This window comes from Hemicordylus capensis, chromosome 2, assembly GCF_027244095.1.
Source record: "Hemicordylus capensis ecotype Gifberg chromosome 2, rHemCap1.1.pri, whole genome shotgun sequence".
NCBI lineage: Eukaryota > Metazoa > Chordata > Lepidosauria > Squamata > Cordylidae > Hemicordylus > Hemicordylus capensis.
Genome location: NC_069658.1, coordinates 429,032,728 through 429,176,906, shown reverse-complemented (window position 1 = coordinate 429,176,906; position 144,179 = coordinate 429,032,728). Strand labels below are relative to the sequence as shown.

The 144,179-nt window shown below is 46.7% G+C and overlaps 2 protein-coding genes across 3 annotated transcripts; both read left to right on the top strand.

The window, feature by feature from the left end:
* Positions 1 to 26,057: 26,057 nt before the first annotated feature.
* On the top strand, positions 26,058 to 108,143 carry FAIM2 (Fas apoptotic inhibitory molecule 2). 2 transcript variants are annotated; one of them, XM_053296749.1, is made up of 13 exons: positions 26,058 to 26,164; positions 28,659 to 28,712; positions 33,111 to 33,297; positions 59,234 to 59,325; positions 61,145 to 61,209; positions 67,028 to 67,081; positions 73,059 to 73,109; positions 75,765 to 75,804; positions 81,307 to 81,344; positions 89,707 to 89,794; positions 91,730 to 91,825; positions 98,228 to 98,281; positions 104,441 to 108,143. In XM_053296749.1, exons 1-13 carry the CDS (start codon positions 26,090 to 26,092, stop codon positions 104,588 to 104,590), a joined length of 1,044 nt encoding a protein of 347 aa, XP_053152724.1. In that variant the 5' UTR covers positions 26,058 to 26,089; the 3' UTR covers positions 104,591 to 108,143. The 2 variants fall into 2 exon arrangements, with proteins under 2 accessions (XP_053152724.1, XP_053152725.1); XM_053296750.1 differs by having other exon boundaries at positions 26,080 to 26,164; positions 28,407 to 28,712.
* Positions 108,144 to 119,094: 10,951 nt separating this feature from the next.
* BCDIN3D (BCDIN3 domain containing RNA methyltransferase) lies at positions 119,095 to 131,123 on the top strand. The gene is made up of 3 exons (XM_053293488.1): positions 119,095 to 119,217; positions 125,958 to 126,221; positions 128,524 to 131,123. Exons 1-3 carry the CDS (start codon positions 119,095 to 119,097, stop codon positions 129,115 to 129,117), a joined length of 981 nt encoding a protein of 326 aa, XP_053149463.1. The 3' UTR covers positions 129,118 to 131,123.
* Positions 131,124 to 144,179: the final 13,056 nt, after the last annotated feature.

Below are 144,179 nucleotides of genomic sequence, written 5' to 3'. Positions count from 1 at the left end.
ACTTTAGAATCAATCCCGGTGATGGAGAAGAGGCGGCTGAGATGGCACATGGGAGAGGGAGGCTGGACTGGCTCATTCGAGAGACGATTTTGATCTGCCTGTTCTGGATGGGGTCCCACTTCCCCAGAAGGAACTAGGGATGTGCATGGTCCGGACCGGTCCCGAGGCGGGGGTGTCTCCCTTTAAGGGCGGGGGGGTAGCACTTACCCCTCCCGCCGCTCTTCCCCCTCCGGTGCTGAATCTGCTTGCCAAGTTTCTGGGGCATGAACCGGTCCAGAGGCCATGTTGGAGGCCTCCGGACTGGTTCGGATCCGGATCGGACTGGTCCGGCAGTCCGGCACCGAGGGGGGGGGTCTCCCTTTAAGGGCGGGGGGGTAGAACTTACCCCTCCCGCCGCTTTTCCCCCTCCGGCGCTGTCTTTTTATGCAGAGATTTTGGGGCGACAGCATTCCTTATTTTTGGTTAATTGTTGAAGTTCATGTCTTTAAGGTTTAGATTCTATGATAGCAAATTAGAGTGGATTCATGGTGTGTCATTGAAAATCTCATTTGCTATCATAGAATCCACACTCAGAATACCTCAGAAACAACAGAACCCTGTACGCCATGGGTTAGTAACTCATGGGTTGGTTGGCACCCTATGTGCACTACACCACCACTTGCTCTGGGCCACCCCAGCACCCACCAAGTGCACTTATGGGGCTGCTGAAAGCTCCATTCTATTATAACTTATGAGGAAAAACCTTAAAGACGCGTAAATTTCAACAATTAACTAAAAATCAGCCCTCTGACCAAATCCTTTGAAAAAATTCAGGTAGCTTCCTTGCCCCTACCTGGCACTACCACCAACCCCACACCACTCTAGTACACCCCTTCCCCCCCAACGTGAAGCGATATTGTACTTGTATTGTATTTTCCCTCCATTGTACTTAATGGGGGAAAACCTTAAAGATGCGTAAACTTCAGAAATTCACCAAAAATCAGCCCTCTCCCAATCACTCTGCAATTGGGGTGGTAGCCTCCACCCATTAGGCACTACCACCCCACCCCACTCTTTTGGCCCAGATCCCACGTTATGCCCCCTATCTGCCCCAAAGAACTAAAACTTCAGAAATTCACCAAAAATCAGCCCTTTGCCCAATCCCTCTGCAATTGGGGTGGTAACCTCCACCCATTAGGCACTACCACCCCACCCCACTCTTTTGGCCCCAGGACCTTTTCAATTAAAGTAAAAGGAAAGCAATTTCTGCATTGAAATCAATGGAGGCAAAAAGGTGGGAAATTCAAAGAGACGTCAAACTGAAAACAGAGGAGGAAGAAGAAGACAAGGCTGGCACTTTTCTAGGGCACAAAAAGGAGACCCGAAACACCCCAAAAATTCAGACCCGAAACAGGGGTGATTCGTTTCGTGTCCGAAAATTATCGGGTCTCATCATGGGTGATTCGGTTCGGCTCCGAATCACCCGAAATTGGTCGTTTCAGGCACAGATCGTTCTGTGCCCGAAATGTTTTACACATCCCTAGTGCTCAGTGGGCTTCTCCCAGTCCCCTTTCATGAGGAACCGGACTCGGCCGGTTGGATCCCTGGCCCCAGAGACATGGATTCCAATGCTAACCTCAGCCTCATAATTCCCTTCTCCTACTGGCACCCAGGAATTCTTGGCCTGATCAGGAGTGATCCTGAGGCAGAGGGGTGTGCAGCGGTGGTGTCTGCAGTCTGGTTTTGTCTGGCCGTGGGTAATCTTGCCTCCCAAGGCGTTCACCCACCCCTGGCGATCCGTGTCCCACCTTCCAGTCCGAGCGGGGGTCCTATTCAGAGTAGTCCTGAGGAAGCCTACATAGAACCTGGCTGTGCAGTAGGTCCTTTCCCATTCTACCCCCCCACAATATACCCCGGTGGGGTCCTGGTCATGACAGGTGTCTAAGCAGAGGGTCAAGGGCTTGTCCTGGCTATGGGAGGGCACGGTGGTGTACCTCAGGAGTTGGTTATAGGCGGTAGCTCCCAGCCCCGAATTTGGTCTGTACAACTGAAGCTGCCACTTGGCCCGCCTGCCTGGGGTGTGGCAGACTATGGAGCCAGCCTCTGTACACACCTGGTAAGTGGTGTTAGCGTGGCGGCAGGTCGAGCTGGTGCCATTGCAGCTGTATGAGCTATGATAGACCAATGTCTGAGTGGTCTTTCAGCCATCAGTGGTAATCCGCAAGCAAGGGTTGCACCCCCATTCCAGCCCTGACCCCTGCTCCGGGATGGACAGGCCGGAGATGAAGCAAAAGGCCAGGAAAAGGAAATTGAGGTGGGGGAAGGTCCCACAGCGGTGAAACAAAAACATAGTTATAGACGGGTGCATTGCCCACCCAGTCGAACCTAACAGACACTAGGGCCACTGGGGAGTCTGGGGGAGCGGAATGTGGGGTTACAGTAACTGAGGATAGACCAGGGGAGCCGGTCATAGGATCCAGTGGTGCTGGCTTCTTCCTCCGTGTGTAGATCAATCCGCTTCCGGTGGGATTGAATGCAGGGAGCCGATGCTCAGAATCTCGACCTGTGTCCACCGCCAGTCCCGGTCAGCGGGGGGCAGAGGTATCGCCTTCCGCCTCGATTCGTTCTGGTTGGCCTGGGGTTCAAGGGCACCTGCGGCGAAGTCGGAGTCGGAGTGGGCTTTTAGAATCTAATTCAGTGGTCCACTCGTGTGGTGCCAGTTTTAGGCGGGACCAGTGGATCCAGGCAGCAATCCCCTTCACCTTGACAGCTGTTGGGGTGGCCAATGGTACTGTATAAGGTCCCTTCCAGAGGGGCCCGAGTGCCTGCCTCGGTCCCCTGGCTGGAACGGTTGCCCTGTGGGCATCAAGGAGACTGGGATTCGTCCCCGGATCCACAAGTTTAGGTCCCTGAATTGGCTTCCCAGCTGTTGGATCTGGCCTGCCACTATAGTGTTCCCCAGTTGGGTCAGATCAGGGGTCACTCAAGAAACAATGGGTGGCGGCCTCCCATACAGGGCCTCAAACGGGCAGATGCCTGTGGATTTAACTGGAGTGGCCCTGATGTGGGAAAAGGACGCTGGGGAGCAATTTTGGCCATGTCAAGTGGGTCTCCTGGCATAATTTGACCAATTGGGTTTTAATCGTCCTGTTCATGCGTTCCACTCATGTTGAGGATCGGGGCCTATAGCTCATGTGGAGTTTCCAGGTAATTGGAGAGCCTGGGCTACCTGCTGGATGATCCTGGCCATAAGCGAGGGCCCAGGACTCAATTGTGAGGGGGAGGCCAAATCTTGGTATGACCTCTTCCAGCAGGACCCTAGTGACTTCTCTCTCCTTTCCTGTGCATGTAAGGAACGCCTCAACACCCCGTGTAGGTGTAAACAAGTACAAGGACATGGCGAACAGTCCCTGCCCGGGGAGATCAGTGAAGTCAATTTGGATATTCTCAAATGGGGCTGCCCCTACTGCCTAAGCTCCGAGAGGCACAATGAGCCCCTGTCTTCGGGCTGGATCTGCTTTGAGTAGATCCTCAGCCGCTCTTCGGGCTGCCTGGTCAGCCCTGTGCAATCCTGCCACACACACACACACACACACACACCTTTGGTGGCCTCGGCAGTGCATGACAGCCACTCACCGGGGACACCAAAAAACCTTGGGGAGGCGGAGGATCCCTTCACCGTGTTTTATCTTCTGGCCCCCTGCATTGATTGTGACCATGGGCTCCCGGGGGCCCAAGTTGAGGGTGCCCGGTCTGTCCTAGTCTTCCTCCCAGGTGGCCAGGCCGACAAAATCTCCTGGCTCTTGCCACTCGGGGGCCCCTCTGATGGGGTCATCCAACACCTGTCCCTGTGGCACCCCTCTGCCATGGCTTGTGTTGAGACCGCTGGGCCTCCCATCCCGGAGTTCCCGGTTTCTCTCGGAGCATTCATTCTTCCAGTGACCCTCCTCTACAATAGGCGCATTGGTTGCGCCCCAGATGTCCCTTGCCCTCCTTCCTGTAGCCTCTCTGCGTTCTGACCTGCTCCTTCTCTCGCTCATCTTACCCATGCCGTCTGAAATGATGGCCGCCAAAAGGGTTAACCTTTTGCCTCTGGCCACGAGCCTTTTCGCGCTGCTCTTCAGTAGCTCTCTTTCTTTCTATCCCCTCTCTCCTGTCTGCTACTTTCCTACCTCTCCTTGCTTGCCTCTCTCCTTCTCTGTTCCCCTCCTTCACTCACCTGTCTTTCACTTCCCCTTTTTCTTTCTACTCCTTCTCTATCCCCCCTCTGTCTATTCTATTCATGCTGCCCCTGTTGGCGATGGCCAACAGCTGGGTAGTGTTCATCCCTGCAAAACCCTCTTGCTTCTGCAGCTTCCTCCTAGTGTCAGGGGCGGCTTGGGTGACCGGTAAATCTGGGAAGATCGCCCCCATCTTCTTCTTCTGGCCTGCGTGGACAAGGGGGAGAGCTGTATCAAGGGTCCTGGGGCCTCTTCTGGTTCCTCTTCAAGGAACCAGGGCAGGTGCTGCCTGTTGCTTGCAACAGCTCCTGAGCCATGGGGGTTGTTTGGTCACAAGGACCAGCCAGGAATCTATGTAGGGGTATTGGTCTGGGTGTCCTGGTTCCCCTGTAACTACATTCCACACCTTCTGGGTGCAAACATCTTTAGTTGGCCAGGATCAAGATTGATCCCATAATCTCCTGCCTTCCTGGCTTCGGGTTGGGGCAGAGAGCAAACTGCCTCCTTCCTACCGTGTTCCAATTCCCACTGGCCCTGGGGAATGTGGAACCCCAAGTACTTTACACGGTCCTGGCAGACTTGGGCCTTGGCTCTCGAGACTCTGTAGCCACTAGTCCCTCAGAGCCCTCCTAAGCCTGACTTGAAGCTCTTCAGCATACAGTCTAGGGGTGTGCTCTTTGTGTGTTTCCCACCCATGATTCAGACAGCTGTCAAGACAGAGACAATGAAGGGAGGGGTGTAACAGACTGCCAGTAAGGGGTCTGGCAGTTCACACACAGGGTGACAGACAAAACAGCTGATTCAAAAGCCCCCTTGAGCGACCCAAATGCACTCGCGTGATTGGGAAATGCGCCCATCAGGGGTCATCCGCACTCAACTTGTCAGATTCACACACAGACAGCCACACTGCTATCCCTTCCCCCACAAGCCTGGGTGGCAGTTTCAACTCCCCTTTTTGGAGTCCACTCGGGCCCCCATGGGAGGTGATCAGTCTCCCCTTCTCCTTCTAAGGAAGGAGGTCAGTGTCCTGGTGCGATATCGCAGTGTCTCACCTGGTCCTGTAGCGGAGCTCCATACCCTGTTCTGGTTTCTCTCAGCTGGTGCGACCACCTTCAAGGGCTGTTGAGGATGAAAAGGAAGGGCTTCCTGAACCGTCCGCTGATCTGAGCAAAGTTCAAGTAGAACCCTGGCGCGCCTGGCTCCTATCAACGGGCGATGCCTGATGCCCCCCCACATGCACTCAAGGCAAGTGGGCAATAGCCCCAATCCCGGACGCAGAGGCGTAACTATAGGGGGGGCAGGGGGGGCACGTGCCCCGGGCGCCATCTTTTCTGGTCACATGGGGGGCGCCGACATGACCAAAAATTTTTTTTAATTTTTTTAAAAAAATTTTGTTAATACAAATGGTTCCTGCTCAGTGCAGCAGCGCTGCAGCAGTCAAGGGAGCGCGTAGGCAGCCCATCCCCCATGAGCGGTCCCTTCTGCGCCGCCCGCGCCCCCCCCCCATTGCTTTGCTGGTGCCTGGCGGCCAGTCAGTGGCCTGGCTTGGCGGCGGCGGCGGGCGCTTGTGAGGAAAAACCTAAGTATAATGTAGTATGTTGTGGCGCGGGGGGCGCCATTTCAGTTCTTGCCCCAGGCACCATTTTCCCTAGTTACGCCTCTGCCCGGACGAGCCCCCAGGAAATGTTTATACTCATAACAATTTACATACAGTGGATACAATCCTCATTAATAAGCATCGTCATCTTACAATTATTACCAATCAGACATTTTCTGCTAACTATAATTAAGCATTACTCCTCCTTCTTCTCTTCTGCATATTGATTGCCAACTATTTCACTCCCTTCCAGATGTGGCCTTGAAGGTACTGGCCAGCCAACACTTTGTTATCTATAGATACCAAGGGGGCCCCTTTGCCTGCATTCCAGCAGGTTGACAGATTTATTGTGCTGTCAGCAAGTTGCAATTAGTGCAGTTTGGTAATACAGACCCTTTTAACCATTTCTTGACCACAACCTGAGTCTGCCTCACGCTCTCCCCGCTAACGCTGCCGAGGCGGTTTCCACTGATTGTGGGAACCGCCTCACTGAGGCTGTTCTCATGCGTACCCTAATCCAGGCTAGGGAAGCCCAGCCCGGATTAGGCTGAGCATGAGGACCAGCAGGATTGGGCCCAATCCCAGCAGGGCAGCACTGCTTAGCCCAGCTTTTTAACCAGGCTTTTAGCTGGGGTTAAAGGCTTGAGCAAGCCATTAACCCAGGCTCAGCAAACCCATGTGTTTGCTGGGGCTGCATTCAGCTCTAGTGGACACAGAGATGGACACAGACAGCTAGAGCACCCATCTCCTGGGGGAATACCCCAATGCACCTCTTTGTCACATGGTGCATTGTTGGATATCTGGAGGCCAGGATGCATGGTCTCAGCCTCTAGAGCTCCATGCTGCACTATGCAACATTTTCAGCAACGTTTCAGCAATCATCTGGAGGTGGGGAGGTGAGTTGGACCAGCCAACTCATTCCCCTCTATGAGCGTAGACTGAGCCCAGTTTTAGAATGATTAAATAGGGCTGAGGACTTTCCACTAGCTTGTAGCCAAGGCTAAGGGAGATGCTTTTTAAAAACCCAGCTGTCATGTTCAAGTTGTGGGAGAAGAACAAGGATCACTCCACTTCTGGGACTTCTGCTTGCACATTAACCAGAGGCATCCCAAGATATTGTGGTGACTGAGATGAAGCACCAAATGCTGCCTTGCCCCATGCCCCTGGTGGGGGCCAGCCCCCTTTCAAAACTAAGCTTAAGGAAGAGTGGGATAGAAATGTAAATAAAGCCTGCAAGGGCCCAATCAGTCCTGAAGAGCTGCTCCAGTGGTGGAGAGTGTAATTTACAGCCCTCCCGGTGCCCCAGTAATCTGCCACTAGAGACAACCACCTCATCTTGCCTCATGAAAGAACTGCTCCTGAAATTAACTGAGAAGATACAGAGCCACAAATAAATAAATAAATAAATAAATATTCTATGCATGTTACAATAATATTTATATCAAGGGCAGTCCTTCATTGAGGCAAGCTGAACTAGTCGTCTCAAGTGGTAGCTTATCAGAGTGCCAGCGGGAAAGCAAGATCCCCTGCCCCCTGCCCCCCACACCACTGGAGCAGCTTTTCAGGACTCATCTGACCCTTGCAAGCTTTTCAATGAGTGTCTCCTCCTTACATCCTTGGAAAGCCTGCAAGCAGCACAAGCATAGAAGAAGAGGCCGCCAGCAACCTTACCTCCTTCCCCCCTGTGCTGCTTTCAAAGCTATCAATGGTCAGCATTGAAAGGCACCTGGGCCCCACCAAGGTCATGAGGTAAGGCAATCTTATGTGCAAATTGATTTGAGCTTGAATCAATTTGAGCTTGAAATGGGGTATTTCGAGAGTTTTGAGCTCAAAACAAAATGCCTTTAAAATAAAGGGCGTGTTACAAGCTTGAAGCAAAATAGCCCTGTTTTGACTCAGAAGGTTTTGAGTGTTTCGTGTGCCATTTTGAGGCCTGTTTTTCCAGGGAGCTGGTCTACCGTTTGGGGTCGGCAGGTAGACCAGCCCTCTGCCCTGGACTAAGCGCATTGGCCCGCCTCGAAGGACTGGTCTACCTAAGTGCTAAGTCCAGGGTGGAGGACTGGTCTATTCACTGCATGAGGTGGGAAGACCAGGCCTCCATCCTGGACTTAGTACGTTGGCCTTTCTCAGAGGACTGGTCTTCTCACTGACTCCAACTGGTAGACCAGCTCACCTCAGAAAACAGGCCTCAGAATGGCACTTGAAACACTCGAAATGTTTTGAGTGTCTTGAGGCTGAGTCATCGAGACAACTGGCTTTGGCCACAGTTTTGACAAATCAGTTTGAGATTTTGCTATTCATTTTGAGCTTGAAATGAATCACAAAATCCATTTTGTGCACATCCCTATTCTTAACATTTGTTTATGAGGCCACACCTCACTTTTTGAAGTTTATGTGTCTTTAAGGTTAGCAGATGAGAGTGGATTCATGGTTTGTCATTGAAAATCTTATATGCTACCAAAGAATTTACACTCAGAACACGTCAGAAACAACAAAACCCAGTATTCCACGGGTTCGCAACCCATGGGGGTGGTTGGCACCTCTTTGCACTAGACCACCACTCACTCTGGGCCACCCCAGCACCCCACAAGTGGCTTTAAGGTTTTTATCCATTGGGAAGAATGCAGGTTTCAGCAGCCCCATAACTGCACTTGGGGGGTGCTGGGGTGGCCCAGAGCGAGGGTGCCAACCACCTCCATGGGTTGCTAACCCATGGGGTACTGGGTTTTGTTGTTTCTGAAGTGTTCTGAGTGTAGATTCTTGGGTAGCATATAAGATTTTCAATGACAAACCATGAATCCACTCTCATCTGCTAACCTTAAAGACACATAAACTTCAAAAATCACTTAAAAATCAGCCCTTTGCTCAATTCCTTTCAAATAATTCTGATAGCTTCCTTGCCCACCTTGGGAACTACCACCCACCACACTCTGCTCTTGGACACCCCTTTGCCCCCAACGTGAAGCTATACATTTGCTGACACCTCCATGCTTCTTTATGGAGAAAAACCTTAAAGTTGCATAAACTTCAAAAATCACTTAAAAACCAGCCTTTTGCCCAATTCCTTTCAAATAATTCTGATAGCTTCCTTGCCCACCTTGGGAACTACCACCCACCACACTCCACTCTAGGACACCCCTTTCTCCCCGACGTGAAGCTATACATTTGCTGCAATCCTCATTATTCTCTAAGAGGAATTCCAAAATAATTTTAAAATTCACCAATAATCAGAGGAGTCTCTGATTGCCTTGGAACTTTGTGGATAGTAGGCACCCCTGGTTGTCTACCACCCACCCCACTTTTGTGCCCCTAGGTGCTCCACAATGGGGGATATGGGCTGGTTTGGGTCCCATTATACCCTATGAGAAGAAAATAAAATTATTTTTCAAAAATTCATTAAAAATTGTACGAGTGTCCTATTGCTTTGGGGTTTGGGTGGCAGGTACCCATGTGTGCCAGATACCATCCTACCAATTTCTGGATGTCCGAACCAGTTCTAACAGGTTTGAAATGGTTCAAATTCAAACCAAACTGGGGGAGGTTCGAGCAAAACCAAAACTGAACCTCCCCCTCCTGGTTCTAACCTGGTTTGAATTTGAACTGAACCGAGCAAACCGTTTTTGTGCACATCCCTATTTAATTTAATTTGTATACTGCCCACTACTGATTTCTCTAGGCTATTTACAGCATAAAACAAATGAAGAACAAAACAAATCAATTTAACAGTTAAATCATATAAAAACCAGATTAAAATAGCCATTAAAACACCAACTAACTAGTCTGGTTTTTTAATCTCTGGCATCTCTTGAGGGAGAGAAAGGAAATAGATGCTTTCAGACAGCAAATGCAAATGCTGCCTGAAAAGGACGGGGAAGCCATAGAGCTCGATCGTGGGTGGGCAGGGGATTCTCTTGTGGCTCAGCCGCGCCCCGTGCGTGTGACATCACGTGCACAGGATGTCGTTAGAGGGGCCGCTGGGCGGGCCCAAACCCAGGCCGCCGTTCGGCTGGCTCCGCACCTGGCTCTATATTGAGCTATGGCCCCAGTCCCAATTCTTCTAGTTCTACCAGCATTCAGGAAGGGTGGACCGTAGGGCAGAGTGAACTTAGGAAACAGTAAAGGAACAGAATGGGGTAACCCCCCTCCCACTTTCCTACTTGAGGGGCAGGTCTTCAATGTCCTTCATAGTTGTTTGTCCAGCCTCCCAACCAGCAGAGGCAGAATACATTTCACAAAATAAGCAATATATTTTATTATTTATTTATTTATTTATTTTTACATTTTATATCCCACTCTTCCTCCAAGGAGCCCAGAGTGGTGTACTACATACTTGAATTTCTCTTTCACAACAACCCTGTGAAGTAGGTTAGGCTGAGAGAGAAGTGACTGGCCCAGAGTCCCCCAGCTAGTTTTATGGCTGCATGGGGATTTGAACTCGGGTCTCCCCGGTCCAAGTCCAGCACTCTAACCACTACACCACACAAATTTAGGTAATTCTCATTATTGAGAAATAAAACTGCAGAATTTAGATTTTGTTGGGTGAGATAAATTGTAGCAAAGATTATGCACAGATTTGCTAATGTGTATTTATTCGATTTATATACTGCCCTTCAAAATGGCTCAGGGCAGTTTACAACAGGATAAAAACAATTCAAACCACTTAACAATTAAAATCAAAACTATAAAAACAGAATAAAACCAATTAAACATGCAAATAGCTAAAAGAAAACTTTAGCATGTACTAATCACAATCGTGTACCATTAGCATGTACTAATCACAATCTATTACAAAATACGGTATAGGGTTTATAATATCTTCCAGCTGGAAACGACATAGGAACATAAGAACAGCCCTGATGGTTCAGGCCCAAGGCCTATCTAGCCCAGCACCCTGTTTCCCATAGTGGCCCACCAGAGGCCTTTGAGAAGGCCACAGGCAAGAGATGAAGGCATGAACGGTATGCATGCAGTGCTTTGTAACTGGATGTTATAATGGCCAAGTAATAAGAAATTATTCAGTGACACCCCAAAAGCAAAGCTACTGAAAATCCCAAATATTTGTTGGAGATGAACTTCCAGTGCATCAACCTTTTGCACCAACTGTCCTAATGTCCACTAGGGGCATTGGGAGTAGAGACAGTGAGTCAGGGTCTCCCTATCTGTCCCTACTCTATGACCCCTGAACTGACTCTGCAGCAATTCCTGTGCTGACTGAGTCACAATCTTTCATTTCCTCCTAGAGAGCAGATGGAAACATCTCTCTCTCTCCTTACCTATCCATTATGTAGTCCTTTAGATTAGATGTAGGTCTTTCCTATCTAAGTGTATTTAACCAATAAATATTTAGTGTTTAGTCATACAAGGATCTCCATGTGTTTTCTCTAAATAGCTGCAATATCCAACCTGGGAGGTTTGTTGTCTGCTGTCTACTCTGTAACTGGAGTGTGTGCTCATTCTTTAGTGCTCTGCTGTTTTAACTATTGTGGGTAAAAATCAACAACCTCTAACAATATTATCCTCACTATCTTTTTCAAAGTCATCTGATAAATCTCACCTGAGTAAGATCTTTCATTGTGTAAGTTACTTGGTTTCAACATAACCCCAAATGAGGAACTGTAAAACCCACGTTACCCTCATCTTTTACCCCAGGGAAGGCCAATAACTAGAGAGTTTTTTTGAAAACATAGGCAACAAGACCAGCTAGAGTTATGATAGAATTACCCTCCTGTTAAACACTAAATATTATCTTAAGCTATAAATTTCCACATTGCACAGTGTACATATATCACGGATTGAGGGAGAAACTGAGATGGTATATTGATAAGAGTGTCAGCTTTCAGCTGATGTTTGCTTTCTACCCACTACAGTGCAGGAAAAGGGCCAAACACAGACCACAGTAAAAAGCAGGGGATTTCAAATGTTACTCTAGGGGGAAGGTAAGAGTTATGATGTTGGCCTGAGAAGCCAGTGATCTGTCTAGCTCCAAAATCTCCAGACAGTGGACAGAAAATGCCAAAGGGCATGGACTTTACTTGAAGGACATGATTATGAAGTTAATATTCTGTAGCCCTGTGTGGCCATAAGACATAGGGGACATTTACACAACCAGGCAGCGGGGGAGGTGGGCGGCGGGGGGGGGGGGAGGCTGCTCCAACTCACCTTCCCCCCAGACAGTCAAAGAAATGCTGCTGGGAGCGCAGACCCCGCTCCTCGATGATCCCACACTTTGCCACACAGCATGAAGCTCTGGAGGCCAGGATGCTGTATCCCAGCCTCTGGAAATCCCACAATGCACTATGCTACAAGCATGGTGAATCCTCCATCAGACAGGCTCTCTAGGTGCCCATCTCTGTGTCTCCTTCGGCTGCGTGCAGCCTGAGAAGACACACGATCCTGGCAGCCAGGCTCAGGGAGCACTTGCTCCCTTGACCTTGGCTAAGAGCTGGGCTTGGGAGCAGGGTTAGGCTGGGCGGGAATGCCTGGATCTGCGTGGATCCCAGCACCCCACACAAGCAGCCTCAGAAGTTTGAATTGAGTTTGCTAACCATGGTTGGCATTAACCATGGTTAAGCAATACGGGGGGGGGGTTGTACTGCGGACCATGGGATTTGTATTTTGCTTCACCTCCAAAAAGAATGGGGAAGGAAAAAAGGTCTCTATCTGCTCTTTCCATAGCTTTCATAATTTTATACACCAGCACAATCCCACTTATATTTTATTTAAAATGCACACACACTTTAGTCCTTCATCACATGGAAGATCCTTTAACGCAGAGACAGAATAATACCATGAGGCTCTACACATGATTGGTGTGTAGAGCTGGGATGGGTTTGGCAGGGAGAGCAGGTCAAGCCCGCTCTCCCCGCACACGAGCACTCTTCGAGCCCTGGGCGGCTGGATTGGCCGCCCACATGATTACTGGCTCTGTCACGGAGCCGGTAAGGGTGGTGGGGAAGTCCCAGAATGTCCCGCATGAGTGTGTGGAGCATTTTGGGGAGACCCCCGAGTCTGGAAGGCTTGTTGTAGCCTCCCGGTCAGGGGTCTCCTTGTGAGTCACAGTGGCATGAGGACTCATGATAACAGAAACAGGGTTTGTGGAGCCCTCGTTCTGCTAAGTGAGAGCCGGTGTGGTGTAGCGGTTAGAGTGCTGGACTAGGACCAGGGAGACCCGAGTTCAAATCCCCATTCAGCCATGAAACTAGCTGGGTGACTCTGGTCCAGTCACTTCTCTCTCAGCCTAACCTACTTCACAGGGTTGTTATGAAAGAGAAACTCAAGTATGTAGTACACCACTCTGGGCTCCTTGGAGGAAGAGCGGTATATAAATGTAACAACAACAACAACCTCTTTAAGGGGAGGGCTACTTTGGCAGGCTAGCCGCCATTGAACCACTGGGCTTGCCCACGAGCCTGGTGGTTCTCACAATGGAAGGAAACCATGCTGGGCTCCCTTAGCCTGGTTTTCCTCCATCGTGTGAATAGCCTCCATGTTTATCAGTGCTGGAAGTTCATGTGTTTTGTGGTTAGGCCATCAAAGTCCTGAAGGCTTCTAGATCCATGGCTGAATCCTCTTGGTTCCATGGAGTTACCAGCTTTGAAATTCAGCAGGTTTCATACTGTTACTTCCAGAGATTCGTGGCAAATCTCTAGCTGAGGGGTGGGTGGAGGGAGGGACACTTCCTGACACTGCTCCCTTCTCCCCAGAGGGGACTCCTGTCACTTGAAGCTTATTCCACCAATCAGGAGCCAGCAGTGTACCAGTGATTTGGGGAGGCAGGAGGGGGAGAGCAAAGAATGAGCTGTCACTTGGCCAGTGGGTCACCGTCCTTCAGGGCTCCAGGGACATTTGTCTCACCTTGTTCACTTATAGCTATGACCCTACTCATGCTTCATTAGGAAACATGGAAGCTGGTAGGGATGTGCGAACCGGTTCGAATTCGAACCGGTTCAAATTCGAACCAGGGTGGTTCGAAAGTTCGAATTCGAAGTTTTTGAAGTTTATGCGTCTTTAAGGTTAGCAGATGAGAGTGGATTCATGGTTTGTCATTGAAAATCTTATATGCTACCCAAGAATCTACATTCAGAACACGTCAGAAACAACAAAACCCAGTACTCCACGGGTTCGCAACCCATGGGGGTGGTTGGCACCCTCTTTGCACTAGACCACCACTCACTCTGGGCCACCCCAGCACCCCACAAGTGGCTTTAAGGTTTTTATCCATTGGGAAGAATGCAGGTTTCAGCAGCCCCATAACTGCACTTGGGGGGTGCTGGGGTGGCCCAGAGCGAGGGTGCCAACCACCTCCATGGGTTGCTAACACATGGGGTACTGGGTTTTGTTGTTTCTGAAGTGTTCTGAGTGTAGATTCTTGGGTAGCATATAAGATTTTCAATGACAAACCATGAATCCACTCTCATCTGCTAACCTTAAAGACACATAAACTTCAAAAATCACTTAAAAATCAGCCCTTTGCCCAATTCCTTTCAAATAATTCTGATAGCTTCCTGGCCCCCCTTGGGCACTACCACCCACCACACTCTGCTCTTGGACACCCCTTTGCCCCAATGTGAAGCTATACATTTACTGACACCTCCATGCTTCTTTATGGAGAAAAACCTTAAAGTCGCATAAACTTCAAAAATCACTTAAAAACCAGCCTTTTGCCCAGTTCCTTTCCAAATAATTCTGATAGCTTCCTTGCCCACCTTGGGAACTACCACCCACCACACTCCACTCTAGGACACCCCTTTCTCCCCGACGTGAAGCTATACATTTGCTGCAATCCTCATTATTCTCTAGGAGGAATTCCAAAATAATTTTAAAATTCACCAATAATCAGAGGAGTCTCTGATTGCCTTGGAACTTTGTGGATAGTAGGCACCCCTGGTTATCTACCACCCACCCCACCTTTGTGCCCCTAGGTGCTCCACAATAGGGTATATGGGCTGGTTCGAGTCCCATTATACCCTATGAGAAAAAATATAAATAATTTTCAAAAATTCATAAAAAAATCGTACCAGTGTCTGATTGCCTTGGGGATTGGGTGGCAGGTACCCATGTGTGCCAGATACCATCCTACCAATTTCTGGATGTCCAAACCAGTTCAAAATGGTTCAAAACAGTTTGAATTCAAACTGAACCAGGGGGAGGTTCGAGCAAAACCAAAACCGAACCACCCGCTCCTGCTCCTAACCTGGTTCGTATTCGAACTGAACTGGGCAAACCAGTTTTGTGCACATCCCTAGAAGCTGGTGGCCTACCGGCTCCATGTGCTAGTTTGGGGCCTTGGAATTGTTCTCCTTACCCAATCCTCCTCTCATCAGTCAGGTCCAAATTCCACCACCCCCAGGCCCCGCCAACCCTCTGTTCTGGGGAAAGTGGGGTTGTGTATGTGAGCAGCCTGGAAGGCAATGTATGTGTTCTGGCTAGAGTTGTCAGCTAACAACAACAAAAGGCTTGGCTGGTTCTTGTGCCTTAAATGTGTTTTTATCTTTTAAATTTATGTGTCTGATGCTATCTGCTACACTCATTTTTGCGAACCTGTTGGTGCCTTTATTCTGAAAGCCTGCTGTAGTTGCCAGAGGCCTTTTCCAAAGTTCAGCAATATTTCTAGACATTTGGCTAGATTTTGTCTCTACGCTCCATCCTGCTTTTGCTAAGGTACCAGTTTTAGGGTTGTCCTTTTTAAAAAGAGACCCTGTAGCTGTGCCTTTAACAGCTGCTTGCTTAGCAGAGATCAGGATTTCACAACATGGAAGTAAATTTGATCACTGTCTAATGTCTGCAGATTAAGCTGCTGCTAAAAGCACAGTGACAGGAACTGTTTCAAAAGTTGACAGCCCTAAAATTAGGGCTGCCACATGGAAACGAGGACAGGTCTCCTGCACCTGTAAGAGATGCAAAGAAGAAGGAATTTCAGCAGGTGCCACGGGTCATGCAGGTGAAAGAAAAGCTGCAGCTGCTGAAATTCTCTCTTCTGTGCATCCCTTAAAGTTACAGGAGACCTGTCCTCTTTTTCAAATGGCAGCCCTACCTAAAATTGGTTCTTTAGCAAAAGCAGAGGTGAGTGGAGAAAGAGGCACAAAAACCAAACTGATCTTCTAAAAAGGCACTCTTGAAACAATATCTGACAACAGCCCGCTCTTCCGATAAAGGCACCAACATATGTATTTACCAGCTAAAAACATGGTGCCCATGGCAAAATGCAGATGACCTGGTTGGCTTCAGTGTCACCTTTCTGATGCCGCTTAAAGCTGGAGGCCAGTAGCTGCTTGAAATGCTGAGCTGATCTTTTGCTCAGGCCTTATGTAAGAAGGATGACCCAACAGCATGGGAATATTGCCCTGCTTTGAAATGCATCATGAGCCAGCACCCGCACCCTAGTCTCCATGGCGCTGCTTTGCATACCTGTGCACCAGCCCTTGATTAATTGCACTTGCATTCATAATGGCAGGGACGTGCTCTTCAAGGGGTGATGACCCAATCGGTCTCTCCTAAATGGCAGAATAATTTAATCCCAGGGAGTGTCTCACCTGTAGAGTCAGCTGCCACCCTCTGATACTCTGTCCTGCCCATGCAGGTTATTGGTCATACTGCACTGTATATGTCATCTGCTTTAATTTAGCATGGCACCTTGTATTGGGGGTCCAGGGCTGTTGAATAAACTCTCCATGTAGTGGATATGGATGATAGGCTCTGGGGCTAGACTTCTCTCACCTTGTTTTACCTAAAGCAAGGTGGGTGCAGAAGCTACTGCATGGAGGACACATGAAAGGAACTGTAAGCATAGCTCTCAGCCCTGCCCCTGAGTCTCTAAAATGAAAGCTCAAAGTTTTATTTTACTTATTTATTTATGACATTTATATCCCGCTCTTCCTCCAAGGAGCTCAGAGTGGTGTACATGGTTATTTTTACCCTCACAACAACCCCGTGAGCTGGGTTAGCTTGAGAGATACACGGCTGGCTCAGAGTCACCCAGTGAGTTTCACGGTTGAATGAGGATTCGAACTCGGGTCTTCCCAGTCCTAGTCCAACATTCTAACCACTACTCTATGCTGGCTATGATTGAGAATAGCAATAGCAATAGCACTTACATTTATATACCGCTCTATAGCCGGAGCTCTCTGAGCGGTTTACAATGATTTAGCATATTGCCCCCCAACATTCTGGGTACTCATTTTACCGACCTTGGAAGGATGGAAGGCTGAGTCAACCTTGAGCCCCTGGTCAGGATCGAACTTGTAACCTTCTGGTTACAGGGCGGCAGTTTTACCACTGCGCCACCAGGGGCTCAGAATGACATCAAACTGGCCTGTTGAACTTTTTCTGGGGCCCAAGTACACATACATACATGTGTAATCTACACATGTGCAAAGTGAAAACACTTTTTAAAAATTAAAAAGGGAGGAAATGCGCAGAGGAAGTGAGACAGCTTGGTTAGCAAACCCCCAGTGACACTGGTTGATGTTCTGCTTGCCCCTGCTCTAAAAGCATCTGGAGAGCATTTTTTGAAGAGTTTGGCTGCTTTCTACATGTGAGAAAGGAGAAATAGAGGGAAATCTGAAGAGAATAATAAGATTCTAAGGTGCTCCAGCGCACCTGTGCAGTTAGAATAGAGTGTTGCAAGCCCGTAACATTGGCACACTGGAGCGCTTCCCAATTCTCAAGGGCCACTGGGCCAAACGGTCAGGCCCAGCAGCTGCACCTGCTTCACCAGCTACCACTATGAGGGGAGGGGAGGCCTGCTCAGCTCTCCACCCCAGCCCCCCGCCACACACACACCAGCCATGCACATGACAGCTAGAATTATTGAAGTTTTCAGTGCCATGGTTCGGTGCTGTGGGGCAGCAGCAGCAGCATGCTTCTGGGGAGGTTTGTTTTTTTTAAACTCGTGGCAGCGGGGAGTGCTCTCCGAAGCCCTTCAGGTCTGGGCACCAAAATTACTGAGGTGTGCCCCTGAGCCACACTAACTTAGTGTACAGTTTTGTTGAGATAAAAGGGTTGCTGTTTCTTTAAGAAGTGACTTCCTCATCCATAGATCTCTAGAACCATATTAAAACATTGTGTTCAACACTTGTACAACAAGAGCATTTGTTTCATTATTGTTAAATTTTAATACCGCCTTTCATTAAAATAATCTCAAGACAATTTAAAAAACATTTAACAATATAAAACCATAAAAATACACAATAAGAATTAAAATGGAATATAAAAATACAAATCTAATTAAAAGTTTAAAAAACATGTACAATATAACCATAAGATACAAAGCGGCAGCAAACAAAACCCTCATTTAAAAGCCTGGGTCAAAAACCAAGATTTTTCTTGGTTTCTAAAAACTGTGATGGAGACTGAGTAAGTGGAGGCCCACCAGGAGAGCATTCCAAAATCTGGGGGCAATGACTGAGAAGGCCCTGTCTCGCTTACACAACAGGTGAGCCTCCCTCATTGTTGGCACATGGAGCAGGGCCCCATCTGATGAACTTGTCAAGCAGGCAGAATCCCTTGGGAGTAGGCAGTCCCTCGGGGATCCAGGACCCAAACTGTTTAGGGATTTAAAGGTCAAAACCAGCACCTTGAATTGGACCCAGAAACTGATTGACAGCCAATGTAGCTCTTTCAAAATGGGGGTAATATGCAGGCTTCCCTCTAAGGTGTGCACATGTGTGCACACGCACCAACCTCTGCGCCCCCGCACAGCGGTTTCTGGAGGCCGCCCAACATCACCCCCCTCTCTATCTCGACATCTGCCTCTCTCCCCGCTGACTGGGGCTCAGACTCCTCCTCCTCCTCTTCCAGCCAGAGGAGGGCGGAGGGGGGGTGGCGGCGGCTCCTCCCTTTGCAGGGTCTCGAAAGGCTGGTGTCATTCAGGGGTGGCTGCCAGCAGAGACATCTGCCTGCTGCCGAGGTGCATCCGTCCTCCCAGAGGCAGATAAACAGTTGGGCCCCACCCAAGATGACTTCTCCTCCCTTCCCTCAGGCCCTGGTGCAGGCTGGTCTTTTATAGCCAGCAAGGATCACCTGGAAGGGTGGAGCAGAGGCAGACAAACAGTCAGGTCCCACCCAAGATGATATCCTCCCTTTGAGGAGCATAGTGTACAGATCTGTTCACAGGTACAACTATTCATACGTTATGTTGAACACAGGCGCAGCAGTACTCTTTCTATCTGTACCGTGCATTTGAGGGACCTGTGCCAAGATTTACATTTAAAATGGCCATTCAGACCTGAACACAGATACAGTGTCTGAATAGGGCTTAGGCCACCTCTGTATATGCTGTGGCTAGGAGAGAACTGTGCGTCTGCCTTGTTGTGTTGGTTCTGTCTGCTGCTTTCCTTGTTTCTTACATTTGCTAGTATACAAATATAGTTCGACTGAGACCTCATTATGTTGTGGACGCTCATAACCCATCATAACCAGAGGTACCAACTCAGAAGTATGGTGAAATATATGGGCCTGGGTGACTCCATGTTATATCAAGAAATGAAATCAAACCTGCACTCTGGCATACTGTTCCCTGCTCTGCGAAGAGAGGAGGAACCTGGCATTGTGTTGTCAAAATGGGATATGCAAGGGAACAATGGAGCCAGGTCTGAATGCTGAATGCTGCAATCCATATGCTAATACCACTGGCTACCAAGTGTCTGTGGAAGAGTCTGCCAGGGGCTGATTCCCCCCCACCCCCTTTTTCCTGTTACAAGAAGTCAGTGTTAAATCCTTGTCAGTAATTAACTGTATTGTCTCCATGGAAGTTCAACATAGCCAAATGGATACAGAGATAATGCTTGTAGATTTGCATTTATTCAGGTCGTTCTCACAAGCAGAGCTAGCCCAGGTAGGGCTGGTCGTGAGAACCACAGGGATTGGTCCTAGTCCCTGCAGTCCTCCGCTGGGTAGTCTGGGTTTTGTACCCAGGCTAAAGTGAGATAGGAGGACAAGTGTGCGTCCTTCATCCTCACCGCCTGGTTATTACTAACATAGAGGCCGGTAAGGTAAGGTACAGTGTGCCATCGAGTCGAAGTCAACTCCTGGCGACCACAGAGCCCTGTGGTTGTCTTTGATAGAATGCAGGAGGGGTTTACCATTGCCACCTCCCGTGCAGTATGAGATGATGCCTTTCAGCAACTTCCTATATCACTGCTGCCCAATATAGGTGTTTCCCATAGTCTGGGAAATATACCAGTGGGGATTCGAACCGGCAAACTCTGGCTTGCTAAGACAAGTCATTTCCCCACTGCGCCATTAGGTGACTATAGAGGCCAGTAGGGACATGCAAACAGGTTCTACATTGACCGTGTTCGACGTCAATCTGGTTCGGTTTGACTGCTCAGGTCAAACCGAACCACCCTGTCTGGTGTAACCCTGGACCAACCCCACTCCCCTGGTCAGTTCGTGTGTGTGTGTGTGTGTGTGTGTGTGTGTGTGAGAGAGAGAGAGAGATATTTATAATAATAATAATGATGATGATGATGATGACGACGATTCGATGTCTGGATCAATTTGCACAATATAAGTGGAAAATCAGACATCACCAAGACCTAGCAATGGCTTAAGAATGGCAACTTGGAGAAAGAAACAGAGGGTTTAATACTGGCTGTACAAGAACAGGCACTAAGAACAAATGCAATAAGAGCAAAAGTAGAAAAGTCAACAACAAACAGCAAGTGCCGCCTTTGTAAAGAAGCAGATGAAACAGTGGACCACCTAATCAGCTGTTGTAAAAAGATCGCACAGACTAACTACAAACAAAGGCATGACAAGGTAGCAGGGATGATACACTGGAACATCTGCCAAAAATACAAGCTACCTGTAGCCAAAGATTGGTGGGACCATAAAATTGAGAAAGTTGTAGAAAATGAAGATGCAAAAATATTATGGGACTTCCGACTACAAACAGACAAACATCTGCCACACAATACACCAGATATAACTGTAGTTGAGAAGAAAGAAAAACAAGTTAAAATAATCGACAGAGCAATACCAGGGGATAGCAGAATAGAAGAAAAAGAAATAGAAAAAAATCACCAAATACAAAGATCTACAAATTGAAATTGAAAGGCTGTGGCAGAAAAAGACCAAAATAATCCCAGTGGTAATTGGTGCCCTAGGTGCAATTCCAAAACAACTTGAAGAGCACCTCAACACCATAGGGGCCGCAGAAATCACCATCAGCCAATTACGAAAAGCAACTTTACTGGGAACAGCCTATATTTTGCAACGATATCTATAATAACCAACAGTATTGATGATAAAATTCTGGCATCCCAGGTCCTTGGGAAGGACTCGATGTCTGGATAAAACAAACCAGTCAATAGCACCTGCCTGACTGTGTAAACAAGACACAATATTTTCAAACTTACCCCCTCTTGGGGAGTTATCCAAGGCAATGTGGGTGGTGTCCGTGGAGGTTCCCCTTCCCCCCTTAGTTCCAAAATCAGCTGTTCGGCTGTTCTTCAGCCCATTTTCAGGCCTTCCCCCCCAAGCGTGGTGACCATTTTGGAGACCACCGCACATGCACAATGGACCTCTGTGTGGCCTGGCATGACCACCATGGCATCACCCCATTGACCACTGCTGCCATCCTTTCCTTGCCCTGCCCGGGCATGCTGTTCATTTCCCCCTCCTTGCCCATATAGTCCGAGTGCTTCTGTGTTGCTGCCGTTGCCTCGGCAGCATGGCCTGAGAATGCTGATCACCTACCTACAGATGGTGGTAGGGGTGTCATGTCATATTGTCCTTTGCCTCAGGTAGCAAAATGTCTGTGATCACCCCTGCCTTAAACATCCACAGCTCTTTCTTCAGTCTGCCGCTTTCTGGGAAGTTAATGTAAAGAAAACCATGGTAGAAGAAGCATAACACATCCACCTATTCCATTCTGTCACCTGATGGGTTCATGAAACTGATGTGCAAATTATGCTAATGACACACAGGTGACACAAATTAGCTGAAGCCCTTCATATCATGACATACTTCCAATATCACCCATAGTGCCAAACATGTCCTCTTTTTCTGATGCAGAGCATGAAGATCTGTGGGAGAAAGAGCCAGTGTGGTGTAGTGGTTGGACTAGGACCAGGGAGACCTGAGTTCAAATCCCCACTCAGCCATGAAACACACTTGATTACTCTGGGCCAGTCACATATCTCCTAGCCTAGCCTACTTCACAGGGTTGTTGTGAGGATAAACATAACCATGTACTGGTTATATACATGGGCTTCTTAGAGTGGGATATAAAAGTAAAAATACAATAAAATAAAATCTTGGAATGCCAGGAAGTCTGAAGACTGCATTCTCCCCAGCACCTCCACTTCCTCAACTGCTGGGATGAAAAGAGCCAGGAGTCAATTCCATCCTGGTCTGAGAGATGGTGGGTGGGTGGAAGGAGATTAGCCTGCATCTATCTACCCGTCATAGGCTTAAACCATTGCCAAGTCTCTTATTTAGCCTCTTGCTTCAAAGAGCAATGCCCAGTCGATTGCCTCCAGGCACCAGCCGTTTGGGGAGCATTTGAGGTCCAACGTACACCATCCATCTATTGCGGAGAGGAGAGCTGGTCTTGTGGTAGCAAGTATGCATTGTTCCCTTTGCTAAGCAGGGTACAACCTGGTTTGCATTTGAATGGAAGAGTATGTGTGAGCACTGGAAGATATTCCCCTTAAGGGATAGGGCCACTCTGAGAGGAGTCGGACATTCCAAGTTCCCTCCCTGGCTTCTCCAAGATAGGGCTGAGAGAGATCCCTGCCTGCAACCTTGGAGAAGCTGCTGCCAGTCTGTGTAGACAATACTGAGCTAGATGGACGTATGGACTGACTCAGTATATGGCAGCTATGATCATTCTGAAGCCATGAGAAATAGCAATGGAGTTTCCAGTGATGCCTGAGAAGCCACCACCTGACCTTCAGAGACAGGACTCTGAATCTCCATAGGTGCTCATACTAGCACAAATTTAAATTAAGCACAATTTAAATTTAAATGTGCTAAATTTAGCACAGTTTAGCACACTGTGCTCCATTGTGCTAAATGAAGCACAAACAAGAAGATACCAAGAACCAGTTTACATAAGAGGTTCCTTATGTACAGTATTTATTGTACATCATTATGCATCTCTGTGAGAAAGAGCTGATAAGTAAATAAATTGGCTAACATGATGAGGGGAATTAAAGTACTCTCAATGAAATGAAAAAGGACAGATTAGGCATTGCCCAACATGTCCTTTTAATTTCACTTGGGCAACTGTATGTAATTTTCCTCATCATGTCAACCAGTATTAGCATGGAAACAACTAGTTAGTCAGTTGGCTGATAGATTACTACATGTCGGAACCAAGCCTGGATCAGAAAACTGAGCCACTGACTGATTCAGTTGACTAAACATGTAGAGTGAAAGGTGATATCTTCCTAAAGTAACGATGCTCTACAGCCTTGAGGGCAAGGAGTCTCCTCACAGGGTGAGGTCTGGCCACTCAAGCCTTTCCCCTCTTTCTCCTGCACTGTGGCTTTTGAGATTTGCATTCAGTGTTAACTCCCCCTCAAATCCCTCAGACCTTCATGGGTGTGATGTGCAGATCACAACTGGGTACAAATTATTATTTAGTCAAGGAATTGCTCTCACACTCCCTCTAGACCAGCACAGCAGTTTTTAACATCCCTTTTGCTGGGGCAACAGCAGACATTTTTTTCAAAACAAAAGGAAGCCCTTACAAGATTCTTTTGTGGCTTTATTTCATAATTTCAAAATCTCAAAGGGGAAAAAAAATCTATCCAACTCTGCAAAGGTTTGTTTGCGTCACACAAGAGGTATATACAATGGCATAAAACACAATAACAAACACATTTCAAGAAGTATCAAAAAAAGAGCCATTGTTCACACTCACCTGAGAGGGCTTGAGGGCCGGAGGGGGGGGGGAGGGGGCGGGGAAGCCAGCAGAAGTTTGCCTTCTCAGCAGACAATCTGGGTGGTGGTGAGGGGTCTGGACTCACAGGTCACAGACCCAGACAGATGCAGCTGCCACGGATAGCACAGAGGCATGAGGGTTGGGTCATGTTGTCTCAGCCCCTAGAAATCCCACAATGCACTGCGTGAGTGCACAATGCATTGTGGGGATCTCCCCAGTGATAGGCGGGTGCCCATCAGTGCTTCGGCACTGGCTGAAAGCAGCCAGCGTTGACACATGATCAGGTAAACATGGTTAAAGGAGCACTCATTCCCTTAACCTCATGCAAGAAACTGGCTTCTTAGCCAGATTTGCCGCCGAGGTGCCACAGGGAGCCGGTTGGCTCATGGCAGTTCCCACAGGCAGCCAAACCCATGCTTCGCTGCCCTAGCCTGGTCTTGGCTGCTTGTGAGAACAGCCACAAACAGTCTTTGTTTTTCATGGCCTGATTCAGATGTAAGAAGATATCACATTTCCCTGCTATGAAAATGAGTCTCAATGGACCCCAGGCTTGTGTACACACGCTGCTCCCCTTTTTTGTGTGCAAAAAGTTTCCACTCTGCATTTGAACTAAAGCACAGTTTTCCATTACACACAAATTGTGGTTTATTCAGGATCTGAAATGCAGTTTGTTTCTGGTTTGTTCTACCTAAACCAGTTTGAATAAATCACAGGTATCTGAGTTTGGACATAATGGGAAACTGGGGTTCTATTCAAACTGAAAGTGGAAGCTTTCACTTTCCTAGCATTGAATGTGAAACAAGGAAGATGGGAGAGTGGGATCCTGCAGCTCTCCAAGATGCATTCTTGCAGCGAAAAATCATGGTTTCCCATTACATTTAAATCAGGCCTATATCTAAATTATAGTGACTGGTGGTTTTGGTTGATCCAGGCCAGCTTTTGAATGGGGCTTAATTAATTATATTCCAGTCCTGGAGTAGAGGTGGGGCTAACAGACAGCCTGCAGCAAGAGCACTGAAAAAGTAGTCTGCACTTGCCTCTCTGTACATACAATCTACTTCATTAAACTATTAATATTCCTGATGATTCCACTCCACTGCCTTGTCCTTGCATAACTGTTTCCCTTGGATTCTACAACTGATACAGAGAATAAGGAAGCGCTGGTGCAGCAAAAGAGCAGCCTAGCAGAATTTCCTGACTAACTGTATCAATGCAGTGGGGAAGCAGCAATTTTTGACACCCTCCCTGTCTCCAGAAAGCTCTGTGTGTCATTTGATAATATGGAATGCACTACTTTCCAGGAATCTGATATAAGCCCATTTCACTGAGGATAGCAATGACAATTCTCTTTTCATTCTGTGGTTCTAGAATGCCGTGCATGCATTTTTCTTTGCAGACATTGTGATTCACAATGTTTATTCTAGATTACATTTTTAAAAAATGAGAAGCATTCATTACTATGCATACTTCAATAAACAGAGTAATGCTGACCTGCTTACAGAAAGTACCACACTCTTGTGGGTTACTTAGTTAAATAATTAGTGTCTTTCTAGTTGCTGATTAAAGGTAAAGTGTGCCATCAAGTCGATTTCCACTCCTGGCGCTCACAGAGCCCTGTGGTTTTCTTTGCTAGAATACAGGAGAGGTTTACCATTGCCTTCTCCTATGCAATATGAAATGATTCCTTTCAGCATCTTCCTATATTGCTGCTGCCCAATATAGGTGTTTCCCATGGTCTGGGAAACATACCAGAGGGGATTCAAACTGGCAACCTTCTGCTTGTTAGTCAAGCATTTCCCCACTGCACCACTTAAGGTGGTTGCTGATTACTTAGTGTTTAAAGGTGTTGCCTCATAAGTGAAGTTTGTCGGGTTCTGTGGTCAATTAATTGCTCGTTCTTTTTACATAGTGCTGGCCTTAGATTAGTGTGATTTGTGGTTTTTTTAATCAGACATTTTGCCTAAAGACAGTTCTCCACCGAGAAGCTTCTTAAAGTTGTGCTAACAATGGAGCAGGGGTGCATATGAATGATTCTCAGTGAACCGGACCCCTACAACAGGGCTAGTTTGAGTGGCTTGGATCACAAACTGGACCAGCTGTCAGAAAGGCCAGCTGGTCTGCAATCAAACTTGTAAAGGGAGATTCAGTGAGGATTCCCCTTTAGAAGCAAAAGGGAATCCTTGAAAAGGCTTGAAAAAAGGGTGGCTGGGGATGGTGGTGAGAGAGCACCTTTATAAGTAGATTTAAGGAGCTTACTAGTCTGAGGTCAAGTCAATTCTGGACCTGATTGTCTGTCAAGTGTCAGCTGGGTAGGAGAGCTTTGTGTTCTATCCAGCAGCTGTATCCAACTGCTGAATCAGGTAGGAGCAAAACCTCTCCTACCCAGCTGATGCTTAACAGATGATCACTGCCAAGCTGACTGGGAGATCACTGCAGAAAATGGGAGCATCAGGGGCAAAGCTACAATTGAACAAGGTAGGACAAATATTACTTGGCCCCTGAGGGAGGAGTACCCACTGGCTGGGTGACACTGCCCTTCCTCCATCTCTCCAACTCACTGGCATGGTGTTGGCTTTTGAATGGAGGACTCATCTGGGTATCAGAAAAGCTAAGCTCTCTCCAGGAGATATATATGTTAAACTTATATATATTTCTGAGCCAGGGAAATACACACATCCAAATGTGTGCATAGTGAATGTGTGTTATTATTTGCATGGGGTGAGAGAAATGATCTGCTGAGAATGTTTTGTTGTCTATCATGTCCTTACATTTCTTCTGCAGCAAAGACATGGGGGAGGGAACAGGAGAGAAGAAGTGGGGAGTAGGGGCCCATCTTCACCTTTGTCCCTGGACCCACCCCAACTTTGCTATGCCTCTGGGACAGGGGTGTAGTGGAGGGGAAATGTGCAGGAACAGAGTGCCTGTTCTTCTCGGTGTCTCTGGTTGTTGGGGTGGGTATGGCCATGGGTGCTGTCATGGAGAAAGTGCCTGCACTTCTGAATCTGCAGCTGCATCACTGCTCTGGGAGGTGTGCACAGCTCCTGAATGAGAGTAGGATGCATCTCCTCCCCTTTTGCTCATCATGTAAACTGCTTTACAGGCTCTTGCAATAACAAGAGTGGTGTAGATCTTCTATGCATTGACCCAGGAGTAAACCCTGGGGTGTAGCTAGGGGAGAGGGGGCCTGTGTTCACCCCTCTCTCTGGTTCCCCTTCAGAGTGAGGGAGATAATGAAGAAAATAGGAGCTGGAGGGCCCTCAGTAGCTGGGGGTGGGGGGCTGGGTTCTTTGAACCCATCTGATCGTGCCTTTGAGTCGGTGTTGACTCCTGCTGACCACAGAGCCCTGTGGTTTTCTTTGGTAGAATACAGAAGGTGTTTACCATTGCCTCCTCCTGCGCAGTATGAGATGATGCCTTTCAGTATCTTCTTATAACGCTGCTGCCAGATATAGTAATGAATATAGATATAGGATTCAAACTGATATAACTGTGAAAGCCAGTTCTTGTCTGGGTGGTGCACAACGCCAAATAATACACACAGGGAAAAGCTGATGGGATTTTACTGCTAGCAAGCAAGGCTTTCGGGGTTCACCCAAATAGAGAACGAAGACCCAAGTTACAGGCAAGTATTTATACACAGAGGGTAGCTTAGTCATCTACCATGGTGTGACAAAAGTCTTAGAAAGAATGCAAAGCCTATCATCAGTGCAGATCCACCTTTGTTTACATCAGAATTGTAAATTGTAAACAACTGACCATCCCTTAACTTGTATCAGTTTCCCAACATCTGCCCTTTATAGCCTATTCCCTTATCTTCCTAGAGGTGTCAGTGAGTTATATGGGCCCCTTGTCTATGTTTCTCTCAACAGCTGCAGCAGATTTACTCCTTAAGAGGTAAAGGCTACCTCCCTGGGCAGAGAGGGCTGGGTGAACCCCTTAGTTTCCAGTGTGGAAGAGGCATAGAGAGTTATGGGACTTCATATTAAGATGGCTGTACTGTGGTTCCCTAGGCCTTAGTTTTAGGTTAGACTGCCCTCCCAACGTGGATGGTTTGCATGGGTATATCAAAACCAGCAACCTTCTGCTTGTTAGTCGAGCATTTCCCTGCTGTGCCACTTAGGGACGACTGGACTAACATACTTTTAATGGCTGGACTGCCCACTCCATTAAAATGCTGAAATCCAGCCTAGTTGCAGTGAATATGGTTCTATAAAGCATACACAGGGTTAAAAAAAAATGCAGCATACACGTGCTTGAAAAAAAGAAGACTCTTGCTATAAGGCTCAAAGAGTTATAAAAGGTCAGCGGTTGGCGGGTAAAGTGTAGTGGATGGTCTACGGACAGAGTCTAAATATAAAAGACGCCATCAAGTAACGTATCCCCCTGCCGCTGCTGAGCAACACTGTGAGTGTGGGGGTGTTGAAGAGAGCTAATTGTTCCCAGAGCTGTGCCAATAACTCACGAGGCTGCTCTCAGTAAGCCAGCAAAGTGGTGCATCCAAGAGCATCCTTCCTTCTAGCTGCATCACCTTCTCTCTCCCGCCCCCCGCTTTTGTTGCCTCTGCAACTCTGGCCCTCAGCATTCAGCTGCATTCTGGCATTTGCTGGTTTGTTCTCGTGCCGTGTGACTCTGCATCACGCTCTGCATACAGCCTACGTACAAGCTTGCCGTGCCCCCCTCCCCGCCAATCTTCCTTCTCCGCATCTGCTTTCCTCAGCATCCCCCTGTCCAACGGCTTGGAAATGGTACAGTCCCACCTCCTCCGCCAGCTGGGAGATGAGCTGTAGATGTTGCTAGAATGAAAGAGCATCAGTACAGGCTGCAGAGAGGCTGAAGCGACGTTAGGGCGAGCAAGCGCAAATCCAGTGGCCTGCTTAAAGAGACCAGCGGCGGGGGAATAACGCTCCACCTCCTCTCTCTCTTTTTTTCCTCGCTCTCTCTTACCCCTCTGCCTTCTTCGGAAGTAAAGGCGCCTTCACAAGCAGAGGAGCATCTGCAACAGGAAAACATGACTCAAGGAAAGGTAAGTTGGGACCAAGACCTGCTGTGCTGCTAACCATCAAGGTAGTCTATAGGATTAATTAATGCACAGAATTAAACTAAGTGTTGTAGGGATAAATGAAATTGTGTCAAAGCTCTCTCTCTCTCTCTCTCTCTCTCTCTCTCTCTCTCTCTCTCTATATATACACACATTTCAAGCAAATCATCTTGCTTGCTCTTCATATCGGATCCTTTCCCTATGAGATAGAGAACAGGTTTATTATTTCTCACCAGAGGGCTGATGATCAGATTGCTGTCAATCACACTTCTCCCATATCATTCCCACTAGGATCTGTGCTCTTTTCAGCTGTCAAATCTATTACTGGTATCTTGGATAATCATAAGCCATTCCTGTATTCATCTAATGGGTTAAATGCTAGAACATGCAACTGCATCCCATTCAGCTCAGTCCCCCAAACGTTGTCATGGAACCAGAATATCCAATGAATGCCTCAGGGGTTTTGAATGTGTGTTTTGGTCTAATTCTCTGTAGGCTTTAGGACAGTAGGCTGCTCACTCTTAATATAACCAATGAGATGGTATACGTTCTATTGGCAATAAATTATATTATCTGTTCCATAATTTTGGGCCTTGCCTGTGTACTAAAGGAGTTATGTAATCTAGGAATTGTTTTTTCCTAAAAATCCTCTCTCACACGTGGCCAGGTGATGGATGCTGATGTTATGGAATCAGATTACACCCCTCTGCCTACCAGATGACGCATACCAGGAATGGCATGAAGTAAAGGATTTCTTGCACAAAATCTCAGCTGGACCTTGCAGCAGAAGAGTCATTTTGTGAGGATCCAATTGCCTCCCTCTTTCCTTCTCTCACGCCCACTCTCGCCTTCTAGTTTCTTGATTCCTGTGAATGAGGTCATCTCAATCCAGATGGCACCACACTGACGCAGTTCCAGGATAACTCCAGGAATATCTATCTCTTTCTTTCTTTCTTTCACTGATTAGCCCAGGTTGTTCAGCTGCCATGTGTTGAGTTGCTATAAGCTAGACAACAATTGTTCTGCGCCAGCTTTGCTGGCCATAAATCAATTCCTGCTGGCTTGAAACATCCAGGGCTTCCTTCTCATTGGCTTGGCTGTATGCAGCTGTTGGTTGTTGAATAATAATAGCCTTCTGCATATGTTATGTTCTACACATATGCAGTGTAGATCTCTAACACATATACAGATCTCTATGCACACAGTTATTCACACATTATCCAACAACATGTACAGTAGTACACTTCCTATCTATAGCCTGCATTTGGTGGGGTCGGAACCCGGGTTCACTTAAAAAATGAAAGCACGTACAGTCATTCACATAGAAATATGTACATGTGTACAGAATCTGTATGCATGATGAACAATGTAATGAATATGACTAATGAACTAATCCAAACTGAGTGCCAGGTAGCAACCCTAAGAATGTTCACCAGGAGCAGGCTTTACCACTGGTTTTCTTTGAGGCTTTACTGCAAGTTCAAAGTTGTTGCAAAAAACTGACGCAGAAAGTGGATTCCCCCCCAATATAAATTGGGCTACACCCTAACGGACAATGGAAAACCCTAATTGTGTGTGGTGCTCCCCAACAGCTCACAGGGACTTCGGGGTAAATTTGGCCAAAATGTGAACGCACACTCTCCATTCTGGAGGAGATGTGAACTAAAAGCTGGGTGTGAAAAACTTCCAGGATATTAGTCCCATTGAGATCAGTAGGGCTTATTCTCGAGTCACTTGTTTTTGGCTGAGATGCAAGTGATACTGGACCACGTTTTGAGGTGCTTTTCTCTCCTCCAACTTGTGAAACGTTGGAGAGGATGTGTGTTTCCCATGGAAGCCATATTTAGACAGGTGAAACTGATTCGTTTCCTCAGAGTTTTGTGCCCTCCTGGCTAGTGTGAACTCTGTGGAGGGAGACAGAGAAGAAGAGGCAGCATTTGTAATATTGTGGCCAGAATGGCTGGCATCAGGGGCAGCATAGTTGGACACTCGCTGAGGCCCATCTGACAGCAAGCAGCCCATTGTCAAGAACTGCCTGTGCCTAGATCTGTTCTTCCTCCTCACCATTACTTCCTGCTTGCTTCCCCACCCCCTCCCTTTGGCCCAGAGCGGGCAAGAAAATGAACAATGGAGGGGAGAAGGCACAGCAGCTGTCACTGAGAGTGTGGCTCTCACATGTAGCGGTGGTGAGCAGCAGGTGAAATGTGGTGGGCAGGCCATGGGTGAGAGTGTCTTGCCAAAGCACCTCCTCTCCAAAACCTGGATCCAGCCCTGATTATGGCAACAGAAGTCTGGCTGTACAGGCCGATCCTATTCATTTTTTTAGTTAGGCTAAGCTTAAAGTGTCCCCTTAAGCGGCGCAGTGGGGAAATGCTTGACTAACAAGCAGAAGGTTGCCAGTTTGAATCCCTGCTGGTACTAATATTGGGCAGCAGCGGTATAGGAAGATGCTGGAAGGCATCATCTCATACTGCACGGGAGGAGGCAATAGTAAGCCCCTCCTGTAATCTACCAAAGAAAAGGGCTCTGTGGGTGCCAGGAGTCGAAATCGACTTGATGGCACACTTTACCTTTTGCCTTAAGCTTAAAGTAACATGAGGAGCTAATAGAACAAACTGTGTGCCATTTCAATATGCACATCCATTTACAACATATCTTGTAAATATACAAAACAAACTAGTGTATATAAATAAACCATTGATCTATATATTTATTTCTCCTAGGCGTACCCGACGCTATTCCCATGTGTGGCAGCTCTCGCAAGAGCAGTGGCCTGGGGGATAGCGACGGGGAGGCAATGGCGGTGGCAGCCAGTCGGGAGGAGGTGACCGCAGGCCAGCCTGGCTAGCAGGAACAGGAGGCGGTGGCGGGCTGGCCTGGCCCGGCCGCCAGGAGGAGGTGGTGGCTACTGGGAGTGGGCGGAAGGAGGTAGTGGACCAGCTGTCCGGCCAGCCTGCAAGCCAGAAAGCACCGGGTGTGGGGGGAGGAAGTGGGCTGGCCTACCAGAAAGCACGGGGGGCCCCCAGAAATGGGTGGCGGGGGGAGAGCGGCCGGTCGGCCAGAAAGCCAGGCATGCCAGTGTCGGGGGCGGGGGGGGCAGCGGCAGTGGGTGGGCTGGCCGGAGGCATAGATGCTCTGCACCCGGCCCGGCTAGTATCTTTTTAAAATGTGTAAGGGGTAGGACAAGGCCAGCTCTAGGTTTCAGGGGACCCTAATCTTCGGCCAGGGCTTGGCAAATCCTAGGCATCTCTGTTTTATGTTATTTGTAACAGGGATAAAGAGAAGACCATTTACCATCTGCTCCCATAATGTCCATCACCAGATCTGGTAACTTTGTCATTATCTGGCTGCTACCTTTTGGGATTAGCTCTTGGATCCAAAGAAAATTTGCTAAGGCCTGCTCTTGGAAGACTGTCCCCCACAGGCCCTTTCCTACCTGTGTAAGCCCATTGATACACCTTGTTATGTATGGAAACAGTGCTGTGCAGAGAGGTAAGCCGGGGCAGAACATAGTTTTGGAGCCCTCCTCCTGCACCCTCCGCTAAGAGCCATTGGTATTATCATAATTGTCTAGGGCAGTTTGCCCTCCTTTGCACCCCCATATATAAGTAGGCCCAATGGATTACATTTAAGGTACTTCCAGTTGGCTTCAGCAGGGTGAAAAGCATTGCTCCAGCACTTCTAGTCCTCCTTGCTATCCAGACTTGCAATGTGCTTTAGCTTTCAGCAGTCTTGCTGGTTTACACTGCTGACCTGCTCAGGCTGTGAAAGCATTTTGTAATTGTGGCTCCCCTCAATGCAGCCAAGGCAATTGATAGCTGGGTATATTTGGCAGGAAGATACTGCCTTGTGCGTGGCCACCATCTTTGACTGATGGTCTGTGGTGGAGTTGGCATTTGGACCCACCCTCTCTCCAGACAACCCACATTCTATTGTACCACAGTAGCATCCAGGTCCTGATATGTTCAAGGCACCATTCCACATCCATCTTCACCCCAGTGCAACCAAGTGCTTTGGGGCACAGCACTAAAACCCCAGACCAAAGCTGAGAACACCCCCCATGCATTGGGCACCCCTGCAGGTGAGCTCCAAAGGGTGGTGAGGCTGGACATTTTCCAGGGCTGGCAGTGGAGGTTGGGCATTGTTCAAGCAATAATACCATTCTCACTGGACATGGAAGACCTAACGATGCAAGAGGAACTGTGAGAGAACAATATCCTGCCTCTTCCCAGTTAAGAGGCCTCATTGAGGGTTATTTGCATGAAGACCCTCAATATCTTGAAGCATTTTGGTCCTGTCCACTCTCCATCCCATCCCATCTAGAACAGATTCACCAAGCTGTTATGATTATAGATATATCCCATTTCTGTTTTTGCTCTGCAGCTCTCTGTGAACAACAAGCCTCCAAACTCTGAAGGGCAACGGGGAAATGCAGAAAAGGACAGTGCGACCGCCCCATCAGCTCCTCCAACCTATGAAGAGGCAACTTCAGAAGAAGGGATGAAAGCAGGGGTATTCCCACCCCCAATGAATGTCCCTCTCCACCCCACCTGGGCATATGTGGATCCTAGTGAGTTGTTCTCTGTTGTTGTTGTTGTTGTTGTTTTTAAAACCAAACTTTTCTGAAATGTAGTGAGCTATTATCCCACATGAGGTAACATGGTGAGATTGTGGTAGACCTGAAAGTCATATTTTTGACTTTAGGAAAAAATCTTCCCAAGGTTGTGCCTCTGTTGAAGATAAACTGGCACTCAAAGGAAGGATTGGCAAAAACAGCAGGTTTCAGTGGGTCTTTAATTTGGTTTCTGAATTAATTGTGGGTTTGAATTAAGTTTAAAGAGTCTAAAATAATTACAAGTAGACCCTAACTCATGTTGATGATATCATTGGGGTGTGCCAACGTTCAGGGAACTCTTTGTCCATCAACCCAATTAAGTTGTTTGCTGCCACCTAGAAATGTTTGTTATGGTTTTTGGCAAAATCTGGATTCTTAGAAGATAGGTGGTCGCAGTGAATACTACACCTGTGCAATTATTCAGCTCGAAAAGATAGTAAATGACTAAATTGCACTGCATGCCTTGCCCCATATGGAGGCAGTTGCTTCTGTCTGCTTAACTCCAAAGAGAGTGGTTTCTGTACCAGACAGCAGTGGGCTGCAAAGGAATACGGAGCCGGGCGCAACTCCCGTGATATCATGGGCAGTGCCTGGGAAGCCATACATGGAATGGTGGGGTGATGTATAGTCCTCCCCAGCAGTTTCCCCATAGAGCTCTATGGGGAAGTCGCTAGTTAGGACTCAATGCATTCCGTGTCCGGCTTCCCATGTACCATGGATACCTCAAGGGCCATCTTCTCCCACATGTACCTGCCTGAATGTTAAGACTGCATTAAAAAGCCCTTTTCCTAGTGCTCCCACCACTGAAGATGAGGTGGGTAGCAGCTAGAGAAAGGGCCCTTTTGGCTGTGGCACCCTGCTCATGGACCATTCACCTAATACTGAGCCTTATCTCTGTTTGATGCTAAGTGAAGATCTTTTTATTTGCCAGGCATTTTCAGCTTTTGGATTGTGCTGCTATACGACGTTTTTGTGCTTTGCTGTCTTAATTGTATTTTGCTTATTATAGTATTTTTATTGTTTTAAAAGGTTGTAAGCAGCTCAGTGAGGTATTGTTTTTTTAACTGAAGAAATGGGGTATTAAATGCCCTAACTAAATAATAAATAAATAATTTGCTGGATTTCTGCCATTCTGCTGCACGCTTTCGACACTGATTCCTGTTAAACACTTTCCAAATGCCTCCGTGAGAAATCTGTTGCATATATCCCATGGATTCTCTGCTTGTTTGAGATGACAGCAGTACGTTTGGGTGTTGTTTTGAAGTAGTTTGGTGGGGGTGAATTCAGTGTACAGGTATTAATAATAGGTATATACTGCTTTTCAGCAACAACAAAGAGTTCTCAAAGTAGTTTACATAGCAAATGAAATAAGAAAATGGTTCCCTGTCCCAAAGAGGCTCACAGTCTGAAAATAAACACAAGAAACCATCAACAGCCACTGGAGGAGTGCTGTGCTGGGCTGGATAGGGACAGTTGCTCCCCGCTGCTGAATATAAGAGAATCACCACATGAAAAATAGTTGCTTTGTCTAGCTCGTTGAGTATATGTATCTGTTTCACTGTGGAGAAATCAAATCGCACAGTTCTCCTAACACGCTGTGTATAATTCATAATGTTTCCACAAAGATAGAAGTTCAGGATTACCTAACCAGTACACAAAGCTATGAATAAATTCAGATAGTGACCTGGTGAAGATATGAAATTCTGAATCTCTTTATGGGGCCAACCTGATAGCAAGGCAAACTGAGGTGATAATCTCAGGCAGCAGACCATCAGAGGGTGGGAGGCGGCAGCTGCTGCCCACTTCTGCTCAAGTTGCCCCTGCCTGCTGCCATTGTAACCACCTCACCTGCTGCCTGCTTATGGCCTCCATGGTCTTTTCACTGGCCTCCCTGCCTTCTGTCATTGCCTCACCTCCACTTGCCACCTGGCTTGGTTGCAGTGCACAAAGAGCTGTACTCGGTTCTTCTCCTCTGCATGCTGTATTTGAAAAGGAGGGGGGAATGGAGTATGAGGAAGTGTGGAGGAGAGATGAGAGTGGTGGCCTAGAGCACCTCCCTTGGTAGACGCTCTAGCCCACCATTTTACTCTCCTCCCCAGTTCCCTTTCACTCTGCCTCCCCTTCCTTTTCATGTACAACCCAAGGAGGGGAATGGAATACCTCTTAACATGCTGCCGCCAAACAAGGTGGTGGCAGTGAATGGAAGGGCAGGGGTGGAATTTGGCCCACCCTCTCAGTTGTCCAAAGGTCTTGGACCACCCTGACTCCTAACCATGGCATGCCCCAGACTCACATGCTCCTTCTCCTTCCTTCCTTTCTCTCTTGCAAGGGAGTTTCCCATTTCCATGGCTGCTTGGAGCATACCATGATGCAGTGTACATGACTTCTGCACTAATGTTAACACTAAACATGGCTAGCTTTTATACTGCTGACTAATGCCACAAAATAATTAATAATAATTAATAATAATTAACTTAATTTGTTAGCTGCCCCATAACAAATTATTCTCTGGGTGGCTCACAATACAGGATTAAAAAACAATGAGATACAATAAAATCACACAAAATCACAACAAAGTTTGATTAGTTCCAAAAAGTGAATGGAGAGTGATATTCACACACGTGAATTCAAGAGCTAAGAAGCTGGAATGCAGACAGAACATGTGAATCAGTGGGGCAATCCAAATCTCTTAACCATGGTTAGAAAACTGGGAATGTTATCTCTACACTGGGCTTATGATAGAGGCTGCCCAAGTCAGGAATTATGCCCCTCTGTGATGAGGCAGAGGCTTCAGAGGATGGAAGGTTCTGGTCCTGTGCCATCATAATGATATGACCCGTCCAAAGAGTGTGGTGCCTCCTTTCAGAAGGATAGCTCTTCTGTTGCTCTTCATTTCTTCTTGCAAGAGCCCTCAGAAGATAGATGTGCCCAAAATGAAGATGCAATCACCACAGAAATATGGTAAATGCAACTCATCAACAGATTCATTTTTGCATAGACTTTAGTGTGAAAACAAATGGCTGGGAAATAGATTCAAGATAAAGAAAAACAAAGGCCGCATTTGCATGTAACAGGAAACCGGAGGTGTGAGAGAGAATTTCTTTTATTACGGCCAGAGGCTAGCAAGAAAAACTGGAGGTGAAGGAGCCTGAGGTTGACAAACCTGTACATGTGAATGCGTGAAACCCTGGTCCCATCAGAAAAGCAACCTGAGGTTTCCCTTCTCAAACTCCAGTTTGAAACCTCAGGTTGTAGTGAGTTTTGTTGCTTCTGCCTCAGGTTTGCAGCCATCAGTGTTACATGTGAATGCAGAACTGTGGATTGCAGTTGCTACAACTGGAGTGGAGGGAGGAAGCTCCTCCCTCTCTCTGCCTGTGATTGGCTGTCGGGGCTGTCCTCCATGGCAGAAGGAAGCCTGCGCAGGCAGTTCCTCTTCAGTCTTCCTGAATGCACTTCAGTTCCTGTCTGTTTTGTCTGAACATGGACAGGCAAGTTGGGCTGGGGGGGGCAGGGGGGACTGCAGGTCCGTTGGACCCTTGGTTCTGCATTACGCGCAGATGAGGCCAGAGAGGCTGCCCATGGGAAGCCAGTGAAGAGGGAACTGAATGTTGTTTGCTGCAGTTGCAAGTGCTTAGCTCTTAATGTGAGTATATTGACTTGACCAATGAAGATTGTGTGGGAAGTTGATGCATTGCAGGGACCTTGCAACTCAAGGGTAGACATCTAGCTCCTGGCAAATCTGGGGATACGGATGAAAATGAATGATAATGTAGAGAAGGCAAAACGTTACTCACCTCTGTCACCAAATGTCTGTCTCCAGTGATCCATATCCTGCAAGGAAAAAAGAAAGCATCATAGGCATCTGTTGTTGTGTCAGTCTTACCCATCCCCGGTGGTTCCAGTCATCAAATGGTGTGGTTCTTACTCATGGCTTCTCTGAGCACTCGGTAGGGATCAGGCCCTCCCCACTGTCCCTATGGAGTCATCTGCAGGGTGGGGGCGGAGGGGGGAGGCTCTAGGCTTGATGTGGAGGCCACAACCTGTTCAGAGGCCCTGGATGCTGCCCCACATGTAAACTACACTTCCCTTGATGCTGAGAGGCCCATACATTTGTCACAGCATCCAGGTTCTCTGAGCAGCCTATGACTGGAATGCAGCCTTTCTTGCCACAGTGCCTCCATCCTGGATGGTGATTCTGTAAAGGAAGCAGGAGTGCCTGCCTGCTCAGAGATCTCTAGGCTACAGGCCATCTCCTTGACGTCATCATTTTGTAATTAATTTGGACTCTACATAATGATAACATCAGTGTCCATGGCCCTTGGACTCGATAGTTTTGAGAAGACCCAAGCTCAACCAGCATTAGGGTTGCCAGGTCCAGATGGTGAAAAAAATCAATATCGGTCACCAAAAAAGTGGAAATAGAGGATGTTTTTCACACAAAAAACGTCTCCACTTTGCATAAAATTTGCATATGTTTGTTGGTATTATGTATGCATATTTTGATAAAAATTGGATAATTTGAGAATAAATACGGCTCACCCCTGTGAAGCTGATGGCCAGGTGAGCTGTATGTCTGCCATCTAGGTGCCGAGTTCTCCAGGCCCCTGCTTCTTAACTGTAAATGCATCTCCTGGTTAGGCTTACCACACACACACACAGTCCTCTCCCCTCCGGGCCACCCAGCCTGCGATCCCCAGCCAGGCCAGCAACTTCGCCCCTTGGCTCGAGGCAGGCCAGCCAGCTAGCTACCGAGCCAGCCTCTTTGCATGCTGGCACAGTGGTGCGTGCACAGCCTCCCACTCGCTTGCTGCTCTCTCCGACTACAGACATTTCCATACGGCTTTTCAACAGAAGGTTACACAGTGGCTTTTAAAGAAAAATAAAGAATAAGATGCTCCCCTGACCCCAAAGGGTTCACAATCTAAAAAGAAACGCAAGGTAACACCAGCATCAGCCACTGAAGGAGTGCTGTGTTGGGGTTGGATAGGGCCAGTTGCTCTAAATAGAAGAGATCCACTGCTTTAAACGGTGCCTTTTTACTCAGTTAGCAGGGGTAGCTGCTAATTCAGTAAACTTAGTTAGCTCACTGCCACCGTCACCACATGAAGGGAGCCAGCTGCACCTGCTGCACCCACCCATCACGCGGCTCTCCAACCTGCCACTGAAGCAGAACCTCCACTCTGGCTTCCCCATTGGATGGATGGTCAGGAGGAAGGGGAAGGAGACAGGAAGAGAAGCTGCTCATGAGAGCAAAGTCCTTTATAAAAGTCCCTAGTTTGCAACCCTAACCAACATCCAACCAAAAGGGGTCAGTGGTAATGCTTCCAAATCTGTTGCTGAAAGCAGATGTTGGTGTGTCTAGCTGAAACCACAACTGGAATTGTGATTCTCCCACAGAGAGTGTATCTGTTGTCACTGAGGACCATATGATCTGATAGCTCCATGTTTGGAGTTTCCAGCAGGTTTTCCTTTCTCAAAAAGCAACTGTAGTAGGGCTCAACATGCCCCCTGATGCTGCTATTAGCCCTGGAAGGGAAAACCGATGTGTGTCGTAAGTTTTCCCTTCCACAATTAATAGCAGCTTTGTGGCGGTGTGGGTTGGAGTGGGGAGTTAAGTTGAGGAATCAGTGCAAAGGAACAGGTTTCACCCACCCACCCTTAGTACCACGGCTTTGATCCAAATGTGAGCCTCCTGTGGCTGGTTCTGGAGCAACAGAAGGATGTTGGGCGTTCCAAACATGTCTGTCAAGGTGGCGGCAAGGGGCTGTGTAAGCCCTCGAATTTAGAAGGATGTGCCTGCAATTCGGACTGCCGAATCGTGTTTCGGCACATCTCTAGACTTGTGTTTGAAAAATGATGTAAATTGATAGAAAAACTCAGCCGATGGTGATGCAATGGCATAAATCACATAACTCTATAAAACTCTGCAATGATACACACCACATAAGGCAAGTTATCGCTTAATGCTGCAGTCAGTGAGTGATGAACATTTCTTTGTGAACTGGTCTTTCCCCCCACCATCTTTTTTTTTAAACATCCCGTCACAATCTTTGAGATTGGCCGAGAACACACCCTCGACTAGGGACAGGCAACTGACATTCTTTGGGGCTAACCTGCCTCCCCATTCGAGACCTTACCTTAGCCCCTGATCCCAACAATAGACTCCTTCACTACGGACATTATACGCATGGGATGTGGATATGGGGAGTTGCTTTATACCAAGTCAGACCATTGGTGCATCCAACTCAGTATTGTCTACTCTAACTGGCACTGGCTCTCCAAAGTTTCAGACAGGAACTTCCCAGCCCTAGCTGGAGATCCCAGGGGTTGAATTTGGGACCTACTGCAATCAAATCAGATGCTCTTCCCCTGAGCTACAGCACCATGAGTTGCTTCTGCAAGGACTTTGTTAAGCCAGTCCTCCTAGTATGAACAGCAATAGAGTTTTTGGCAGAGCTCATCTCTTAGGTACCACCTAGATTGAGAAGGTGAAGTACATAAAGGAATAACAGGCTGAACCTCTATTATTCCTAATGGGGTAAGGCAGGGCTTCTCAGCTTTGGCCCTCCTGCAGATGTTAGCCTACAACTCCCATAATCCCTGGCTGTTGGCCACTGTGACTGGGGATTATGGTAGTTGTGGTCCAAAAACAGCTGTGGGGTCAAATTTGAGCAGGCCTGGGGTAAGGGGAAGTTAAAGAATCTCTTGCTTGTGTCTTGGAGAGGCTGAACTGAATAATAAGCTGCTCTGTTGTTCGTACTGTCTAGGAGGGCCTTAGAGAGCTTTTTGCCTGTCTTGATTATTCATTCACAGTGAGTTAATGGGCAGTAGACAGTGTTCCTAATTGTGCCTAATCCCCCCCAAGCAGATGGTAAGGCACTAACTCAATAACAAACAGGGTTGGACAAGAGTCCCACCAAAGTTCAGGAGCTGTGTGTGCTCCCAATTTTTGAACATCTGTGAGGGAAAAGCAGGGCAGGAAGGGGAAGAAGCGATTGTGTGTGAAGCTCGCATTGGATAAGAGGGCTTCATCCTACGCAGCAGCTATGACCAGCTGTTGAATGAAGTAGGAGGAAAAGCCGTCCTAACCAGCATGAGTCTCCCACACAATCACGTCCTCCCGCTCCTAGCTTGCTTTTCCCTCATAGCCAATCAAAAACTGGAAGCAAACACAGCTCTAGAGGATCATGAGAACAGCCCTAGTGTGTTATATGTGAGTATTTTACTAATGTTTTTAGACTTCTAAAATCTTGTTAGCTGCTCTATGATGGGGTAGGATAAAAATCCAAAAGGCATAATTAAACCTTCTTAATTTACTTTACCTCCTAGATCCTACTTTGCTCCCTAAACTAATATAAGAGATGCCTTGGTTTCAAATATCCCTCAGTCTGCTCTAACTACTAAACTCCAGTTTAGAGCTTGATTAACCATAACTCAAAGTAATCTTTGGGACAAACTCTTTACCCTGAAAGGATGGCCCTCACAAATAGGAATATATGGTAGTTCTAGGTAGGGGTAGTGATGGGAGTGGATTCTGCATGGTTCTTCCTGTAAAACAGCAGCTGCAGGGCCTCAGTGATGTTGCTAAAGCATCCCTAGAGACTGAGGTCATTCACATAATCAAAAACTATGTTCTACCTGGCTCTGGGAGCTGTGTGTGCTCCCAACCTTTGGTTCTGTGGAAGCAAGGTAAGAGGAAAACCTAGGTAGAAGTGATTGTGTGGAAGCAAGATAGGAGGAAAAGCTACCCAGGTTTTCCTCCTGCCTTGCTTCCACACAACTGAAAACTGGGAGTACACACAGCTCCCAAACCTGGGTAGAACACAAAGGCTGTTCTCATGAGCAGCCTAACCCTGGCTAGGGAAGTCCAACCTGGGTTAGGCTGCATGTGAGAACCACCAGGATTGGGTCCAATCCCAGTGGGGCAGTGCTGCCTAGCCAGGCTTTTTAGCCCGGCTCTTAGCTGAGGTTAAGGGAGCGAGCACTCCCTTAACCTGGATTTCCTGCTCGTGTGTGAGCTTGGGCTGCTTCCAGCCTGGCTGCACACAGAGACCGGTGCCTAGAGTGCCCATCTCCTGGGGGAATCTCCCAATAAACTGCGCTAGGTGCACCGTGCATTGTGGGATTCCCAGAGTCCAGGATATGTCGCCCCAGCTCTCTGACAATGGATCAGCTGGGAGCATGGATGGTGCTCCCACCAACATTTTGTCAGTCGTCTTGGGGGAAGGTGAGCGAAATCAAGCCTCCCCACCATCCTCCCGATCGTGTGAATTTCCTCACAGTTTTTGATTGTGTGAATGACCTCACTGGAGCTATTCACATGACCGTTCAGGAGGGTGGGGATGGGGGAAGGCTGCAAAACCTTACCTTCTCCCCAGATGATCCTTCAAACATTGCTGGGAGTGTGGATGAGCAGCGCTGTACCAGGCAGTGTGGAGCTCCAGAGGCTGGGATCATGTGTCCCAGCCTCGAGTATCCCACAATGCACTGCTTGCCGATTGGGGGATTCCCCCATCAGATGGGTGCTCTAGGCACCTGTCTCAGCATGCAGCCCGAGGAGACACACAATCCTGGCAGCCAGGTTAAGGGAGCTGTCTAGGCTACTCATGAGAACAGCCTCACTGTCTGCCAGCTGGAAAGGAGGGATTAGAATTAATAAGTCCCTGAGCTTCTTATCTGTTGCTTCCTTAAGGCATCTAAACCTTGATAATCTTGTCTTCCAGCCTGCCCTTTCATACTAGTTAAGTGTGTATCTGGAAATAAAGTTGGTTTAAGTAACAAAGGATTGAAAGCTGCAGAGTTCTATATGGATGCGCTGAGAGGTTTCCTCATGATCTGTTGACAACTAGAGACTTGTGCGAATAATGAGCCTCACAGAGCCTCTGATACATATCCCAGAGCCTTATTTCCAAGGATCATTACACAGAAAGTCCACTTATTTCCCTGCCACAAAGCAAAAGTACCCACCCACCAACACCTCAGAGATTATGTACTACAAGCAGAGAGTCAACCTACATATGCAAATCATCTGGTACAGATTGCCAGAGACTCCTGTTGCAGTCAGGATTGCATTTTTTAAGCTCCTCTATATTTAATAGCACTAGCAATAGCAATAGCACTTACATTTATATACCGCTTTATAGCCGGAGCGCTCTAAGCGGTTTACAATGATTTAGCATATTGCCCCCAACATTCTGGGTACTCATTTTACCGACCTCGGAAGGATGGAAGGCTGAGTCAACCTTGAGCCCCTGATCAGGATTGAACTTGTAACCTTCTGGTTACAGGGCGGCAGTTTTACCACTGCGCCACCAGGGGCTCTTTAAAACAAACAACCACCTCCATCTACATAGAAAACAAGCATGGCCAGGAAAGAACGAGGCTACGACTCTATCGGTGGGTTCAGATGTAACAGTGACACCTGAGATGGCCATTGCCCTGGAAGCATGCACTCCGCACCCTGGCACCAATTTCTGCTTCCGTTGTAGGTTCTGATAGGTCGAGATTGTTCATGCCGTCCAAACCTGCTGATTTCAGCATATCCTGCCCTACTTCCCTCAGATAAGGTGACTTCTATCACTTACTTGAAATCTCAGTTACAGATGTCAGGTTCCCTGAGGGGAGTAGGGGAGGATATGTTGATACTGTGTTGGGGCACACGTACGGGCACATGTACCCCAACCTTAGACTCAGAGGTACCAACTCAGAAGTATATGGAATTCAGGCCTGTGTCTGATTTCATTTTATATTAAGAGTTCAATTATTGCCTGAACTCAGGGTGAATTGACACCCCAGATCTCAACTGGTCTGCGAGGGAAGAGGAGATCCAGCACTGTATTGTGAAATGGATACTCAAGGAAGCACAAAAGCCAGGCCCGAACAATCCAAATGCTAATATGTGACTCACTACCAGATAATGTCTGAGGAAGAGGCCAGAGGCTGATCTCCCCTCTCCTGTTGCAAGAATTCAGCGTTAATCCTTGTCAATGATTAACTCAATTGCTCTCTATAGGAATTCAACATAGGTAGATGCATACAAAGAAAACACCTATAAACTTTAATTCTTACTTTACTAACACTTTAACACTTTTTTGGCAAATCTGGGAAGATGCCCATTTTCAGCTCAGAGATGCAGAATTGCTTTGGGCAATGCCCCCCCCCCTAAGCGCACAGTTTACAGAAGATGAGATTCAGATCTCTCTGGACTGGCCAATATCCTGAATAATTAAAAGACATTGTCCAGAAGGTAACAGCATTGTCACCCCTTTTTGGGACCCAGGAAAAGATGAGATTTGAATAGATCAAAGGAAAATACAACTATAAAGAATGAGGCTACTGGACAGAGAGTTAGCAATCTTGTGCCTACATGCAAGATCTGCTCACGAGCAATCCCAGAGTTTGCTGCTAAGCCGCGGGGCAACAAGCAGGAACTCTGTCCATAGACAGGAGCTGTCTGTGACTTCTACTGTGCAGTGAGAAGTCAAGACTTCCCCAGCCATGGTGATCTGACTCTCAGCCATGCTCTGAGCAAACTGCATGCTTGATCCAAAGCTCCTGTCTCCAGCCCGAAGCCTCGCTCCTTCAGCTGAAAGATCGACCGCTCTCAAAGCCTCTGATCCTGGTAACATGCTGCCCCTACAAGCCTTGAATCCCTTCATCCCTTCCCCTTCGTCCCCCTTCCCTTCGTCCCTCTACTAATTCCTGATCTCCCCAAACCATGCCAGTCCTCAGCCTTCCTTACCCCACCCCTTTTTTCTGCCTATATCTGAATTATATTAGGCTCTAGGAAGATTTAATATACACACATATGTTAGTTAGGAACACGGTTTGAACATTGGTGCTAGCTAGGATGTTCTGTTTAAATACTGTTAGTAATATTGATAGAGTGTTCTGCTTTCTGCTCTGCTAGAGTGATGTTGTTATTCTTTTATACTCAGTAAAGCCCATTGAATCATTTTAGGATTGGTTTGATCTCCTTTCTTCCTTGTGCCCAGATCCTACATGGTCACTATATAAAAGAACTTGGTCACTTGGTGACACTATGAGACAGGCCTAATTTTGTACGCTAGCTAATAAGTGTATTTAGTATATAAATCAGGCCTGCACGGTAACAACTGGTGGGTTCAGACAACATGAGAACCTTGGCATATTGGAATTTCCAACAGTCGAGGCCCACACAAACGTGGGAGAAGTGCATTCTCCTGGGGCGGTGGCAGTCTGCCTGAATTCACTCTGACACTTACATGCTAGTTTTCCACAGACAGAGATTCTTAGATGTGCGAAAACAAGCCTGTAATCCCTCGCCTGCAATCTGAGAGTGACAGCAGGAAAACGTGGTTTTGCTCAAGAGAAAGAGAGAAAAAAGATTGGCCCAGGGAGTGAACGAACTGTAGGAAGGTATCAGTGAAGCAAATAGCTCTAGGTGGCATAATCATGCAAGCAAAGCTACATGGTGGTATAGAGGAGGTTGGGGGCAAACAAACCAGGATTGCTAGCCAATCTGCCCTGAGGGAATATTCCTGTAGAACTGCCAGTGATTCCAGGGCAAACTGGGAGGCTCTAAAGATGGGGATTATTTTTATTTTATTTTTTTAAATTCATAATATTTTTATACTGCCTGATATGTGAATCTCTAGGCGGTGTACAAATCCCAATGTTAAAATCATAGGTTAAAATACATAAAACGTGATGATAATAATATAAAACAAATTATTAAAATTCTAATTAAAAGCTTCTGAGAACAGAGAAGTCTTGAGGTCTTCCTGAAAACAAACAGAGAAGGAGATGCTCTTAGTTCAGCTCGGAGTATATTCCAAAGCCCTGGGGCAGCCATAGAGAAAGCCCGGTCCTGAGTCGCCACCAGACGAGCTGGTGGCAACTGCAGCCAGACCTCTCCAGAAGATTGTCAAAAGCAGGTGAGTTCATGACAGAGGAGGCGCTCTCTTAAATAGCCTGGTCCCAATCTGTTAAGGGCTTCTTAGGTAATAACCAGCACTTTGTATTTCACCCGGAAACATATCGGCAACCAGTGCAGTTCTTTCAAAACTGGCATTATATGGTCCATTTGTGTTGTCCCAGAGACCAATCTGTGTGCCGCATTCTGTACCAATTGTAGTTTCTGGACTACATACAAAGGCAGCCCCACGTAGAGTGCATTACAGTAGTCAGGGCTGGAGGTTGCCAGCATATGTACCACTGTTTTAAGGTCATTCACCTCTAGAAATGGACATAGCTGACAAATGACATGAAGCTGATAAAATGTGCTCCTGGCCACCGCCTCAACCCGAGAAACCAGGGAAAGCTTGGGGTCCAGAAGCACTCTCAAGCTATGTGCCTGATCTTTCAGTGGGGTAGTGTAACCCCATCCAGAACAGGAAGATCTAAACCATCTCTCAGGCTCCGACCCCCACACAGTCAGTACTTCTGTCTTATTTGGATTCAGTTTCAGTTTGTTATCCCTCATCCTGCCCATTACTGCCTCCAAGCAGGCATTTAGGGAAGATATGCCATTTCCTCATGAGGTTGACATGGAAAAGTAAATCTAGGTGTCATCAGCATATTGATAACACCCAGCATCAAACCTCCTGATGATCTCTCCCCGCGGTTTCATGTAGATGCTGAAGAGCATTGGAGTCAGTATGGAGTCTTGTGGAACTCCATACTTCAGTTCTTGCTTTGCAGAGCAACAGTCTCCAAGTGACACCATCTGGAATCTACCAGAGAGATAGGAGCAGAACCACTGTAAAACAATGCCACCCAATCTCAACCCTCTCAGGCGATCCAGAAGGATACCATGTTCAATGGCATCAAAAGCCGCAGAGAGATCCAAGAGGATCAGCAGAGTCACACTCCCTCTGTCGACAGCCAATTGGAGATCATCCATCAGGCCAACCAAGGCTGTCTCAACCCCATAGCCCACACGAAAGCTAGTTTGAAATGGGTCTAGATAATCTGCATCATCCAAAACTGCCTGGAGCTGAGATTTTTTGGTCAAAGACCGTAAATAAAGTATGATGATGATGATGCCTGGAGCTGAGAGGCCACCACCCACTCAATCGCCTTGCCCAACCACGGAAAGTTAGAAACAGGTCTGTAATTAGCTAACTCCGAGGAATCAAGTGCAGTTTTTTTCCAAAAGTGGTCAGATAATAGCCTCCTTAAGACAAGGGGGCATTCTGCCCTTTCTCAGAGAAGCATTTGTAATATTTATCAGACTCTCTCTGATAATATAATTATTAGGTGAGATAAGCCAAGTTGGGCAAGGGTCAAGTAATCTAGTGAGTACTTGGGGACTGTGTGTACTGAGGCCTCAGAGCCCTCTCCAGAGACAGAAAGGGGATAGGGATATGCAACAACACCCCTCACCCACCCACCCACCCAACCCGATCAGAAGGGTGTATGGACCCTTTTAATTATCTAGGTCTGACAAAAAAACTAGGAGCTTGGTCTTCTGCTTTTGCCCAGTCAACAGAGCAGGGCTTTCTCTTTGTTGCATTTCAGGCTCCGGTTTTCAGCTGGTCACTGACATCAGGGGAACTTAGCTGGAAGGGCTAGATTCCAACCTGGCCTTGACAATGGCACGATAGATAGACCGATGGCCAGTCATATCCTACATGAGAGCAAAACCATCATGTTTTCCCAAAGGAAATGTTATCAAGGCACAAATCTATGACTTCTGATTCCATTTGTTCATTCCATTTGCTCATGATTTGCAGAGGAATGGGGAAAGAAGAATGGAAGACTGTATTGGAGAGTAATTCGTGTCCTCACACCCCCTGATCTCTTCTGTGGCACCTGGGACTGTATAGGTATATCTAGATAACATGGAGGTATTGCAGGTCCGTGGGGTAAGCCAATCTGGTGTACAGATTGGTGTACTGCCTGTTTTGGAGAGCTTGCATTTCCTCTTAATAATCAAGTTCACAGCTTGGGAGTGTTCTCGGACCCCGTGTTGCCCCTAGATGCTCAGGTGATGATTGTAGCTGGGCGTGCTTCTGCCTAGCTTCAGTTGGTGTGCCAGGTACACTGTTTCACCAGAAAGACAGATCTAGCCACAGTTGTACATGTCCTAGTCCAAGTCAGTTTAGTTTTTTGCAATATGCTCTATGTGGGGCTACCTTTGAAGAGTATTCAAAAACAATGACTCAAACAGAATGATAGCTGGACTAGTGACTGCAGCCTGTTTTTTGTTTGTTTTGTTTTAAAGCCTGGGCCAAACTTTTGAAAGCTGGAAAATTCAGCTGGAATCTCAGGAGGGAGTTCAGGGGGTGAAAGAGGGAGCAAAAATCACCTCCTTTCTTTCTCATGTCAGAAGAATGATTTTTTGAGGGGGAACTCATCTGAGCTCTTCACAGTTCCAAAGGTCTGGTGTCTGTCATTTTGTCTTTCCCAGAATGCCCTATTCGGATGGGCATGCTGGCAACAAAGACAGAAAGAGAGACAGAAAAGAAAAAAGGCAGTTGCAACAAAAGAATGGCAACCCCCACTGGTAGATACTTTCTTCCCAGAATGCACCTTGGAATGGGGTAATGTGGGGAAAGCAAATGGTGACTGCCATTAGATTGGAGTGGAGAGTAGCTGTGATTGCTGCAATTCCCCCCACCAGTTTTGTGACTTTTAAAATCATATTAAACCAGTTACTGCCAGTATGTTTCAGAACCCAGTTCAAAGTACTGGTGTTGACCTTTCCTTAGTTTTGGGTCCTGGATATCTTAATAGGTCTTTACTGGTCAGTGACCGAAATAAAAATTACTGCTACTACTAGGTCTAACTCTTCTTGTGTTAGATCACTTGCACATTTAGGTCTAACAGAGGTCCTGCTCCATATCCCATTGTCCGGCGAGGCCGGCTGTCCTTACCTCCGAAAACAGAGGGGTAAGAAGGCCCAAGGTGACAGGGATGGGTGGCAGCCAGGGAGAGACGGAGGAAAGACTGCCAACGGGCAGGGACTCAGCTCCAGTGGAGGAGGAGCTGAGCCCTGATAAGACCGAAGGGGAGGCATGCAAGAATAACATCAGCAGCATGCCTCCTGAAGGGAGCGGGGCTGAGCAGGAGGAGGGAGAAGAGTCATTGGCAACAACCGTAAGGGGTAATCAAATACCGGTAATAAAGAGGGGTGTTGGCCCTGTAATTGGGGGCAGGCGATGCATAGCCTGTGAGGAGGCATATAAGGAGCCAGCCAGGGATGAGAAGGAGGCTGGTAGAGAGTGTTGGAGGCCCCCGGAGAGGGGCAGACACAAGGAAGAGGAGGCAGAGGGTGATGTTCAACCCCCTTCCTGTCCCTGCTCTGAGGCCGGTCCCGATAAGCCTAGACTGGCTGAGAAGAGGAGACAGAGATGTGTAGCCAGACACCCATGGCTGACTGAGATTCAGTGAGTGAGAGGTACATGGGAGAGGGCCTTTTTGGTGGTAATGCACACCTTATGGAACTTCGGCTGACCTCCAGACTAGCACTTTGCTGGTGCAGCAGGGCTGACTTCCATTGCATGAGTGAGGAAAGGGTTAATTTTCAACTATTTCCCTCCCCCACCACTGAAGCCCACCAGGAGTCACCAGAATATGTCCCTGAGGGTCTCATGATAAAGTGATCTATAAACCTTCCCTTTGGAAAGTAGGGTAACAAATAGTTAATTAAAATAATAACCTAATAGATTATTAAATAATAGCAAAATCATTTCTGAGCAAGTTATATAGCTGACTTCTGAAAGGTTGATGTCTGTGTTACATTTGGTTCTTGTTGAACCTGTATTGTTGAATATTTGTGAAAGCAGGAAGTAAATCACCAAGTTTTTCAATCCGTTTGCATTGAAACATAATCCTCCTTGTAACTTCTGACCGTTTTTATTCGGACTGCAATGTCAAGCATTCTTCTCTGGTTGCTACTTGTAGAGGAGAGAGTGTCTATCTCAGTGCAGATTATTAACCAATGCACAAGTCTGAAATCCAATTCATTTCTTTTACTCAGTTGCTACTTTGGGCAAGATACCAAATCTTAGAAGAAGCTGGCTAATGTATCTGTCTCTGGAGGAATGGTGTTGTCATAATAGATGATGTCAAGACGCAGGTTAATCTAAGAAAATTAAACTCAGCTGAGGGATTCCTTCTGCATGAGGGCAAAGGAAGAAATATCCCTAGGTGATACATCCCGTATGTGCACAAGAACCTCCTTTATATCTTTATATTCAGTAATAGGGAAAGCCTCTGGCCATAGCTGGAAGACAGATGTATAATCTGAGCCCTCATTCCAATCTTTAAATATCCCAACACGACATGTCTAGCGATAATACGGGTAGCCACATTCCATTTCATATTGTTGCTAGCAAAACACCTATCATTATGATGGGCAGGGGTAGAAAGGTGATGCATGCATTACAACTTGTCCTGGGGGCAACAAAATGAATTTCCGTGCCTTGTTCACACAAATTGACATTACTACCTCCCACATGGAGTCAGTGGAAAAAAGAATTCCAAGTGCTATATCTGAAATTTCATTAATGACATGCATTAAAAACAAAAGATGGGCATAAAAGAGATTTGGAGGTTGTGGTGGATAGCTCGATGCAAATATCAACTCAGTTTGTAGCAGCTATTAAAAAAATATATCAGTGTTAGGGATTCTAAAGCAAGAGACTGAATTTTTTTTAAAAAGCCAATATCATAGTAGCCTCATACAAACCTATGGTGCTGCCAGATGTGATATATTGATTGACATCCAGAGCAGTGGTCCAAGGATTCAGTGAGAGACTGCATCCTTGAATACATAATCTTCCAAAGCAGCAGACCATGTGTGTGGCGAAAATGACTTTTAGGGATCTCCTCTGCCCCCCAGAAGTGCCTTCCAGAAATATGTCCCTGGGGGTTGCACAGCCCTCAGGGACATATTTCTGGAATGTAAAGAACACTTCTGGAGGCAGGGAAGATAAGCAAAAAATCACTCCCCCCTTGCCCCATGCATACAGTCCACTGGTTGGAAAGACTCTGACTGCATTTAAGTGCAGCCTCTTGCTGTAAGGACACAGCTCCTCTGTGTCCTTGGACCACTGTTCTGGATGTTAGCCACTGTGTACAGTTCTGGTTACCTCATCTTGAAAAGGATATGACAGAGCTGGAAATGGTGCAGAAACAGAGCACCTTCCCTGTGAGGAAAGTGTGAAGCATTTAGGGCTTTTTAGTTTAGAAAACAAGGCAACCTAATGGGGAAAGGAAGTTTATACAATTAAGCATGGTATGGAGAATGTGGACAGAGAATTTCTTCTCCCTCTCTCAAAATAGAAAGGTCACCTAATGAAACTGATTTGCAGTAGATTCAATAAGTATTTAGTTTTGTCTGTACTCTTTCACAAATGCATAATTAATATGTGGAATTAACTGCAACAAGATGCCCACTGGACTGGATGGCTTTAAAGGAGGATTAAACAAATTTGTGGAGGACAGGTCTATGTGCCACTACTGGTCATGATGTTTTCCCGTGTTCAAAAGCAGAATGCCATTGAATACCAGTTGCTGGAAAAGCGGGGAACAACAGAGATTTTTCTTTGTGTCGTGGACTTCCTGGAAGCATCTGATCAGCCATTGCGGAAAACAGGAAGGTGGACTAGATGGGTCTTGGGCCTAATCCAGCAAGATTTTAAATTGATCTGAAAAGGCTTGTACAGGACAGAGACTTATAAAACCAAAATCCCCAAGAGAATCGTAATATAGCACAACATCTTTCTAGGAGTGGTAGTGGTAGTTGCGTTTGTGGACATTTCACTTTGTAACGAAGGATAATAATAATAATAATAATAATAATAAATGTATTCAGTGAGGCATACTCCCATATTAGTGTGCATATTTATTTATTTATTTAGACAAAAGTTTGGGGCGGTGTACAACTCTGATAAATAAATAAAATATTGATTGATTGATTTGATTGGATTGGATTTGATTTGATTTCTATACCGCCATTCCAAAAATGGCTCAGGGCAATTTACACAGAGAAATAATAAATAAATAAGATGGATCCCTGTCCACAAAGGACTCACAATCTAAAAAGAAACATAGGATAGACACCAGCAACAGTCACTGGAGGTAGTGTACTGAGCGTGGACAGGGCCACTTACTTTCCCCCTGCTAAATAAAAAGAATCACCACGTTAATAAATAAATAAATATGCACACTAATATGGGAGTATGCCCCACTGAACACAGTGAGTATTATTATTTTATTTTATTTATTTTTTAATTTTTTTAAAGTAAAAGTGTATAGGAGTCTGCTGCAAAGCAATAAACTTAGAGACATACCCATGCTGTGACCTAGGAGTGCAGCTGTTGACGCTCACATGGAATTCAGAACCAGAAAGTCATGGGGAAGTCCCTTCTGGGGACCTTCAAATGATAGCACTGAGTATGCCTGGGCTCCACAGGCCCCGCAGCCTTTTGATCCTCTTTTGCAGTTTATTGGTCAAGTCTCTTTGTCCAGAACTGGAACATGCAGTTTTGGAAACTCTGCTGGTTGTTCTTGTACATGTTTTTTTTCTTTACATCTTCTGTTTTGACCTCTGATACTGTCACTCGTGGCACCTTTTAAACGGCGTACTTAAGAAATGGAAACTTTCCATGCACTTCACCCTTAGAGAGCATCAGTTTGTTAGCCGCCACCTCACCCCCCAACTCACACATGTGATGAAATACTTTCTCTTCCCCACTTACCAGGGCTACAATTTAACAATTTCATCCATTATCTCCTCCTCTTCCTTGTGTGGTGGGACATTTTGTGCATGTGAATGCTAGTTTGAATACACAAATCTTCTGATCTGAAGCAGTAGAAATGTATCTGATACGAGTCTGGACACAATTGGGACATCAGTGGTGGCACAGCATGATATTAGCACACCAGGAAGATTTTATACTGGTTTGAAGACAGAGAGATGACTGTTCCTACTTCAAGGTATTATGTTACAAGAGGGTTTGTGGATGGAAACCAGAAATTTGATCTTGCAACTGCTGCTGGTGGGCATCCCCACTACTAGGGGCTGTTTCACAAATCCATATTCATCTTTCAGTGATTACAGCATCAAATGGTGACAAGCATGTGTGAGTGGGCCACCACGGATTAAATACCACAGGAGAATTTTCATACCATCTCAGCCATTATCACCCTCTCTATAGATCATCATGTAACTATGTAAACGGTAAACGTGTTATGACGGAGAAATTCCGGAAATTCTGGGTTTGTTTAATGAGCAGAGGCCAAGCCGTCCATAAGGTTCAAGCTTATATTGATCACGACATGCCAGGTGTCTTTCTTCCAAGAGCACACACTTGGGCTTTATACTGTTTACATACAGGCTATAGGTTTGAGTACAGAGTCTATCAGAGGCCAAAGTTTCATGGTATACACCAATCATACTAGTACAAGCAGAATAAAGCTTAGCCATTGGTAGACAAGGTGAACCAATTACAAGGCAGAAACCAGCAATAATGCACCAATCAGCTTTAGCTGTGCTTATGCCTAGTCAGGCAGGGCAAGCTATGGTCAACAGCTGTTTATCTCTGCTCAGGCGAGGCAGAGTATTATTTCCAAGAAAAGGAGCCCTGTAACAGCAGGGTGCAGAAACTTGTGGCCTTTGGGACTTAAGTAGGTAACACAACTAGGTGAAAGGGGATAGTGGAATTTTCCTTCATCAGTTACTCTGCCCCATGCCAATATGCTCCTTACCCATGCCCCCTGTTCTCCATGGATACAGTGTTTGCTTCCTATGTATGGTTCAGATACTGTTTCAAAGTAATATTTGAGCTGTGCACAGAGGCCTAATTCAGACAAACTTCCCACCATGCTGTTAGATACAAATACGGCGAATATCTATATACTGCTTTTCAACAAAAGTCCCCAAAGCGTTTACATATAAATAAATAAATGAAATGAAATGGCTCCCTGTCCCCAAAGGGCTCACAATCTAAAAAAATAAACATGAGGGATGCTATGCTGGGGATGGATAGGGCCAGTTGCTCTCCCCCTGCTAAATAAAGAGAATTGCCACTTCTAAAAGGTGCTTCTTTGCTCAGTTAGCACTGAGATGACAGTGCAATGGGTTTGTGGGGGGCGACATGTGCGGCCATGCTCCCTTTCTCCCTTTCCAAGTGTTTGCATGGGCCAGTCAGAGTATTACCCAAATCAACCAGTTTTCAGTCAGATCAACTCATACATTTACTTGAGAGGCATCAAATGATGAAAAATCAACTGATGGACCTGCATGTGGGAACTGGCACAGTGTGTGATCTTTCGTTCCCTCACTCTATAGCGCTATGCACACCTTATGGCCACCAGGGACAGGCTGTGTGTGTGTGTGTGTGTGTGTGTGTGTGGTGGTTGGGGGAAGGTAGTGGGATCTCATCTGATAGCCGTGTCCCCTGCAGAAGGCAGTCAGACACAGGGCGGATTCATCCGTGTGATGAGAAGGGCTTACAACACGGAGGGCCTCTTCAGCTCCATTTACTTATTTATTTCTAATGCAATCCATATACATGGTACTGTACAAAGAATGTGAGAACAGGCTCCTGCCCTGAGAGCCTTACAATCTAGATATTCATGCAGGGGGAACATGGGTGGGAAATGCAGACAAAATGTTTCAGTTACACATACTTAAGCTTTGGATTTCTAGAGCTGGTGTGGATCAGGGAGATGTAGTAGGGGTGTTTGGCCAGGTGGGGGGCAGTTGAGAAGGCAGTTCCCCGAAGACTGGTTTCCTGCTGAACATAGTGCCATCCAAGCAGCTGCTGGCTATAAATAGCTGCTTTGGGGAGATTTTTGGTGGGATTTTGTACAAGGAAGAAAGTATAAACCCTTCCCTTTGTGGGCCAGGGCTGAGTTTTGGGCAGCAACTGCAGCGAAGTCAGGAACTGGAGGTCAGAACTGGTGGGGGTGGCCCAAGATGTTGTGGTGCATGAAGCGAGGCACCAAGTTCTCCCTTGCCCCATGGCCCTGGTGGGGGCTAGTGCTAGCCCCTTTTCAGAACTGACCCTTGCAAGCTTTGAGAGTGGCCACAGGGGGTGGGGAGGAGGGGAGGTTGTCAGCATCCTCCTCTTCTCAATCAATCAATCATCTTTATTACGGTCAAAGGCCAGCATCCTCTCTAATAAAACGCTTGGTGTCCGTCCGTGGACGGACACCAAGCGTGTGTTCGTGCCTCCCTCGGCCGTTCTGCGCATGCGCGGAGCGCATGCGCAGAACGGCTGAGTCAGAAATGGACAAAGGGAACAGGCGGCCATGTTGGTTCCTTGCCGGGCCGCGGAAAGGGCAGAGACGGCCGCAGGGAGGCGGCGGCGGCGGCTCCAGGCCAGCCGCAGACAACTGAGAGGCGGGCCGGGTCTGGCCCGCCCGCCAAAGACAGCAGAGGCGGCGACAAAAGGACCTGCCGCAAGGAAGAGAGATAGGCTGGATAGCCGGCCCGTGAAGGCCAGAGACGGCGTCGGTGGGTCCGGCCCGGCCGAGAAGGGAGACCGGGCTGCAAATGTGAGGCGGAGGCGTTCCAGTGGCGTGCCAGGCCATGAGGCGGCGGCCGGCCCTGGCCAACCAAGGCAGCCCGGCCCCAGATGTGAGGCGGGGGCGGGAGCAGGCCAGACCGGCAGCGTGGCCATCGAGTTGGCCCCGCTGGCAGCAGCGGCCACAGCGGGAGAACTAGCCCTGCTGGTGGCCGCAGCAGGCAGACTGAGCCCGCTGGCAGGGGCGGGAGCGCCCCGGCAGTGTGGCGGAGGCGGGGGAAGGCTGGCCCAAACAACTCACCCAGCTCCGATCTGGAGGAGGCGGCGTAGGGAAAAAGCAAAACGAACGCTGGGCCCCGGGTGGATCCGGGTCAACTGGCCCCCGTGCTCTCGCCTCTCAGCACTCGCCTCTCAGTCGCTCCCCTCTCAGCCACCACCAGCATGAGTGTTCGTGCAGCAGAATTTACATCCAGTGAGTGAAGTTGCCTAGGGGCGGCGGTGCAGGCGACCATACCATCTGGGACAGACTAAGGCGGACTTAGGGGAGTCCCAGGGGCTGTGGAGGCCCTGGACTTTGGGCCAGAAGTCCAGGGGTAAAGGCAACTCTGAGTACACCTCTCTATGCTATCTACAATGGAGCATATGCGAGGGAGGCGTTGTTTCATGCCACATCTAACTGATCTCCATTGAAACAGCATGTTGGAGTAAACAAATATTTGATCTGATCCAAACGGTTCTTCTTATGGTCTTATGTTACTAACTAAGGCAGGCATAGGCAACAGCGGTTCTCCAGCTGTTGCTGAATTACAACTCCTATCATCCCCAGCTACAGAATTGTGGACAGGGATGATGGGAGTTGTAGTTTAACAACAGTGGGAGAGCCATCATTGCCTACCCCTAGGGGGTATGGAGGCTGGCGTCGGCGGGAGGGGGAATGGCGGCGGGGGGACCACAGAGAGGAAAAAGACGGAGGGGGGAGCCCGCCGGGTGGGCGGAAAAGGAAGGCGAATGGCGGAACTCTCCCCTACTAGCGCCCGTTTTTAAAACGGGCTTGAAAACACTAGTAGGATATGATACGGATACAGAATAATAGAAGATCATGTGGCAATAAATCATATTACATTAAAGTTATTATAAACCACATTATCATGAAATAATAATAACTAAATTACTAAAAAGTAATAGACTATAATTAGACTATAAAATTATAATCTATAAAATACAACTCAAAAAATTGTGTTGTTACAGATATCGTCACAGAATATACTGTAGGCTGTTCCCAGTAACGCTGCTTTTTGTAATTGGCTGATGGTGATTTCTGTGGCCCCTATGGTGTTGAGGTGCTCTTCAAGGTCTTTTGGGACTGCACCCAGGGTGCCAATTACCACTGGGATTATTTTGGTCTTTTTCTGCCACAGCCTTTCAATTTCAATTTGTAGATCTTTGTATTTTGTTATTTTTTTCTGTTTCTTTTTCTTCTATTCTGCTATCCCCTGGTATTGCTATGTCGATTATTTTCACTTGTTTTTCTTTCTTCTCGACTACAGTTATATCTGGTGTATTGTGTGGCAGATGTTTGTCTGTTTGTAGTCAGAAGTCCCATAATATTTTTGCATCTTCATTTTCTACAACTTTTTCAATTTTATTGGTCCCACCAATCTTTGGCTACAGTTAGCTTGTATTTTTTGTATATGTTCCAGTGTATCATCCCTGCTACCTTGTCATGCCTTTGTTTGTAGTCAGTCTGTGTGATCTTTTTATAACAGCTGATTAGGTGGTCCACTGTTTCATCTGCTTCTTTACAAAGGCGGCACTTGCTGTTTGTTGTTGACTTTTCGACTTTTGCTCTTATTGCATTTGTTCTTAGTGCCTGTTCTTGTGCAGCCAGTATTAAACCCTCTGTTTCTTTCTTCAAGTTGCCATTCTTAAGCCATTGCCAGGTCTTGGTGATGTTTGATTTTCCACTTATATTGTGCAAATATTGACCATGCAGTGGCTTCTTTTTCCATTTTTCTGCTCGGTTCTTGACTTATTCTTTCTTGTAGGCCTGCTTTGTTTCATTGGTGTTGAATAGTTTCTTGTTATTGACCATTTTAAGTGCATCTTCTTCACTGTCCTTGATATATTCTTCAAGGCCTCTTTTCTCCTCCTCTACTGTTTGATGGACTTGCAGCATTCCTCTTCCACCTGAGCTGCGAGGGAGGTATAGCCTATCTACATCACTGCGGGGGTGCAGAGCATGATTGATGGTCATGATTTTCCTGGTCTTACGATCTAGCGTCTCTAGCTCTGCTTGGGTCCAGTCTATTATTCCGGCAGTGTATCTGATAACAGGTATAGCCCAGGTGTTTATGGCTTGTATGGTGTTCCCGCCATTGAGTTTGGACTTTAGGATTTTTCTAATTCTCCTGACGTATTCACTTCCAATTTTTCTTTTAACTTCAGTGTGTGCAATGTTATCAGCCTGGAGAATGCCCAAATATTTGTAATGTTCTTTCTCTTCCAGGTTCTTGACTTCCATTGGGCAGTTCTATTCCTTCTGTTTTTCTTATTTTTCCTCTGTTCATTGTTAATGCAGCACTCTTGTCTAGTCCAAACTCCATTGCTATATCGCTACTGAATATACGGACAGTGTTTAGCAGTGATTCGATTTCTGACTGGGACTTTCCATACAACTTCAGATCGTCCATGTACAGCAGATGGTTGATTTTACTGGATGTTTTAGATGTTTGGTATCCGAGGCCTGTTTTGTTTAGTATTTGTTAAAGTGGAGTCATGGCGATTACAAACAACAGAGGGGATATGATGATGATGATGATGATGATTAGAGAGAATTGGCACTGATACACCAGAGAGTGGATGGGTCCTTAGCTTTGGCTGCCTAGATAAGTTGTGTCCAGGTGGCCCTCATGACGTCTCTCTTCTTGGTTGTCAATAGATGTTTATATTGTTTCTTGAGGTATGAAAGTTGTGAGAGGCCCTCCGTAGCATCTGCTTCAGTACTAACCCTGTGGGTGAGGTAGGTAGATGTAAGAGCTTTCCTTTTCCTGGCTTCTATACAGTTCTTATCAAACCAGGGTTTGGATGGGCGCCCAGGTGGCTTTGGAGTGTATTCGGCTTTCCTAATTACATGTTTTTGGAGCTCATGCACTAAATCTTCGTATGTCTCCAGAGGAGCAAGAGACAGATTCATTGATGTGAGGTCTCTAGTGGTGTGCACGGAACCACGGAGCTGCAGTCCGATGCTCTTTAACTGGTGGCTCTTTAAGGGTAGGAGAAGGTGCACTTACCTCTCCTGCCACTTTCCCCCTGCCGGTGCTCTGTTATTTTCCAAAATTCATGGGGTGGAAGCGTACCTCCCTGCCACCCCTTCCCCCATTGTTGGCTGGAAAGGCGGAAGTATAGTCTGCACGTGCACCCGCTGGTGCACGTGCATGCCCACTGTGCCCACCGCACGCATGTTGCACGTGTGATGTGTGTGGCAGGCGCGTGTGTGCAATACCAGGCACACACACAGACTATACTTCCGCCTTTCCGGCCAACAACAGGCGAAGGGGCGGCAGGGAGGTACGCTGCCCGCCCATGGATTTTGGAATATAACGGAGCGCCGGCAGGGGGGAAATGGTCATCCCTAGAGGTCTTGCCGGTAGCACAGAAAGTCCTCCTCTCGTCTCCTTGTGCTTCCTACCAGCTCTGCGAGGCGTGTGTGGAATGGTGCTTGTTGCAATGTTTTGCAAGGGTTAGATCAGTCCCAAGGAGCTACTCTGATGACAACAGCAGGGGGTTTCTTGCCATCCTGATTATAGGAACACAGGAACATAGGAAGCTGCCATATACTGAGTCAGACCATTGGTCTATCTAGCTCAGTATTGACTACACAGACTGGCAGCGGCTTCTCCAAGGTTGCAGGCAGGAATCTCTCTCAGCCCCATCTTGGAGATGCCAGGGAGGGAACTTGAAACCTTCTCTCTTCCCAGAGCGGCTTCATCCCCTGAGGGGAAGATCTTGCAGTGCTCACATGTAGTCTCCATTCAAATGCAACCAGGGTGGACCCTGCTTAGCTAAGGGGACAAGTCATGCTTGCTACCACAAGACCAGCTCTCCTCTCCTGGCACCATGTATCATAGTCCTGATCTGTATAGGGTCTCTTGGCTGCTTTTTTAAAAAAAGGGTAAAAATGGCCACTGTCAGGCCTTCCCACTGGCTCCCAAGGGGTCAGTACGCTCACTGGGATGCAAAGCGATCCAGGTTTAGGAGGGGGGTTATGCTGGGCGTAAGCACCAGGGTCCTCACAGATCCTGATGTTCCACACGAGCAGCCTAGCCCAGGCTAGGCTAGGCTGCTCATAAGGATAATCTCCTTGATGTCTTGTATGCCATTTATGTCTTGACATCAAGACATTGATGTGTCTTGTTTCCCATCCTTTTCAGGTACCAGCCCCAACTATGGCAGTGGAGACACTGAGGTGCTCACAACTTTCAGCTGGGATGATCAGAACATACGCAGGGTTTTCATCAGGAAGGTAATATCTCAAAACAGATGGCCATGGGGAGGAGGGGTCCCTCCTTCTTACTGTACTTGAGGTGTATCAAGTATGCCCAAATATTGCTTGCCTCCACTGCAGAAGTGGAGTGAAGCTGGAAATGTATCCTGATTGTTGAAGTCCATCAGTATCATGGTGCCACCATAACTCTCAACCCAAATCCAAGCAAATCTGTTGTAGTTTTGTGATAATATAGAGACTACTAAGGCTGCAATTCTGTGAATTTGACCAAATTTACTTCTGAGTAAACATTAATAGGATCGTAGTGTGAGATCACTTATCCAACTGTCAGTTGCAGCCTAAGGACCTCAGCCTTGTAGGAAAATTATAACCAACAGATAAGCCAGATCCACAGTGCCACCTTCCGGGGTGCTGTTTAAAGATGTTAGGTGGCAGTGCCTCCTCCCCCTCCAAGACCACAAGGTCATTCACACAACCATAAACTGTGTTTTACTCAGGTTTGGTAGCTGTGTATGCTCCCAGTTTTCGATTGCATAGTGTTGGGTAGGAGTGACTATGTGGAAGCAAAGTTGGAGGGAAACCAGTAGTGATGTGCACGGACTGGTCCGGAGGCCATTCTACAGGCCTCCGGACCGGTCCAAGCATGGGTGGTTCGTGGTTCGAGCGGACTAGGGTGTGGGTCTCTTTAAGGGCGGAGGGAGGGTGTACTTACCCCTTGAAAAAGCGGCGGGAGGGGTAAGTACACCCTCCCTCCACCCTTAAAGAGACCCACACCCCAGTGCCGGACCGCAGCTCTGTGGTTCCGTGCACATCTCTAGAAACCTGGGGTAGCTTTTCCTCCTACCTTGCTTCCACGCAATCACTTCTACCCAGCACACACAGCTCCCAAACCCAGATTTGACACCGTTTTTGATGGTGTGAATGACCACATGTGCTCCTTCTTCAGGAGTATATGTATCTCTGGCTAGCTCACTGGTTCGACAGACAGTGAGGCTGTTCACATGCGTAGCCTAGGCTGCACATGTGAAGTGCTGGGATCGAGCGCAATCCTGCTGCTGCCCCCATGCCAAGCCCAAGTTTAAAACCCGGTGTTTAGCCGAAACAAACCTCGGTCCGTGAGTGTCCGGGCGATTGCCGCCGGCGATTGTGTCCGGGCGATTGACTTCCCTCTGGCCTGCCACCATTTCTGGCAGTGAACACGGTCAGGGGGAGGAGTGGCCATGCTGAGCACAGCAGCTGTGCTTGTAGTGCGGCACACCCTGGGATGCGGGAGCGGGGAAGCCCTCCCACTCCCAGCTCCAGAAGTCACCAGGCCACCGCTTATGTGGGTGTGCAGCACGGCAGAGGTGTGGGCGGCCGCTGCTCATCTGCCAGGGAAGGCCGGCAAGTTCCTGCATTCGCCACAGGGCTGTGAGGTCATGTGAAAGACCTCAGTCTTTTCTTGTTAAGTGAAATGGGCTAGATATTTGATTTGTGCAACAAAGGCAAATATCCCAGGTTTTTTTAAAAAAAAAAAATCATGGGGGGAGGGGGCATTGCCAGATATTAATTCAACTGCTATGTTAATAATGAGGTATACATAGTGTAACATGATCCCAACAAACGTTCTTAAAATACAAGTCCTCCCTTCACACACACACACGCACGCACGCACCTGTCATATCTATGGATATTCTGCTAGTAAAATAAAGAATAAACCACCATAACATAAGCAGGAGTGGGTCCAGTGCCTGTGCTAGGGCAACAGCCAAGAATTGTATCCCACCAGGCTGCATTTTTCAACCCCTGGTTCGGAGCATTAGCCATGCTGACTTGTACCCTGTGTTCCTATTTTCAGGTTTATGCTATTATCATGCTGCAGCTGCTTGTTACGGTCGCCATTGTGGCTGTCTTCACCTTCTGGTAAGTCCCTGGCCTAGCAACAAGTCTTGTGCCTTGAGTTCTTCACTTTTTTTCTGATTTGATTAACTTTTCTCACACTGGCATTGCTATTCTCACACCCTTTGCATGTGTGTCTCCAGAGCAATGATCTTCACTTTTTTCCAATCAGAGGCCACTGGCAAAAAATCCTCTGTGTGGGAGCCATTTCCCACCATGCTGACCTCTGCACAGTACTGCACTTTTCTCTGTGTGGGGTGTCTCACTCAAGAGTGTTCCCCTTTAAGAGAGAAAAGAGCCCTCTCTTAAGAGCTCCATGGGGAAAGAGCTGGGAAGGGTACACTTCCCAGCACTCTGCATGCCTTCGAAGATGATGCAGGGGCTCAAGAGGGCTTTTCCCTTAAAGGATTTCCCTTAAAGGAGCCCCCTGGTGCTGGGCAAAGAGCAGTGCTGTGCAGTTAGAATGGCCATGTCTGCATGGTGCCAGGGTGACTATGCCAAGTATTCAGCTTCAGCCAAACCTTCACACAGGCTGAATAAACAATTAGTCAGGGGGCCACACTTAGGGTTAACACTGCTCTCTACTGTTGACCAAATCATGGGAAACCATGGCTGGAAAGGCTGAAACCATAGGAAACCGTACGTTTAACTGCAATTCCACCCCTGCCCCTCTCTAAATTCCTTGGATATTTTGACCAAGGAGTAATGTCCAAATTTAACAATTTTGAGGAAGTTCTATTTGCCACGGATTTGTGGTTTGCCACCAGAATTAAGAAAGGCTGATTCCTTCATTGAAAGAGGGAGGGAGGGTCTCTTAGAGGGCACACTAGAAGATCCTGTGTTATTTTATCCTTGTCTTCTTTGTGTCACTCAGTTTGTCCCTGGCAACTTTGTCTCAGAGAATAAAACATTAGGATTCTCCAGCACAGCTACAAACACCTTGATTCATATCATTATTTCTAACAGCAGTTGGTTGCTTGAAGTAACCAAATAGCAAAGGTGTTGATGGCACAGGGGCACCTGAATCAATTGCCTTTGTCATCAATAATAAATTGATATCACTTGAAACCTTTCAAGCCATTTAATCTACTGTTTCTGAAGGAAGCTATTTCCCCGGAGTGGAATAAGGCAAGGAAATCAATGGCATTAGTCTGGCGATGGTGCACTCTTCGCTTGTTTCTAAGGTGAAACTGAATAGAGTTCCTCCTTCTTCCTTTTCGTCCGGGGAAGATATGTCTAACCCACCTTCCCCGCAGCCTGCTCTGGAGCCCTCACTGCTCGTAAGTTGAGGCTCAAGGGCAACATTATAATGATATTGCTACAATTCTTCATCACAACAGATTTTTAAAAATTAGTATCAAGAATTCAAATGAAATTGCCCATCATCTTATTTATTTATTTATTTATTTATTTATTTATTTATTATTAGCTTCCAAACAGTTCTTTCCACCAAGGTCTCTTTCTTTGCGCAAAAAATAAAATGTCATTCACCAGATGCTACAGGTTAAAAGCAAAACAGTTTCAGAATAAAACACACTGAAATGGTTCTGCTTTTATTCAACCTATAACATCCAGGAGTTTTTCACACCCAGCTTTTAGTTTACATCTCCTCCAGAATGGAGCTGTGCAGTCACACATTAGCCAAATTTACCCCAAAGTCCCTGAGAGCTATCAGGGAGTACTTCAAACACAATTTGGATATTAGAGTGTAGCCCAATTTATATCCGGGGCAAAAAAAAATCCACTTTTTGCGTTGGTTTTTTGGGGCAACTTCAAACTCTCAGTAAAGCCTCTCAGTAAACCTGCAGTAAAGCCTGCTGTTCTGGAAAGCAACCAGTGAATGGTGCTTCCCCCCCCCACCCACCGCAGATAAAGAGGTCTTGGTGGAAAGAACTGTTTGGAAGTTAACATGTGTAGAGCATCACCAACTTATCAACATATTATTTATTTATTTGTTACATATAGATCCCACTCTTCCCGAAAGGCTCAGAGTGGCTTACAGCATTCTTTAAAATTAATAATCATGTCCCCAAAGGGCTCACAATCTTTTTTTTTTTTTTTAAGTTTAAAAGGGGGGGAGTTTTCAGAGGAGAGGGTCCAGAAGGTACTTAGCCCTCCTCAGGCTGATGGAGGTGCTGGCTTGCTGCTTGCCTCCCCCTCTGCTGCAGCTAGATGACATTGGCTTTAGATTATGGGGATCCCACCCTCCCCCAATCCACTGAAAACCCCATTCATCAAGCACTTAATAACTTCAGTCATTTAACTCTAATCATAATACATGGCTGACATACTATTACCGAATTTCCATTGGGGAACAGCATAACAACGCATCTCTTCAGCCAAGCTTTTTAGCTGCCTGGTAGTTTTTATGGATATTTTAATTTGATTTTTATATGTTTTAATTGTTAAAATTTCTTGGTTTGGTTTTATTTCTGTTAACTCCCTAGAGACTTCGGCAGTAGGTGGTATACAAATAAGTTAAACGAATAAATAAAGAAGAGAGCCAGCATGGTGTAGTGGTTAGAGTGTTGGAAAAGGACCGGGAAGCTCACTGGGTGATTTTGGGCCAGTTTGGTATCTCTCAGCCTAATCTACCTCACAGGGTTGTTGTGAGGACAAACATAACCATGTACACCACTCTAGGCTCCTTGGCAGAAGAGCAGGATATAAATGTAAGAATAAATAAATGAATAAAAAATAAGGTTAAACCCCTCCAAGTGCCATGGCCTTGAGCCAAACAGGGCCTTCTCTTCCCTCAACCTCTTGGCAGTATTTAACCAAAGAAAAGGCCATTGGGAGATCTGATCACAGAGCTTCTACATCATGTCTAGCTTGACCCTAGGAGTAAAGGGGAGTATGTTACGGAGCACAGGCATAGCTGAGTGGCTACATGCTTTCAGATACATTATATGGGGGCTGTGTCTCTTTCAACTTCATAACATTTGTTTTATTTTTTTCTTTAAATGTGAAATTGTGAGAATACTTTCCCCACCATTTGATTAAAGTTTGAAAGGGCCACCAGTAGTCAGTCAAAATTACTTCAGGGGCCAGAATTGACCCTCAAAGCTACCAGATAGTTGGTCATCCCTTGCCTGTGTAGTTTCTGTGGTTAGACAGAGAGACGATCCCATGCTTCTGGCTGGGTGCATGAGAGTGCAGAAAATGCCACTCTACAAATGCACACAAGAGAGAGGACAAAGATGAAGGGAGAGGAGTGGTCATCCCAAATGGAGTAAGGGATGGCGCAACTGAAAATGCCATGCTGGCCCAGGAAATGTTCAGCAGACAGCGCAATGATGGCCTGGGCTGGGCACCCAACTCATATCCCTGACACGTCCATTCTCTAGAGCAGTGTTTCTCAACCTTTTTGGAGTCAAGGACTGCTAAATTCTTTGTGCAGAGTTTCAAGGACCGCTACATTCTTCATGCACAGTTTCCCAGACTAGCAGAACTTGCATCTCTGGGCAGTTTACAATTAAAATAGTATAAGCATTAAAATCATTAAATTTGGAATCTTTTGCAAACATGGAATATTAGGGGTTCTCAGCCTTGGGTCCCCAGATGTTGGTGGACTTAAACTCCCACAACCCCCAACCATAATGGCATTTGGCTTTGAAGGGTCAATGGTTCAAAGGGTCAATGGTTCAAAGGGTCGAAGGGTGAATGGGTCAATGGGCAGAAGGACAAGCAGGAGAGAGGGCGAACAGGGCAAGTGGCTGAGGGGACCTGGGGCTGGGCAGGGGGCAATGGGGTCCCCAGGCAACCACCTCACCTTGCCTAATAGTAGTTACGCCCCTGCCTTAGGATCACTTCATTCCAGTGCCATTCATCCAATTACCCTTTTGCATGAATGCACAAAATGGTATCTTGCCTCTCCCCCGCACCATGCTGCCTCCCTCAGCCCTCCTTGGTACTCGTGCTTGCTCCCCCTCCCCCAAGGAAGGTCCACCTGCACTCCTTTTCTGCACCTCCATGATGCTCCTCTTCCTCATCTGTGCCATGTGCAAAACTGAGGAAGTGAGTGCCTTGATTGCAGTTGTTGGGGGGTGGGTTTGACTCCCAGCTGTCAGCTATCTTGGTGGTTTTCACACTGATCCGGGGGACCTGGGGGTTCTTCAGAAGCTTCTCATAGGCCTTTCAGTGAGTAAAGCAGTAATGGCAGTTAAGTTTCCCTGAATAACAGCTTGTCTACCAAGACCAGTCTCCCCCTGCAATGCATGGCCCCAGGGGAATTACAGGTTTATGATAACATATGCTTCAGTTCATGCAGGTCAGCAGTGAAATCCAACAGGCCTGGTCAGTTGCTGGTGCTGCTGATTAACTAAGCATGGGATATATTATAGGGCACATTGTGACAAGCACACGTCTGCCAAGGAACATAGGAGGATGGGAAGCTGCCTCATACCAAGTCAGACCCTTGGTCCACCTAGCTCAGCATTGTCTACACTGACTGGCAGCAAATCTCCAAGGTTTCCAGCAGGTATCTTTCCCAGTCCTACCTGGAGGAGCCAGGGAGTGAACCTGGGACCTTCTGCATGCAAACAGATGCTCTACCACTGATCTAAAGCCTCTTCACCAAAGGGGAATATCTTACAGCAGACAACTCACACATATAGTCAACCATACAAATGTAAACCAAGGCAGACCCTGCTTAGCAAAGGGGACAACTCATGCTCACTACTGCAAGACCAGCACTCCAGCCCCGTCTGGCCCAGAGGAAGTTGTGCCCTAGAATGCATCCCAAGTTTAGTTCAGTCAGGAGCAGCTCGTCTAGTTGGGGCAGCGAATGAGACAGCTCGGGTTGCTCCTCCCTCCCATCCCTCCCAAGAGCCATGCTGCCTGCATGCTGGCCATTTGTCAGGTCGGCAGCGCAACTCTTGGGTGGTTAACCACGCAGCTCTACCTGACAAAACACCAGCCTGCAAGCAGCATGGCTCTCAGGCAGTGTGAGAGAGAGAGGAGCAATCCGAGCTGCCTCCTTTGGCACTGCCCTGGTGTGGTTAGGACTAGGGATATGCAGAACCAGTTTGATCTCGAACCGGTCCTCTGTGAACCATCATGGTTTGAGCAGTTCGATCATGAACCAGACCACCCTTCCGGAAGGCAGGCCAGTCCAAGATCAAACTGAACCAAATCCAGCTCAAAGCGAACTGGTTCGATGGTTCAAGCCTGGCTCAATTGAGAGTGGTGAGAGGGGTGAAGGCAGTGCAGGGGGCGGTAGAGAGGCATTTAAAAAAGTAAATGAGGTCCTTACCCTTGGTACCGAAACTGCCTAAAGCAGCGGCGCTCCCTTTAGCAGCTTCCGTGGTGGCAAAGCGCCAGCACTCACCTAGCCTCCACGCATGCCAATAAAGACCTCGTTTACTTTTAAATATGCCTCTCGCCACCCCACCCCCACCCCAGTGCTGACCTTACCCCTTTTGCCACCCTCAGTCAAGCTCAGCTTGACAAGCTGGTTTGGTCGAACCAGTTTCGGTACAAATTTGGTTCGGTACAAATTTAGTTCTGATTTGGACCATACCATGAGAAATGGTCCGTCCACACCAGTAGTTAGGACAGCCATTGCATTCCTGATTCAATCTGGAAATAGTTCTCTGAAGGTAGAAAGTTTGGAAGCTATTGAACTCTCCCAATAACTTCTTGTTCTCTGTGGGTTCTGGTGTCCTCTGTCATGACTGCAAGCAATGCATAATATCAAGAAGCTGGAACTGGCTTATCCAGCCCATGAGTCCAGCTGTTGAAAAACAAGGTCATGGATCAACTAAGCTCTCTCCATGTTCGGCAACTTCTACCCTCTTTGAATGTCTCTCATATTCCTTTTCTTTCTCTTTCTTTCCTGCAGTGAACCAGTCAAAGGATATATCCAGTCAAATCCAGCCTGGTATTGGGCTTCCTAGTAAGTACTGACTTCACCTCAAAAATAGGCCAGCACATTTTTTTAATAAGTCAAATTTAGGGTGTCCAAAAACCTGCAGGATGTGTGCGACTCGATCCTACTCACGCTAACTCTGGAAAACGCTGCCCCATAGAGATCAGTGGGACTTTCTCCCAATAATGTGAATAGAAACTGCATAGGACTGCAAACTTAAAAGTTGAATTCATATGAGCGAACAGCATGGCAACATAGAACTGATATATTTTTCTTATTTAAAAAATCAGATTCATTGTAATTGCATCAAACGGCAATCCTGTGTGAGTCGAGCGGCATATATCCCACTGAACTGTGATGGGATTTTATCACAAAATCTCAGAAATACAGTTGGCTGACATTTTTGCCTCTGATGTAAAAAGTCAAAATATTATTTCCCTGTTCTGGGCTACAACTTTTGGGCTGCACTGAATGTTGCCCAATAACATTTTCCAGGATGTAAATAGTGCTTGGAGAAATATTCCCTCCAGCCTCCTCTTCCCCTTAGGTTGGTGCTCATCTAGTTCACGTGCTGTTCACTATGCCGTGTCTCTGATTCACTGCTCTTGTAGCAGCATTTGGGAAGAGGAGTCTTCCTGGCAATGGTCACGTGGGCATTCTCAGCCAATGAGGAGTTCTCCTGGGAGTGGCCACGTGGGCAGTGGAGGTGGGCAGCCAATAATAAACATAATGGAATCATGGCACTTTGTGATCAAATAGATCTGGCTACACCACAGTGTCACAAAGTCAACTAAGATTGAGGGCAATGCCTTCTGGATCAGCACTGACCTTACTGCAAATGGGTGAAAATACTAAATATCCTGTTTGGAGCAACTAAAAAATACCACTGCAAAAGGGGGCATTTGTGGCTGTTGCTGTAAGTTTCCATGAAAGCTCTTCCCCTCTTAGGCTTAGCGCTTTGTAGCTTTTGTGTTTTTAAATTACACAGTGCAATGGACATTGTCAGGGTTGTCAGGGCCATCCAAGACACTTTGCTGCCTGAGGGAAAGGACAATATTATTTCCCCCCTCTCCCAGCTGCGGGTATGATAACATCCATCATCAACAAGGGGTTACTCAGCATTCTCAGGCCATGTTACCAAGGCTGTGACAGCAGCTCATGAGCATGCTCAGACTATGCCATCAAGCCAAACAGTGGTGTTCCTAGCTCACATTGTGGGGGCGGGGGGAGAGGGGTGCCATTTGAGCTTTCCCTTAGAAAATGCTATGGTTTACTCTACCAACACAGATGGAATGTCTAACAATGAAATGCAGTGCCTTTGACTATAGACTGGCATATGGCCAATGTATCCAGGATTTACCTCTCTGCGAGTCATCATTTCTGCAGGTTCAAAGAATGGGCTGCTAGAGCATGGTCTAGTGTTGCCACCATCCCCACACCCCCTGCCATCTCCCCCGGGCCTTGCTCCTAAAAGTAGTTTGAGATGGTCACCGTGCCATGAAAAGCTTCACCAGCTGAGTGTGTGTGTGTGTGTGTGTGTGTGTGTGTGTGAGAGAGAGAGAGAGAGAGAGAGAGAGAGAGAGAGAGAGAGAGAGAGAGAGAGAGACTGCACAGGAGCAGGGCCAGAAGGAAAGGTGGCAACCCAAGTTAGCCTCTGCTTTGATGGAGGCTAACCCAGGTGAGCCTTTGAAATCCACTTTGGTGGTGCAAGTTGACCAGTCATTGAACCTGAATGATGGTGGGAAATGCCAAGTCTTCTTCCGCCACATCCTTCGCTGCAAGGTATGTGCTGATGTGGCATGTCCTGTGGTGTCTGCTGCGAGGGTTATTTTTGGCATGTGAGGAGGCAGATTAAGGAGGCAGAAGGCGTGCGGTGCTGAATGTTGAAATGGGTGTGTGTGTGAGAACACCGTTCAGAATCTTCTACTTATTTAGGTTTTACACAGGCAGAAAAACTCAAAGGGATTGACTCAAGAGGCCATGCCTAAGACTTTATTCCTGTGGTGTACCACAACTGTGTTCTCCCCACAAGCAACATACAGTGCTGCTCACCCGTAGGGCCAGTTCAAGCATGCATTCCCTGCTCTTTAGTCATTAACGCATCACCAAGAGAATGACTCACATTTGCAAAGGAGCCGTCACAGATTAATCACCACAGATTGAACTTTCATACTAGCTGCTGTCCATTCAAGTGCAATGCTTTTCATTGGAGTCAGCCCCAGGCCGAGGCCAGCTCCAGACTTGGGGCAGGGGCTGGTAAGGCACCCTCAGTTGCTCCCCTTAAGCAGAGCATGCACCCCAGTGATTATTTTATGCTGCTTCTGTTGGCCAAATCAGATATGACGTCTGCACTTCATGACTGGAACTGCCAGTGAGCTGGTTTGGATGCCCCCCCCCCCCGGCACTCTTCTCATGCCATGGCCCCGATAGATATGCCAGCCTTCAAAGTTGATGTTTTGTTTTGTTTTAAAGACATCAGGAGTTCCAATCATGAGACTACTTTGGCCCTAATCTTCTTAGCTGCTGCATGCGAAGTGGGGATGACAGCACTGTTAGGACCCCCATAGATGCCCAATCTCACTGTTCTCTGGAGCAGGCCCTGATCTGCTCACACATTCAACTGCCAATCATCAAATGGCAATCAACAGTTGATAAATCAAATGATGTGCATGTGTGTGTGAAAGAACCCCCAGACTTCTGTAATGCTGGAGGAAATTGGCAGTTTGAAGGAAGAAGCTGGTGTCAGCAAAGAATTCTTGCCTCAGGCCATTGGATGTGATAGGGGCTTCTGTAACCTTAGCAACTGTGTTGGAGAGGGAGTTTCCACTGGCACAACTTGTCTTAATATTGCACTACACAGGGGAGAAAAGCTAGTCCCACTTTTTCTCACTGTTCCACCATGTTTCCGTTATGCCCACTATATCTATGTTTTCAAGATGTTTTCCATCTTGGCTCGGGGGCTTCTGGCATTGGTATTCACCTATACACTGAATCTCTTACCTGGTGTGTGCTATCTTTCTTATGGCCATTTGATCTCTTTGACCAGTTAGCACATCCTTCTGTCTGCTCCTTACTGGTTCTGCTGTGACTCCTTTGGGGTTTATCTGAAGCGTTTACACCCTCGAACCTTAAGGGATGGCATTTGCCAAACGGGATACTGCCCAGCTCCCATCAGCTATCCCCCAGACATCATGTTAAAAGCTGCTCTACAACCTTTTTGATTTTAAGCGCCAGCAGTCTGGTTCCATCTTGGTTCAAGTGGAGACCGTCCCTTTTGTACAGGCTCGTCTTATCCCAAGATGTATCCCAGTGCCTAACAAATCTAAACCCCTCCTCCTGGCACCACTGTCTCATCCACACATTGAGACCCCTCAGCTCTGCCTGTCTCGCTGGTCCTGCTTGTGGAACGGGTAGCATTTCTGCAAATGCTACCTTGGGGGTCCTGGACTTCAGTATGCTACCTAGAAACCTAAATTTTGCTTCCGGGACCTCCAGACTACATTTTCCAACATGGTTGGTGCTGATGTGCACCACGACAGCTGACTCCTCCCCAGCACTGCCCAACAGCCCATCTAGATTCCACATGACGTCCACAACTTTTGCACCAGGCAGGCAAGTCACTGTGCGGTCTACACACGGGCCACAGACCCATCTCTTTATACCCCTAATGAGTGAATCACCCACTAAAAGGAGCCCTCCACCTAAGGAGTATCCACTGTGCAAGAGGATATGAACTCATCATCCATGGAAGGCATCCCTTCTAAGGGAGTGTTCCCCTCTTCCTTGGAATGATGTCCCCTTCCCTGAGACCTTTATTCTCTCTGACAGCAGAGGAGCCACCAGTCTGGGAGTGGGATGCCTCTATCACGTCCCTGAGAGTCTCATCCATATAACTCTGGATGTACACAAACTCTGGCAAAAGAAATGCAAGGCAACAATAAGGGAGGCAAAAAGAGAGTTTGAGGAACATTTAGCTAAAAGCATCAAGGGGAATAACAAAAAATTCTTTAAATACATCAGAAGCAGGAAACCTGCCAGGGAGACAGTTGGACCGTTAGACAATGAAGGAGTGAAAGGGATTATTAAGGAGGATATGGAGGCTGCAGAGAATCAAAAGGAGTTCTTTGCATCTGTCTTCATGCAGAGGATACTAAGTGTATAACTGTGCCTGAACCAAGCTTCTCAGAGACAGAGGCTAAAGAACTGAGTCAGATAGATATGATAAGCGATGGTGTTTAAAATGTCTGGAAAAACTAAAAATTAGCAAATTGCCAGGGCCAGCTGGCCTCCACTTGAGAGTCCTTAAAGAACTCAAATATGAAATTGCAGAGCTCCTTGCAAAAATATGCAACCTATCCCTACAATCGGGCTCTCTACCGGAGGACTTGAAAGTAGCTGATGGAACACCGATTTTCAAAAAGGGATGCAGGGGGGATCCGGGAAATTATAGGCCGGTTAGCTTAATGTCTGTTCTGGGCAAATTGATGGAAAGCATTCTCAAGGATCAAATTATTAAGCATATAGAAGAGCAGGCTCTGCTGAAGGAGAACCAGCATGGCTTCTGCAAAGCTAAATCTTGCCTCACCAACTTTTCGGAGTTGTTTGAGAGTGTCAACAGGAGTGTGGATAAGGGTGATCCAGTCATCATAGTATACTTGGATTTTCAAAAAGCTTTTGACAAGTTCCTCATCAAAGACTCTTGAGAAAACTTAGCATGAGATAAGGGGAGAGGTTCATGTGTGGATTGGTAACTGGTTGAAGGACAGGAAACAAAGGTTGGGAATAAATGGACAGTTCACTAATAAATGATCTAGAAGTTGGGGTAATCAACTTCTGGGGTAAGCAATCTCAAAAGAGATTGTGAGGAGCTCCAAAAGGATCTCTCCAAACTGGGTGAGTGGGTGACAAAATAGCAAATGTGCTTTAAAGTTAGCAAGTGTAAAGTGATGCATATTGGGGCAAAAAAACCCAACTTCCCATATACACTGATGAGGTCTGAGCTGTAGAGCTGTAGATGACTGGCCAGGAAAGAGATCTTTGGGTTGTGGTGGACAGTTCATTGGGAGTTGTAGTCCAACACCATCTGAGGATCCTAGGTTTGGTACCTTTGCCCCCTAAGACTGATTGCAAATGATTGCCACACTGCTGTGTTGGGAAGTATTTGGAGACACCATTAGGGACTAACTCCTACCTGACCTTGATGACTCTAGCCCAGGCCTGCTGAACCTTGGCCCCTCCCAATTGTTTTTGGCCTACAACTCCCATAATCCCCAGACACAGTGGCCAACATTTATGGGAGTAGTAGTAGTAGTTGTTGTTGTTAACATTTTATATCCCGCTCTTCCTCCAAGGAGCCCAGAGTGGTGTACTACATAATTCAGTTTCTCCTCACAACAACCCTGCAAAGTAGGCTAGGCTGAGAGAGAAGTGACTGGCCCAGAGTCACCCAGCTAGTTTCATGTCTGAATGGGGATTTGAACTCGGGTCTCCCCGGTCCTAGTCTGGCACTCTAACCACTACACCACGCTGGCTCTGTTGTAGGCCAACATCTGCAGGAGGGCCAAAGTCTCTAGCCACTGAGAATCAAGCCTGCTCCTATCTATGTCTGTGCTAAAATTAGTGGGAGAAAGGGGGGCTGACATCTATGAGCCTCACTCCTTCCTTTCCCCTTCTTTGTCCAAATCATGCTCCTCCTATAGCCTCCTCTCAGTAGAGTAGCTAAGGGAGCTGTCACAAAGGTGGGGGACTAGTCCCCCTGTAATTCATGCACTGATCTACATAGCCCCACCTCTGCCCCTTTTCATCCAGAGAGCTCCATCCCGAGCTCTGTTTCTTGGTCACTATGAGGTTGTGATGGATCATTAAAGACCAGATAGACAGACAGACAGTATTGTGTCTTTATAAATGAAGGAAATATGGACAAGAGATCCTCCTAATCACAGCAACAAAAGGCATGTTTTTCCTGCAGCTGACTTTCTCATTTTCTTCTTTTGTTTCCTCCCAGTGCTGTCTTCTTTATTACCTACTTGATTTTGGCCTGCTGCTCTGGACCCAGGTAAGATACTATTTTCAACATATTTGATCTGCAAGTGATCTCCATATAGGTAGCGAAGTGATCTGTGCTACCTGCAAAGTTTGGTGACACTCACATCAGCTCATGCTGGTCCTCTCTCTGTCATCCCCTTTCTCTGTTTTGTATCTGCTTTCTTCTTGAATGATCAAACAACATCCCAAATGCCAGGCTTTATTTTTGGTATGATACCGTTTGAGTTCCCTAATGGGTGGGATGGTCCAGAGGCCATCTTTTCCAGGTCAACTTTCCTGGGGAGGGTGAAGGTGTTTTTGTAATATTGGTTTATTAACAAATATAGACGTGGAGCATGGGGAGTGAGCAAGAACTAAGCCAGACAATGCTGGCCTTAGAAAGCTGTTCCCCAAAGTCAACAGTCTGCCCTTGGACCCCTCCTCCTCCCATACTCCAGAAAGCTGCAAAACTCAGGCTTCTGCATCTTTTGCTTCTATGTTAAGTTTCCCTTGAACCTCCCCAAGTGGGTAGTTCTGTCCACTAGCTAGTCGCTACCAGCCATCAAAAGACATTGGGGCTATTCACATGACCATAGGAGAAATGATTTTGAGTGGCACTCACTCACACGCGCAGTTGGGTGGGCAGAGGGTGGGGGGGAAGCAGGGTTCAACCTACCTTCCTCCTGACGACTGCTCTAAGTAGTGTGGCGCGCAAGCCATGTGCTCACACAACCAGCACTGCCGGGAGCAGCATGGCTGATTATCCGCGCTGCTCCCAGCAACCTGGATAAACAGAGGCTGGGACTTGTCCCGGCCTGCTAGAATCACACAGTGTGCTGAACACTGAGCACAGGGTACTGGAGGATCCCCCCAGGGGACGGGTGCTCTAGGTGCTCATCTCTGTGTCAGTGACCTTGGGAGCCTTTAATCTTGGCTAACAGCTGGGCTTCAGCACTGGGTTTAGTGCTGCGCAGATCCTGGCAGTTCTCATGCTTAAGCCTGGGCTTGGCAGCTCGTGGGAACAGCCTCATAAATTCTCATTTAAATAAGCATATTATTGTGGACAAGACAGCCAGCTTTGTGGCCAGAAACAGCCCCGAGTTTGAAGCTCGCATCTGCCAGAATGATATCAACAACCCCAAATTCAACTTCTTGAACCCCAACGATCCTTAGGTATCAGGTCCCACTGAAAAGAAACATCAGAATCCTAGGTCACCTCTCACTTTGCATGCTCGTCACAAACTTCTAAATGGGACTGCCACTTCTTGCACCCCTGCTCCTCACTGCCTCCTCCGTCTTCTTCGCCTCTGCTGCCAATAGCAGCAACGGTAATGGAAGCATCACGCGCTGGATGCTGCCACTGCTTTTATCATGCAGTTAGAGCACCTTTGTGATGGAGGAGAAATGATTTTGAGTGGCACTCACACTACTAGTCCAGTATGAATGCCACTGAAAAGCATTTTGCATGCCTTTGGTTGCTGACCCCTGTCTTGGTTGAAAGACCAGATCTATTTCAATTGTTGATTCTCCTAGGTAAGGTTAGGTTCAAATTAGGCTCGTTACCCTTTCAGCTCGCCCCTCATTGTGCCTTTAATGGCAACATGGTTCGCCACAATTAAGAGGATATAACTTTCACTTCCGAGCTGTGAAAAACAACACCTGGAGCTCTTTCTTATTGCACCTTTACTTTGGGCGGGTGGGTGTCCGTTCACATATTGGCCAGATTCACCCTGAAGTCCATGCGAACGATGCAGGTTCCCCCCTCCTTATTGGAACCTAGCCCGATCTATGTCCGTGGTTAAAAAAATAAATTCCTTTTTTTCATCAGAGTATCCATTATGCCCCAAACCCGCAGTAAAGCCTTGCGGTAAACCTGCAGCAAAGCTTGCTGTCCACAAGGCCTCCTGCTAAATCCTGCATATCAAGCCACGGTTAAAGGAACACCGACAGAGGCAAGCTGAAAAGCTGGCATAACCGTAACCTCATTCAGAGAAGCATTTGTGCACTGCATCTTCTGCAGTGACACCTTTAAAGACTAAGCAACTTCGGACTGGTTCTCATGATCAAAGAAAGGTCAGGTAAACAAAAACCGGAGATCCCAGTGGCATGTGCGCTTCCATGGAGCATATTGTGTGAACTCAGGAGTTTCTGCCAATCTCAGATTTGCATGGTGAATCGTTTTAACCAAAATCATTCCTCTTCGATTTTAACTTGGTTTGTCAATGTTGATCAGATGTCAGATTTTTGCCGCCCAAATTTGAGGTCGGCAAAAAATTTCTGAGTTCACACAATACATTCCACAGGAATGCATGCCCTGCCAGGTTCTCCGGTTTTCGTTTACCCAGTATTGCTTTGATTATGAGAACTAGCCCTTATTGTAACATAAGCTTTTGTGAACTGCAGTCTACCTCATGTCTTCCATGCTTGCTTATGCTACAGTAATTGGTTAGCCTTTAAAGTGCACAATACTTTATCATGTTTTTACTGCAACAGACTAGCACAGCTACCTCTCTGGAAGCTGTGAACTATAGTTACCCAGCAGAATTAGCATTCTGTTGCCCGACTGCTCTAAGTGCTGTGCTGCTCTTTAATTATGTTATTATGCAACATGTTATGCAATTTTCTACTCAGTGATTATGCCCTTTGGGTATCAGTGCTTACTGTCTTCCTTTCACTTAATTCACAGGAGGTACTTCCCATGGAACCTGATCCTCTTGAGTATCTTTGTGAGTAACATAACTGACACTCTGCTTGGGCTAACCAACAGGAATGTTATAGGAACTGTGGACTGATCTTCTGTGACCCACAGGATGCCTCTCAGCTCTTCCCAGGAACTGGAAGTAAAAAATCGTGGTCGGCCAAGGTGCTTTTCAGATTACACCCTGCAACAGGGACATGACATATCTCTGAAGTATGCTACCACACTTGTTGTGTTGTGACACCTCAGTCCCTACGCTGACAGCAGGGTGCCGTTCAGATTTCTAATGCCTTGTTTCTAATTTAATCACTGCAATATAGTGCTATAATGTATATCTGGCATAAGGAAGTTCCTTTTTTTTCTTGGTTAGTTTTCGCGAGACTGCTCCCCCTGCTGGGCACTTTGCTATTTACATTTTGAATGCGATTTGCCTGAACGGAAGCATTTTGCCACTGTTGAGTGGCTAATCTGGAAAGCACCCAAGAGAATGTGCTGTGGGAATTGCCTCTGTAACATGTGGCACATATGAGTGCACCTGTTAAGGTAACCAGATGCAAAGGAGGACAGGACCCCTGTACTTTTCACACTGGCGTAGAAGAGGGAATGTTGGCATACGCAACTTGTCATATGGAATTCAGAGAAGCTGCACTGCTGAAATTCCCTCTTCTACCCAACTTTTGAAGAATAGGAGAACTGTCTTCTTTTTGCATTGGGTCTTTCAGTGATATGCCAGAGGTAGATAATCTGTTCTTTGTCGAAGAAGCAAGGGTAGCCCTAAAGACACAGGGTCCTCCCAGCAATCCTTTCTGCAACATGCAGTAATGCTGGGTGCTGTGCCGATCTCCTCCTAGCAGTGGCATCTGTGTCGTTAGGCGATCACGGACTCCAGCCAAGAGCGGCAGAACTCCAAGTACAACAGCCTGTTGCAACTGGTCGGACCAGTCACAACAGCCCCAAGAAGGAGAAGAGGGAAATGCTGGCCTGTTGCAAGAGGCTGTCAAAATAGTTGCCCCCTCACGTTGCCAGAAGCAGTGTCACTAGAAGGAGCAAGGCAACTGAGCTGTGCAGTCCTCTAGCCCCAGGTAAAGATTCTTTGCACCTGCTCAGAAGGTGCTGACTTCTCCAAAAGATGCAGAGGAAGAGTGCTAGCTAGTGCACAGTGGTGATGACATGAAAAACCAGAGTTTGGAGACCAACAGTAGGGGGCTTTCCATACTGTGGGAGAAGTGGTGTAAAATCCCACAGCTTTCACCCTAACATTTTGAAGCCATCATCAGATTTAATATCACCACCTTCCAGAGAGAGAGAGAGAGAGAGAGAGAAGAGGAAGAGGGGGCAGGTGACAGATGGCTTTCCCTCACCTCCTTTCCCTTGGTTAATTTCTTGCCACTCTCTTCCCTTGACTAAGGGGCTCGCTGTCCACCACACCTCCCTGCTACAGCCGGGCATGGGCGGGGAGACGCCCCTCGCCTTGGCAGTCGCTTCTCAGCCGCAGCCGTATCGCTGGCAGGACTGCACCAAAACTACTCACCCACCCCCTTGTTTGCGCAGGATGCAGCATCACAATTTGTGTTTGAGAGCCGGGTTAGGGTGAAAAATAATTTTTAAAGGCAAAAAATAGTCTGCCTCCATGCTATCTTACTTGGGAGGAAGCCCCTTGAACTGAATTGTTTACTTCTGAGTAAACCCAGCAAGCCTGCAAACTGTTCTGAAAACTAAAAAAAAAAAAAATAATCAGCTACTTTTTTGTAATGAGCATACAATGCTTGAAGCCTGAAACATCAAGATAAGATCCAGAAACAGGCTCTGGCCATGCGAACCTTGCTATTCCCATATGCAAGACAGTGACAAAACCCAGATTGTACAAACACACATCAAGCCTATATGTTGCGAAGCCCTTTTAAGTAGGGATGTTCACGGAACTGCGGTCTGGCACTGCTGTGGGGGACTCTTTAAGGGTGGTGGAGGGTGTACTTAACCCCCCGCCACTGCGTTTCCCCCACCGGCGCCTTCATTTAGTAAAGCTTTTGGGGCGGCAGGATACCTCCCTGCCGCCCCTTCCCCCAGCTGTCGGCAAAAGGCTTCATAAAGCCTTTTGCGCGTGCGCACGTCACAGGCACACGTCACGTCTCTGCAGCGCGCGCACGTGATAAATCTTCTCCCTCTCCCATAACACTAGAACCAGGGGTCATCCCATGAAATTGATTGCCAGGAAATTTAGGACCTGGAGGTACTTTTTTCACACAACACATAATCAACTTGTGGAATTCTCTGCTATAAGATATGGTGACAGCCAACAACATGGATGGCTTTTAAGAGGGGTTTGGATAACTTCATGGAGGAGAGGTCGATCAACAGCTACTAGTTGGAGGGCTATAGACCACCTCCAGCCTTAAAGACAGGATGCCTCTGAGTACCAGTTGCAGGGGAGTAACAGCAGAAGAGAGGGCATGCCCTCAACTCCTGCCTGGTGGGCCACTGTGTGAAACAGGATGCTGGACTAGATGGGCCTTGGGCCTGATCCACCAGAGCTGTTCTTATGTTCTTATCACATGGACTTTGGGGTAAAACTGGCTGATATGTGAATGCACACCCACCCTCCCAAAGTAAAGTTGCGGTAAAGTCACCGTCTGAAAAAGCTCCTGGTGGGATAACAATCCCACAAGCCTATAAAAGTAGAAATATATTCCGTTAGAGCTCCACTAGTAAACCTGCTTACATTCCCTGCCCACACAAAACACAAGCATTCATAGAGGGAAATCATTTTGCTCTCCTGCAACTTAAATATGTTTCAAGGAAGCAACAATTAGTAGTAATAAGGAACTGCAACAACTCGTATCTTTTGGCAAACAAATTCCGTTAATCATAGAGCCTGGGGAATGGTCAGGTAATGCTGGAATTTTTGATTGTATGGAAAGTAGATGACTATAATCAAACATGTACCTTGGATTTTAGAAAATCTGATTTTAATAATCTCAGAGGAACAATAGGCTATCTAGACTAGATCAACTAATGTGAAAAAGAACCCAAAATGAGTGCCGAAAGAACCACCACTTTTACATTGCATTACATTTTATTGTCATGGTCTCCCACTCTTGCTTATTTTATTTTATTTTATAACATATGTTTGGCATGTAACAACCTACTAGTAGATGTCCAGGTGTCCTGGGAATCAGCTTCATACTATCAATTTCAGTTAATTTGTGTCAGAGCCTGCACTTTATTGAAGAAGCTGGCTGGGTGCATTCCAGATGGTGACTTAAAAGTAGGGATGAGCCCGGACCAGTCTGGAGGCCATTTTGAAGGCCTCTGAACCGGTCTGGACTTGAGGGCGGTCCGGCACTGCTGAGGGGCTCTTTAAGGGCGGGGGAGGGTGTACTTATCCCCCCCGCCGCGTTTCCCCTGCCGGCGCCTTCGTTTAGTAAAGCTCTTGGGGCGGCAGGATACCTGCAGCGCGCGCACGTGACATGCGCACATGCAAAAGGCTTTGTGAAGCTTTTTGCCGACGACTGGGGGAAGGGGCGGCAGGGAGGTATCCTCAGCAGTGCCGGACCGCCCTCAAGTCCAGACCGGTTCAGAGTTCTTTCGGCACTCATTTTGGGTTCTTTTTCACATTAGTTGATCTAGTCTAGATAGCCTATTGTTCCTCTGAGATTATTAAAATCAGATTTACTTTCTGGTGGATCAGGCCCAAGGCCCATCTAGTCCAGCATCCTGTTTCACACAGTGGCCCACCAGGCAGGAGTTGAGGGCATGCCCTCTCTTCTGCTGTTACTCCCCTGCAACTGGTACTCAGAGGCATCCTGCCTTTAAGGCTGGAGGTGGTCTATAGCCCTCCAACTAGTAGCCGTTGATCGACCTCTCCTCCATGAAGTTATCCAAACCCCTCTTAAAGCCATCCAGGTTGTTGGCTGTCACCACATCTTGTGGCAGAGAATTCCACAAGTTGATTATGTGTTGTGTGAAAAAAGTACCTCCAGGTCCTAAATTTCCTGGCAATCAATTTCATGGGATGACCCCTGGTTCTAGTGTTATGGGAGAGGGAGAAGAATTTCTCTCTGTCTACTTTCTCCACACCATGCATGATTTTATGGACCTCTATCATGTCTCCCCACAGTCTTTCCCCCGCTAAACTTAATAGCCCCAGGTATTGTAGCCTTGCCTCATAAGGAAGGTGCTCCAGGCCCCTGATCATCTTGTTTGCCCTCTTCTGCACCTTTTCTACAGTGGCCTTTTTGAGATGTGGTGAACAGAATTGTACGCAGTACTCTGGGTGTAGCCGCACCATAGTTTTGTATAAGGGCATTATAATATTAGCAGTCTTATTTTCAATCCCCTTCCTAATGATCCCGATATTTTAGAGAGCACTTCACATACGATTCAGGTTTCCCCCTCCATATTGGAACCTAGCCCGATGTATGTGTGGGGTAAAAAAAATCCTCTTTTTGTGTTCGGGTATCTGTTCTGCCACAAACGTGCAGTAAAGCCTCGTGGTAAAGCCGTGGTAAAGCCTGCTGTCTGAAAATGTTCAATGTATTAAATTGGTGTTAAATTAGTTCTGCAACAAGTCAGGAGTGACAATGTTGACAATTTACAATTAAAATCATTTAAAACATTAAATCAATTAGCTATTAAAATCATTTAAAAGATTAAAAAAATTAAAAACCCAGTATTAACATTATTTAAAACTATAAATCTAATTAAAAGCCTGGGTGAATAAACATGTCTTCAGTGCCTTTTAAAAAGTTGCCAGAGATGGGGAGGCACTTATTTCAACAGGGAGCACATTCCAAAGTCCAGGAACTACAACAGAGAAGGCCTGTTCCCGAGTAGCCGCAGGCGAACCTCTCCAGGTGGTCTTAGCAGGCGGTGGGGCTCATGGCGAAGAAGATGTTCTCTTAAATTCCTAAGGCCTAAGCTGTTTAGGGTTTTATAGGTTTTTAAGCAGCATGATCCATTCCTCAGTGTATGGGAACATTGGACAGTCATAATTTTCCTTCCTAAGATGGGCAGAAAGCAAAAAGGAAATGCATGAAAAGAAATTTGCATGAACATGGTTGTGTGAACAACTGAGGAACTTCAGTGCTTAACAATCTTGTGCACATTTACTCAGAAGTCAGTCTCACTGTGCTTAATGAAGCTTACTCTCGGGTAAACATGCATGGGATTGTAGCTTAGGGGAGTATTCTTCTGTATATCTTGTGCATAACTGCACAGATAAGTGCAGGCCTACAAAATGTATGGCCTACCAGTCCATTATGCTGATCTGCCATATCCCTTACATTCCTGCACTTGCTGCCCCTCCCTACACCCCTCATTTCTGCATTCCCATTCAGACAGCAAAACCAGAAGTTTTCTCTAACCTGTTGCTTGGCCACCATACATGTCTGCTGGGCTACTTTTGGTTTGGTAGGTCACAAGTTGTACAGGCCTGCCCTGTGTAATTGCAAAGAATATACCTATTAAGAGGTTATGTCTTAATGGGTTAAGTACCAGTTTCTGAAATAACTGAGTGTATTTGTATCCGCAGACTCTGTCCATGGCCTATCTGACTGGGATGCTCTCCAGGTAGGTCACTCACTGAAGGAGCTTGAATGGTTACAATGTTTCTTCTTTGTATGAGATTTTTGTTTCCGAGTATCCCTCTTTGGCATTCCTTTCCTGATGTTTTATCTCTGCATCAGAAACATGGGCATCGAAACTACAATTACAAGCCTTAAATGAATAACTATTACAAACTTTAGCATTAACCTCAGCTTTATGATAGACCAATACTATACATCACCTGGTCTATCCTTGAGTTCACTGCGTGATATATACAGCCATATCCACAGATTAATAAATTCTTTAAATACCTCCTCCTCTTCCTCCTAGCAATACTTATTCTGGTTACATCAAATGATATACTTCAACTATTTATGGGCTGAGAGGGTTTTGGAATTATATCCTTCCTCCTTATCAGCTGATGGTTTGCTCGAACAGACGCAAACTCCTCAGCACTACAAGCAATTATTTACAATCGTGTTGGAGATATTGGGCTAATCATAACATTCGCATGACTCGCAATACACACATCCACCTGGGAAATTCAAGAACTCATATCAGCACCAAACAAACTGCAAATACTCCCATTACTTGGCCTCCTACTCGCAGCAATAGGTAAGTCCGCCTAATTCTCTCTCCACCCATGACTTCCCTCAGCGATAGAAGGCCCAACTACAGTCTCCGCCCTACTCCATTCAAGTTCTATAGTCGTGGCCGGGGTCTTACTACTAATCCGACTTCACCCCCTCCTAGAGATAAATACAAAAATTCTCTCCTCATGCCTCTGTGTAGGGGCAATCACACCCAGCCAATCAGGTCTAATAATAGTAACCATTGGACGAAACCAACCACAACTAGCCTTCGTTCACATTTCATTTCAACACATGCCTTCTTTAAAGCCATACTCTTTCTCTGCTCTGGCACACTAATCCACAACTTAAAGGACGAGCAAGACATTCGAAAAATAGGCTCAGCAAAAACAACCCTCCCAATCACTACCGCCTGCCTAACCATTGGTAACCTTGCTATAAAAGGCACGCCATTTCTAGCCGGATTCTACTCAAAAGATACAATTATTGAAACAATAAATACCTCCCACCTAAGTGCCTGAGCCCTGCTATTAACTTTAATTGCCACCACCCTAACAGCCGCCTATACCACACGTATCCTCTTTTTTGTTCAAATGGGATCCGTGCGCTTTGTGCCACTTATTCCTATTAGTGAAAACAACTCAACCCTTATTAACCCTATCCTCCGACTAGCCACTAGGAGTTTCACAACAGGTCTGTTAATTTCCCTAACAATCCACCCAATTAAAGCCACAGCAATAACCATATCCCCGCTAACAAAATTTTCAACATTAATTGTGACAATCCTTGGCCTAATCTTTGCCATAGAACTAGCAACCAAAACAACAACCCTTACAGGTGAAACTCGGAAAATTAGAATATCGTGCAAAAGTCCATTAATTTCAGTAGTGCAAATTAAAAGGTGAAACTGATATATGAGACAGACGCATTACATGCAAAACGAGATAAGTCAAGCCTTAATTTGTTATAATTGTGATGATCATGGCGTACAGCTCATGAAAACCCCAAATCCACAATCCCAGAAAATTAGAATATTACATGGAACCAATAAGACAAGGATTGAAGAATAGAACAATATCAGACCTCTGAAAAGTATAAGCATACATATGTATTCAGTACTTGGTTTGGGCCCCTTTTGCAGCAATTACTGCCTCAATGCGGCGTGGCATGGATGCTATCAGCCTGTGGCACTGGTGAGGTATTATGGAAGACCAGGATGCTTCATTAGCGGCCTTCAGCAATTCTGCATTGTTTGGTCTCATGTCTCTCATCCTTCTCTTGGCAATGCCCCATAGATTCTCTATGGGGTCAGGTCAGGCGAGTTTGCTGGCCAATCAAGCACAGTACACTGTATACTTTTCAGAGGTCCGATATTGTTCTAGTCTTCAATCCTTGTCTTCTTGGTTCCATGTAATATTCTAATTTTCTGGGATTGTGGATTTGGGGTTTTCATGAGCTGTACGCCATGATCATCACAATTATAACAAATTAAGGCTTGACTTATCTCGCTTTGCATGTAATGCGTCTGTCTCATATATCAGTTTCACCTTTTAATTTGCATTACTGAAATTAATGGACTTCTGCACGATATTCTAATTTTCCGAGTTTCACCTGTACACTTCATAACCATAATCAACTTCATCACCTCTCCAACCAACTTAGATTTTTCAATACAATCATTCACTGCTATCAACCAAAAACAACATTACTAATTGGGCAAAATCTATCAATCCATATTAATGACCTATTATGATATGAAAAAACAGGCCCAAAAATAATCACAGCACTCAATATCACAATAACTAACCAAACCTCCCACGCTAATAAAGGATTAATTAAGGCTTACCTCACAACATTTATTATCTCTACAGCCTCTATCCTAGCCCTAATACAACTGTAAACCTCACACAAGTCCCCTTGATATATACCATTAGCTACCTCCAACGCTACAAATAATGTTACTTTCAAGCCATAACCACAAATTAACAAGCACAAGCCCCCTGAAGAGTACAACATAGCGACGCCACTAAGATCCACCCAAATTGTACATAGCCCTAAAATATCCACCGCAATTACATCCCACCCCTCAAGATTATGAAATTCTAAATATCAACCAGCCAAAACAAGAGTTAATAATACATAAAATAGATCCAGACATCTCAACTTTCCCATGATTCAGGATATGGCTCAGGTGCAAAAGCCACAGAATATGCAGACACCACTAATATCCCACCCTCCAAATAAATCAAAAATAATACTAAAGAAATAAAAGAAACCCTGAAAACAACTAAAACCCCACAACCCGCCCAAACTGATCCAACTAATCCAACCACCCCATAATAAGGAGATGGGTTAGAAGCCACAGAGATTGATCCCCAAATGAAACAAAAAACTAATAAAGCAATAATATACATCATTGTTTTTGCTTCGATATTAACCAAGACTAGCAGCCTGAAAAACCACCATTGTGGTTTAACTACAAAAACATATTATGGCAACCAACACACAAAAAACCCACCAAATCTTTAAAATTGTAAATAAGTCCTTGGCCTTCCATTCCCTTCGAACATCTCTGCCTGATGGAGCTTCAGGTCCCTCTTCGGAATATGCCTAATTATCCAAATTCTTACTGGACTATTTCTCGCAATGCTGATACTATACAGCCGATACTATCTCCGCCTTCTCATCTATTGCCCATATCTACCAAGATGTTCAACATGGGTGACTCATTCAAAACATTCATGCCAATGGCACCTCAGTCTTTTTCATCTGTATTTATGTGCATATTGCACGCGGACTTTACTACATACATTTTCAAAGAGACCTGAAACACAGGCGTTCTCCTATTATTAATCATAGCTACAACCTTCCTAGGATATGTCCTACCCTGAGGCCAAATATCCTTCTGGGGCGCAATCGTCATTACAAACCTTCTATCAGCAATCCCATACATTGGGGTTAACTTAGTAGAGTGACTTTGAGGGGGATTTTCAATTGACAAGGCAACTCTAACCCGATTCTTTGCCTTCCACTTTATTATCCCATTTGCTCTTCTGGCTATAGCTGGCCTGCATCTTCTTTTCCTTCACGAAACTGGATCAAACAACCCAACCAGCCTTAACTCAAACCCAGATAAAGTCCCATTCCATCCCTATTTCCCGCCCAAAGACTTACTAGGGGCTACTACCATCCTTATAACCCTGCTTGCCTTAGCCTTCTTTTGCCCAAACCTATTAAGTAATCCAGAAAACTTCACTTCAGCAATCCCACTTATTACACCCCCACACATTAAGCCTGATTGATATTTTCTATTTGCTTAAGCCATCCTTCGATCTCTCCTCAGCAAACTCGGCAGAGTCCTGGCTCTTCTATTCTCAATTTTAACCTTAATACTGGCCCCTCTTCTCCATACAGCAAGACCACAAAGTTGTATCTTTCGTCCACTCTCACAGTTCTTCTTCTGAGCCCTCGCTGCTAATATTATTGTACTAACATGAATTGGAGGGCAGCCAGTAGAGCCCCCTTTTATTACTATCGGACAATTGGCCTCAATCTCTACTTCCTCATATTCTTAATTCTGATACCCGCCCTTGCCAAACTAGAAGATCTACTTCTTAAACTCCCTTAACAACCTATAGCGCAAAAATATAACCTATATCTTCTAAAAACATCAAAAGAGAGAGACGAGTCTCATCAATAGTCCCCCAAACTAGCATTTTAATAAACTACCTTCTGTTCGCAGCCCACCTGGGCTGTTTTTTGCCCAATGTTATTACCTTTCCCCCCGACAACCCCCCTGACAATGAGGGTAGCTGTGCAGCCCCCTCCTCCGCTCCTCTCATGTACTTCAAACACATACTACATGCTATGTATATCGTGCATTCATTCGTGACATCATGTTATACATGATCCTGTTAATTTGACTAGAACAGTATGCCTATATTATCGTACATAATACATACTATGTATATTGTGCATTCATTTGTTGCAAAAGCATGCATATATTGTTATACATAAACCTGTTAGCCTGACTATATATATTATATATTATGCATATTAGTATTATCCCTACGGATATTCTGTGTCCCATTAGAACCTTAATCGTACATTTACATATCATGAATGCCTAAAAGACAGATAGTGAATGTTCTTCCAATGGGTTATTTATTGATCTGACAACTCACATGAAACCACCAACCCACCCACCAATACATTTCGTTACTAGCGTCAAGGCCATTTTAAATAGTATCGCGGCATTACGGCAAGCCTTGTCACTTTTTCCTAGGCCTCTGGCTTCTCTCTCAGGTATAATCTTGGTGTATCCCCTTATTCTCACTTTTCCCGAGACCTCTGGTTAATGGGTTAATTACCCTCGTACCCATGCTCATAGCATAACTGCTCCATCCTGGCTAGGTTTTTTAAATTTTGGGGGTTGCTGGCTTCAGAGCCCCATAGTCACTGTCACCTGCAAATCAGTTCAGCGGGACCTACAGTGCATGTGGTATATTTCACTAACCTAAAAAGGGTGGTTATTAAATTAATGCTTGTTAGACATATTTGTGCTTGATAATATCAAATTTTATAAAAAATTTAATTAAATTTTATCAGATTTTTACACATACTTGTACTTGAACTCACACCCTACTCATATGTACTCAAATGTACGTGTATATGCATATGCACATACGCATTATGAACGCACGCCTCTGCCGACCCCGCTGCTACACTCACTCACATAATTTTTTCCCATTATTAATTTATGGCAACCTCCCCCACCCCCTTGCCAATAATTTTCCGTTTAATAAAATTGGTCCTCGTCCAACCCCTAAAGCGAGATTCAACTAAACTGATAAACCATAGGCACGATTATGGTCTTTACACACTCTACAGATTATAAGTGCAACCATAGCTATTTATATATACACATAGAGTCACTTATATGTTGTGCACATATATATACATCTATGCATATTATACAGACATATTTACATATTATATACATGTCATTGTAGCTTAATTTTTAAAGCACAGCACTGAAGATGCCGAGATGGACTACTAAAAGTACCCCAGAAACAAAACATTTGGGTCCTAAACTTGCTGTTATCTTTAACTAATCTTACACATGCAAATATCCTCATGCCTGTGAAAATGCCCATCTATACTCTAATTAGGCCAACAGAGCTGGTATCAGGCACATCATGTCTTGTAGCCAACAACACCTTGCCTTGCCACACCCCCACAGGTTTACAGCATATCTTAACCATATATCTTAACCATAAGCGAAAGCTTGATTTAGATATAGTTAACCCTTTTAGGGTTGGTAAATTCCGTGCCAGCCACCGCGGCTTTACGGTTATAAAAGAGACCAAAAATAATAGTCCCCGGCATAAAGCGTGGCTAGAAAAGCATTTATTTATTTATTATATTCATATCCCACTCTTCCTCCAAGGAGCCCAGAGTGATGTAGTACATACCCTGTGAAGTAGGTTAGGCTGAGAGAGAAGTGATTGGCCCAGAGTCACCCTGCAAGTATCATGACTGAATGGGGATTTGAACTCGGGTCTCCCCAGTCCTAGTCCAGCACTCTAGCCACTCTCCTATGCTGTAAAATGCTCCAGAAGACAAGCATACCTAGCCCCTTACAACCCTTTAACTCCACAAAAGCTATGACACAAACTGTGATTAGATACGCCACTATGCCTAGCCTTAAACTTGGATTACAAAACACGACCTATTCGCCAGAGAACTACAAGCAAAACACTTAAAACTCAAGCTGGTTGCTGGATGCAGAGCTGAACTAAAAAGACTCTTTTAGACTCCAGCAAAGCAGTTCTTATATATGGAGTTCTCTTCCCTTCTTAAAATGTGATGATCAAAACTGAGCAGAATATAACAGCTGAGATCTAACAGAATGATCATGACAATCATGACAATCACAATTTGGGCATAGCCCCATCACAAAAGTGCTTATGCAGAAGACAATCCTATTGATTTCAGTAGGACTTCCTTCTAGATAGAAATGCTTAGGATTGCAATTCAAATTCAATTTGCTTTTTGTTTTAATTTTGCAGCAGCAGAAAAAACTTGCTGCACTGGTCTTAACATGTATTGCTCTGCTCTTTTCCCTCTGATTCTGTGGGCAAGGACTGCCTTTGTTTATTGCTCCTCCCACTGCATTCTTTGTCCTTCCACCACAATTGGCTGGCCATCCGATCAACATAAAACAATGGCAATCCATGATGCTTCTCTGCATGGGATTGTTACAGCAGAAACAAAGGATCAGTTGTGCAAGATCTGGACTACAGAGAAATCGCAAAGGAAGCATCCTTCTAGCAACATCTTTCCATCCTTGGGAGTCATTGGAGGGTGGCCCATGGGGCTCGGACCCCCAACGAGTGGCTCAGAGCCTCAAATCTCGTCAGCCACTTCCTGCTCAATTAGAAGGGAGGGGTTACCCCTGCTGCTGCTGCTTTAGCAGCAACCATCACTTCTCATCTCTGTCTCCTTCCTAAAGGTGCTGTGCTAGGGCCAAAACAGATGTTCTAGCTCCCAGTCCAGAACTTGTCTCCTCCAGTTTCTGTTTGATTTTAATTACCAGAAGAGGGCTGTGGGCCCAGGCCCCAAATCTTTTAAGCACCTAGCAAGGCCCCTGCTCCCATCCTCTTTTAGTTCTTCTCCTCAAATACGAAGCCATGCCAGCTTGGAGTTCTCTTGTCCTAGGTGCCTGGACACCATATCCTGCTGGGAAAGTCAAGGGAAGACCTTGAGTGGGATATTTTTCCTTTCCGGAAGGGAATGGGCTAAAGTCACCATGGTGATGCATTTTCTGTTCTCTGCAGCCCATCCATATCGCACAAACATACAACTCAGGCATAGAGCTCTACGCCCTGAGCTTTTCCGTTTAAAAAAAGGAAGAGTAGGTGTTTAGATCATGTGGCCATGGAAACAAACTAAAAGGTGATATTATGTATGCCAGGCGGTGCTATGTTTAGTTGGTGGTGTTTGGACCTCTGCAGCTCATGTAGCGTTTCGAAGCTGGAGCTGCTGGTAGAGCTGCTGCAGATCCTAACCAATAACCATAAAGTCCATAAAATTTACTTGCGCACACACCGCCCGTCACCCTCCTCAATATAAAACCAGATGGGGCAAGTCGTAACATGGTAAGCATACTGGAAAGTGCGCTTGGATCCACAAAGAGTAGCTTAAAACAAAGCATTCAACTTACAATTGTACAACGTTAATGTACAATGCACTCCCTCTCAATCAGCCTGTCTGCCCCTGAGTCTCCCATTTTGAGGCCATTTTGGCCCTGTTTGTGCATGCTGCGGGCATTTTTTGGGCCGTTGCTCATGTGCACGGGCCATTTGCATGACCAGGTCATGACCCAGATCATGTAAATTGCCTACATGCATGTGCAGCGGCCCAAAATGTCCACCAATGCACAAACAGGGCCAAAACATCCCTGAAACAGGCCGAAACGGCCCAAGGAGGCTCGATGAAAGGCCGGTGGGATGGGGGAGCCACCAGAGACCCCCGCAGCTGTAGCAGCACCCCCCAAGACTGCCAAAGCCCTTTCTCAGGTTTTCATTTGACCTTCTTCTGGATTATGAATGTTCAGAAATCCTTTGAGAGATTTCACTTGTCTTATAGAAACTCACTTGGCTTTCCTTGGGATGTCTTACATGTTTCGGTTTAGGAGGAACCCTGGAATTTATTATGAACCTTTGAAATTTTGCTGCCAATCCTACTTTGGATCTAATCATAAATGCCGTTTTGTTTCATTATTCCCTGTACAGCTACTACAACACCAAGTCAGTCCTTCTGTGTCTAGGGATCACAGCGCTAGTATGTCTCTCTGTTACCATATTCAGCTTCCAGACCAAGGTGAGTGGGTTGATTTCAGGAGCTTGTTCCTGACAATGATACCTGATAGAGCTGGGATGGAATATAGGCCTATTTAGTCTACAAACAGTTATGAGGTGATAAAGCTGTTCCTTGAATGTATGTCATCAGAATGCAGGTAGCAGTAAGGTCACGTTTTTGAACTCCCCCTCACACACACATGAAATAATCACTCCACTTAGAAAACTAGCACGTCAGGAAGAAACTTAAACTAGAGCCCAGACTGAGGCGTGGGTTTGTGGAGGCCCTAAGCAAATATCTCAGTTACCCCACTGCATTTAGAACCTTCACACTGGGGCATAAAGGCATACAGGATCAATATCGTGCATACGTTCTACATGCATGTGATATACGCTGTGTCAATGTATGTGGAACTAAGCAAGAGAGGTGGGGCAGCAATCAGGAATGATAACACAGCAACACAGGAGAAGATATAGTTAGAGGCAATAGCTACCAGGAAGTGCTTGTTATTGCAGCATGTTGTAGGAGTAGGAGAAACTTGGATGTTGAAGCTGACTTCTCTGATAAAGGATTTCTCTAATAATGCAGGCATCCTGGCCTTTGGTCGGAGATCCCACAATACACTGTGTGACATGTGATATATTGGGGGATTCCCCAGGAGACAGGCGCTCTAGGCGCCCGTCTCTGTGCCCACTGGGGCAATGAACACACAGTCCCAGAGCCCAGGTTAAGGGCTTGCTTGAGCCCTAAACCCTGGCTAAGAGCTGGGTTTCAAAGCAGGGCTAGGTGGTGCTGCCCCACCAGGGTCCGACCCAATCCCGGTGGTTCTTTCACACAACTTAAACCAGATTGGGCTTCCCTAGCCTGGTTTAGGATGCGCCTGAGAATAGCCTATATTTCTAAACAAAAGAGGTAAATGGGATTGTCTTGTGAAATTTTATTGTTAATTTTCCTTCTTTCTTTTTTAAAAAAAGGGTTTTCTTTTTGTCAATGTTATAAAAAGAAAGATGTATCAATGTATGTGGAACTAAGTAGGAGAGGTGGGGCAGCAGTCAGGAAGAATAACACAGCAACACAGGGGAAGATACAGATAGAGGGGACAGCTACTAGGAAGTGCTTGTTATTACAGCATGGAGTAGGAGCAGGAGGGATTCAGATGGATGTTGAAGCTGACCTCTAATAAAGGACTTTTGTTATATACTCCTGCTTGATCCTTTGATGAGTGCAAACCCCACTTGAAACATAGCATTTTATTTTTAAACACATAAAGTTGTTTCCAGGCAGCAGCAGCAGCACAGCTCTCCTTTCCATGGTTTCCAATGAAAAGGTTGCTGCACTGCTTGCCTGGAAGCAGTTTAGTCACTGTGCGGCAGCCCCATTGCTACACCATTCGGGCTGCCTTTTAAGTTGTGCAGCAGCCCAAGCAGGTCCCTGCTATCAGCGGTGGATCACCATGGCAGCCTCTGTAAGTTCAAGAATCTAGGGGTTTGTTGTATAACAGTGGTTCCCAACCTGTGGTCCATGGACCACTGGTGATCTGCAAGAATATCCGTTAGTCTGTGAAGGGGGGGAAAGATAATGAAATAATATAATCAAGGTAAATTATGCAGTAATTTACACAGTACACAGTAAATGTTCTGTGACAAGTGCAATATGTTGGGGAGTAGGCATAACAAAATATTAGATGTTGCATTTTTGATGCCACTTGCTTACGTGGTGGTTTGCAAAAGCTTTCAATGGCGCTGTAGTGGTCCACATAAAGGAAAAAGTTGGGAACCTCAGTTGTATAACTATAGAGCATGAGCTGTAGTCTGTGTTGTGGGCAAAATAGCAAATGCTGGGGAAAACGGTAAGCCTGTATTCTGTTGGTGCCTTATCCTTGGGGGACCAGGAGCCCTCAGCTCCATCCATTCAGTATCCGCTGGTCCAGTCATGATCTCTTGTTCCCTCCCACAGTTTGACTTCACCTCTTGCCAGGGCGTGCTCTTTGTGATGCTGATGGTGCTGTTCTTCAGTGGGATCATTCTGGCCATCATCCTTCCTTTCAAATATGTAAGTCTCATCTTGTGTCTGCAGACAAAACCTTAACCCACATCCTTCCATGTGTCCCTCTATCTCCAGGAGGACAGTGAGGATCAGGGCCAGAGCATTAAGACTGGTCTATGCCCTGTCTTAAAGTCAGAACAGAGACCAAAAGCCTGTCACATTGAACTTTCTAATATATCCATTACTTCCCCATAGTTCAACCTGAACAACCCAGAATACAAAACAAAACAGAGATCTGCAGAATACCACTGAGTACATTGGCATTATCTAGGCTAGGGGCCATAGCTCAGTGGAAGAGCATCTGCTTTGCATACAGAAGGTCCCAGGTTCAGTTCCTGGCATCTCCATGTAGGACTGGGATAGTCTCCTGCCTGAAACCTTGGAGAACCGTTACGAGTCAGTGTAGACCAGGGATTCTCAACGTTGGGTCCTCAGATGTTATTGGACTTCAGCTCCCATAATCCCCAACCAGAGGCCACTGGGCCTGAGGGTTAGAGGAGTTGAAGTCCAATAACATCTGAGGACCCAACGTTGAGAATCCCTGGTGTAGACAATACTCAGCTAGATGGATCAATGGTCTGATTCAGAATAAAGCAGCTTCCTATGTTCCTGTGTTAAATGAGCTAGTCAAGGTTAAGCACCTTTGAAATCAATAAGGCAAGTTAGTTATGACTAACTTAGTCTGGATGCTATCTCACGTACACATGGGTAATATAAAGGGGGCAGAGAGATGTATCCTATTTACCTGAATCCAAGACTAGCCCCCACCCCCCCAAGTTGTTTGGTGTTTTATTAATTTGAGGGATAGAAAGCTGTGGCAAACTGTGCATGCTTCAGAGTCAGATCTTAGGAATTCTCTGGGTTAAACTGGAATTGAGAAGGAGCAGCATGCACAGGATGGCAGAGCAAACCCAAGAACCAATCAAGGAACAAAACTGAAAAATTCTCTCACTCCCTTGGGTCTGCGTAGGAAAGCTTCCTTATATATATCCATCTTGTGGTGATTTATTATTTGTTTTATTTATCTTTGCATTTTTATTAACATCCTTTCCTAGGAATTTAGGATGGTGTGCGATATTTAGAAGACATCCCATTGTGTTAAAAATACATGCTAAAAACTAAAACCAATGTGTACTGTCAGAACCAGATAGTAACCATTAAAATCAAGCAAATAGGACAATTCATAGGCACAAGCCCTCAAGCTCCCTGGCCAAAGGCCCAAATAAAAAGGGCAATTTTTAACTATTTGCATTAAAAAAAACTGGAAGAGAGACAGTGGTATGGATCTCCTCTGGAAGGGAGTACAATCTGGGGCAACCACAGAGAAGGCTCTGTCCTGCATGCACAGCAAACGAGATGGGTGTAATCTTGGATAGCCCTGCCTGCTTGCTTCTCTGCTGCAGCCAGTGGGAGCCTGTCTACTAGAACTAATTATGACGTTCCTTCTCCTGGGTTATTAAATTACTTTTCTTTCCACTGTTCTTTTCAGAGCACACTTACGCCGTAATTTCAACTCCTTCCTGGCCCTTATCTCTGTTCCCCCCCCCCTTCACTGTATAACTGCCTCTGTTTCCACATCTTTCCCTTGCAACTGAAATGGTTGGCACTGGGTTGTGCTACTCCTGACCCACCTTTGTTCATGAGGCAAGGTCTGATTGTGACAGGAAGACGGTAGCTGAAAAAGAGGGCAAAGAGGCTGGAAGCTTTCAGTTGTTCCTTTCAGGGAGTTTTCATTCTGCAGTTTATCACTGCTGAGAGCCCAGTAGATATTGGAAAATGTTGACAAAAGCAGGGAGCTCAAACAAGCTAGTGTGATGAAGCCCCTATTAATCACTGTGGACTTGACTTGTTTGCTTGAATTCCAGTTTGGGCAGGGCTTTCGATTACCTCTGATGATTGCAAGTAACTGAGTATCTCACTTTAAAATACATTTTGGTCTTTAATTTACTCCCTTCTATTGGTCAGTACTGAATAAACATCACATTGAAATCTCATTGAAGGTCTGCACTTTGCAATCCAGTCAATTTCTAATGCCATTTCTTATCTAAACGAGATCCAAATGTTGAAGATACCTGTCTGGGTGGATGGAGACATCTACCTGAGGGACTTTTGGTATAGGTATTTTGAGCCTGCATTTCTGTGGAAGCCCAGAATTCACAATAATGAACAATGTGGCCTCTGGAATGACTGTTGTATCCGCCTGTGCACTGGGAAGTCTAGAAAAGAACAAAGTCTTGGTGTTCACAAAGGCCAGAACCTACTGGAAGGTTTAATGTCTTATAACCCATAAGTACAGCTAACTGCTCATTAGTTCTTCTTCCCAGGGTGCCCCCTGTCTTTTGACTCCATGTAATGTTGGGGTGGACCAGTCTGCAGTAATGCAGGCTACCTTGGAATATTGGCTAGGATTAGGGAACCGAACCATCATACGCACTGCTTGGAACAAATGTCCTATATTGTAAGAGTTTTGTAAATGTATTGTATTCCCGCCCCCCGCTTTTTATTTATCCAGCTCAGAACCATTATGCAGGCCCAGTCTACACAAACAGAAGATCATATGATAAAACTATTTCTGGCCTGAATCACCACACTGCAGATGACGGATCAGATGTTTGAGTGTTTTCCAACGAGGGAAAAGCCACCAGAGGTGTGCACGAACCACAGTTTGTTCAGTGCCACAGAGCGGGGAGTGGGAGCTTTAAGAAAGAGAAGAGCAATTCCTTACCTGCCTTCTGCTGCTTCATGCAACTCTCTGCTTGGGCGACACTTGGCTCAAGTACCCCTGCGTGGGGCCAGTACGCACATGGCATCTGTGCATGCGCGGGCACTATTTGTGTGGTCAGCATGGTATTGCTGATCATGCAAATGGCGCTTGTGTATGTGTGAGCGCCATGTGCATGTTGGGGCTATGTGGGAGTACCTGGGCCAAGCGCTGCCCCAGCAGGAAACTGCATGGGGCGGTGGAGTCTCCTCTTTCTTCAGGCTCCCTCTCCCCTCCCTGCAGTGCTGAACCGGTTTGGAGCTGAACCAGTGATCAAACCACCGTTCATGCACACTCCTAAAAGCCCTAGCGATGTGCAGACCAGTTCTAGATAGAACCGCTCCGGCTCAATGGTTCTAGGTAGAGCCTGAAATTTAAAATAAAAACAAGAGCTGATTCTAGGTCAAACTGGACCGAGCCAGGTTCTAATAGAGCTGGTTCTAACTGGCTCGAGCCTCCATTTTGTGTAAGAAAGAGACTGTCATCCATTTTGTGAAACTTGTGTCACTTGGAGTGATTGGCTGTGCTGCAGATCCCGATTAGCCAGGTTGTATCTGGCCCTTTGAGTGGCTTTGAAAGTGTGTCACTCAGGGATACTTGTCACCCCATTGGCCGGGGGTAGGGGGAGGGACAAGGAGAGATGCTCCAAGGAGGGTTATTCAAAGTATATCTAAAGACCACCTTGTGGCTTGGAATCTCTCTCTGTCTCTACTGCTTGTGTCTGCTACTGCTCTGCCTACTGTCTGAGAGAGACTGAGGAGCTATTACTGCTGCTCCATTGGTTGCCTTGCCTTGCAGTCTGGTGCTCTCCAGAGAGAGGTTTGACTCCTGCTTTCCCCTCTCCCCATCCCCTTTCCCCATCCCCTCTCTATTTTAAAAAAATATTATAATATTTAAGTATTTTCCTGGCTGGCTGTCTTGTACTTGTGTGTGTGTGTGTGTGTGTGTGTGGGTGGGTGGGTGTGGTGAGTGAGTGCAGTGGGGCCCTAATCCTCCCTCCAGCTTGTTGGCTTCTGGCCCAGTTTTCTGGCCCAGTTTTTCTACATAATGAATCCCTATGTAGAATCTGTGTGCCATCCAAGAATCCAACACTATTGACATCAGAGAGTCCACATGTGTTGGATTCTTTGATGTCATGTAGATTGTACACAATGAATCCCTATTTAGAATCTATGTGCTATCAGGGAATCCAATACATGTGGATTCTCTGATGTCAATAGTGTTGGACTCTCTGATGGCACATGGATTTTACATAGGGATTAATTTTGTGGAATTTATGTGTCATCAAAGAATCTAATCCCCATTATTCCCTATGGGAGAAATAATAAAACTTTAAATATCATTAAAAACTGACCAATTGCTTTGGGGCTTGGGTGGTAGTTGGAACTCATGGAGGCCTACCACACACCCCACTTTGGCACCCCTCAGAGCTAACCATAGCAATTAATGGGCCAGTTTGAGTCCCATTATTCCCTATGGAGAACTTTTAAAAACCATTTCTAGGGGGTTCTAATTTAAACTGAACCACAGGCCAGTTCTAACACTTTAGAATCTGAACTGATAGAATTGGTTCTAGTTTGATTCTAATTAGAATCAAACTAATTGATTCTAATTAGAATCAAACTACGAAAAACGGTTTTGTGCACATCCCTAACATGCACAGAAAACTAGCATGTCAGTACAAAAGCTATCCTTCGCTTCCACATTTAGTTTTCTGGGTGCCACATATATTTTTGTAAAGGAGATCCTTTGTTTATGTGATCTCCAACCTGCAGCCTCGGGTGTTGCAGACCAGAAAAGGCTGTGGATCCTCTGTAGCTCTTTATATCCCCAAATAATAAGCACTAAAACAGACCCAGGATGTCCCTTCAATTTTTTTTTTTAATTTGGCAGAAGTATAAAATGGGATGGCAGTTCAAAATCTGACCCAGCAGAATGTGTAATATCATCTCCGCTAGGCCCATTAATGTGCAGACAAGATGTTATCAAGCTAAATAAGAAATTGATAATACATTCCTGTGGTAGATTTATCATACATATTAACAGAGGCCCTGGAGGGGGATAGCAACATGGCCCATTTTTCTCAAGTGTTAAGGCCTAATGCATACCTGCCAAAATGTCCCTATTTCCCCATTCTGGTGGATGCTAATGTGAATTCAGTGATTTTGCTTAATTCATCTCACAGGGGGTCTGAAACTGCAGTCTGCCTGCTGTTGTTGGCTTACAGTTCCCATCATCCCCAGTCACTAGGGCCAGTAGCCAGCGATGCTAGGAGTTGTAATCCAACATCTGCATGAGGGCCACAGTTTGAGACCCCTGCTTTACACACAACCAAACAAATCTTGCCACACAGTTCTCCACTCTTGCTGATGGGAAGAAGGAGAAAAACAAAACCTGGACTGGAATTGTCCTCTAGAGCTTACCCATTTGTTTGACAGAGGAAAGGAAGCCCCCTGCTCAGTCCTGCAGACCCAAACAATCCACCCTGATGTTTCCATAAGGCCACACAAAAGGCAGGGGGGACTGCTCACTCGCTTCTGCCTGCTAGAGAGCAAACAGGATCTTGCTGAGGAGAAAGTAATGGATATATGTGAAAGCTAAGTAAGCCTTGATCTGATTGGTGCCTGAATGGGAGACTGCTTGGGAATCCCCTAGGTGCAGTGTTCCCTCTAACAGGGATTCCCAGCTGTTGTTGACGACAACCCCCAGAATCCCCAACTGCAATGGAAATCCCTGTTAGAGGGAACACTGCCTAGGTACCCAGCTTTGAGTTTCCATGGCTGACATTCCGTGCAGAATGCTGACATTTGGGAACGGCTAGGGCTGCTAGGCAAGTGCTCATACGCTGTTTTAGGACATTGTGCAACTCTCCACCTCCACAACATTGCTGAGTTGCTTTCAGGTGCTCAGCAGCCCATGCAGGTCCCAAACACCCACAGACTGTCAGCCATTGAAGAAAGGCATGATACAAATGAATAAAATAGACCTATTAATTGTATTACTGCTGAAGTGCAATGCAGGCAACATGTTGCTCTTTCATTTCCACATGGCCGCCGATCCCATCCTCTCCCAGACCACCTGTTGATGCCAGCGATTGATCCTGGGACCTTCTGTATGCAAAGCAGGTGCTCTGCCATTGGGCTGTGGCCTAAAGGTCTCGTTAAAGCCCCAATATAACTGTAACATATGGCAGGGTAGGGCTGGTTAAGAAAGGATCCCTCATTGTTAACCCCCTTGTTCTTTGAGAAGTCATTTATACAAGAGCAAAGCTGATATGGAAACTGTGTTACTTAATTCCCATCAGCAATTAGAAGCTGCCACATGAGTCAAGAACCTATTTATACCACGTACACGGATACACCAGGAGTCCCTGTTCTAGAAAGAGCTTGATTTTATTTCTCGTCATTGTCCATCCTATTCCGCATCACCAGCTTATTATCAAGTGACGCTTGGTCACCAGGCTGCGGCTGGGAGCCAGTCTAATGAGCCAGTCTCTTTTCTTTGTTGCTACCACTTGGTCCAGTCTGAGCTTAGTTGTTCCTTGAAGCTCTGCAGGCAGCTGGACAGTCACACTCTAAAATGGACTGCATTCTTTTGATTCTTCTGTCCTGTGACCCCGACCAATCTTTCTGTCTCATTCCCTATAGGTGCCGTGGCTCCAGGCTGTTTATGCTGTGCTGGGTGCAATTGTATTCACTATGGTAAGTAAGACTAACTGGTGTGCACAGCGTGGCTCTCTGTCCTCCATTAGAATCAAAATATGTAGAGGTAAAGACATCAGCAGTGGATCTGTGTACCCAGGTAGGGTTTATGACCGTGCACTGCAGAGGCCTGCTTCATGCAGTTGTGGTTTGAGCAATCTAGTTTGAAGGGCTTGTGTTAAAGTTCTTACTGTTCTGGCTTCAGTAGTGATCCTTCCCTTCCCAATAAACCAAACTGTTCCCCGGCCACCCAAAATAGGAAAAAAGTAATTTGTTTTTCAAGCCCATTTCAAAAACTTGGTCATTCATCTGATTATGTCATTGGGTGAGGGCCCTCATGGCCTCCTACGAACCTCTAAACCTTGCCCCATCACCTCCTCTCTCTTCAACTTATCTGGTGGTGGGTGTGGTGTGACAGCAGTGGCTGTGAGTCAACGGAAGGTCTCTCTGGATGCTTCCGTATGAGTTCTCCCTCCCGCATCCCTGATACCCAGGTGCAGGAGATCCTGGGAAACATAGTTTCCACAGGTGCTTTGAGTCCATGCTGCTGGACTCAGATGCCCTGGAGATCTATGTTTCCCAAGACTCCTTACATCTAAGAAGCTGCTATTGCAGCAGTTAGGTTTTGCAGCATTCTAGGTGCTAGGGAAGGAGCAGGGGAGGGAGGCCTTCCACAGAGACCTCTTCGGAGGCCTTGCCGCCACTTCTCCTCTATCAGATAGGAAAGAATGGGGGCAGCAAGGCCTGGAAGGAGGGCTTGCTGACATCAAAGGTCAAGACAAAACACAAACTTAAGCCAGGTTTGAATTCAGTACAGGCTTGGCTTGATTTGTATTGGAGTAAGGCTATCCAATCTGTGGGAGCCTGGATTCCAAACATGTTCCTATCACCGTTATCAGCTTATAACATCATGAAACTGCAAATGCGCATGTTCACGCACACACAGAAAAGAAACGGCCCTCACCTCCTGTTTTCCGTCAGCTAGGAAACAAGCATCGCTGGCCAAAATGGTTGGTTATCTCCACTTATCTTATTTCTCCTCTGGAATGGTTAATAGTCCCTAGGGGGTTGAGGCAGGAAGGAGCAGGGGCCATTGGCTGCCTAAGAATGATAATAAAAGGACAGATAAACTCTGGATCCTGCCAGTATCTCCTGCTTCCCTGTGGGTTGGCCTGCAGTCCTCTCCAGCCTACTCTGACTCCAGCACACTTCAGGGTTCTCAAGTCAGAGCTTAGCATCGTTCTCCATGGCTCCTTTTGAGATGACTAATACAGAATGTAGCAAGCTTTAATGGTATGTAGGAAGCTAGCAGGGAGAAGGCCCACAAGGAGATGTTAAGTTTTAACTTGGTGAACAAGGGCACAATATGCACTCCCTAACTTGTCTTTTTAACTTCAGTGAGGCTACTTTGAGTAATTTTCTTCATGTCAGCCACTAACATTATGCTACAGTGATAATGCATAGCAAGAGTGTTCAAAGCACTCCCCATACATGATCTTAGGTTTGTGCAGGGTTGGCCCTATAATGAGGCCAGGTGAGTCAGCCATCTCAGGCGGCAGATTAGCAAAGGCAGCTGACTGGCCACCTTCAACAGCCCGACAAGTCATCTATCCCCAGTCTTGCCATTGGGAAAGTGAGCCCCAGACAGCCACCACCATCCTTGTGCTGCTCCTCCCTCCCTCCTTGTGGCATCCCACCCTGCATTTGGAAAAAGCAGAGGGCAGGATCACTTCCTGCCACTTCAGCTTCCCCATCCTCTGCCAAAGTCAGGGGGAGATGCAACCAGGAAGAGAAGACAGCAGCAGCAGTGGCTACCACTACTGCCACCGCCACCAGATAAGGAAAAATCAGCCAGGGGGTGGGGTTTCCCCCCCACAAGGAGCCCAAAATAAAGGTGGTGGACTGCTGGCTCCCTCCAGTCCTGGCTCTGCAATCCTTGCAAAGGTTGGATTGGGAGCTTCTCTCCTGATATGCAGACAAGTATTGGCAAGGTGAGCCCATGTTGCAGGACCCTGGAGAGCTCCCAGTGAACCACTTGCCTCAGTGAAGGCCAGAGCTAGAATGAGGTCTCAAATACCTCCATGCTCAGCCTTCCCTTCCAGGCTCTGCCTCCCCAACCTGGAGAGCAGAGAGATTTAAAGGGGCAGCCCTCTGGCCTAGAATCTAGGAATCTAGCACGCCTCCACTCCATCAAGTCCCCCTTGGCCTGTTGGCAGTACTAGTGTGCCGATTTGGGGAAGTGTTCATCACAGGGCTCGGGCTCAGTGAGTACCAGTTCCAGGGTTGTCCGGCTGACAGGCTTAGGATTCAGCCTGCTGTTGGGGCTTGGTCTGGCACTGACTTTTCTGGCCCAACTGCTTCCCCCTTCATTAGACCTGCTACTGCTCAGGGCAGGCGTCATGACAATATCCTAGAGAGATCCTGGCTGGAGAAGACTTGAACTCAGGTCTTCTCTGTTCGTAGATTTGTCCAAGGCACATCTGCATTACATGCCCATAGCTCCAGCTGAATGAGTGGCTTGTGTTGTTACATCCTCCCAGACAGCAGAGTTTTTCAGATCAAAAGTTGGCAATCCTGTCTCTCCCCTGGGTAATCCGCCAATTTGATCGGGATAAAAAACTCCTTCCTAATTTCTAGAGATGTGCTAAATACTTCTCAGTTTTTATTTTCAGCATGAAAGGTGTGCTCTTAGGGTTGCTGAAATGTTTCCCCAAGCTCCTTGAGGAAGTTCACCTTTTCCTGCCTATTTGCAATCATTATTCACTCTGTTTGCAGCAGCTTCCGTGCCATATCCCCCGCACTTCCTTGTTTAAGTCTTTTTCCCCCTCCACTATGCTAGTCCAGCCATTCAAGGGTTTAAAATGTGATGATGTCATAGTAGATTTGTGATGAGGTCAATCAGATTTGGCTACCTGACAAAATCATCAAAGGCAAGTTAAGCCGATGGAGAGTGAGTGCTGTGCTTCCTGGATTGTCACATGTGTGGTATCAACCCAGGGGATCACTGATCTCCCCTCACTCTGAATGGGAGAACACATCCTGCCTCTTTCATCAGTGTTCTTGGAAAGGTGCTGAAGGGAAGGGCACGCTCTGTGTGGCTGCCAAAAGTCTTTGCGCAAAGCACTTTCCTTTTTGGCTCAGCGCCATCATTTCGCTATCTCTCATGCTGGGCCCTATGAGCACTGTACTCACACACATTTATCTAGTGATAAGGGAAATGGTTCTAATATGGGGAGACCTAAGCTAGTGGCCCAGTGCTCTCAGACGGTTAGGTTATCAGGCCTGTGTTTTCTGTAACCATGCTAACAATACTGGAATAAACTGGCTTACAGCTTCCACTCTTTTAAAAAAAGGGGCGGGGGAGAGGACTGTTCTCTTGGAGCTTTCTGATCACTGCACTTTGCACCTTTGATAACTCACAGTTTATCATGTACAAATATGGAGCTTGCTCTTTGCCAGTCAGAAGTATATATTGGCCAACCTTCCACACAGCGGAATATCTCCATTAGGTACCCAAACATTTAACACGATATTAGAGACAGCCCCAATGGTGTAGCACATCCAAGCAGCTGTGGAACAACTTAAAAAACCACCTTTGGCCAGTCGGGCAGCACTCCTTCCACTGCAAGACTGCCCAAAAGTGGTTTTAGGTTGCACCTTCCCTGTTGCACTACACCACTGGGGCTGCCTTTCATGGTTTGCGCCAGCCTTGCAGTGAGCCCCTAACACCTGTAGCCAGTCTTTAGGAGGCAACGAAGAATTAACAACCATTAGAAAAACCAAGTCTTATTCACATCAAACAACCTGGAAGGTGAATAAATCTGAAAGGAGTTTGGACAAGCAGTGCACCTTCTGCGCTCCCTCTTCCAAGAATTGTCCTTTAAGGTACAATGCAACAGGGTAAGTAGATGCAGATTCTTATCAGACACAATCATCTAGGCCATCATGTCAGAGGCGTATCTAGGGAAAATAGCGCCTAGGGCAAACACTGAAATTGCGCCCCCTGTCCAAGCATCTGACACCCATCTTTTAGATAGCTTTACCATAATATCAGCTGAAAAATACAAGTCAAGCTCATTTGAAAATACAAGTCAAGCTTAATATTTCAAAAACTATTTAGCAGTGGACTTAGCCAGACCATAAAATGCTGGAAAACTACAAATTTCAGTATGTGGGGGCTCATGAAATACCCAAATACTGTGTAGAGATGTACTTGGAAAACTAAACAGAAGTGCCTGTCTAATTCTCTACTATGCATTGTAGCATCACCATTACATAAGTTTTAAAAATCAATGGAGAATTTGACTTTTCCCAGATGCTCTGTAAATAATTAAAGGATATGCAGAGTAAACTGTGTCACTGCTTGGAATATATTCTAGTCTTTCAGAAAGACAGTTAAAATGAGAGAAAGAGAGCAAGAAACTCCCAGTGGGCCTTAATATTAAGGGTTTCACACTGATTCAAAGACAAACTCACCATTAATAGCCATATTAGCAAGACATCACATTTAACTCACTTATCACAAGAAGCAAAGTAAGAGCAAATGAATACAATCCTAGCTCTTAAGCGTCAGCTCAGTATTCACAAGCCCTGATTCTCTGTACATAGTGCCAATCTGAATATGTGTACAGTGTCTTATATTATATTTTTATTATTATTATTTTTACCCTTAGCCCCTTTGGGGGGCTTCCTAAAGGCTGGGTTGTTGTTTTTTTGCAAAGATTCCCCCTCACCCCGCCGGCCTCTAGGGCCTCGCAGGGACCATTTGAGCATGTGCAGTGGCCGTTTTTAAAAATAATCTTTTTTTTTTTTAAAGGCCACTGAAAACAAAATGGCCACCACGCATGCTTAATGGCCTCTGCAAAGCCTGGCATGACCTAGAGCCTCACAGAGGCCATTTGAGCATGCCCGGTGGCCATTTTGTTTTTGGCAGCCATTTTTTTAAAAAAAAAAATTTTACAAAATGGCGCCCCCCTTCAAGTGGCGCCCGGGGCACATACCCTGCCTGCCCTACCCCTAGATACGCCCCTGCATCATGTGCTATATGCAGAATGTCTCAAGGTTGACACTTAGGCATATTAAGAGCATAACACAAGGTCAAATTAAGACATATCTCATACAAATATAAAAAAGCCCTGCTGGATCAGATCCCAAATCCATCTAATTCAACATTCTGTTTCCTAGAGTGGCCTGCCAGATGCTCCTTGGAAGGCAGTGACATTTTGGGTGTGAACATGGAGATTTCATTCAGCTATCATTGCTAACTGACATTGATAGAACCTCTCTTCCATTAATTTGTCTAATCCCCTTATTGAGTGATTGATTAAGTGCCGACAAGTCAGTGTCAGCTCTTAGCGACCACATAGATAGTCTCTCCAAGATGATCTGTCTTCAACTTGGCCTTTTAGGTCTCTCAGTGGTGCATTCATTGCTGTCGTAATCGAGTCCATCCCCCTTGCTGCTGGTCGTCCTCTTCTCTTCCCTTCAACTTTTCCCATCATTATGGACTTCTCAAGGGAGCTGGATCTTTGCATAATGTGTCCAAAGTATATAGCATTACCTAAGCCATTGACCACCACTACTACGAATCTGTTTCACCGGCTGATTCCCCCTTCCCACACTCACTAACAGAATATTAAAATCTCAAGAAAGAATAATAGATTTCTTTTAAAAAATAGACTTGGTACCAGAAAATTGAAAGTGCAAAATAATTATTTTTTTAAGGAGCAACTTGGGGTTGTTGTTTTTTAACACCACTGGCATATGCAAAATGGACTGAATCATTTTACCATGGTGTGAAATAATTCCTGTTATTATTATGGCGGTTATACACAAAAACACTTTGTAAGGCAGAAGGGTCATTGCCAGGAGCGACTTTCTTTCCCCTTCTCATTATCAATCCAGCAGCAAGGGAGGAGGCAGAGGAAGGCACACATGCCTGGTGTAGCTATTGCCACTGCCAAGAAGGAGAGGGTGGCAATTGGCAGAGATGGGTGTGAACACATAGATGCTCACATGAAATTGAGCATATAGCTGTTGCCGCAGCAGCTTGTAAAAAGGGATGGGACAGCTTGTGGCAGGGGTCTTGGGCCACCTCTGGTCATTGCTGGAGTGTCATCACACATTTAACCTCTGCCTGTGTTTGCTTTCTCTCCCCAGTTCCTGGCCTTTGACACACAGCTCCTGATGGGAAATCGTCGCTACGCTATGAGCCCAGAGGAATACGTCTTTGGAGCCCTCAACATTTACCTGGACATCATCTACATATTCTCCTTTTTGCTGCAGATCTTTGGGTCCAGCCGAGAGTGAGCTGGACAGAACTCCTAGGTCCTGTGTCTGATGAAAGAGAATACAGAAACACACACACACAGACACAGACACAGACACACACACACACACACGTGTTAACACAACAGAAACAAACAAAGGAGAGAGGAACAATTGACCAACTTCTCTGGCACTTTAGCGAGCTCCATTCCATCAGATGAACACCTGTGCCCACCCATTGGCCTTGGGTTCCTTCTGCAGCCTGTACATATATATATTTATGCTGTTAAATCTTTTGTGACTCAAAAAGCAAATTGGGATGGAAATGCTAGGCCTTCCCTTGCTCCCATGACTGCCTTCAAGCTGTTAATTGAATCTGGGTGGTGGAGGGGAGGGGTGCAGTTCTGTAAAGAACAGCAGGAGAGAAAGTGTGTGTGTGTGTGTGTGTGTGTGTGTGTGTGTGTGTGTGTGTCCCAGTGTTGCATTCAAACTAGAGCTGAAACAAATGTGGAGGGTGGGGGGAGAATGAATCAGAATTCAAATATATACAGACTACCACAATTTATGCAAATCTACACAGTGCTTCTTGAGATTTCTTGCATTTGTAATCTGGATTGCACTTCTCAAAATCCAAGTTCTGGCACAAATTTAAGACCAGCCTGTTTACTTGCTTTCCCTCTTAAACCCACCCTTTCCCCCAAATGCTCAGGGGGGCTTACATATCATGCCTAGGCAAACTCCCATCTAAGCAGCTTCCAAGGCCCAACCTGCTTAGCTTCAGCACTAGAATTGAGCCATGGTTTTCCTCATGGGCCACTGGGCATTTTTGTCCCACAAAATGGAACCATGTTGCCTGGCCTTGCATTTTAATTCAGCAGTTGAAGGTTGAGTGCATCTGTTGAATTTCAGTTTCTTGGCCTTGTGTTTTGTTTCAGCTCTTTAACAACACAGCAAGGGAAAGATGGGGAGAGAACATGCACAAGAAATGGACAGCGTGATCCTGCTCAACCAGGGATAGTGTTGGAGCACTGGTTTGGTCTCAGGAACAAACTTTTGCTTGTCCACAGCCAGCTTCTGAGATCTCTCCTCTTGCCACCATATGTTTTGCTCCCCTCCTTGGCATCAGTTCCTCCACCTGTCCCACTTCTCCTCTCCTGGGAGCATTGGTGGTATTAGGCCTCTTCTCAGTAGCTAATCGTGGCTCAGGAGGAGGAGAGACAGGAGTTGAACACTAGACATTCAGACATTACATTGAACACTCGTACAATGAGTGTACAGTGTACACAGATACAGTTATTCACATGTTATGTTGAACACAGGTATAGCAGTGAACTTCCTATCTGTAGCCCACATTTGAGGGGCTTGTACCCAGGATCTCTTTTAAAATGAACATAGTTAAAGTCATTCACACATGAACGTGTATAAGTGTATGGACATCTGTACACGCAGACAACATAATGTCTGAATAGGGCCAGAGAATGCTGTTTGTTCTGCTGTTGTATCCCTGAATAAGCAGGGCTGGGCTTCAAGGAGCCAGGGCTGATTTGGAGAGAGTGGCTTGGCTCTTGTTGAACTACAACTCCAGTGACCCCTAGCTTCAATTTATAGAGGCTGGGAATGATGGGAGTTGTAGTCTAGCAACAGCTGCAGAGCCTCAGGTTGTCCTGTCCTGGACTATAACTTCTTGAAAAGATGATTGCCATTCTCTATAGAGAGAAAGAGAAAGAAATTGAGAACTACTGTGTTATGGCACCTTTGTACATAATATATTTCAAAATCTAGATGGGACAAGGAAGATTGCTGGTCTTGTGGTAGCAAGCATGACTTGTCCCCTCAGCTAAGCAGGGTCCACCCTGGTTGCATGTGAAAGGGAGACTAGAAGTGTGAGCACTGTAAGATATTCCTAGACCATCTAGGCTCCAAGTTTCTTCCCTGGCATCTCCAAGACAGGGCTGAGAGAGACTCCTGCCTGCAACCTTGGAGAAGCCGCTGCCTGTCTGTGAAGACAATACTGAGCTAGATAGACCAATGGTCTGACTCGGGATATGGCAGCTTCCTATGTTCATCACTTTCATTGGTATTCATATCATTGCATTGGCACCAGCAGCCCTTTAGATATCCTGAGTCTATAGATAGAAGCCTCATGTCTCCCATAAGTTTCATCTATAGGCAAATCCTCTCTCAGAGGTACCTTTCTCACCCTAATCACCTCTTTACAAAAAGTGTTGTAACCTTCTTGTGCAAAGCCCCTCTGACTGCTTTGACCACTACTGTCTCAATTTCCTGGCCATGCAGGCCGGCATCACTCTCTAAGACCTGGTTACAAACTGGAGTGTGAGATCATGCTGCCATCCCCATCTCTCTGTTGCCAGGTGGTGATAGACTGATAGGACGAGTGTTGAGGTGGCAGAATGGAAATCCAAAGGGATATGCCTGACCACCGCTGGACAAAGGTTATGTGCAGAAAGTGTGGACCATTTCTAAGAGCTCAAGTTGTGCAGGAGTTGTATTTTAAAGGCTCTGTCTGCACCAGTACCACTGATTGTGTGCATCGGACGATTCCAAAAGGCCATCTCCCACCGTGCGTAGAGCACTCTTTGCCTTGCAGCTGGATAGAACTGCTGATGCAGTTCAGTGTTTTGCACTGTGGCATTCATACCCCACCCTTCCTCTACTGAATGCAGGGGGCGCTGAGCTCATCTGAACTGTTCGTGGCGCAGTCCTATTTCAGCTGGTTAGAGCATTGGAATAGATCCTGGGAGGCCCCAGTTCAGATTCCCATTCGGCCATGAAACTCACGGGGTGATTCTGGGCCACTCACTTATCTTCCAGCCGTACCTACCTCACAGGGTTGTTGTGAGGATAAACATAACCATGTGCACCATTTTGGGCTCCTGGGAGGAAAGTGGGCTATAAATGTAAATGTAAATTTACAAAAGTAGGCTATAAATGTAAACCAAAACTGGGCCTTTTCTAGAGTTGCCCCGAGGCTCTGGAACACACTCCCAAATGAAATCAAAATCTCCTCATCTCTGGTTGTTTTTACACAACTTTTGAAAACACACCTATTTTATCAGGCTTTTAGTTTATAATGTTTTAAAGTTTATTTGATAATTTTAATCTGCGTATATGGTTTTTAGGTTTTGATAGTTGTATGATTGGGTTGTAATCCACCCTGAGATTTTATATAGGGTGGTATATAAATGTGACAAATAAACAATATAATATAAATAAAGTAGGGGATAGGTTAGACTGACACAATTAGTTGCCCAGGGCCGCTCTGGAGGCATCACACCTGAAAACGGATTTGAACCCGCCTTCCTGTGGTTGAAATACTGCATCAGCTGCACCACACTTGCTCCCTAGTCAGACATGATCTATGATGCTTTGTGTATGTATGTATGTATGTATGTATGTATGTATTTATTTGGTTTGTTGCACTGATATCCTGCTTTTCTTTCCAGAAGCTCAGAGTACACTTCATGGGGCTCCTCCAGGCAGTCTCCTAGCTGGGAGCGGACTGAGAGCTTATGTTTAACCATATACCAGCATCCTGTGCCCTCAGATGACTCCATTATTAAACAAATTCATTCTATCAGAGGATGGTTTATTCCCCAGCGGCACTGGCACAGCTGCAGATGTAGATGCAGCCTTACAGCCCTTAGAAGGATTGGCCGCCTCCAGGTTCAGAGGCAGGTCCGAACTGCAGGGGAGCCACCGCAGGAGAGGGGCAGGCCTTCATCTCCCGGTAGTGTTTCTTCCAAGGCATCTGGTGGGCCACTGTGTGAAACAGGGTGCCAGACTAGATAGACCTTTGACCTGATGCAAACACTCTTCACTGCAGTGCGAAATCTCAGTCTGGAAGGGCAGACAGATTGCCTATATTACGTGCCGTCTCCTGCCTATGCATGTCCTCGGGCTGCAACCTGGATGAACTTGGAGAATGTACCCAAGTATCTTTCCATCTTTGTGTGGTATTAAGGCTCCCCATTTGGAAACCACCCAGCTATTTTCTGACTGAGGGCCCCGGGCTGAGATAAGCAGCCTCTCATTCTTATTTAAACGATTATCCTTCCACCCGATAGGGGCAGCTTATCTGAAATCTGCCTGGGAATGGGGAGGCGTATGCGTCACTGGGTTGCTGGTGGCAGTTTTGGCCAGCAAGGGGAGGAGATTGTGAGCACTTAAGCCGTACATTCCTGCATCCTGCTGTCTCCTCCTCTGTAGCCCTTGCAAGCTTGCACAGAAATTGCACATTTGTTTGCTTTACCAGCTCAGCTGGTGCCTCTGAACTAATGAGAGGAAACTAATCTGTATGTGGAGAACAGCACTGTGCAAAAACTGCAGTGCGATTCTTCTCTTCCTGCCTTTCCTACCAGCTGAGTTCTTGGTCTCCTACTTAACTTGGTTTCTAAGACACATTCTCTGGTTTCAAACCCAGGGTGTGTTGGAAATCGACCTTTGTAAGTGTGGAGAAGACAAAGATGGAGAGAGCAATCCATGGATGCCAATGGCGAAAGCATGAAGGTGGTCAGATGCAGTCAGAGAGTGGGCATGGCCAGATATAAAATACTGGCATGAGAGTGAGTGGTAGTGTGGCCAGAGGCCTGGTCTACCCATGTAGGAGAATGAGGTGATAGAATGATATGCTGGTAGAGTGGACTGTACTATTGCACACTTACTACAGGTGGGGGTGGTTCCCATTTTTTAATGTTCCACTCGTTACAAAAACCCCTGTGCCCCTTCCATTTCGCAGCACTCTATCTTGGGTTCTGTTTCTTGCTCACACCAGAAGAGGAGGAAACGCTGAGGACTGTCATTTTATGGAGAGAGACGAGAGAGTGCAGTGGTTCTTAAAGTGGGGCCCACCACTTTATTGTGGCTGGGGATGCTGGAAGTTGTAGTTCAGCAACATCTGGCAGACCCTACATTAAGAACCACTTATATAACTTGACCACTTGAAAGAAGGGGTGTGGCATCTGGTGGGAGGAGCTGGTGCTCAATGGGCATGGTTAGAGGGAAAGGGGTGGGGCAAACAGTACTTTGCAAAAGATTGCTTCAGCGTTCCATAGTAGTGGATGCTTTGGGCTTTGCAGCCACAGCTGAAAGGGTCCACATCTAGAACTCTGCTTCTGTGCAGGCTCCAGTTAACTGAATGCAAAGACACTTTTTTTAAAAAAAAATACCTCCTGGTCTTGGCTAAGAAAGACATCTGAAACATACAGGGGCACATATCCATGCAATGAGACAATGGCTGATCTCCAGACACACCGAAGGGGAGACAGGAGCAGACCAATGCAAGATGCCCCTCACATTAAAGAACAAAAGGGAGTGAAAGTAGGTAGTTCTCTACGGAGGCACTTCTGGTTGTGCTGCAGCAGCAGATAGTGTAAAAGGCACCACCTTGGTGCATATGTTCCTTTGACTCAGGGATGGCAGGGAGCACAGGAAAACCTGAGGGCCTGGTGCTTTCAGGGAGGCAAGGAAGGCTAAAGCAACAGGTAAGGAAAGCCTTCCACACACATGCTGACAACTGCATTCTCCAGTTGTGCTGGAGTCAGGCAACCTTGGCAGGTTCACTTGCAAACAGCACTAAGCTGAGGCGGGGGGGGGGCATGCAGATAGGGAGCTGCCTTATACCGAGTCAGACCCTTGGACCATCTAGCGCAGTATTGTCCACACTGACTGGCAGCAGCTCCTCCAAGGTTTCAGGCAGGACTCTTTCCCAGCCTTACCTGGAGATGCCAGAGGTTGAACCTGGGACCTTCTGCATGCAAGCAGACATTCTGCCACTGAGCTTCAGGCTCATCGCATTCCCTATCCCTTAAGGAGAATATGTTACAGCAGGCACAGTGCTTACATCCAAATGCACCCATCCAAATGCAAAACAAGACAAACCCTGCTTAGCAAAAGGGACAATTCATGCTTGTTACCACAAGACTGGCTCTCCACCCAGGTAGGGCCCATCTGGGGCTGGTGGTGTCCTTTTAGTGATGGTCTCCTTTAATTATTGCTTTTAGAAGGTAACTGACAGTGGGCGGAGGGGAGGGGCAGTCAAGGGTTGGCTAAGTTGGGAGAAGTCAGGGGAACTTGCAGAATTCATTCAGGGCCTTTCTACCTTTCCCCCAGAATCCAAGCATCGGCTCACAGCTGAACCTTGTGACATTTGAACATACAGACACACACACCCTTCTCTTGGAAATATAAGAATTTCTTCTTTCTTTCATGCCCTAACCTCATTTGGATGAGGGACTCTGGTGGAAGAGGGACAATTTTCAACAGCTCGCTGCTTCTGAGTAGGGATGTGCACAAACGGGCAGACGGCTGGTTTGGCAGTGGCGGGTGGTTACCTTTAAGCAGAAGGGAAGGTGCTCCCCCGCCCCTGTGTTTCCCCCCACTGGTACTGTGCTGAAAATAACTGATCATACCCACTTGCTGCCCTGGTCAGCATCTGACCAGAAGTGGCCGGTGTGCATGCGCGTGTGTGACATGTGCACATACACCAGCCACTTCCAGTCTGATACCAACCGGGGCAGCAAGAGAGTATGCTGCCACCCCGCGCCAGTGTTTTTCAGCACAGCGCCGGTAGGGGAAATGTGGCAGAGGGGAGTAAGAGCACCCTCCCTCCTGCTTAATGGTAACCCCCGCTGTTGAACTGGCCGGGCCGGTTTGGAAGTCCAGAAAAGGGCCTCCCAACCAGTTTGTGCACATCCCTACTTCTGAGGTGAAAGGAGCCAGTTGTTAGAGCTCCATTCCCAGACTTGGCTCATTCCTCTCTCCCCCACAGAAAAGAGGGCACGCAGTTGTCAGGGGACAGAGCCTGCAATGCATTCAGATGGCCCGGGGTCCAATCCCTGGCACCTCTGGGACAGAGTCAGATGGCCAGATGTGGCCCAAGCTGCTCAAGCAGCCACAAAGGCCAACTGGGGAGGAGTATTCCCTTCTTGCCTTCTTCAGGCATTTCCCCTCATGAAGCCATGGGGAGCTGTGGACACGGAGAGATCCTCCTTCCTAAAGAACTGCTGTTGACAGAGCTGGGGCATCCTGCCTGTTAGGCCACATGGCCTCCTCATGGATCACAACAAAAGCCTCACTGGGCAGTCAGAGAGTGAAGATCAACAGATATTCTAAAAGGGGTGGCTTGAGCACAAATCCTCTCATCAGAGACAGATGTAGGGTTGCCATCTTGGGACTTTTGGAGCAGATTTTAGACTATTTTTAATCTCTTGCAACTATTTTCTTGTTGGAGGGGGTATCTGGGGTCCTACCCATGCCACCATAATTTGCCTGCCTCCTCCCACCTGCTTTGCACTTTTCTTCTCGGCAAAGGTGTAGCAGGGTTGTAGTGGGCCCAGAGACGAGCTTTTAAAATGCCCCCTTCCTCCGAAGCTCAGCTCATGAAGTAAAGAAATCTTAAATGAGGCTGAATAGTGGTAACAAAAAGCAGAGTAAAATTTATTTGTTTTTTTTAATAGATCTCCTTTGTGCCACAATAGAACATCATCCTAAATTATTTTTTAAAGGTTTTGTAAATTGTGGACAATGCAAGTCATTTAATGATACTAGAGAAACCTGTTCTGGTAGCTCCAGGTCTTAACACTCACATCAGTTTTGGAGGATGAATACAACTGAAGGAAGCCCAGGCGGGTGCGTGGCTGGGGGAGTCAATCATGTAACTTGCTTCTGGAATGCCCCCCAAGGCAGTGGGCCCCCAGATAACGGTCTCCCCTTGCCCTATTATAGTTACGCCCCAGCTTCTCGGCTGTTGATTGCAGAGCAGCAGCAGAGAAAGAAAACGGTTAAAAACTGGCCTGGCCTTCTCCCTACAGCAGCAGCAGTCTGATTCGTTCTCCTCCTGGAGCTGAATCTTGTGCTTCTCCCCAGCTCAACATTTGAATGCAGACAGTTGCTGAGCGAGGAGCAGTGGGTGGTAGAGAAGCTGTCTGCTGGAATTGTCTCCATCAAGGAAAGGAAAGTCAAACCAACCAACAACAAAAAACGCCTTTATCTGTTTGCTTTGTGTGTGATTTCTTCCCCTTAGAAGCTGCTGTGTGTTTTTCTCTTTCCCACATTTATGAATTGTGTATGTGTGAGAGAGATCCCACCCCTGTTTGAAAGCCTCAGTTTGTATGTATGTGTTTCTTCCCCACCCCCTTGTTTGTGCTTGAGTGAAACATTTTTCACTTTTAAGAAATGATTTCCCAAGCAGTACAACAAGACTCCAACAAGCATAAGCTAAACCTGCTACAGTACCAACTTGTAAGATTCTCCTCACCCCGCCCCCCCCACACTTCCTTGAGGAAATTAGTTACTATAAAAGTATTAAGAACCTCCAAAAACAAAAGAGGGAGAGAAAAGAAGAAATGCTCTGGCAAAATTATTTTTGTTTTTGTTTTTAATTTCTGGTTTACTGTGTGGTGGCTGCAGGGTTTGAATATATTAGGCTATTTACTAGGGATGTGCAATTCGGATTTTTGGTGTTTCGATTCGGATCCAAATTGAAACACCTCCGATTCATTTTTGATCCAAATCTGGCCCTTCCAACTCACCCCCAATTCGATTCGGATCCGAATTAATCCAAATCTGAATCCGGATTGATTCGGATTAAAAAAAATGGGTCCTGGGGCCAAAAGAGTGGGGTGGGGTGGTAGTACCTAATGGGTGGAAGCTACCACCCCAATTGCAGAGGGATTGGGCAAAGGGCTGATTTTTGGTGAATTGTTGAAGTTTACACGTCTTTAAGGTTTTCCCCCATTAGGTATAATGGAGGGTGTATCACTTCACATCAGGGGGAAAGGGGTGGCCTAGAGCAGTGTGGGGTTGGTGGTAGTGCCAGGTAGGGGCAAGGAAGCTACCTGAATTTTTTCAAAGGATTTGGGCAGAGGGCTGATTTTTGGTGAATTGTTGAAGTTTACGCGTCTTTAAGGTTTTTTCTCATAAGGTATAATGGAGCTTTCAGCAGCCCCATAAGTGCACTTGGGGGTTTCTGGGGTGGCCCAGAGCGAGTGGTGGTGTAGTGCACATAGGGTGCCAACCACCCCCATGGGTTTCTAACCCATGGGGTACAGGGTTCTGTTGTTTCTGAGGTGTTTTGTGTGGATTCTATGATAGCAAATGAGATTTTCAATGAGACACCATGAATCCACTCTCACTTGCTATCACCCGATATTGGCTGTTTCGGGTACAGATCGTTCTGTACTCGAAACGTTTCGCACATCCCTACTATTTACTAGCTCTAATTTGGTCTCTTTTTCTTCTTATTATTATGCCTTTGCCATTATTATTATTTATTAGAAATATGTATGTGCTGCTTCTTTAGCAATAAAGTTCTCAAAATGGCTTACATATCAAAAGATACGAGGAAATTGGTTCTTTACCCTCAGATGGTTCTTCTTTTAAGATTTAGTGGCTATTTTATTTTGCTCTATGCTTGTAACAGTAGCTCATATTTTACATATTGAGGTCATTCACATAATTCAAAACTGTGTTCTACCTAGGTTTAGGAGCTTTGTGTGCCCCCAATTGTTGGTTGTCTGGAAGTAAGGTAGGAGGAAAACCTGGGTAGAAATGATTACGTGGAAGCAAGGTAGGAAGAAAACCTGGGTAGCTTTTCCTCCTACCTTGCTTCCACACGATCACTTTATGCAGGTTTTCATCTTGTCTTGCTTCCACACAATCGAAAATTGGGAGCACACACAGCTTCCAAACCCAGGTAGAACACAATTTTTTGATTGTGTGAATGACCTCATCGTGTTTTTAAAATATAAGTTTATATTTCATATAAGTATATAAAATATATTTTATATTTAATATGAGTTTATAAGATCATATTGAATGACCTTAATCTGTAGTGGACCAGAATAGCCCCAGATTTTTGCATGTGGCTTGACTCTTCACAATTTGCTAAAATAAGCATTACATATTCCCTCCCCCATCAACAATATAAAAAACCCCAAACCATTTGGCCCGTTTTCATGCACTTGCTTTAAAATAAGTCTTTGCAAATCAGATCATGGGAAACATGTTTTAAAGGCTCTCTTGCTCTTGAAAGCCTTGCCTATTTTTCAGTCCTAAGCAATTGGGGTAACTCCACACATACCATTCTGCTATCCTGTTTAAATCAGAGTGGTGAATAGATCGACACTTTCAGCAAATGGGTGACTTTTCTTTCTGTTGAATATGCACTATGAATACATGTTGTTGTTTTGCTTAAATGTAGTTCAGCGATCAAACTGGGCTGCTTGCTACTGTGATAGCTTTTTCTTTAACACTGAGTTTTCATCTGGGTTTACATGGTTTAGGATTGGAGTGCATGTAGCTAAAAGCCAACTTAAATATGCATAGGAACATAGGAAGCTGCTTTATCGGGAGTCAGAACATTGGTCCATCTAGGTACACTGACAGGCAACAGCCCTCCAAGGTTTCGGGCAGGAGTCTCTCTCAGCCTTTTCAGGGCACTTTCCAGAGTATACCCTGCAATGGAGTCACGACATATCTCTGAAGTGTGCTCCCGCACTTCCTGTGTTGTGACACCACAGACCTGACGCTGACAGCAGGGTGCCGTTCACAATTCCGATATCTTGTTTGGGATTTAATCGCTGCGATTTATTGCTATAATGTAGTATGTCCGGCGTAAAAAGTTAGAGCCTTGCTGTATTTTCTAGTTGTGAGTTTTTAGGAGAGTGCTCCCCCTACTGGGCACATTGCTATTTATGTTTTGAATGCAATTTGCCCGCACCGAAGCATTTTGCCACTGTTGAGTGGGTAATCTGGAAAGCGCCCTGGAGATTATGCTAGGGAGTAAACCTGGGGCCTTTTGCATGCAAAGCAGATGCTCTTCCACTGAGCTACAAGGGGAATATCTCACAGTGCTCACAAGTAGTCTCCCATTCAAATGCAGACCAGGCTGGACCACCCCTTACAAATGACATTCAATGCACCAGTTGTCCCAATGGGATTCTGTGATCCAGAGGAGAGTGTTTAAACTATAGAGAAGGGGGCATGTGTGGTGGCTTTCAACTCTTCCTTACAAGATACACCAGATTTGTCCCAATCTTCCCCTGCTGCACCATGCGCAAGCTGCTGATCCTTCCTTTCCTCTTCACTGAGCCTCTCCTTCCTTTGCCTGGCATGCCCCAGTGACATGCCAGGGGAGGGAAGGGCAAGTGAACCTTTCCCCACTGTACCAGGGGCAAGCAGTGGCTTCCTCATTCCTTTCCCCCCCGTGTGCCAATGGCATGCTGGGATGGGGGGCGGGAGGTGAACGGAACTTTTTCTCGCAGTGTCAGCAGCTCCTCCCTTCAGAGTGAGGAGAGTGAGAGAAAGAGGGAGGCTTTCGCTTTGCAAGGGAGGGAGGGGGAGGAGGAATAAGAAAGAAGGCGGTGGGAACTGCCTCGCCCCAATTAAATTGTGTGAGTGGAGTCGGGGAGAGGTGATGGGAAGAGAGCTTCTGCTTTTCTTGGGCATTTATTTGTATGTATTAAATTTTTCTACCGCCTTTTATTAAAACAATCTCAAGGCAGTTTCCAAAACATCTAGACAATATAAAACTATAAAACGGTTATACAATAAAAAATATTAATTTGGAATGTAAAAATACAAATCTAATTAAAAGTTAGTCATAGTCTTTATTTTGGTCTTTGACCAGCACAGGGGCGCAGCAAGGTTGGAGGGGGCCCCGAGACAAGAGTTTAAAATGGGCCCCCCACCCCACTGAAGTTGAGCTCAAAAGTTCTGTAAATTGTTGAAGGGAATTCTTGAGGAGCCACCAAGTACAAAAAAGGTTTAAATAAAAGATAACTCATACTGAAAGGTCAGCTGCAGAGACAGCAACTGCTTTCCATCAGTCTCTCTTTGGACTCATAATATTATTCACATGTCTAGTAAATAAATACCAGTCCAGTGCAGCATTTATAAGCGAAGTGAGGTATAATGTGTAGTGGTTATAGAGTGCTTAGAGAGCCAGTGTGGTGTTGTGGTTAGAGTGCTGGACTAGGACAGGAGAGACCCGAGTTCAAATCCCCAGTCAGCCATGAGACTTGCTGGGTGACTCTGGGCCAGTCACTTCTCTCTCAGCCTAACCTACTTCACAGGGTTGTTGTGAGGAGAAACCTAGGTATGTAGTACACCGCTCTGGGCTCCTTGGAGGGATATAAAAAATGATTAAAAATAATCATCCTCATCCCAAAATGCAGGCAGCATCACTTTTCAGGGGAGGCTTGTTTACACAGCCTGTTTTGCAAAGCAAGGAGAAAATGCTGGCTTTCCCAGTTCTCGTTTTCCAGAAAAACGACTGGCCACATTTGTTGTGTGGTCTTGCGGGGGGTGCGGTTGGCTGGCTGGCTGCTTGGTTTTTTGGCGGAGATTCCTTTGTGCGTGCACCCTCCCCCCCTCCCCAAGGCTTTCCCTTTCCCTGCCAGCCCGCTTGAGCAGAGCAGCCTTCAGCTGAGTGGCATGAAGTTTCCATCCAGTTCTAGAAGCCTCTCCTTGCCTGCCTGCCACAAAAGAGAGAAGCTAGTCCTTGCCTCGAGGTAGCAGCTTCGGGAAGAGTTCCCGGCTCCTCGAGCAGCTCTCCCTACTAGCAGCTGCCTGCCTCCTCGCCCCTTGCAGCCCCGCTTCTCTTGCTCTGGCCACCCCCTTCTCCTACCAGCCCACTCTTCTCCTCCTGCTGGTCTCTCCCTTTCCCTGCCAGCTCCTCCATGACGCCCCTGGCATGTGTGCCCTTCTCGTCCGCTCCTTGCCTGCCACGCACGCCACGCTCGCGCGCGTTGCTGCCCCTCTCCTCGGCTGCCAGCGCTGCTGGCAGTGGAGTTCCCGCAGCCCATCTCCGCGCACTGGTTGCTCGCTGCGAGGGGAAGCCGAGAGAGGAAAGTCGCCCTGCCTCCGCCTCGCTCCCCCAGGCAAGAAGCCTCGGAAAAGGAGGATGCCGCCGACTCGAAGGCGTCTCTAGGTGCTGCTGCTGGCGGAGGCGAAGCAGGGGGAGCACTGAGGAGAGCTGCGGGGTTTCAACGGAGGAGGAGCCTACAAGGGGAAAGGGTGGAGAGGGAGGGAGGGACGGCAAGGAAATATGGCACGCACGCTCGCACACATGGAGGAAAAGAAAAAAGAAAATAATTCAAACTGAAGGCGCTTCAATGCGGCAGGCGCTGGGTAGGGGGAGGCACGTGACATGTCTCTGGAGGGGCCCCCAGAGGCCAGGGCCCCTAGACAGCTGCCTCCCCTTGCCCGATCATTGTTACGCCCCTGGACCAGCATAACAACAAAGTAGACAAAAACAGTTCAAACAATCTACCCTTACAAAATAATAAAAAGTCTCTATAAAATTACTTAGTATAATAAGTAGAAGAAGCTAGAAGTTAAAACTATGAACATAAAACCATATATAAAAGTTAGTCAACACTAATAACAGAATGACACTGAGTATAAAGGTAGATAATACTATGGTTTGCTTCCACCTTGTGCTGCCTATTGAAATTGCAGGGATTTCTTTCGCCTGATGGATTTTCATACTTTGATGGCGGGTTGCCACATTTCAGATTCACCCGCACCTGCTTAGTGGTATCTAGCTAGCTAGCTATCCAGTGGTCAAAGGCTCAACAATGCTTGCAATGCAGTCAGCAGAAAAAGAGCTAGGCACTCCACTATCACTATGGTCGCACATTGGCTCCAGTAATGCATGAGCAGCCAGTATGACATAGTGGTTAGAGTGCTGGACTAGGACTGGGAAGAACCGAGTTCAAATCCCACACAGCCATGAAATCCACGGGGTGACTGTAGGCCAGTAACTTATCTCTCAGTTTAATCTAACTCACAGAGTTGTTGTGAGAATAAATATAACCATGTATACCACTCTGGGCTCCTTGGAGGAAGAGCAGGTTATAAATAAACAGAAGAATGACCAGTGAAGGCAATGGCTGGGCTTCCACCAGCTAGGCATGGTAGGGATATCATATGCATTTTCCTCTTTCCACAAAAACATTCTCTTTATGCCTATCCTCCATAGGCAGAATCCAGCTTGCCCACACCTGTTAATTTTGAAGTCTATAATTGAACTTTTGTATTTTCTCCAGATGTGGCTAATAAACGGTTGCAGAATAGATTCTCAGCAAACCTTCATTTGCTGTTCAGGAAATAAGGGCTCAGGAAATAAGTCACGGCTGTTTCACAGGTGGACCAAGCTGAGAATGGGTCTGAAGGCCCACACCCATCCACCCGGACCTGGCTTCATGATGGTAGAAGTTAACTTTGTCCCACTCCTACCTTCACTACTGGGCACTCCCACCACCCCCACCCCCTATCCACGAGCCACCTTGGAAAAAGAGGATACTGCTGTTGGATGATGGGGAGGATGGGAGGAGCTGCCCAGAGTCCCAGCTCGAGCGGCAGCTCTTTCCCCCACCCTGCCCTCTTGGCCAGTGGGCTTTCCCTCAGATCCACCTGTCATCACAGGGGCCTGCAAGAAAGTCCAATGGCTGGTGGGAGCAGAGAAGTCACCTCTGGAGGCCTCAGTGGCAGCTCCAGCGCCTCTTCATTTCCACCCTCCAAGGATGGTAGCAGGGGACAGAGTCCCCACCAAAGCCAATGAATGCCTGAGCAGTGGCATCTCTTCATTTCCACTCTCTGAGGGTGGGAAGGGGAAAGGAGCTGCTACTGCCTTCACCATCTGCCTGGTAAGCCATGGCGGGTTGCCAGTGCGCCATGGGGGGAGGCAAGGCCCCAAAGCGCAACCTGGCACCAGCCCTGCTCCAAGAAAGCTCACCGGGGAGGAGGAATGGATGGGCCATACGATGGGACAGAAGTCACCTGGGAAGTCATCTGTCTGACATTGCCTCTAATTTGTGAGATTTGGTGGTTATGGATCAACGGGAACATAAGCTGCCTTATACTGAGTCAGACCATTGAGCCCTAGCTCAATACTGTCTACTCTGACTGGCAGCAGCTCTTGAAGGTTTCAGGCTCAGGAGTCTTTCCCAGCCCTACCTGGAGATGCCAGGGAGTGAACCTGAGACCTTCTGCATGCAAAGCAGGTGCTCTGCCTCTATTGCCCAAGTTACTTGCCCCTAAGTCCTATCACACTGTTATTTTTCCTGCAGAGTCGTCTCAGCCTTCTTAGGCAAGGCTAGCAGCTCTACCTGAGACGAATTGGCTTTGTTCATTCAGTGACCAAAATACTGGTTCAAGGTAGCTGCCACTGTGCGTATTATGCCCTACATGTAAACCGCCCTAAGCCCCTTTTGGAAGGGTGGCATAGAAATCAAGTAAATAAATGAAATAAATACATGCATGGGATTTTCTTCACATTTGGCCACTACAGATAACTGCCCGCTTTATGTTGGAACATTTGAAGTGGGCTGTAAGTTACTTTTTTTTTAAAAAAACTACACAATTCTTCATGACCAATGAGCACATGTGGAGGCAAGAAACATGTTTATTGTACAATATCAGAAGAGTCCTTAGAAGAAAGGCTTCCAGAAGAATGCACACACAGATGACAAATAGAAAGCATTCTGTTTTTTAAAGAATCATGATTACAATTATTTATTAACTGAACATTGTTCTTTTCACCAGACGCATGCTTGCTGACCATTTCTGGACCTCTCTTTTGATGGCCCACAGATGTCTCAGCATTGACTCATGTACTGCTTAAAACTGCATGCTGTTTCATTGAAATTTGGTGCCAGCGTCTCCTTAGCATGCCAACTATTGTTAGTTGCAGTGACCCAAGGACACATTTTATAGATGTGCTTGCAGTTTTTAAATAAAGATGTGTTGCATAATAACGTTCCTGGGAAAGAACATGACCATTAGCACATGAAATGGATTATATTTATTAATATTTATATAAGAAGAGATAATTATAGCAACTCCCTTTGGATTCATCAAGTTTCCAGTGCTCAGCACCAACAGAATGAAATGCAGATTGTTCCAGTGGAGTGTGTCACCCACCGTCTTGAATGACAAAGCTGAGTCGATTAATCAGTCGATTATTGTGCCCAAAGAACACATCACAACTGATCATTCTGAGTACTTGTGCTTATGAGAAGACCACCATAAGAAGTCATTGGTCAACATCAATGTGGAAGGAGAGAAAGAGAGTAATAGCTGCTAAGGAGGCAATGCCAGGATGCTTTCCAGACCTGATCCTACAACGGGGTCAGGACATATCTCAGAAGTGTGCTTCCACACTTCCTGCGTTGTGACACAGTAGTCCCTACGGGGACAGCAGGGTACCATTCACATTTGCAATGTTATTGTTATTGTTAAATTCATACCCCGCCTTCCATTAAGAAAATCCCAAGGCAGCTCACAATAAAGTTGTAAAACAAGATTATAAAAAAGACACATTAAAATATTGAGCTAAAAAATATAAAAACAAATCTGATTTTTAAAAATTAAATTAAAGCACTAGCATAAAAACAGTACAAAATACAAGAAGCAGCAGTGGAGACAATCATATAAAAGCCTGGGTAAAAAACCACAATTTGACATGCTTTCTAAAAACTGTGATGAAGACTGAGGAGTGGATACCCACTGGGAGAGCATTCCAGAGTCTGGGGGCAGCAACAGAGAAGGCCCTGTCCCGAGTGCATGACAACCTAGCCTCCCTCACTGTTGGCACCCGGAGCAGAGCCCCCTCAGATGACCTCATCAAGCGGGCAGCAACCTTTGGGAGCAGGCGGTCCCTCAGGTATCCCGGGCCCAAACCGTTAAGGCTTTGACAGTCAAAACCAGCACCTTGAACTGAACCCAGAAATGAACTGGTAGCCAGTGCAACTCTTTCAGAATGGGTGTGATGTGCTCCCACCGGGCAGCTCCAGATAAAACCCTAGCTGCTGCATTTTGCTCTAGCTGCAGTTTCAGAATATTCTTCAAGGGCAGGCCCATGTAGAGCGTGTTACAGTAATCCAGCCATGATGTGACTAAGGCATGGGTAACTGTGGCCAGATCTGCCTTCTTGAGAAAGGGATGCAGCTGGTGCACTAGCCGAAGCCATGCAAAGGCACCCCTGGCCACCTGAGCTTCCAAAAGCAGAGCCGAGTCCAGTAGTACCCCCAAGCTGCGTATTTGCTCCTTCAAGGGGAGTGCAACCCCATCCAGAACTGGTAAAATCTCCTCATCCTAATTGGCTCTCCTACTGACCAACAGAACCTCCATCTTGTCTGGATTCAACTTCAGTTTATTAGCCCACATCCAGCCCATCACGGCCTCCAGCCCCCGATTCAGGACATCCACCACCTCCCTAGGATCAGATGACAAGGAGAGATAGAGCTGAGTGTCATCTGCATATTGCTGACAACTCAGTCCAAGTCCCCGGATGACCTCTCCTAGCAGTTTCATGTAGATGTTAAACAGCATGGGGGACAAGACCGAACCCTTCGGGACCCCACAGGCCAGTGGCCACGGAGCCGAGCAGTAGTCCCCCAGCACCACTTTCTGGACCCTCCCCCCAAGAAAGGAGCGGAACCACTGCAACGCAGTGCCTCCAATTCCCATATTCAAGAGGCGGCCCAGAAGGATACCATGGTTGATGGTATTGAACGCCGCCGAGAGGTCCAGCAAAACCAACAAGGACGCTCTCCCCGTCTAGTTTCCGGCATAGGTCATCCACTAGAGTGACCAAGGCAGTCTCAGTCCCCATATCCGGGGCGGAAGCCAGATTGAAAAGGGTCCAGAGAACAATGCCCTGTTGCAAATTTAATCGCTATGATATAGAGCAAGGACATCGTACATCCGGCATGGAAAAGTTGTTGTTGTTGGGGGGGGGGGTTGTTAGTTGCTGCGGGTCTGCTCCCCCTGCTGTTTACGTTCTAAATGTGACTTGCCCAAACAGAGGCATTTTGCTGCTGTTCTAGCAGCTAGTCTGGAAAGCGCCCTGGTAGGGGAGGATCTGCAGGGCTGGAGGAGAGTTCTTGATTTTCTACCTATTCTGGCCTCGACATATATTGGGCTGTATGTCTGGCTAAGCTTTTAAATAATTAGTATTACTATGAAGCAAGCCCTTGGACAAGGCTATTAACATTTAGGGATATATGCTGTATGCTGCTCTGAGCCCACGGGACAGAGCAGGATATAAATCAAATAAATAGTTTATCCCCTCAGCTAAACTCACATCTAATCTCACAAGCCCCGATGATCAATTTTCAGTTTTATAAAAAAATTCCATTGGAACAGCAAACAAAGGACTCAATACTTAGCTGGGAAGATGATAAATACAGGATCAAAAAAGAGACTGAATAAAGCCGATGTGACAGGAAGAGGTAGAAATAAAATGTTACATTTTTCTTTTCAAGAAAATGCAAGGTTTAAAATAATATTTTAAACTAGCTGGCCTGGGCGCAGAGCATCTGCCCCTCGAAGTCTCCCTCATTCTCGGCCCTCCCCCCTCTCCAGTGTTTTTTCTCTCTGGCCAGCCAGCTGCTCTTTCCGGCCGGCCACCACTTTCTCCGCCGCCTCTTTCTCTCCTCCCACCACTGTGGCCGCTTTTGCTTTCTCTCCTGCTGCTACCACTGCTTTCTCTCCCCACCCACCCGTTCTCTGGCCTGTTTGGCTTATGTTCCCCACCGCCATCACTCTCCTATCCCCCTCCCCTCACTTGCGAACTCTCGTGAGAGCTGCCATGCATAGCATTAGCAATGGGTACGCCAAAGAGAATTATATAGAGAGAATATATAGATGGTTTTAAATTTTGTATTGTGCATTGCCTTGAGCTATTCTGGATGGGCAGCATATAAAATACAAACATACGGCCAGGCCTCCCAAGCTACAAAGTTCATGGCAGGTCACAGTTCCCCAGAAAGCATTTATTTCTACGGGACAAGCCTAATATAAGCAAGGATAGAAAACCTACCTTGGGACAATCACTATACATTAATTATTGATCTACTTTCAATATATTCATATTCACATATTTACGATGTCTTCTTTGTTGTTGTTTTGGATAATTAGGAGCTGTTGTTTTGGTTTTATGTACTCCCAGGATTTCCAACAGGCCTTCAAAGTAGCACTCCCTGTTCTCAAAGGGCATTCTTGTCATTCATGTTAATATATTCTAAGGGAGAGTGGAGCTTTTGTGTTGTTCAGAGATGTTACATAAGAACATAAGAACAGCCCTGCTGGATCAGGCCCATGGCCCATCTAGTCCAGCATCCTGCTTCACACAGTGGCCCACCAGATGCCGCTGGAAGCCACAGACAGGAGTTGAGGGCGTGCCAAGTACTTATAAGATCCAGGGCCTGGGCCCACCGGGCTTGGCTCTGGCTCACAGCCTCCCACTCTCCTCACTCCCATTTTGATAATTAACTCTTTTCATGCAAGCAAACCAGAATTCTCCTCCGTTTTTTGAAGCCATCAATCACCAGGACATCCTTGTTATAGCTGGTGTGTTTTGACCCACAGTACTTGCTTTATTTTCATATATCCCTCCCTTTTGCAATCACTTCTTGCAGTGGCCTCACTATTGTGTGAAATCAGAGATGGGGGTTTGTTTGTTTATTTTTACATGTATATCATGCGGCCCCTCCAAGGAGCCCAGAATGGTGTACCTGGTTATGTTTATCCCCACAACAATCCTATGAGGTAGGTTAGGTTGTTGCACAGTTGTTGTTTTTAAAAAATAGAGCTTTGGAGTGTGTGTGTGTGTGTGTGTGTGTGTGTGTACGTGTGAACCATAGTTTTTGGGGAGGCTACCCACCTCCTGCTCTGGAACCATCACCATCACTTCATCCACTGAGTCCAGCAGCTGGGTTGCTGCTGGTCCTGCGACCGCCCCCACCTCCTGCTCAACAGGTGGATTGCCTCAGGGTACTATGAGGGGCCACCCACCACCACCTTCCACCATATAGAACTGTTGGGCTTCTGCTGAGTGTGAGGGCTGGCTGGCAGCCACCAGCCCCCCCCCCCGGCCAACATACTTGGCAACTGATTGCTTCTGTCCACAAGAGCCACCTGCCGCTCCCTCCACCAAGCTTGGCAGCTGCGTTACCACTGCTGGGTATAAGCGCCACACCACCACCACCCGCCCATGAAGCTCGCCAGCTGCGCTGCTGTTGGCTGTGAGACTCGCCTGCTGCCCTCTCCCCTAAGCCTGGCAGCTGGCTTGCCGCTGTGTGCAAGGTCACCCACTGGACCTCCAGCAGTTGAGTTGCAGCTGGGCATATGAAGGCGTTGCCTTCTCAAAAGCTGGGTTGCTGGGTGCCTACAGCGCTCTTACATCTGGCCATCCAGGCCAAAGTCCAGGGCATCCACACCCCCTGGGGGGCTTCCAAATCCTTTTTAATCTGTCCCCAGTGGTGTGGTTGTGTTAAGATTTTGTTAAAAGTATGGGCGGGTGGGGGCGAGCGGTTCCAAAGGCGTTTAAGTCCAGGCTCCAAAATTACCGTTCAGCATGCTCAAAAGCTGCACTGCTGCTGCGCACAAAGTTGCTTGTGCTGGCCCTGGACTCAAGGGAAGTTGGTTGCCATCATCCCCGACAGCTGCACGCGATGCTGCACACGACAGCCACCCGCCGTCCCAAATAACTGCAGGGTTGCCACTGACGACGATGACGATCTCTCCACGGTACTTGACAGCTCAGCTGGGTTGCCTGTGATTGACTGATTGATTGATTAAGGGCCGTCTAGTCAGTGTCGACTCTTAGCAACCATATAGATAGATTCTCTCCAGGATGATCTGTCTTCCACTTGGCCTTTCAGGTCTCGAGTGGTGCATTCATTGCTATCGTAATTAGGGATGTGCCCTAACTGGTTTGGAGCCTCGGAGGCCAACTGGTTCAGACGTGGCCCAGTCCGGCGGTCTTGCTTTAAGGGCGGTGGGGGGGGGTTGTACTGACCTCTCCCGCCACTCTGTTTTTCAACAAAGTTTTGGGGGCGGCAGCATTTCTCCCTGCCGCCCCTGCCCCCATCATTAGCAGGAAATGGTGGAAGTAGCCGCCACACATGTGCCTGCTGCCGCACGTGCGCCGGTTACTTCTGCCACCCCCAGCTAACGACAGGGAAAACTTTGTTGAAAAAGGGAGCGCCAGAGGGGGGAAAGCAGCGGGAGGGGTAAGTACAACCCCCGCACCCTTAAGGCGAGACCCCCTACCCAGCGCCTCGGTTCCGTGCCCATCCCTAGTCGTAATCGAGTCCATCCACCTTGCTGCTGGTGGTCATCCTCTCTTCCCTTCATCAACTTTCCCCAGCATTATAGACTGCTGAGTCTTCACATAACGTGTCCAAAGTAACTTGAGCCGGGTTGCCTGTGGTACCCACAACTTCGAACTCAACCCCACTACAGGGTCCATCGGGCCCCGTTTCTGCTCCTCTTTTGACGGTAGCCAAGATAGCAAAAGACCAGTTATTACGGCCTTGTTGGCTTTCGTATTAGCCTCCTCGTGCCGGAACCTTTCTTCTCGGAACCTTTGCTGTGCTAGACTCCGTTTCCCAGCCGGTCTCTCGCTCTCGTCTCCCCCAAGATGGCGGCGCCCATGGGCGAGGGCTGCAAGGCACTTGAGAGCGCCGATCCCTCCGTTCTTCTCCCTGGCGGCGCCGCTCCATACGGGAATTTCCCCGACTATGCCCGCTTCCACCCGCCGGAGGGGCGCGTCCGTCTCCTGCCGGCCGCGCTGCTGAGCCAGCTGTTCCCAGGCCCGCGGGCAGAGCCGCTTTTGGGGCTGGACGTGGGGTGCAACTCCGGGGTGAGAGCGCGCTCAGCGGAGAGGAAACGGGGAAGAGAGGGCGGGGCATGGGGAACGCTGGAGCTTCTGCCTTCCCCGCTGTCTTACAGCAGCTGGAAATTCAACAGATGTTGCTTACCCGGCTAACCCAAGCTTCTCCCTCGGACTTTATGTGTGATTCAGACTCCTCCTAGCGCCTCTCTCTCTGCTACAGCGACTTAAAAAAAATAATAATCCGGGATTGGTTTGGCTTCTCGGCACTCCTTACTCTCTGTAACGACCTGGCACTAGTTCAGTTTGTTTGCTTCTCTAAGGCTGTCTGAGGAGATTCAGGATCCCCTTGCTTCCTGGGGTGTGTGCGTGTGTGTGACTAAAAGAGACGGGGTGGGGGAGAGATGCTGGCTGATAGGTAGCCTAGGGAAAGACAGCGATTGTGGCTATCTTGGCAACGTTGTGAATGTGTGTGGATGGGGAATGAGTAAGCAGGGATGACCCAAGGTATTGGGGCAGATGCTGCTTCTCCCCCTTCCTTGCAGCACTTAAGGGGGGGCACAGGTTGTAGAGAGGTGGCCTCTTGCCAGCAGCCTCCTCTGCGCATCTTTTCAAAAGCTTGCAAAATTGCTCCCCAACCAGCCCCTGCAAGGAGAGTGGGGCCAGGACAGGAGACTGCCTGGCAGCTGCTTGCTTTAGCCCCCACTCTGGTGATTTGCAAGGATTGCATGAGGGACTCTCAATCTGATCCTTGCAAAGCTTTACAAGGGGAGGGGGGAGAGGCCAGGACATGAGACTGCTAGTAATCTAGCTTTTCTCCTCATGCGCCTTGCAAGGTCTGCACCTGACCCTTGCAAGCTTTTATAAGAATATGAGGGAGGAGAAAGGGCTGTTGACAAATGCTTACAAGGGACAGATCTGACCCCTGCAAATATTTGCAGGAGCTTGAAGAGAAGATAAAGTTGCTGCCCGCAGCCCCTTGTTCTCATACTGTGTTCCGGAGGCTAAAAAGGTCAGATCAGAAGCTCCCTGTCCAACCCATACAAGACTTTGGAGCACAAAGCTCCCCATCCCACTGATCTCTTACATAGAGGTAGCCATGGCAGCTGCAGCTGCCCTTCCCCTCTTCTTCCTCTCTAGTAGTGTACCTCTGGGTACAGTGCCACCATGGTATGTACCTCTGGGTACTAGATTGTGGAGAAAAGTAATAAGAGAAGGCTGCTGCATTCTTGCCCTACTTACAGGCTATGTTGACTTCAGAGGTATTTGGCTGGTCACTGTTGGAAACAGGATGCTAGGCTAGATGGTCCCTTGGTTTGGCTCAGCAGAGTTGCTCTTGCTTTCTTACATATTGCATTCAAAGTCATACTGCTCTTCTTCCATGGAGCCTAGAGCAATGAGCATGGTTATGTTTGTTCTCACAGCCAGGGCTGGCCTGTCTGGTAAGCCAACTAAAAACCTGCGTAGGGCAGAAAGTAGGTCATGTGGGACCCAGGGTTGCCACCCTCTGCCCCCTCCCTGCAGCCTCTGCCCCTGTGGTGGTGAGGTGGGCGGGTGGTGGGATACATCCCTCCTCGTGCTTGCTCGCCTACCCTCACCATCTCCATCCACTGCTTTCACAGTGAGTGGAAGGGGAGGCAGCAAGGAGGGTGGGCAAGCGAGCCCGTTCCCCATCACCCACCCACCTTGCCACTATGGGGGCGGAGGGTGACGACCTGGGGACCCCCCTGCGCCTTGGACTGGCCCTGCTCAGAACAAGCCTCCGAGGTAGATTGGGCTGAGAGAGAAGTGCCTGGCCCCGAGTCACCCAGTGAGTATCATGGCTGAATAGGGAAAGTTGCTTCGTGAGTTAGAGCCACCCCATAAGCTGCAATCTTGGCCTACCTAGATGGGAGACTGCCTGTGTCAAGCGCCTGTGGCCACACTGGCCTGAATGAGCCCGATACAGTCCAATCTTGGAAGTTAAGTGAACCAAGGCCTGGCCAGTACTTGCAAAAAAACCCCTTCCAACTGAGCAAGGAGTCACCTTTTAACGTGGTGATTCTCTTCTGTTGAGCAGTGGGAGAGGAACACCCTATTCAACCCCAGCACAGCATTCCCCCCATTATTGTTGCTGGTGTTTATCTGATGTTTCTTTTAGATTGTGAGCCCTTTGGGGACAGGGAGCCCTCTTATTTTTTCTCTGCAGACCACTTTAAGAACTTTTGTTTTTAAAGTGGTATATAGATATTTGTGGTTTGTCGTTTGTTTGCAGTCTTGGCCCTCTCTGTTCAGGGAGGTGTGTTTCTACTGCAGGACTTGCATGGTGAAAGAGTTTCCTTTCTCTCTTCAGGAGCTCAGTGTCGCCCTCTACAGGCACCTCCTTGGGCTAAAAGAGAACCAAGCCAGCCCTGAGCATTCCATGACTGGGAAGGATCTAAGCCTCCTCTGCTGTGACATTGATGCAGTACTGATTGAGAGAGCCAAGCAACACAGCCCCTTCCCCAGCTCCATTTCCTATGCCACCCTCGATATCATGGATGCCAAGGCAAGGGAGCCTCTGCTGAGCTCGTATCTGAGCAAGTTTGGCCGCTCTACTTTTGATCTTTGCTTCTGTATGTCTGTGACCATGTGGATCCACCTGAACCATGGGGACAGCGGTCTGGTGAAGTTCTTGGCCTTCCTTGCCTCCAAGTGTACGTACTTGCTTGTTGAGCCTCAGCCATGGAAATGCTACCGAGCAGCCGCCCGCCGCCTACGGAAGCTGGGCAGGAATGACTTTGACCACTTCCGATCACTCGCCATCAGCGGGAACATGGCGGAGAAAATAAGCCAGATCTTGACCCAAGACTGTGCAATGGAGCTGATGTGTTGCTTTGGAAGCACCAGCTGGGACAGGAGCCTCTTGCTTTTTAAATCAAACGCATTGAGCACCTGCAGTGATTAAGAACTGGTCACTGCTTGTATTTGGTTAAAGGGACAGTGCTGGTTGATTGGCGGGGCTCTCTGCAGTCCCCACTGCCATCCTTTGTCCCCACCCAATCCTTAGGGGTTGGCGAACTGGGGAAGCAACCAAGCCCTATGCCGATCCTCCTAGCCCTGTGCTGGACTGGCCCGAGGAGGAAGAGGACAGTGCTGGGCAGTGCCTCCAGCAGGGCTGGGAGGTGCAAACAGAAAAGGTCCTTCTCTATTCCCACCCTGCCATACCTCTGTCTGTGTTTCTGTGTGTGTGTGTTTTCGCCCCACCACAGTTCAAGCCCGTTACAGCCACGGCAAGGTAAAAGGACAACAACAGAGAGACAGACATGCCGCTGCAGCAGGGCAGGAAGAGAGAGGGAGACACTGCTGTGGCTGCTTGCCCCGGCATCAGCACTGCTACTGCATCCCTGCAACTCCATGCTACTGCCATCACTTCCCGCCCGGGCCTATCACCCCCACTTCATACAGGGCACAACATTCAGCATCCTAAAATCAAGTTTGTTAGGGTTTTTTAAAATCAAGCCCTTGTGGCTGCTCAAAAGGCTTGGGAGTGTCCTGGCAATGAGTGAAAGCTTGGGAGCCAAAGGAGGGGCCATTGCTTAGGATTTTCACTGCTCTGGAGTGGGACTTCAAGGTCTCTGCATTGCTCTTCCTCATACCAATCAGAAACAGAATAAAATACAAACTTAACTTGCATAATTAAGGTGGGTTCTAGAATTCTTACTTTGCCACAGAAATTTAATTCTGTTTTTATTTCTGAAAATACTCCCCATCTTTCATGGCATGCTTTCCTTTTCTCTGCAGCAATATTGCCTGCATCTCGAAGGTAGAGCTGTGTGTGCCATCTAAAACTAGTTCTGTAGGACAAAAGTTAGCAACATCCCTATGTTTGGCTTATGCTGCCAACAGCTGGCTTCCGGAAAGCTGTGATATGCCAGTGTAAAGGCTCTTTACCAGCATTGATAGGATCAGACTGACAGACGTCCATCTCTATTTGGCAGCGTGGAAGTTGTCCGTGTGTGCCTCAATTTTCCCATCTGTAAAATGTGAATGTAAGGCACTTGTCTGCCATACACAAGAACCAAAGGAGCTAGGTATTAGAGATGGGTCCATGGAATAGCCCATGGGAATTTCCTCCCATTGTTATGTACTTAAGAAAGGAGAACAAAGTATGTTTCTTGAGATGATGTGACTGGATCTTTTTTAGCACCATAGCTAAAAAAAATATTTATTGGCTCTTGATCAGCTTACAAAACTTAGAACTGAGAATAAAGGCATGCATGCGCCTGATTTTTTTTGGCATTCATTTTTGGGGGGCAGCATATGAAGTTTCAGCTCTCTGTTAGCTGCATAGAAATGACTGACTAGGGCGGCACTGGATGAGATTTGAATTAGGTGAGCTGTTGGGAGGGGCCAGAGGAAACCCCAATAAGGCAGTGGCAGATTGAAGAGCTCCTCAGCTTAGCTCCTAAAAGCTGCTGGATAATTTTGCATAGAAGGTGGTGGTAAATGGGGACACATTTTTGACCATGTCAAAATGCCCTGGAAATATTTATTTGAATACAGCTGTACATGAAATGCCTTCAAATAGGCATCTCCTTCATTCATGTTATGTTCTTTTTTTCTTGCTTTATGTTTCAAAATGGTTATCAACTGCCCCCCACCCCCACCCCGTGTACAAGTAGCCTTTGCAAAAGATAGAAGGCCAAATGCTCCAATCCAGGAGATTTGGGAAGTATTGATGTGTATATCTCACATTGAGCAGTATTGGATGGAACATGAAGCAACACTCATGTTCTTGCTTCTCCAGCAGTTCATTTGTTCCTCTGTGTCCCAACAGACGTATCTTTTGGCTTTCTCTTAACTTGGCCTCTCTTTACATGTCCTCCTATTTTTCTTAACCTTTGTTCTATTCCCTCTTTACTATCTCTACAGTATAGTTTTAACATGTAATAAAATGTGTTTCATCTTTAATTTTCAGTGGACTTCCTTGTTTGTCAGACACTTTCATGATATGTACTCAACGGAATTATGCCACCTAATGGTGCAACGGGGAAGTAACTTGCCTGAGGAGCAAGAGGTTGCAGGTTTGAATCCCCGCTGGTATGTTTCCCAGACTATGGGAAACACCTATATTGGGCAGCAGTGATATAGAAAGGTGCTGAAAGGCATCCTCTCATACTGCGCAGGAGATGGCAATGGTAACCCCCTCCTGTATTCTACCAAAGAAAATCACATGGCTCTGTAGTCACCAGAAGTTGACACCGACTTGACAGCACAACCTTACTCAATGGAATTACATGTTAGAAAGCTATATGGGGTGTTATGATATACATCATAGAACTTCAGAATTGGAAGGGACCTTGGAGGTCTTCTAGTTCTGCTCAGTGCAGGAAACTGCTACAGCACCCCCCAACAAATGGCTGCCCAGGCTCTGTGGGAAAACCTCCACTGAAGGAGAGCCCATCCCTGTGCAAGGCTGACTGCTGTACTGCTGAACAATTCTTTCAGTTAGAAAAATCCTTGAAATATCTAGTCTGAACCTGCATCCTTGTAATTAGAAACCATTAGTTCTAATCCTGCTTTCAGGAGCAACAAGGAACAAGTTCACTCCATCTTCCATATGGCAGCCCTTCAGGAATGTAAAGATGACAATCATATCTCATTGTAGTCTTCTTTAAGCTAAATATACCCTGTTCCTTTAACTGTTCCTCCTAGGCCTTGGTTTCCAGACCCTCACCATCCTTGTTGCCCTTCTCCAAACCTGCTCCAGCTTATCAACATCCTTAAAATGCAATGCCTAGAACTGGATTGTATTCTGACTGAGATCTAACTATCACAGAAAAGCATGGAACCTTATGCCTCTGTTACTGTATAAGGTTTTGTTTTGTTTTTTTAGCAGCAGAATCACACTACCGTATTGGCTCTTGTTCAACTTGAGGTCCACTAAGCCACCTAGAGCTTTTCACATGTACTGCTGCCAAGTCAGATCTCCCCCATCCTATACGTCCCCATTTGGTTTTTTGTTTCTTCCTTCCTTTTTCTTCACTTTTGTCTCCGTTGAATTTCATTTTATTTTTGGCCCAATATACAAGCCTAGATGGCTTAGAAACTTCTGCCTGCTAAGTGATTAGCTATTCCCTGTCATCTGTATGGTTTGAAGAGCATCCTCTCTATTCCCTCCTCAAAGTAATTTATGAAAATGTTGATCATCACAGAGCCTAGGACAGAGCCCTGTGGCACTCCACTCGATACCTACCCCCAGGATGATTCACAGCCATTAATGAATACTCACTGATACAATTCTTCAATAAACTGAATCCACCTAACAATAGTATTTACTTCAGAGCTACACAACTTTGACCTGTTGTTGGACTACAACTCCCATCATCTCTGACTATTGGCCACAGTGGCTAGGAATGATGGGAGCTGTAATACAACGGTGGAGGGATGAAGTTGTACAGCCCTGATCCAGCCAATATTTATCACCTTGTCAAGAACGACATCAGATACAGGCAAACCTCGTTACTAGTGCTTGAGTAGAGTGCTCCCACACGGGACCAGGCAAGGAATCAAACTTCCTGCCCTCACGGACCAGAAGAGCACAGTGTTTGGCACTAGACTGAGCAGCTTCAACCACTATGGAACTGGGAACTGGGTGTTTCTGTGAGAAGGTACATTCTTCCAACTGAACCCTATACAAGGATTCAATACACTGAGAGGTTGGCTGGACTGAAGATGGCTTAGTCCAGGAGTCCTTTGCAATGTTCAGTAAAGGTCTGAACATGGGCAAGGTGACTGGTGCATTAGCATGTGAATCAGTAACCCCAAATATGGGGTGCTCCTTGGGCTTAGTCAGCTGCATAACCTTGAGCCCCAACCAAGTAGCCATGCGGAGGACTCTCTCACTGTGGGAACGTAGGTCCTCAGATGGTGACTCTGGTTTGGGTTCAGGCATATTGTCTATTGAAGATGAATGCATACTAACAGAGATTGATCCAAGTCAGACTCTGAGGCAGACTCTTATCTGGAAGAGGTGAAGCCAGGGGGACCAAAGAATCAGAGAGTTTCGGTACTGGTTGGCCAGGATCGACACTTTTGGAAACAGGACTGATGGGGCCAGTTTGGTCTTGTCCCTCTTGGTTGGGTCTTCTGGTACTGAATATTTCAGTTGCCTAGGGCAGGGATTCTCAATGTTGGGTCCCCAGATGTTATTGGACTTCAGCTCCCATAATCCCCAGCCCCAGTGGCCTTTGGTTGGGGATTATGGGAGCTGAAGACCAATAACATCTGGGGGCCCAATGTTGAGAACTCCTGGCCTAGGATAAGGGCAGGGGTGTCAAACTGAGGCCCTCCAAATGTTGCTGGCCTACAACTCCCATCATCCCTGGCTACTGGCCATGGTGACTGGGGATGATGGGAGTTACAGGCCAACAACAGCTGGAGGGCCACAGTTTGACACCCCTGGATAAGGGGATCAATGTCTGGATCCCAATTGTTCCCTGGATTGGGAGTGTCTATTATGGTCACTTGGGTGATAAGGTGGGTGTCTATCTCGAGGTCGATATCCAAGAGAGACAGCATGGTATCAGCACTGTCTGTAGGTAGTTTTACTTGGCGAAGGTGACCTGGCATAAGGTGAGTATTGGTCATCGTAATCCCACTCCCGAGGTCTGTAGTGATGCTAATGGCAATCTCCATAGGCATCCCATTGATCGACCTCTTGATCCCTATATTGGTCCCATGGGTAGTTGAAACATCCATCATCTGGGGCGTATGTGGAGGAGTGCCAGCCATCAGATTGCTGGTCTTCATGATAGCTAGGAGAAGTTGGATCCCGTATCAGTCTGTAAGGCCCGGGGTCAACAGGGACATTGGTATCGATGGGGTACAAATCAATTGGCTCCTCCAGGTCATCAGTTTCATGGATGCACCTGAGTTTTCTGTTTCTTTGGAATCTTGGGCAAGCCTTGACCTGCTGGGAGCTGCATTTTTTTTAGGTCTTGGCGTTGACGGCTGTGCCTCTTTCAAATCCAACAGAGCGATTACAGGTGTTGACAGGTCTACTGGGCCTGATGGATTTGCTCGGGTGGTATATAGCAGACCCATCTTCTTTTTCTTTGGGAGTTCTGCACCTGAATCAGAGGGACATTTTGGAGCCGGTTAGATTTTGATTGTAGTGTTTTGCGCTGGACCGAAGTACCCATGTCTTCGAGGTCGGTCCCAGGATCCCCAAAAGTGGCACTGCAGGGTGTGCCACAGTGGTAACTGTTGGGCTTGATGCCATGGGGTGAGTCAGCATTTACCCCCAAAGTAGAGAGTGTAACCTGAGAACCCTATTTTTTGTGGGCCTGCTTTGTTAATTTTAAACAGTGGGTACACGTCAATCCTATGGGATTTGCCCAAGCAAAGAAGACAGTGAAAGTGACCATCCATCAACAGGATTTTGGTGCAGCAGAAAGTGCAGCACTTGAAAATGACTTTATTCGCCATACGGTGACTCCTACCAGAACCAGATGAGTGGGGGTGAGTTCATCTGGGGTGTCTATGGAAGAGTTCCAGCCATCAGATTGCTGGTCTTCATCATAGTTAGGAGAAGTTGGAATCCTTGTCTGTAAGGGATTCACAGTAGGCTGCCACCATCCACTTTATTTTGATGTGGGGAAACCCACTCGCTATATACGGATCCAGGGGGTGGGGTGGGGGCTAAAGTGGCAAAACCCTCCCCAAAAGGGATGAGCAGTCCTAGGCCTCCAAAGGTGTGTGACTAAATGAGCAGACCCAAAATGAAGCGTAGCACACTTCAGCAACAAGGATTTATTATCAGATTGAAAGAAAAAGGTATGCAATAAGAACAATTGTCTTTTCATTAAACAGATTGTTTGTAAGAGAGAGTTTTCATTAACCTGGAAACACAGATTCCAAGCAATCAATAAAGAAAAATAACCTGCCTGATGCGTTTAACTGTATTGGTCATTACTCACAGCCTTCCCATATTCTCAGCAGCTCTCAGCCTGCTGCTTCCTCAGGGCCCTCCTGGGACAGACGAACAGACAAACCAAAGCTTATGCTGGTGGCTGAGCCAGGAATCCCCACCCAGTCCTCTGGACTGGTCCCTTGGATTTGTACTTCCTGGTAGGGATGTGCAAACTGGTTAGAATTCAAACCGGTTCAAATTCGAACCGAACCAGCCATCAGGTTCGAGCTGCAGGTTCAAATTCGAACCAAACCAGGGGGTGATTTGATTCGAAATGGTTTGAACTGGTTCAAAGTGGTTTGGACATCCAAAAATTGGTAGGATGGTAGCTGGCACCCAGGGGTACCTGCCACCCAAACCCCAAAGCAATCGGACACTCGTACGATTTTTTAATGAATTTTTGAAAATTATTTCTATTTTTTCTCATAGGGTATAATGGGACTCGAACCAAGCCATTATACCTTATAGTGGAGCACCCATGGGTGCCAACAACCACCCAAACCCTGAAGCAATCGGACAGTACTACGATTTTTAATGAATATTTGAAATATTTTCAATTATTTTTCTCATAGAGTATAATGGGACCAGAACCAGTCCATATCCCCTATTGTGGAGCACCTAGGGGCACAAATGCGGGGTGGGTGGTAGACAGACAGGGGTTCCTACCACCCACAAAACCCCAAGGCAATTGGACACGCCTGATTATTGGTGAATTGTTAAAGTATTTTTGAATTCCTCATAGGGAATAATTAGGATTGCAGCAAATGTATAGCTTCACGTCGGGGAGAAAGGGGTGTCGTAGAGCGGAGTGGGTGGTAGTTCCTAGGTGGGTGGTAGTTCCTAGGGTGGGCAAGGAAGCTATCAGAATTATTTGAAAGGAATTGGGCAAAGGGCTGATTTTTAAGTGATTTTTGAAGTTTACGCGTCTTTAAGGTTTTTCTCCATAAAGAAGCATGGAGGTGACAGCAAATGTATAGCTTCACGTCGGGGGCAAAGGGGTGGCCTAGAGCAGAGTGTGGTGGGTGGTAGTGCCCAAGGGGGCCCAGGAAGCTATTAGAATTATTTGAAAGGAATTGGGCAAAGGGCTGATTTTTAAGTGATTTTTGAAGTTTATGTGTCTTTAAGGTTAGCAGATGAGAGTGGATTCATGGTTTGTCATTGAAAATCTTATATGCTACCAAAGAATCTACACTCAGAACACGTCAGAAACAACAAAACCCAGTACCCCATGGGTTAGCAACCCATGGGGGTGGCTGGCACCCTCTTTGCACTAGGCCACCACTCACTCTGGGCCACCCCAGCACCCCACAAGTGGCTTTAAGCTTTTTCTCCATAAGGAAGAATGGAGGTTTCAGCAGCCCCATAACTGCACTTGGGGGGTGCTGGGATGGCCCAGAGCAAGGGTGCCAACCATCTCTATGGGTTGCTAACCCATGGGGTACTGGGTTTTGTTGTATCTGAAGTGTTCTGAGTGTAGATTCTTGGTAGCATATAAGATTTTCAATGACAAACCATGAATCCACTCTCATTGCTAATCTTAAAGACACATAAACTTCAAAAATCACTTAAAAATCAGCCCTTTGCCCAATTCATTTCAAATAATTCTGATAGCTTCCTGGCCCCCCTTGGGCACTACCACCCACCACACTCTGCTCTTGGACACCACTTTCCCCCCCCCCGCCGACGTGAAGCTATACATTTGCTGCAATCCTAATTATTCTCTATGAGGAATTCAAAAAAAATTAAAATTCACCAATAATCAGAGGAGTGTCCGATTGCCTTGGAACTTTGTGGATAGTAGGCACCCCTGGTTATCTACCACCTACCCCACTTTTGTGCCCCTTTGTGTTCCACAATAGGGGATATGGGCTGGTTCGGATCCTATTATACCCTATGAGAAAAATAATTAAAAATATTTCAAATATTCATAAAAAATCATAGGGGCGTCTGATTGCTTAGGGGTTTGCATGGTTGTTGGAACCCATGGGTGAACCACAATAAGGAATAATGGGCTGGTTGGAGTCCCATTATATCCTATGAGAAAAAAATAGAAATAATTTTCAAAAATTCATAAAAAAAATCGTACGAGTGTCTGATTGCTTTGGGGTTTGGGTGGCAGGTACCCCTGGGTGCCAGCTATCATCCTACCAATTTTTGGGTGTCTGAACTGGTTCAAACCAGTTCTAATTGGTTCGAATTCAAAACAAACCAGGGGGAGATTCGAGCAAAACCAAAACTGAACCCCTCCTTCCTGGTTTGAACCTGGTTCGAATTCGAATCGAACCAGGCAAAACGGTTTTGTGCATATCCCTACTTCCTGGGCTTTTTTTCCCTTTTAGGAAAGACCCATGCTCCAAGCAGTTACTCTAAGTGAGGCCTAGTCCTCCCTCTAATCCTTACGACTTCCAGAAGACTCAGAATGCTCTGAACTCTCAGCCAGCTTGCACAGCACCACAAGCACAGGAGAACATAGGGAACTGTGCAAGGGGTGCTGATGTTGTGTGGCCACACACCCTACTTACACACACTCCTTATTAGGCAGGATGCCAGTTGCTGTTCTGATAAGGTAAGATGGATTTAGAGAAGACTTATTAGCGCTACTTACATTCCTGTATCCTGATGACATTTGTTTTTAATCCATTTGTTCTGCTCAATGAAAATCAGTCTGTAATACCAGGCCAGATGAACCCAATGATTTGACTTAGTATAAGCGGGTTTCACATTTGACAGTGGAGATTTGTGCTGCTTGAAATCGGGGCAGCAACTCAGTTCTCCACTAGAGGGCTCCCTTGCATTATCTTTCACATAGTGGCTTTCAAACTTTTGATCTTTAGATAGATGCCATTTTCCACATTGACCTGTCTCCCATGGAACCTCTGTAGATGATTCTAGGGCATGTTCAAGGGAACACTCAGTCCGTGTAGGGCAGACAAGGGTCTGGTAGAGTGTGTCTCATGGGTCACCCTGTGTCACATTCACACCAGGCACCTGCAAACATAGTTATTGCAGAAGCTGTTCTTAAAGAGCCCCAGCTTTCCTTTAGCAATAGCAATAGCAATAGCAATAGCACTTACATTTATATACCGCTCTATAGCCGGAGCTCTCTAAGCAGTTTACAATGATTTTAGCATATTGCCCCCAACATTCTGGGTACTCATTTTACCGACCTTGGAAGGATGGAAGGCTGAGTCAACCTTGAGCCCCTGGTCAGGATCGAACTTGTAACCTTCTGGTTACAGGGCGGCGGTTTTACCACTGCGCCACCAGGGGCGCATCATCTTTTAGAAAAAGAAGCAAAGGCATGATCCATCCCCTCCTGCCTGAGGGCTGCCTTCTGGCTCCACTGCAGCCCTGACATAGAGTGCTCCAGCTCCATTAGTGTATGGATCATGTCAGCCATTCTTCTTCTTCTTTCCTACTACATGGCACCAGATCAAAATTTCAGAAACAAAAGGAATCCCAGAACGGCAACCTCTGGAATCCAGGGCAGTGGTGCTCAACCTCATCAAGTAGTGTGTCACAAGCAGCCATATTAGAGTATGTGCTTCTCTCCAATGTGCACTGTGGTACATACACACACACTTTGGGATGGTTCTGCCTCTAGACTAGTCAGCTGAGAAGCAGAGCGCAGTGCAAGGCAGGAGAGGCAGGCAGAAGGGCAGGCCTGACTCCGTAGCTAAGTCCTTTGATTTTCCCATTCCTGCACACAGTCTCAGTGCCTGGGCTGCATGTTGGCCATTCATGTTCTATGGAACAGTGGTGCTTGGAAATAAGATATAAGGGTTTAAATCAAAGAGCATCTGATTGCCTTATTATAAAGGCATGTAGACAGAGTTTGCATTGGGGGAGGATCCACTGCACCCAGATAACCTCAACAAATCAATACCATATAAGAAAGCCACCTCTGTGGCCGCCGTTCCAAATTTAGTACTTTCCAATTAAAAGTGGCTTTTTGTTTTGCTTTTGGTAGAACTGATGCTGTGCTCATGTTACAAACCCAGTAAGCCCAGTCCTGGATAGGGTTGCATCTCCGCCTTGCCACCCCGCCGCCTTAAGGAGGCCTGAGTTGGGCTTGTTGGAATTGACACGATTTGCTAAAATTAATGCCTTGTGCCATGACAACTTGCCTGATTATTATTGCTATTAGCATGTTTGCGAGTATATTTTATACATCTCTGTACCTGGGTCTGGTCACTTCAAGCCAAAGATGCTCACACCAGAGGCCTATGGGAAAGAGGCAAAGAAGCATGCCATTTCAATAAAGCTTAATATTCCTGGTACTGAAAGAAAAGTGCTAGCGATGTGCAAACTGGCTTGATGTCGAACCAGTTCAACATCGAGCCAGTTCAATTCGACAGTTCGGGGTCAAACCAAACCACCCCCAGCTCGGTTCAACCCTGGACCAAACCACCCCAGCCATTTGTGGGGGAGTTGCAAATGTTTTTAAAAAATATTTCATTTACCTCCTCCAGGGGGCTTCTCTGAGTCCATGGGGTGAGGGGAAGTGTCCGCGGAGGTTCCCCCTCCCCTGCTGGCCTCTGTTATGCAGTAAATGGCCTGTTCTTTGGCCCTTTCCTCCATCATGGCAGCCATTTTGGAGGCCGCCACACATGCCCAGTGGGCATGGCCAGGTCATGACCCAGGCCATGCTGAGGCCCACTGGGCATGTGCGACAGCCTCTAAAATGACCACCATGACAGAGGGAAGGCTTGGAAAGGGCCGAAGAATGCCCCAATGGGGTGATTTACTGCATAACGGAGACTGGTGGGGGGAGGGGGAACCTCCGTGGATCCTCCTGGCCTTGGAGAAGCCCCCCAGAGGGAGTAAGTGAATTTTTTTTAAAAAATCCATTCATGAACCCACCCACTCCGAATTGAACCAGAAGGGTTCGATGGAGGGCAAAACTGAACTGGCCCAGTCTGGTTTGGACTGGAATTGAACCAGGCCAGCCAGTTTCATGCACACCCCTAAAAGATGCCCAGTGACTTTGCTGGCTTGCAAAACTGCAACATTCAACTGTCTCTCTCTATAAGATTAAATGGGATGCCAGCGTGTTCCTTGTTAACTGCTTCCCATGTTTTATTAACATGTAATAAAATACAATAATCAATTTGATTTTAAAATTATACCTCAGGAAATTTTTGTTTCTCTTTGCCTTGCTTGGGATACAATCCAATGTGCCTGGTTGTTGAATGCTTCTGGTGCGCCTGCTTTCTCTGGTCTGTCTGGAGCATTTCAAAGTCATGATTAGAAGGAAGTAATTCATGCTTGTTTTTTCCTAATTGCTACAACTTCCAAGGCCTTGGCAGCAAAATGATTGTATGAGAACAGAGTTATTGTCCCCCACTCCCCTCTTCTACTCCCATCTCCTGCCCCATCCACATCAATGAGTCTTGGGTGCAGATGCCAAGATATCCATCTGGACATTACTGTTGATCCACCAAAGCCGAAGATTTTGCATGACACTGTCCATCAGAACATTTTTTAATAACAATGGGATGCAAGAGATAAGGTCCGAGATGCCAGACTTTGTGGAACCAGGGGGCAACTTGACTGACAGCTCCAAAGGGCTGGATCCCCATAGATGGGCAATGACAATGCAGATGAAACCCCAAGGAAGCATGAGAAGGCCTTGCCCCTGAGGAGCATCAATGCAACCTGAGGGTACAACCATTTGGACACAAGTAAACCTAATGAGAGGACCTCTTTTCTTTGGTACCTCTCCAACACATGTTGCTTTGCACTCTGGCTTCTGTGTGCCACCACTGCATCGCTCTAAAAACCTTGGATTGGTAGGAAAAGACCAAGACCTGGCCAGTGGAGGTCTTCCTGCATCAATTTGGGCTGAACCCTTTCCCCTTCTCTTCCCTTCACACACACTTCCAAATCTCCCCACCACCACCACCATCCTTTAGGATTGCATTTTATCAGGTTAGATAGCTCGCTGCCAAGCCTTCTCTCTGTATTACTTTATACACACTCTCAGTAAAATTCACAAAAGACAAATTTGGTTTGATTCTTCCCTCTCCTACCATAACCGCGCCTATGTAATGAATTGAGCAAATCAAAAGGCTGATACTGTGTGGGAATTGGGAGGAATGAGGGCCAGATTGATCAGCTTTCCTACTGAAAGCCAGTCTGGGGCCCCGGCTGCGGTAGGACTTGGGGTTGATTGAGTGGTCCCACAGGGGTCCCACAGGGGAGACAAGTGGATCTGGTACTGAGGCTACCTATTCATCACCTGCCCCATACTGCAATGTTCAATTTGGATTGAACTGCTTCCCAGGGTTAGCTTCCCCTAGCAGAAGCTTATAAGCAGCACTTATAAGGGATGAAAATTTGGAATCTTTCAAAAAATATTGGGAACCATTTTTACTTTACTTAAAGAACTATTTTTCTAATGTGGACTTTTCAGCAGGGTTTGAAATATAGAAATAACAGCAGGTTGGGGTGGGTAAAATCAAGTAGTAATGTGGAGTATCTATGTTTTGAATTAATATAGCAATGGTTTATATGTATAGTTAATGTGAACCGCGCAGATAGGTAAGCGGGAAGTCAATATTTACTTAATTAAATGAATGAATGTAATTTGAATGTAGAGCTATTGTAAAAGCCAATAAAAATTAAAATGCAAAAAAAAAAAAAAAAAAAAGATAAGCAGCTAAAGCTCTCTTGGCTCCCTTCCCGATATGGGCAAGAGGGTAAGTCTAAGCAGCCGGGAGTGAGGGCCGAGCCTGAGTGATGTTGTAGCCACTGGATATAGTCTGATATCTCATTGGGAGCCGGCTCTCCGGGTGGTTTCATAACCCTGATAAATTGGTGCTGTTATAACTGCCCAAAGGCAGCCATAGCCTGACAATACACTAGCAATGGTGCAGCCTCCTGTGGGAGACTGCAGCCTGACCGGTGATGGTATAGCCCCCATGGGACAACTACAGTACAGCCTGACAATTTAATAGTGGGGAAGGTGCAGCCTGATTGTAACAACTTGAGGAGAGAGCCCCTGACCAAGCCCTTCCCTAGAGGTGGGAACAGCTTGCTCTGGCTGCTGGAGGGGAACCAGCCTGCGAGGGGAGAGCACCAAAGGCTTCCAAAGGACTTTGGCGATAGCCTGATTATAACAGCAAATACATAGCACAATGACATAGCCACCAGGGGGAGATGGAGACTCCCTGGGATAGCCCTGGCAAGGCTTTTCAGGACTCTGGCTACTTCTGCAGGGGAGACTGAGATTCGTGGGGAGGCATTTTAGGTCTCCGGCTATAGCCACTGGGAAGAGACTGTGCCTCGCTAAAGGGACGCTTTCCCAGTCTCTGGCTGCGTTTCAACTGCCTAGGAATTCCCTCAGAGCAGTATGTCCAAATTAAAGTGGAATGTGGGGAATACCTGCTTGGCTTGTAACACTCAGCTTCCATAAATACATAGGAAGCTGCTTTCTACTGAGTCAAGCCATTGGTCCACCTAGCTTGGTACTGTCTACACTGACTGGCAGCAGCTCTCCAAGGTTTCAGGCAGGAGTCTCCCCCAGCCCTACCTGGAGATGCTGTCGGGGACTGAACATTCTGCATGCAAAGCAGATGCTCTCTCACATAGCCACAGCTCTTCCATTAGGTGCTGCTTCTAGATTCAATAGCGTTGGGCCTGCTGCTTTTGGTGCTTGTCTTGCCCTATTTATTTTATTGTGATAAAAATGTTACAATAAGCAATATTAGTTCTTATTGCCTTGACCAGAAAAGGTGTGACAAACATGTTTTAAAATAAACAGCCACATGAATAAAATACTGTCCACAGGTGGTCTGTTCAAGAGGGTGGCAGCAGGGAAGGTGATGGTAGTGGTGGCAGTATCTTAAAACCCAAGGAGCCCTGAAGAGGCAGGAGGCTAGAGATCAGCCTCTGGGGCAGGGCACACAGTCAGGCCCCCTGGGCCAAATCAAGCCCTCAGAAGGGTTCTGCCTGCCCCATCCCAATAGTCAACCCGGAGATGTGAGAGGGCTTGTGACTTTCCTACAGGTAACCTTGAGAAGAAAGGATCAGTTCTATGACCTTCTGTCTATGACTCCTATGAAAGCAAGGCAACCAATACATCTCAGGACTGGCCAGAGCAATAGGTGGAATTAGGTACAGGGAACAAGCCTTGAGCTCAGAGGCATCTGCATAAGGTTAGAGCAGCAAGCCCTTTAACCACTCAGATCTTAATCTTGCCCTCTCTTGCAAAGCCAGAGTTGTGTACAAGTTTTCTTGAAAGGATGACATGAGAAGAAGCAGCTAAACATGATGGAGAGATGGTAAACCAACCTCCAGTCTTCTGAAATGGCCTGCTGGCAGTCAGTACTGTTCCAACATGTTACTTTAGCCACACCTCTTTTGCATTTTGAGTGGCAAGTGGGGATAGGCGGCAGTGGGGGGGCGGACCACAGGTTTAGCCCAGGGACCCCAATTGCTGACCCCTACCACAGCATTTTTCTTCCTTCCTTTGGTTCCCCCGTTAGGACAACACATCTACTTGTGTATACTGAACCTTGGCATAACACATGGTTCTTCATTGAGAGGAGAGGAGAGCTGGTCTTGTGGTAGCAAGCATGACTTGTCCCCATAGCTAAGCAGAGTCTGCCCTGGTTGCATCTGACTTGATGTGTGAGCAATGCAAGATATTCCCCTCGGGGGTGAAGCCGCTCTGAGTCTCTGAGCGGAAGGTTCCAAGTTCCCTCCCTGGCTTCTCCAAGATAGGGCTGAGAGAGATTCCTGCCTGCAACCTTGGAGAAGCCGCTGCCAGTCTGTGTAGACAATACTGAGCTAGATAGACCAATGGTCTGACTCAGTATATGGTAGTTTCCTATGTTCCTATTGTAAGGCCAAGGCAGGCCCCAGTGGCGGCCCCCCTTCAATCCTATGGCTCTCTGACTAATTGTCTATTGGGCCTGTGTGAAGCTACGGCCACAGCTGAATATTCCACACAGTCCTCCTGGCAGCATGCAGAAACTACCTCTCTCCTGTCCCTGTGCAGTGCTGCACTTTGCCCAGCACCGGCAGTGGGAAGGGCTCCTTTAAGGGAA

Excerpts from the sequence above, each read along its gene's own strand:
- BCDIN3D (XM_053293488.1), top strand. The coding sequence starts at position 119,095 with ATGGTAGCAGGGGACAGAGTCCCCACCAAAGCCAATGAATGCCTGAGC. Across the intron at positions 119,218-125,957 it reads CTGCCTTCACCATCTGCCTG|ACTCCGTTTCCCAGCCGGTC; the intron begins GTAAGCCATGGC and ends TTGCTGTGCTAG. Across the intron at positions 126,222-128,523 it reads ACGTGGGGTGCAACTCCGGG|GAGCTCAGTGTCGCCCTCTA; the intron begins GTGAGAGCGCGC and ends TTCTCTCTTCAG.
- FAIM2 (XM_053296749.1), top strand. The coding sequence starts at position 26,090 with ATGATCACTGCCAAGCTGACTGGGAGATCACTGCAGAAAATGGGAGCA. Across the intron at positions 67,082-73,058 it reads GCCTGGTATTGGGCTTCCTA|TGCTGTCTTCTTTATTACCT; the intron begins GTAAGTACTGAC and ends GTTTCCTCCCAG. Across the intron at positions 81,345-89,706 it reads CTGACTGGGATGCTCTCCAG|CTACTACAACACCAAGTCAG; the intron begins GTAGGTCACTCA and ends TTCCCTGTACAG.